The 124746-nt window shown below is 44.4% G+C and overlaps 4 protein-coding genes across 6 annotated transcripts; 2 read left to right on the top strand and 2 right to left on the bottom strand.

Moving 5' to 3' along the window:
- Positions 1-33474: 33474 nt before the first annotated feature.
- Positions 33475-81231, bottom strand: sec23a (Sec23 homolog A, coat complex II component). 2 transcript variants are annotated; one of them, XM_063184392.1, is made up of 20 exons: positions 81041-81231; positions 79681-79922; positions 79191-79248; positions 78992-79078; positions 77868-78104; positions 77109-77191; positions 76550-76694; positions 75522-75680; positions 74815-74930; positions 73765-73888; positions 67638-67718; positions 66984-67073; positions 56400-56506; positions 47490-47643; positions 45179-45256; positions 43630-43791; positions 38741-38827; positions 36910-37065; positions 34220-34285; positions 33475-33868 (listed from the first exon to the last, which is right to left on the bottom strand). In XM_063184392.1, exons 1-20 carry the CDS (start codon positions 81071-81073, stop codon positions 33779-33781), a joined length of 2355 nt encoding a protein of 784 aa, XP_063040462.1. In that variant the 5' UTR covers positions 81074-81231; the 3' UTR covers positions 33475-33778. The 2 variants fall into 2 exon arrangements, with proteins under 2 accessions (XP_063040462.1, XP_063040463.1); XM_063184393.1 differs by having other exon boundaries at positions 81034-81229.
- On the top strand, positions 57721-61977 carry LOC134470189 (adenosine receptor A3). The gene is made up of 2 exons (XM_063224215.1): positions 57721-60016; positions 61820-61977. The coding sequence occupies exons 1-2, from the start codon at positions 59317-59319 to the stop codon at positions 61975-61977; spliced, it is 858 nt and encodes a 285-aa protein (XP_063080285.1). The 5' UTR covers positions 57721-59316.
- Positions 81232-81477: 246 nt separating the features above from the next.
- srp54 (signal recognition particle 54) lies at positions 81478-90414 on the bottom strand. The gene is made up of 18 exons (XM_063184389.1): positions 90396-90414; positions 90078-90130; positions 89584-89707; positions 89322-89420; positions 88893-88984; positions 88614-88698; positions 88055-88159; positions 87558-87624; positions 87412-87469; positions 87132-87282; positions 86269-86417; positions 85781-85881; positions 85579-85665; positions 85349-85422; positions 84518-84626; positions 83584-83754; positions 82669-82764; positions 81478-81972 (listed from the first exon to the last, which is right to left on the bottom strand). The coding sequence occupies exons 4-18, from the start codon at positions 89397-89399 to the stop codon at positions 81881-81883; spliced, it is 1515 nt and encodes a 504-aa protein (XP_063040459.1). The 5' UTR covers positions 89400-89420; positions 89584-89707; positions 90078-90130; positions 90396-90414; the 3' UTR covers positions 81478-81880.
- Positions 90158-93580, top strand: zgc:109986 (uncharacterized protein LOC553566 homolog). 2 transcript variants are annotated; one of them, XM_063184391.1, is made up of 9 exons: positions 90158-90222; positions 90455-90692; positions 90956-91077; positions 91198-91336; positions 91831-91952; positions 92188-92298; positions 92608-92714; positions 92835-92934; positions 93245-93580. In XM_063184391.1, the coding sequence occupies exons 2-9, from the start codon at positions 90596-90598 to the stop codon at positions 93359-93361; spliced, it is 915 nt and encodes a 304-aa protein (XP_063040461.1). In that variant the 5' UTR covers positions 90158-90222; positions 90455-90595; the 3' UTR covers positions 93362-93580. The 2 variants fall into 2 exon arrangements, with proteins under 2 accessions (XP_063040461.1, XP_063040460.1); XM_063184390.1 differs by having other exon boundaries at positions 90179-90229.
- The last annotated feature ends 31166 nt before the right edge of the window (positions 93581-124746 follow it).

The following is a 124746-nucleotide window of genomic DNA, read 5'->3' as shown; positions in this document are numbered from 1 at the left end:
TTTTTTATTTTCTTACAATTCATTTGAGTTGAAGGCTACATTTTTCTACAATTTTCAGTGTAACAGTATTCTTCTGCAATAAACACTGAATTTATTTAAAGGCTTTTAACACATCTCAACCAGGGGTGCCAATAATTATGGAGGGCACTGTAGATAGTCACACAGAGATTGGGCGCTCAGGTGCGGCCCCTGGTGGCATCAGGGGAGAGGAAAAACTCCCTTTCGCTTGATTCATAGTTTGTAAGGGGGAAAAAAAGCTCAGTGAGGTCTGAGAAAAAAAGACCCCCTATAGTCAGGAAGAAACCTCAGGCAGAGACCAGCAGCCACCAAGGGGAGCCCCCTGCCAGGGCTGTTTGCGAGTAGTAAGGGCGCTGCGGCAGCTGGGACACTATGACGCCTTGGCAGCTAGGAGTTGGCAAGGATGAAGAGGTAGCAGAATTGGGTTCTCATTACATTGTATGTAGCCAAGGTGGGGGGCCTTATTACAGTAGATGACTTTGTCCTGGGCACAGCCAAAGCTTTCAGGGGCCCTGCGGTGGATAATACAGTAGAACTATGATGACACTAAATGCTTTCATCCCGAAGTGACTCACATTCACTGCTCATAGTCATACACTTGCAAAAGATTGTGATCGCAATGTGATCAGGTTTTTGGGTTGCAGTGTTCTCAGAGACAGAAGAAGAATTGTCAGGTAGGAGTAATGTAATTATGTAGAAAAGAACAGAAAGTATTATAATGGGACCAAGGCACCAAATATACTAACATATTATTAGCCATATTCTTCTACTAGGACTGTGATTGGCAAATGAAAAGGTTTTGGTCTTAATGTAATATACACACGTAGGTAACAAGCAGGGTTACTTCTGTTGTGTACTACCTAGTGTATTGTGGTTCAATCACAGTGACAAATTTGCAGTTTGTTTGGTCTGGTTTGTGGTTCAATCACCTCTTACTTCTTACCTGACAAGACTGCCAAACAAGCAACCAGTAGGATTCTTGTGAGATTTTCCATTCTTGTATTGTCCTAAAAAGAAAAGAATGTATTGATGAATCCAACAACCAAACAAAATTTGTAGTAGCACAATGAACATCAATCAATCAATCAGTCAAGCAAGTAAGTTTATTAGGACCATGTGCAATTAAAACATAAATGTTTCCATTTCATGCATCACACCAGATTTAGCCTTGGGCTAGTTTTCATCAGTAGTCCTTGAGATTAAAAATTAAATAGTATACAATAGAATAATAAAGTAAAGCAGCAGTCAAAAACAAAATGAAAATACAGATAAAAAACTATAAACAAATCACTCATGTCCCCTGTACCCCCCCACCCCCACCCACACAACCACCCGCACCCACCCAAACAAAATATAAACATATTTTTTAAAATAAAAAATAAAAACATTTCACACAATATACCTTTGTACTATGTTGTGCATGACAGATTTTTAACAGTTACGTATGTTCTTACCTTGTATTGTAGACTCGAGTGCAGATTTGAAATTGTGTCGTTTTATGCTCTGCCATATTGCTTTTATAGACTGAATACCCATCCCTTTAATTGTTTTGCAGTGTCAAAACCGTTTACACATAGAAGACCTACTGTAATGATGCAAGAGTGGCATTTCCCTGGGTCATGTTTTGTTTGCTTGAGTCCCTCAGGTGTTATTTGATCAGTGAGTCAGTGGTGGCATGAGACAGCGGCCACTGACACTACACTGGAATCCCACAAATAGTGACGAAATTATACTTCAGAGCTAAGGATACAACACACACACACACACACACACACACACACACACACACACACACACACACACACACACACACACACACACACACACACACACATTACACACACATTACACACACACACACACACACACACACACACTTGTGCAGGAACACACACACACACACGCAAACTTGTGCAGGAGCATGCTCACACACATTACACACACACACACACACACACACATACACACACACGTCCAAGAGCTAGAAGGAAGGGCACACGCCCAGCATTAGTGGAAGGATCCTTCACCCTCGCCAAGACCTCTTACAGGGCGGGCGCGCTGTGACACACACTACAGCATAAAAGAAGAGACACAGCAGAAGAGTTTAAGTTTCAAACAAAATCATAGCCATGAACAAGACAAATGTCTGGGGAGTTGGAATTGCCATCTTGCACAACAGTTTAACAACAAACCTCTTTTTAAAAAAGATTTTTTAAATAGGTTTTTAAGCCTTTATTTTGTGACAGGATAGTATAGGGCAGGGGTATTCAACAGTTTTAAACAGTTTTTCAAATTCTCTCCAATGGAGGGGCCGAACATATATCTGTATAACTGTGAGCAGCACGGTGTCTGAGGTTAGGGTGCGAAACAAGAGGATAGCTTTCCAGACAGGCCTATTCGCTTTCTTTCTCTTTAGTAGCCTTAGGATGGTCTATTTATGACACTGTTTTAGATAAGATTTCATGTGAATGCATTGTAGAAATATCCCCAACCTGAAGTGTTAGTGATCGGCTGGGCCTAAACAATAAACTTCTACGGTTCCATATAATGTTGAATGTTAAAAAAGTTGACATCGCAAGACAAGAATAAGAAGGTAGTCCTAGTCAAAATTCACAGAGGGTCACAGAACAGATCGTCATGATCGGAACTTTTATTATTATCTCTGCAAGTGTAAACCCAAAAATCTGCATTTCACATACTTAGCGCTTGTTGGATATCCACGGTACATCAAGCATGGCATTGCGGTGGGCAAAGCACATCACTATCACCATCTAACGCAGAGAAGGTAGGATGCTGTCTGTAATTTAGAGTATGCTATTAAAATTGTATGTTGTATAGCAATAATACAGTAGGCTTCTGGTGTGATCAAATATCAAAAATGCTTTCAATATTGTTACGGCTGCATGCATGTCTCGTTTTCCCTTGTTGCCACTTCCTCCAATCAGCTGACACAATCGTGGGGAGTGGCCTAATGAGGGACACCTGAATCTGCAATCAAGGCACTATAAAGACCAGAGGAATCCTGCTGCTCATCAGAGGCTCTCTTACTGAGACAATGGCTGTTGCCTCTCCAGCCGTCTTGATGATATGGACATTTGTGATCTATGTTTAATGTCTGTGATTGTTAAATAAATCCCACTGGTTGGGCTGTACTTTTAAGACGGTGTGTGTCTATATCTTTAAAAAGGTTAAGTTTGGTTCTGTGTTAGCCCCGTAGGACCATTTCAGTGTTGGGGCGTAACATAATGGGGGCTCGAGTCCGAGATTGAACCACCCATGAGGTTTGTATGTTTTGTCTAAGTGTATGTAGCTGTTTGGATTTTGACAAGTAACTATGTGTGACATGGTGGTAGCTGCACTCTCTGTTTCGTAGGTCACGTTGGTTGCAGCTCAGGGGTGAGCTGGCAACATTTTGGGGTAGGGGAGACTACCTTGTGGCTAATTTGTGTGGTAGAGTGGCAGTCTACGTTTGTGGTCACTTTTGTGTTACTGTTAAGTGTTCCAATGTACAGTTTTTCTGTTTTGTGACTTTTGTGTGGGTTTCACTCCACAGGTCAGTGGATCTTTGTGTCTGGATGTGTGTTCCCAGTTTGTTTAGTCACTTTGTTAGCCTTTCCCTAGATCCTTCCAGTAATTTGTGTACATGTATGTGGTGTCCTTTTGTGTTGTGTTGTGGCAGGTCACATTTGTGTAGGGTCGTTTGTGTGTAGGAGCTACTTTTGTTGACCCGTTTGTGTCTGCACTCCGCTTTGTGTTGGTCACCTTGTGTACAGTACTGTGTTGGTGTGGGTTTATAATGGGTAACATGCATGTTAAGTCTTGTTTGATAACCTCATGGTGGTAGCCATTTTGTGTTGTGGGAGTGGCACCCGCTTTCGTATGGCTACTAGTGTTTGGCTGCTTTGTCTGATCTTTTAGCAGCACCTTAATTCGCCCATATGATTTTTAGATCTTGTTAACCATCTTAACCTTTTTAACACCTTTTTTTCCCATGCATAGAAGTCGCTGTGTCTTTTTTTCTTTTGTGACGGTCTATCCCAGGAGGGGACTGGTATCTCGAGCTGGGTAAGCCGTTGAAGATCCGTAGCAGATAGTATTTCTTTTATATTTTTGTAGGTTCAGAGAGTGTAGGGGAAAAATGTATTTTTAAATGGACAGATTTTATGCAGCCTTGTTTTAACCCCATTTAGCCAATGATGTTTTTACAATGAATGAATGTTTTGTTTTGGTGTTGCGGTGAACATTTTCAATGTATTCTAAATGTAACAAACTATTTATTCATTGTTTTAAGGGTGTGGGTGTTACGGCTGCATGCATGTCTCGTTTTCCCTTGTTGCCACTTCCTCCAATCAGCTGACACAATCGTGGGGAGTGGCCTAATGAGGGACACCTGAATCTGCAATCAAGGCACTAAGTACATTCGACATGTCATCAACGCAGACATGCACATGCAGACAGCAATGCATACTGGATGAAAATGCTGCATGACGGTTAGATTTCCTGTCAAACTTCGAAATTTCGTCAACGTTGCGTTGAGGAGGTGACATGTCACATGGTATAAAACTATCGCGGGATGAATGCGGCTGCAGTCAGATCTTGCAACCTCTGCAGTTGCTTATCCCCTTCAACACTCGTCGGCGGACTGCCTCCGAGGTCACGCGCCCATGAACTGGTTGGTCAACAACTCACTCACGTGTGTATATGGGTCTTGTCTCACACCTCTACACAAGTTTGCGCAGGTCCCCACTTCAGCTCCTCCTCACTGCCTGTCCCCCACTCCTCACACGTGGTGTGTTAGTAGAGCAAACCTGTGCGAGCTCATCGTCTCGTTCATATTTGTGGCCGACTTTAAATGCTCTGTATTTAATAACACCCACATCGTGACAAGTTCTCGCTCACGTGCTTCGTCAATGTTGATCGACAGCAACACAAGTCGTATGGGGCTATTATAAAGACCAGAGGAATCCTGCTGCTCATCAGAGGCTCTCTTACTGAGACAATGGCTGTTGCCTCTCCAGCCGTCTTGATGATATGGACATTTGTGATCTATGTTTAATGTCTGTGATTGTTAAATAAATCCCACTGGTTGGGATGTACTTTTAAGATGGTGTGTGTCTATATCTTTAAAAAGGTTAAGTTTGGTTCTGTGTTAGCCCCGTAGGACCATTTCAGTGTTGGGGCGTAACAATAATATCTTGGCAAACAAACCCATCATCCATACACATAATAAATCCACCCTGTATTCAATTTAGTCTTTCATGCTGACTACTTTCTATGCATTTGAAAACTTGATAAATATACACTGAAAAAAGAACACACATTCTGGAGGGCCACTCAGCATACACTGACAAAAATGCAGAGTAGCCCTTTAATGCACGCCGTACCTCCAGTGGCATGCTCTAATAGACATTGAATTGTTAACTGCCATAGTACAACTATTTAGTAATGCACTACGACTTGGTCATTGCCATTCTGGTAACAGCAAATGTGTAACGCCCGTGTCTTAACGGGTTAAAATGGCTCTGATCCTGAGAGCCACAGCGAGAAGCATGTTTTGGCTCACAGCATTGTAGGAGCATGTATTGGTACAAACACAGGAACTGGCATGGGGTGACATGGCCCTGAATTGTTGCTGTTGCCACAGTGAAGCCTTCCATCACTTTGTTGACCCCCCCAACCCCCTCTACTGGACTCACAAATCATGCACTCTTGTTTGTTTCTCTCTCTCTCTCTCTCTCTCTCTCTCTCTCTCTCTCTCTCTCTCTCTCTCTCTCTCTCTCTCTCTCTCTCTCTCTCTCTCTCTCTCCCTCTCGTGCTGGAACATTGCACTCCTAGCAACTGAGTCAGATACCAACTAAAGAGATGCACACAGATGTGGGAAGCATTCACCATTAGCTGAAGGTCCTCTTGGTCCTCTTAGAAGGTTCTCTCTCTCTCTCTCCTTCTCTCAATCTCAGTCTCTTATATTTTTGTAAGGAACGTCTGTAAATGTGTTCTCACTCAAGTTCTCTTGCCTTTCAGTGCTTTCAGTCTCTCTCTCCCTCTGTTTTCTAAAGAAAGTGGGTAAACAGACTCTCTCTCTTACACTTCTGCCCCCTTTTTTTCTTTTTCTTTTTCTGCATAGCCAGCTGGTGGATGACTCCATGGTCTCCACTCTGGTCTTTCTGCCCCTGCTCGCCGCTCTCTTGCCTACGCAGCCTTGTGTGTGCTCGACGTCACCTGCACACAATGGACAGCTCCTGTAATGTATGCTAATGGCGGGAGCGTAATTCAAGGGTGGACGGCCACAATGGGGGGCCGCCCGTATCACCGCCTGGCACCAGCACAGACCAAACAATCCTGTAGCACTGGCCATCACGCTGCCCCCCCTCTCAAAAACAAACAGAGGGGAGAAAGAAAGAGTGCTGTGCTTTGGAGAGGGGCAGGAAGAATGGAAAGAGAGAGAGAGAGAGATGACAGAATAGTTGTTGATGACACAGACAAGGTATGTGTTTTAGAGACGGAAAACTATGTCAACAGGAAAAAGAACAAAGTAAAAAGGGTAAGAAAGAGAAAAACAATGACACGGGAAAAGGAAACAACAAAGAAATTGACATGATGTTTTATGGTGTTTTGGTGTTCACCGGCCCCTAAACACACATTACACACACACACACACACACACACACACACACACACACACACACACACACACACACACACACACACACACACACTGTGAACTGTGAACATTGCACTAACAGGCAGCAGTAGAGGCGAGGTGAGAAGTGCACAGCTGTGTGAGGTGAGGTGATGCCTGGAGCTGGCAGCCTCCCCTACAGTAATGATCTGTTCACAGACCACCAGGCGCAGGCACACCTTCTGTTACCTTTCTGATACTTTTCAGTATGCTATAGACCTCCTGAACACTACTCCTTTTTTACATTACATTGCATTACATGTGGCAAACGCTATTATCCAATTGCTTGCTTTGTACTCCACAACTTACTGTTCTTGTTGTGGAATGGACTTTCTGAATGCTACTCCTTTTCACTATTTTTAAAAAATGCCCTTGCAGAAATACTGTACGTGTATAAGAAAAGAATGACATGGAACAGGAAATATACAATAGCTTCCAAATTTCCCAAAGTGGTCTGTAGACCTGACCACAGGTGGTTGGCAAGAAATCCCAAGTGGTTCGCCAGAAGTTGCAATTATTATCAGTGCACAATGAGTTTAAAAGACATATATTGTACAGTAGAGAGTATCATCCTCATTTCAGAAGTGATGAAAAAGCACTCAAAGGATACGAACACTCTAGAAATGGAACTGCATATCCATATGGCAATGCAAGCCCAGGGAGAGAGGGGGCCCAGAACTGGGTGCTCATTACATTGTATGTATTGAGTGGGGAGGGCTTTCAGATCGGTTTGTCCCGGGCCTGGCCAAACGTGTCGCGGCCCTACTCTTGTATACGTGGTGGGCTTTACAAGACACGTGCCCAGCAGGATAAGTTGAGCAGGCCTCTATAGAGCAATCACTGTATTAGCGTTAAGCGTTGCTGTACTAGTTCTGAAAACTGCACACACACACACACGGGGAGCACAGACCTGATTAACAGGCTGACTCGCCTTCCCAGGTGGTATATGAGCTTTGTCTGTGGGAGACAAAGTGTGTGTGTGCGTGCGTGCGTGCGTGTGTGTCAGGATAGTGTATTATAGGCCAGGGGTCATAAATAGGGAATGAAGGGATGGAGTGTAGCTGATGGGTTAGACATGCATATTCATGAACACACACCTTCCAGACCTGAGCATCCCACTGCACAGCGGAGGAAGGAGTCCATGGTGTGCTGAGAGAGAGAACGAGACAGAGGTAGAGAGAGAGAGAATTGAAAGAAATGCACCAGGGGATCCGAAGGTGGGGGTTAGGAAAGAGGGGTTCGGAAGGTGAATTGAATATGCTTTAGAACGACGGCAAGGTTCACAGAATGCCTTTGAGATTCTAAAAAATGTTGTAAGATAGGATTAGACAGTAGAAAGTGCAGAGGCAAATACCAGGCAAAAGAGTCTAGAGAGAAACAGGAGAATCAGAGAGGGAGTGAATACAGAGAGGGTCTCCACAGTACTCTGGATGCATCAGCGGAGGACTGTAGCACAAGTGGTACTGTATATGTTCCGCTGAAAATAACTTGGGCTCAAAGACTAATGGTGTAAGGTGAGTACTGCAGATAAGAGTGGAAGAGTGGAGTGGAATTTAAAGGCCAAGGTGGGACGGAGAAATATTGGATCAGCACATTTCGTTTGAAGAGTCTCTGGTAAGCGCAGTCTGTCTCTCTGACTCACCACTGAGAACAGATACACAGGGCTGGGCTGCCTGGGACGAACAAAGAAAAAGGTCAGGACATTTTTGAGCACCCCGTTCCAAACTTTGGGCCAGTCTAAAATGCAAGAAACCCGAAAGCATCAGCCCCTCAGGATTGGCGCTGACAGCACTGTATTTTGGGTAGATGCCTACTGGGGTTTGCACCTGGGCCTGAAAGAGTCAAGTTAAATCATTTTGGGCAGTGCAGGAAACACCTCGTCGAGTGAAGTCTCACATGGACTCTGAATCTGTTCAGATAAGGTTACCTGATATTATTAAGATGAAAAGTGCTGTTCCTCAGAAAAACAGCACTTCTGAATGTTTCACATTCTTTATGACCTTAAATCACCATTACATCTTTGCTGCATCAACGTCAAAACCCATCCTTCCCCTCCAATATTACATAACAGTCATAGATAAATATATCATAATTTATCTGGTGAGGAGAATAATTTTGTATAAAGAAATACATATAACATACACATGTTCATATGATATGCACATACTGTACCACTATGTAACACAGAGGCATATCATAATTGAATACATACAGTAGGCTTATCTTTGCAAACATAAGGCACTGCATTAAAGACTGGAGGTTGTTTTGTCAGATCTGTGGTGACATTTCCAGATGGTTGTTAGATGTTATGTAGATGGAAATACCTTTAGAGAGAATCCCATTGGCCATGGCTGTCAGTCGTCTCTTGCTGCGCGGCGCAGTCTAAATATAGAGGCAGGTTAGCAGCCTAATGATGGTGCATTCCGCTCATGATGACCTACTGTAATTGGGCTCAATTTCCTGGACGGACGCAGCAGCATACACAAACACACGGGCATCAGCATGAATGCCATGGAGGCAATGACTCACTCACTCACCCCTACAAAACACATAAGAATTATGAGACAGTCTCATATGAAATCAGAATGAATGAAGGAGCCGTGGCTTTGTAAAATTGGGTTTAATAATGAAGTTACACGTTTGGCGTTTTGCGAGGAACTCTGCAGAATGTATTGACATTGATTGTGTCTATAACCTAAGTAGGGAGGAATGGAATGACTAAAATGATCCAGCATAACCAAAAATACATATTTGATTTAAATGTGTACAACTGGCAATTGTTAGATTGACCCCTGGTGAGCTGACATTTGTTTCCTCTAGAAACAATGGGAAAACGGAAAAAACACCAAGGTAAGATCCATCTGCAGCTGCCAGTCCCTCGCTGTTGCCAGACACCCCCTGGTTCTGGTTGACTTGGCCGGTGTGTTGTGTTGTGTTGGCTTGTCTCTGATGAACACCAGTGGAGATCTATGACGGCTCCTGCTGCTAATGACTCCTGTGCTGATGACCTCTGCTGCTGCTCATCCTCAGTATCTGATTAATGGCACTAAACAAAACAGGGATTGTGCCCCTGTTTGTGCCAGGGCCTAGCTGAGGGATGCTCTGCTCTCCCCTGGCACCATGGGCATGTCATTCTGGTGCCTCTGCCTAGTTCCCAGACCTGGCTGAGAAGCTTGGATGAACTGCAGGACATCTTTCATATACACATAGAGCGTACCTATGTTCCCCGGGTCCTATGTTCCCCTGTCTTTGTATGGGAGTGGGGAACATAGGACCCTTTTTCTAAAAAAGGGTTCTATGTTCCCCGCATTGTATGTTTCCAAGTTTTCAAATTGTGCCCTTCCCAAAACCACTCCTAAACCTAACCTGTCAGAAATGCAATGTTTCTGAGTTGTAAATGTGTGCCCTGACAAAAAACTATTCCTAAACCTAACCTGTCAGAGGTGCAACAACAACCTGCACTTTGCCATGCGGCTGCAGTCTACTTGGAAGCAGAGGGGAACATAGAACCCTTTTTTGAAAAAAGGGTCCTAAGTTCCCCGCATTGTATGGTTCCGAGTTTTCAAATTGTGCCCTTCCCAAAACCATCCCTAAACCTAACCTGTTGTAATGCAATGTTTCTGAGTTTTCAATTTGTGCCCTGACCAAAACTATTCCTAAACCTAACCTGCCACAGTTGCAACAGCAACCAGCACGTTTCCATGTGGCAGCAGTCTACTTTGAAGCAGTGGGGAACATAGAACCCTTTTTTGAAAAAAGGGTCCTATGTTCCCCTCTACCTGGGGAACATAGGACCCGGGGAACATAGGGATGACCACGCCTAAGTCACGCCCCTTCATGGGACCCAAAATTAAGAAAAAAACTGACGTGTGTCAAGGGAGAAGCTTTTTTTTAGACTCCAATTCTCTTAGACTCCCATTCTTTGTTTCTTTTTCTTTCTTTCCTTTTTTTTGGGGCCTTTTGCCTTCATTTCAGACAGGACAGGAAGCGAGTGTGGAGAGAGAGATAGGAAAGGGTCGGCAAAGGACCCGGGCCAGGAATCGAACCCGAGTCAGTCGCCTAGCAGTTGAGTGCCATACCGTTAGTGAAGTACTCACAGTTCCAGCCAATGAGATCCTCTGATCCCCTCTCTGCTGCTAATTGAGTGCCACCCACTCACCCATGGTTGCGCCACCTCCACTGCCTCCTTGCAGCCTTGGAATCAAAGCTCCTCTTGGACTGGCTGATATCTCCCCTTGTCCCTGGACCATGTCATGTAGTCGGGTCTTGGGCTGTGGCCGAGCACAGCCCACCCAGATGCCACTGTTCCCGGCGCTGCATGCAGGGAAGCTAAAATGGGAGGCCAAAGGGGTCAGTTGCGCCGGGCCAAGGGAAAGAGGGGGGGCAGAATTGCGACCTCATTACATTGCATGTATTGACAGGGGGGCCCTTTCAGATGATTTTGTCCCGGGCTTGGCCAAAGCTGTCAGCGGCCCTGGCTGCGTGTGTCGTGACTCAGCTCTGCCAGCTGCCCCATGCACCCTGGCACTTCCTGCCAGCTCTCACCTCAATGACAGCTGGCGAGAGCTCCATGTCGCTGGAGTCAGGCATTGCATAGGGGCACTTCGCTGGCAAACCTTGAACTAGGAACTACCTGCTTTATGCTTGGCCAGCCCAGGATTGGAGTTGAGAGATGTGGCTCCAATGAGCAATGTGCACTCATTGCACTCAGAAGTATTCATTTGTCCCATGCTGCAAATTGTCTTCCAAAGCCATTACAATGTGCTAGCCACCCTCAGAGTTATGGTCTGGGTTCGGGCCATGTTAACATGCTATACGTTATACTTTGCAGGTGTACAGTACAATGCCTTTTCAGACTGCTGGTTTCAATTGTCAGTGGGCACAGTGAAGTTGTTTTATAACTCTTCGTTTTATCATTTCTTTCTAATTAGGCCTATATCTCCTGTAGTTCACATTCATGCCAAGCCTAACCCAAACAGATACAGTGCATAATGTCACATGCTGTTACAAGTGTTGTAGCAGGAGCAGTACAACAAATTGTAATAATCATATTTAATATTAAACAAATGTTGTGCTAATTAATTATCTAATTGCAGGCCCCATCAGACTGAGCACTGCTCACAACCCCTTCTGCTGCTAAGATGCACTTACTTCGGTAGCATTCCAGCTTGGTCAGTGCATAGCTTGTACGCTTCAGAGTGGAGGGGAGGATGTGGTCATAAAAGATAATGGATTATAAAGCAGGGAATGGAGTGTAAAATAAGCAGAGGGGAGGAGGGACACTGCAAGGGACACTGGAGAAAAACAGCCGGCGACAGAGAGAGAGAGAGAGAGAAAGAGAGATAAGGGAGAAAGAGAGAGAATAGAATGAGACAGAGATGGATCGAGAAGGACAGCAAGGCAAGAAAAAGAGGGTGTTAAGAAAGAAATAGATGGGGATTAAGAGAGAGAAAGAGAGAAAAAACAGAAAGAGAGACAGACTTATTTAAAAGCAGGTCCAAGTGACTCATTGTTGCCCCAGTGATGAATCTGTGCCATTCTGAGTTATTGCATGTCAGTCCGATTGCAGAGCAGCAGCATCAGCAGACACCGTATTATTTTCGCATCACATCAAATGAGAGAAAGAAAAGAAGCTGCTCACTGGCTGAAATAGCCACCCTGAAATAGAGGATGGAGCAGGCAGTGCCTATACAGTAGGACTATGACTGACACGCTCACTTTCATCACCCCTACGTATATATCTATAATTTAAGATGTCACATGGAGGCTGTACAGCATTTGCATCTCAAGGTGTAGGGAGTGCAATTGGTCTGTCAAATGGAAGCAACGCAGATTATTAAAGTGAATTTAAAAATAGGTCATACCACAGATACAGCCCAGCGTTCACCAATAGATTTCACCAATATGACGCTTAATATGTGTGTGCTTGCATATGGGCTGCATGTGTGCGAGTGCCTACCAGCTAGTGTGCATATGTGCGTGTGTGCTAGGAACATTGGCTAGGGTTGAACGTGTTTCATTGTTCATCTTTACTGCAAAGGTTATGAAAACCCTGATGTAGTGTGTGTGTTTGTTGGGGGGGGGGAATGGCAGCAAACAGTAGCTCCTGTGGATGTGGTTGACCTTTCTGGAGATGAGTGGGGTTTCCCCATTTATTTGAATGTTCCTCCGTGAAATTGGAGCTCAGATCAATCACGCTGCTCCCACATAAAGCCACAGCAGCATCAGCAACTTACAGTATGGCTGGAGATTAAGAGTGACAGCCAGCCAGCATCAAGAAAAGCTCTTGGAGAGGGAGAGGAGAGGAGAAGAGAAGAGAGGTGGAGAGAGGTGGAGAGAGGAGGAGAGGACAGGACAGGAGAGGAGAGGAGAGGAGAGGTGGAGAGAGGAGGAGAGGAGATGAGAGGAGAGGGGGGAGAGGAGATGATGAGCAGAGGAGAGGAGGGGAGGAGGAGATGAGAGGAGGGAAGAGGGGAGGAGGAGAGGAGAGGAGGGGAGACGGGATGAGCAGATGAAAGGATGGGAGAGGAGAGGATGAGCAGAGGAGAGGAGGGAAGAGGGGAGGAGGAGAGGAGAGGAGGAGAGGAGAGGAGGGGAGACGGGATGAGCAGAGGAGAGGAGCAGAGCAGAGGAGAGGAGCAGAGGAGAGGAGAGGAAAGGAGAGGAAGGGAGAGGAGAGGAGAGGAGGGGAGAGGAGAGGAGCAGAGGAGAGGAGATGAGAGGAGAGGAGGGGAGAGGAGAGGAGAGGAGAGGAGGAGAAAGGAGAGGAGAGGAGAGGAGAGGAGAGGAGAGGAGAGGAGAGGAGAAGGCTTGGGAAGCAATGGATGCTGAATTGGCTTCATCCGTACACTTAGAATCTCCATGTTATATCTCCCCGCCTCTTTCTGTTCCTGCTCTCCCAATCTCTCTGTCTTGAGGGGCAGCCTATTTGTCTCTCTGTCTGTCTCTGGGCTTCTGCCATTTATTCGGCAGAAGAGAAGATTGTTCTCTCACATGGCAAAGCAAACGTTATTGTCATATCTCTCTCTCTCTCTCTCTCTCTCTCTCTCTCTCTCTCTCTCTCTCTCTCTGCCCTCTTGCGTTAGGTGAAAAACCAGTTAACACACAAGGGTCCTCTGCCATGGCAGGCAGATGAGATTTCTAGGACTTGGTTCAAGGGGGACAGAGTAACACTTTGTGGAGCAGCAGTCATTGCTTTCCTGCAACCCATGATTCTCCTCTGCACTCGAGGTAGATGAAAGAATTCTGTTGCTTGTCTCTCAGGTAAAAAAAATGACAAAGAATCAGGCTAGATGGTTGTTTACAAGAGTAACTAAAAATTGCAGAGTGTCTGTGTGACGTCTTATAGGGCAGATTTTCTGTTTTAATTTAAGTGTCACCTTCACAATAGTTAGTGTGTGTGTGTGTGCGCGCATGCGTATGTGCCTGTGTATGAGTCTGGGTCTGTGAGTCTGTGTATGTCTCAGCATGTGTGTTGCAGTAATTAGCTGAATGGACGTTGCGAGTGACAGGAGCGGTGACATTCTGCCCCAGTGTGACGACCGCCATACTGAGGGTGTCGAATCTAATAACGTCGCTCCACACTTTTGTTTACACCACTTGTCACCATGTCTTGTTGTTACCACCATCAAGGACATAATGTTCTTACCCGAGCTCATGCTTTTGCTGCTGTTGCTGTTGTTGTTGCTGTTGTTGATGGTTTGCAAGATTACTCACCAATGCATGGAGGATATCGTTGCCGGTATGTTACCATGCACCCTGGCTCAGGTTTATTACATTTTGATGCTAATCTGAGTTGACTGGGCGGAGGGCTGCCCTCTCTGAGTGCTCTACTCTTGTTGTTTATTCGGAGGCCACATGGTGGACGGGAATCGGTAGCCTGATTATCATCGACTTTCAAATCTCTTCGAGACTTCGGTCTGACCGAGAGCATAACAATTAACATTTCCTAAACACCATGGTTGACCAGCCTCCCTTGATTTGCTACATGGTTGTTTGCTTCCCGACAATGTGGGAGGAGTTCCCGTTTCTGGAGCTTAGAAATGATATTTGTTTTGCTCCTGGCCTGGCTAGAGTAAATCCCTGTACTGGATGTTCTCTCTTGTGCACTGCACACTTACTGTGCACAAGTGATTCACTACCTGATTGATGATTTTTGGATAGATTGCAGATCTAAGGTAGTCTAGATGAAACAATGTTTCAACAATGACAGCTTTAATAAAAGAACGGTGCTGGCTGGCTGCATCTGTCGATTTTGGAAGTGTTTTGGCATGGTTGATGTGGACGAAAGCCTGCTGCCAATCTGTGATGCACTTGCAAAACCAGGAGCAGGGCAATTCTGAAATACTGAAGGCATGGATGATTGGAAACTGCTCATGAGTGGAGAAGTCATTCATAGCAGACAACAATCATGCAGTCATGGGTGAGCGGTTAGGGCGTCAGACTTGCATCCCAGAGGTTGCCGGTTCGACTCCCGACCCGCCAGGTTGGTGGGGGGAGTAATCAACCAGTGCTCTCTCCCATCCTCCTCCATGACTGAGGTACCCTGAGCATGGTACCGTCCCACCGCACTGCTCCCCATGGGGCGCCACTGAGGGCTGCCCCCTTGCACGGGTGAGGCATAAATTCAATTTCGTTGTGTGCAGTGTGCAGTGTTCACTTGTGTGCTGTGGAGTGCTGTGTCACAATGACAATGGGAGTTGGAGTTTCCCAATGGGCTTTCTTTCACAACCACAATACGTTTTGGAGAGCAGAGGGGCATGCACATGCACACACGCACATGCAGTAGTTAATGCAGTCACACACACACACACACACACACACACACACACACACACACACACACACACACACACACACACACACACACACACACAATCTCAATCCTCAAGCTCGCAGAGGTAAGTGCGTCTGGTGGTCACAAACCCTCTTTCTAGAGATGGTAAGATGTCTACTAAAGAGAACAGGAACAATCGACTGGCTTTTTCACAGGCCTATCAGAGGCCTTTGAGTGGGATTACTGAAAAAAACACACAAAAAAACAAAGATTCACTTCGATGAACAAACTTTTAGAAAACACCCTTGCACTAGACTGGTTTTAACACCTGTAAGCTTCCACTCAATTCTCCTTCCCCTGCATGCTGCATCTGGGTCTGATATTCATTGGGGAGATTACATGGGTTTCCAGCCAACCCATTCAGCGCACAGGGGAGGGACGAGGGAGGAAGGTGACTGGTTACACATTAAGCACGGGCAGATAACACGTCACGGACTCATGGCCCAACATTTTTTTTAAATTGTTTTTGTTATTTTTTTTCTTAGGTCTTATAACAAAATCAGCTAGAAGCTGCAGCTGCAAGAAGATACCTGGGCAAACTATATGACATCACAAGATGCATGAGTGGAAAAAAAAACCTCCAAAAGAAGAAACCCCTTAGAGACAAAGATGGCAAACTCATAGGCAAAGTAAATGGTTAAGATGATCAAAATGATGTAAGCCCCCTACTGTTTCTCGTCCTGCTGAACTGGGTAACACGCGAATCCTATGGAAGAGAGAAGACAGGAATCCAGTGGACACTAACCAGCCAGTTAGAGGACATAGACTTTGCAGACGACCTGTGCTTGCTAAGCCACAAAATAATGCATACAGGTATGAGACCGAAAGTAAACACCTTGAAGAGAAATGCAGAGAGAGTAGACCTTCATAGATGCAGACAAAACAAAAGAGTTAAGACCCCTGCAAACAGGGGCGCTGACATCTTTTGCTGGGCCCAGGATAAAGTCATCTGAAATGGCCCCCTATCCAATACATACGATGTAATGGAATACCAATTTTGATTTTCCACAAAAACCAGAAGACTGGAACCCCCAAGGCACAAGACTCATGGCAGAATAAGCAGGAACAACAGAAAGGGCAACAGAGAAACAAAAAACACAAAAACAAACGCAAAACAAAATTGCTCTAGTGTCCCATCAAGTCCTTGATAGAGTCAGCAAAGTTGCATCAATAATCCAAAGTCATGGCCAAAAAGTAAAATGTATAAAATTAGACATAAAATTCAGACAGTTTCAGTTTTCAGTTCACCCCTGCCACTTGTCATCATTGCTCTGTCTAGCAGCTACAGTTCCTTTGTACAAAATCAGTTTGAGGGTATTGCAAAACCGCACTACCCTTACTGTACACTTTTCACTAAAACTATTGAGGAACACATTGAGGAAAACATTTGCACATGTTTTGACCTTGAGCTTGTCCTGAAAATATGTTTTCTTTTTTAGCATGGAAAAAAAGTTGATATTTTGATGTTCAAGTGACTGATCTGTCCTGACTCCTGACATCCCTATGTTGTATGCAGGTAATAGCCAGGTCACGCCCTCCTAGTGACGCAACACCTTTCGGCGTTGCAACTAGTCAGGTCAAGTGCAATGCAAGTAGTTTCTGAGTTCAGGAAAATACGGGGAGTCCTTTCACTTTGTCGGGAAGCAAATAACCTAAATAAACCAAGGGAGGCAGGTCAACCATGCCGTTTGGGAAATGTTAATTGTTATGCTCTTGGTCAGACCAAGTCTTGAAGAGATTTGAACGTCGATGATAATCAGGCTATGTAGGTAGGCCTACTGCACCGTGATGTGTCTGTGTTGGGAGAAAGTCATTTTCCATCTCTAGGCAAAGTGGACTGCTGGCAACTGTTGGTGTTGGCTGCACGCCTGTGAATCATCAGAATATTGATTAAGGAAATTACAAGGGCTTAATGCTGGCATGTTGTTATTACACAAACACACCATGTTGTGATATTCCTCCCATGTTGAGTTCAAACAAAAAACATCAAAGGGTGTAGAAACAGAAGCAGGCTGCTGCTGCTGCATTGCTCAAACTTCCCCAATATTTCCTTGACCTCTTGACCTGCCGTTGAAACAGGGAAATGGAGTGTTGAAAAAGACATCAAAATAAAACATGTTCTTCTTGTTCTGCAACAGCAATGCTGCCATAGCAGCCACTTCTCTTTTCCCATTCTATGCGCATACCATGCGACTTCCATGAAACTTTCAATGTGTTTTTAGCTAGACATGGGAAGGAGCAATCATGGTGCACATGGTACAAAATCAGTGACTCCTACAGCCACTATTACTGTTTCTGCTACTACAACATAATGAAATGGCCGTCAGCCCATGTTCAACCATATGAACCCCCTGCAGCCCACAGCCATGATTGCTCCCCTTGCCCCTGAACCATAAGGCTGCTGTGTCTGTCGGTGATATGCCAGTGATTGTCTTTCTTCTTCCTCTTCCTCTTCTTGTTCCACAATAGCTACTACTGCTGCTACTACTTCTACTATATTACTGTTACTATATCCTAAAATGGCAGCTTCTTCCCAGGCATTGCCAACACCTAGCTACTGCACGTCATCTATCAGTGCTATAATCTACCGGTGACTGGTCTTCAACAGCAATACTAGAACTACTACTACTGTTACTACTACTCCTATTACTACTACTATTACTATTGTTACTGCTATTACCACATACTACTACTACTAGTACTACTACTACTCCAATGTCCTGAAATGTTTTTTGACTTCTTCCCAAGTCAGCATCACATGTGCAGTGCTGCACTGTATCTATCAGTGCTATCTGCCAGTGATTGGTCATCCTTGAGGGTGGAGGCCAGTCATGACTGGAGGAGGTGCAATCATCCGTCCGTCCTTTGTCCGTGGGTCATTTACTGGTCACCCCGACACTGAGGACACAGGAAACTCATCAGCAGCATTCTAGAGATCTGAGGGGTGTGTGTGTGTGTGTGCGTGTGCGTGTGTGTGTGAGTGTGTGCGTGTGTGTGCGCATGTGTGTGTGTGTGCGTGTGTGTGTGTGAGTGCGTGTGTGTGTGTGAGTGCGTGTGTGTGTGTGTGTGCGTGTTTGTGTGTGAGTGCGTCTGTCTGTATGTGTGTGTGTGTGTGTGTGTGTGTGTGTGTGTGTGCGTGTGTGTGTGTGTGTGTGTGTGTGTGTGTTTGTGTGTGTGTGTGCATGTGTGTGTGTGTGTCTGTCTGTCTGTCCTTCACTGTGAGCTTTAGGAAATGATCACACATGAGTTCTTCCTGCCCATTGTGTGTGTGTGTGTGTGTTGGGGGGGGGGTGGAAATTACAGGGCAATGACATCTTTTGAGGTGTTCCTCGATAACAAGACAGACTAGAAGCATGGCAGTGCATTGGTATGTGTTTCTGTTCGGCAGCAGATTCGACTGATCTGAGTTCACTGTCTGAAATACCAGACCAGTTATGTTCTTCTCTTTAGAAAGAAAGTTAACTTTATTGTCGATGTCTGTTATCATTCAACAATATGATGTATAGACATAAGTTATGTCTATATGTGGGTGGGAGACAGTGACGCCTTGTTTTTTTGTAACATTGGTTAAAAACCTACAAAACTGTTATTTTTCCTCTTAAAAACAAATGTCAATAAAGAAGATGTGGTACATTATGTTTCATATTAGTCTTAGATGAGAAAAAACATTTTTGTTAAGATTTATGTGAAGGTTTATATGTCAAATATCCTGCGGTGTGACTGTAACATTAATGAAACCTGGATTATAATATAAATTAACCAACAACATTTTGAATAATGTATGAAGCATTTGGCATGATTGCATACATATTAACTATATTAAGATATGTGAATGTGAAAAAAACTCAAGACAGTAATCAAAAGTTCAATTTCGTAACACAAATTGCGTCCTGTGGGGGTGACATGTACAGTATGTCAATGTTTGTGAATGGGCAGCTGCAAGGCCAACAACAAGGGTCTTAAAGACTGGCTCCTAACCAGTCAGTACCTGAGTTATTGGAGAGTGCTGTGGAAGTTTAAGGTGACTATTAACCTCTTAATATGTCTTCATATTGCAATGTTTCTGTCACGCAATGCTTAGGTTCATTTTCTGGTGTCCTGTGGTGTGACTGCTCTTATAGAAGGATTCTTTTTAAATAAATGAAAACACATATTAAGATTAAACACAATATCATTATCAAGTTAGCATGAGCTCAGGTGTCAGTCATGTATACAAAATGATTAAAATGGCCATAATGCAGTGAATTTCCTGTGGTGTGACTTCATTTTCCTGCGGTGTGACATGCCTATGCAATGTAATAATAATAATAATAAACTTTATTGCAGACACATGTCCATATCACACACCATACAGTATTCAATACTCAATACAAACATTATAAATAGTAAAAAAAAAAAGAAAAACAAGAACAAAAAATGTGTTGATGCAGGACACATTTTCCCAAAAATGGCAAAAATAAGGCGAAATTCCACGGACCACTAAGTGCTTTATTTTTTTCATTTTTTCCCCAATTTTTTTCATCACTTTTTTCAGGATTTGGAAAAACTTTTTTTTTTTGGCGCTACGCCCTTAAACGTCAACCACCCATGTATATATCTATATGTATATAGGCATTAGATAGACTATAATGTAGGATTCTCTTTCACAATATAATTTTTTTAAGCAATTTTCATTCCCCCTCACTAGAAGAAAGAAAGAAAGAAAGAAAGAAAGAAAGAAAGAAAGAAAGAAAGAAAGAAAGAAAGAAAGAGAGTGATGAGAAGGAAAGATTTTTTCCAGCAGCTGTTGTGATTATCATGTCCCCAGGACATCAGGAAGACTAGGGAACACAAGCTGATAATAAAATACAAAAATCATGTCAGCCAGTGCATATTGCGCCTGCTTCTGTCTTCCAGAAGTACCAAACGGTATATGGGCTCTGATCTAGGCCTACATACGGGCCATGCATAGAACTTGTAGCATTCGCCCCCGGTGGTGACGGGAAGTTGGAGTTTCCCAGGTGGGCTTTGACTTTCACTTTTCACCTTTGTGACTGAAAAAGCTGCATGCAGTAGGCCCCTGCTGCGGACATTCCAGCCTACACGAGTGGCACAGTAATGGGCGATTAAGTGAAGCTCAGGTGTGTGTGTGTGTGTGTGTGTGTGTGTGTGTGTGTGTGTGTGTGTGTGTGTGTGTGTGTGTGTGCGTGTGTGTCTCTGTGTCTCTCTCTGTGTGTGTGCATGAACACCTCCGTACACGTCTTCCTGACCCAACGCTCTCTCCAGATTATACTGCAGACACAAAAGGAGATTTTAAAAAATATCTATTTTTGGGGATTTTTTAAAATCATTTTTCAGACAGGACAATGGGAGATGACAGGAAGTGAGATGGGAGAGAGAGACAGGGAAGGATCAGGAAATGACCTAGCCTGGGCGAATAGCCGACTGTTGACTCCATAGAGGTAGAAAATAACACTAGAGGTGACCCCGCCCCCCTTTTTATGGCAATCTGTAGCAGCCATTATCTGTAGGTAGATCAGAGAAATGGAAATTAACGGAGAACGAGGCTCACCTCTGTCAAAAATGGCTTCATCATGTGAAAATGCCCATCAACACACTATACAACAGGGGTCGGGAACCTTTTTGGTGGAGAGAGCCATAAACGCCCATTTTTTAAAAAATATTTTTTGTGAGAGCCATACCATTTTCGCCATTATTTCTAATGCTAATTGTCATGCACAGAAGGGAATAAAAGTAACGCTTGCATTGGGGACAAGAAGGGAGAGCTAACGAAAGAAGAACTAAAACTACTTGTAGATGTGCATTTAAGAAGCCACGCGCATGCATTACCTTAAGTTTCTATCTTTTACGCATCGGAGTTGCCAATGAGCAATGAGAATGACGGAGGTGCTTCTATTCTAGCCATCAGACAGACACAGGGAAGGTGCATGAGGAGGGAGGAGGGAGGGAGAGAGAACTTCAAGACAGGATGCTCATCTTGGTCGCGCTGACATAGTTAACATTTTACAGTTGATATGTGGCTGACATGTCTATTTTTAGTAATTCGCGAAAATGCCCTACAAAGCGCGTCCCTTACCGACATGCGTCCCCAATACAGAACGCATGATTTAACCGCCAAATAGGCTACAGGGCGATTCCGTATTTCAGGGGACGAATGGCAACCCTACGTTTGCCTTCGCATTGTGGCACCAGTTATCTCGCAATCACACTAAACTGGGAAAGACTTACGTCAGTTGATTCAGCAAAAGTTCTTCCTGTAATCGAGGGAGAAGTAGGCCTACAGCGCTGCATTTATATCCCTCACTTGCGTTTCCTCCACTTGATTTGCCATCATAATGGCACGATCGTGAACAGTTTCTTTGTTTTGGATACAACCGTTAGCCAGCTGAACTTTAGGTAAAGCATTACGGATGGAATGTTATCTCACACGACACGACCCAGCGCTGGCACGGCATTGTCCAATAAAAAAACGCGTTTTTCATATCTGTACAGTAGCCTTCGTCGAAGGCCTGTGCTTGGCTCAGCTGATCGGACCTGGGATGGATTAAATGCGCGATCATACTTTATATTTTGAATATTATCTTAACTTTTCGATTTCAGTAGGTCCATTTTTAATTTAGTGCCGTAACAAAATTATTCATGGCTTATTGAGTAAACAAATGACAGGTTTGTCCGAGAGCCACATGCAGTTCCCAAAAGAGCCACATGTGGCTCGCGAGCCATAGGTTCCCGACCCCTGCTATACAAGGACAATAGTTGAAGTGTGTTGCTAACTATGTTCATAAAATATATTATTTGATTTTTAAATGTATTTTATCGACTCATATGATTTAAGTAGATATTTAGCCTGACATTTCAAATCTGGTCTTTGATTAAAGTGTTACTTGATATTTACACAGTTTTAGTTAATTTCTTGACAGAGGTGGGCGTGTTCTCCATTGACTTGCATTGCCTGAAGTTACCTACACTACCTACGGAAGTTGGGAAGCTCCAGCTGCCATTTCCCAGTGCTGTCGCAAATTGCTGTGTCCTCTCTAGTGTTATTTTCTACCTCTATGGTTGACTCCGTCAATCAGTCTGGCAAAAGCCATGAGGAATCCGTCTCCGTGGACGATGGGAGATGGTCTGATCTTACTCTATAATTTCAATTAATTGAAGTTCCAAACTCAAATTAAAACCCACATTGTGCTTTATTAGCATGCCTGTTAGGTTATAGCGTCGCAAAAACATACAAATAACAAAACGAAAGTGTGAATATAGTTACCTTAACCAATCAGTAACGGAGCTCGCGGCTGAGTTCTACGTCAACACTCTCAACTGTTTGCTGATTGGCGAAACACTGAGAGAACCGAGCTCGATGCTCTTGCCAGACGATGTGCGGAGCCAAAATCTTTGGGTGGAGTACATGGATGGCGTCGCCAGGCTAGAAATGACCCGCGCCGGGGATCAAACTCTGGGTTACCCGCGTAATAGTGCACTGCCCAGCCTTTAGAGCCGCAACAGCCGGGCCAACACAGAACTTTTAAATGGAGTTAAAAGGTGTGGTGCTGCAGTCTGGCCACTGTGTCTATTCCCCACTTTGTGTTGCTTTTAAGTCTGTTATTTCAAGGTGCACACAGCTTTAGAGACATGCCACAATCGCACTTCTCAGGTTAAGGGTGTTAAAAAAAACACATGGTTCTTGTCCTTTCATGTATTTACTCACGGCTCAAAATGAACACCAATTTGCTTATCGCCTTGGGATGGAACTCTTACGAAGAGATGGTTGTGAGGTTGCCATGGAAACATCAACAGCAGAAAATGATATTGTCTTTAGATGTTTCCTTTCAGCTCATCTCCCTTCACGTCTGCGGAAGGCCACTGTGGGCACACCTGTGCCTATAGAATGTTCTAGTCGTCCAGGAGGCAGCAGAATTTTCCACAGGACATTCCTGAGTCCAACAGGTGAACATATGGGGTACACAGCACTGAGCGCATGCTATGCCTATACCAAAGATTCTCTATTCATTAAGAACGTCTCTGCCTATACTTCCCTGACACGATTCAACAATGCTTTGCTGAGCAGCATCAACAGATTGATGGTTTTACAAATATTTTTCTCAGTCTCTAACAGTTTCTCTAACAGTCTCTTGTTGCCTGTATTATTCAATCAAACTATGTGACAATCAAATGCTAAGAATGAATGTCGAGAACAGCCACTGTTCGAGCAGAAATATTTTTTTAGAAAGAAAATGCGTCATGATGGGGACAATTTTATAGATTTTAGCATTACATTGCACACATTTCATCATTACACGAACACTTTTGAAACACAGCTCTACAAGGAGTAGAGTAGAGTAGAGTAGAGTATCGTTTATTGATCCCAGGGGGAAATTAAGGTGTCAAGTAGCATACACACATAAATAAAGACATAAAGACATTGTCCACAAGACATAACACACATATTTACACATAAAATAAAATAATCATATATAGCTCGCTGTTGCATACTTATTGCCAAGGCATCTCTCTCTCTCTCACACACACACACACACACACACACACACACACACACATACACACACACACACACACACACACACACACACACACACACACCAAAAATATAAAGTGTAAAGTGTCCAGTGTTCACATGTGCCTTAGCTAAGTGGCACATAGTAGCCAAGACAAGGTGGCCATAAAGTGTCCAGGAGTGTCCATAGTCTCTTTCCTAGAACAATGTCCATTGTATTCCTTAGAAAAAGAGATGGGGGGTTAAACACAAGTCACCCCCTGTGTCACTCCACACACACACACACACACACACACACACACACACACACACACACACACACACACACACACACACACACACCAAAAATAAAGTGTACATAGTCCAGGAGTATCAGTAGTCAGGGGGGTTACACACATCGCAGACTGAGTATCTACCCACACACACACACACACACACACACACACACACACACACACACACACACACACACACACACACACACACACACACACACACACACACACACACACACACACACACTCAGCTGTGCATTCCGCTGAAAAGGAGTCGAAGGGTAGAGAGTCCAGGTAAAAAGAGTATGCAGGAGTGGGATCTGTTTATGCAGTCCAGTCCCCTATGATGATCTCTCTTTGTGTGTCCTTCTGTGCAATGTTGAAAAGCTGAATGGCCCTGGGTACAAAGGACTTCCGCAGCCTGTCTGTCTTGCAGGAGATGGCGCGCAGTCTGTAGCTGAACAGGCTTCTCTGGTTGTTGAGGACTGGGTACAGTGGGTGCTTGTCGTTGTCCAAAATAGAGTCCAATCTGCCAAGTGTCCTCTTGTCGGCTGTGGTTGTGAGGGCGTCCAGTTCTGTGCCTACAACAGACCCTGCTTTCCTCACCAGCCTGTCGAGCCGTCCAGCATCTCTTTTCCTAATGCTGCCACCCCAGCATGCCACAGCATAGGAGAGCACACTGGCCATGGCAGACTGGTAGAACATCTGCAGGAGTCTGTTGCAGACATTGAAAGATCTCAGCTTTCTCAGAAAGTAGAGTCTGCTCTGGCCTTTCTTGTACAGTGCATGTGAGTTGGCAGACCAGTCCAGTTTAGAGTCCAGGTGAACACCCAGGTACTTGTATGTGGAGACTGTCTCCACAGTCTCCCCCTCGATAGAGACAGGCACCAGGGGTGGGGTGGTTCGCCTGAAGTCAATCACCATTTCTTTGGTTTTGGTGGTGTTCAGCCGCAGCTGGTTGGTTCTGCACCATTTGACAAAGTTCTCCACCAGTCCCCTGTACTCCCCCTCCTGCCCATCTTTGATGCATCCAACAATGGCCGTGTCATCCGAGAACTTTTGCATGTGGCAGGTCTTCGTGTTGTAGTTGAAGTCAGTGGTGTACAGGGTGAACAGCACGGGGGAGAGCACCGTTCCTTGTGGAGCTCCAGTGCTGCTGACTACAGTCTCTGATGTGAGGTCACCTAGTCTGACGAACTGGGGCCTTCCTGTGAGGTAGTCTGGATAGTTTGGCCCGATCATCCTTAACCCCCAGAAAATGCCTTGATGTAAAAAATAATAAAAAAAACATTGGAAAAGTTTGTATTGCCTCAGCCAAAGAGATTATGTTTTTTTCCAATTTGCAAAAACAGGCTGGATAAAGACTAAAAGTATACATATATATTTGGGTAGGTCGGTTGTTTTCCAAGAGTTATTTATGAATAAAACAGTGGGGTCCTGTGTGAATACAGAAAGGGTTTTTTTGAAGTGTGAACATGAAAGATATTCACAAAGAAAATAAATATCGCAGACATGAAAACAACTGTCGAGGTATGACTCAAAGTCTAGATTCTAGACTGTTATAGCGATAAGAAATTGACAGACTTGGACCTTGGAATCACCTTGAAATCTCTCCCTATGTGGCAAGGACATAACGACTGAAGGTTATGCCCATACACCCAAACGTGTGACCTGGGAGCAGGCCAACCAAATGACCAGATAAAAAGCAAAAAAAAGTCTGCTTCAACCAGGATTTTTCTCCTCCCAATTTTTTATATATTTTTTTTTCTGGGTTCTCACTCAACACATCACAGAAAAAAAGTGGGAGCAGGAAAATCTTTTTTCTTTTTATAAGGACATAACAGCTGACATTGTTAGCCCGAGTGACATTATAATATGAAGCAATTATAACCCTAATCCTAACTGTAACAACCTTCTTATCATTTTTCAATAATAAAACTTATCCATAAGTTGATTATTTAGCTTTGCTCATATTAGTATTTTATATGACTGATGCTACACAGTGCTGGTAGAAAACACACAGATGTCTTCTTCCTGAATGTCTCAGTGGAACTCTACAGGGAGATATGGAAATTTAATAGGCTATAACATTTTCTTTCTTTCTTTCTTTCTTTCTTTCTTTCTTTCTTTCTTTCTTTCTTTCTTTCTTTCTTTCTATCTTGTTAGGGCATGATCAAAGACATGATGTGCCTGACCCCTTCATATCCACCACTACCACCACCACCATCGCTGCCTTGGACGATCTCCTGTTCCGCTAGAGTAGATGTGTTGGAGCTATACAGAGAGACTAATGATGAAGCTAGCCACCTGTATGGCAGCCCTCCCTCTCTCAAAGAGCAGTACATTCTGACCTTGCTCTCTCTCTCTCTCTCTCTCTCTCTCTCTCTCTCTCTCTCTCTCTCTCTCTCTCTCTCTCTCTCTCTCTCTCTCTCTGTCTGTCTGTCTGTCTGTCTGTCTGTCTGTCTCTCTCTCTCTCTCTCTCTCGTGCTGGAACATTGCACACCTAGCAACTGAGTCAGATACCAAATAAAGAGATGCACACAGATGTGGAAAGCATTCACCATTAGCTGAAGGTCATCTTCAGAAATGAAAGGATAACCAAGAGATTTCATTGACAGGAGATGTCCACTTTTGTGCATGGTTCGTGACAACAATCCAGTTGTTTGGATGCTGTATTGGATGACACAGACATACCATTACCAAAGATGCAGAAACCGTTCCTGCCATACTTGCCACAGTGTGTGTGTGTGTACATATTTCTGTGTGAGTGTGTGTTTGTGTGTGTGTGTGTGGGGGGGGTGTCTGCGTGTGTGAGAGTGAAGGTGAGAGAGAGGTGTATATGTGTGTGTATGTGTGTGTGTGTGTGTGTGTGTGTGTGTGTGTGTGTGTGTGTGTGTGTGTGTGTGTGAGAGTGTGTGTGTGTGTGTGTCTCCTCATCCGTCTCCATTAACCTGACCCTGCATACATTACAGCAGCAGGATCTATCACAGCTGATGAGGTTCGACATCAATCACTGTCCACTCACCATGAAGCCCACCACTCAGAACACAGAGAGATCTCTCTCTCTCTCTCTCTCTCTCTCTCTCTCTCTCTCTCTTTCTCTTTCTCTCTCTCTCTCTCACACACACATGTGTCATTTGTTTCGTTTTAAATTCTAGCTTTTCAATTCAGTTCACTGTCACATAGAAATAAAAGGTAAGAGTATAGGACACGTTGTGGCATTGTTGGATGTAAGTGTGCACGTGGTGAGGCACAGGGTAGGGGAGGGAAGTAGAATGCCATGACGTGATGACTGTGGTGGCTCATGGTGGTCTGTGTGTGAGGCTGTCTTCAGGATTTTGATTGAGAGGTCTGCACGTTTGAAATCTTTTTTGTTTGTTTGGTTACATGTAGGCCTACATGTACATGGGAGTATGGGAGTTTAACATAGGGGTTAAACATTTGCACCAGCATAGTTTCACAAAATGGAAAAATATATCATGTAAGTTATTGACCTAACTTTTCTGTCGCAAGCTCAACAAATGTATTAAACTTACTCTATGACCATTTTAGAAATAACTTGTGTTCTTATTGAAATATTGTTCAAAATGTTACTTTTCAGGGGTGTACTCATTATTGCGGTGCACTGTACCTTTCAATAAAAAAGCTGATTTAACCTTTGTCTTGCATCCAGAGGTGAATCTGGTGCAATTACTTCCAGAGCTATTTTTCTTCCCGTGTAGAAGCTTAGCGCTGGATGACAAGGGGGGTCGATGTGCTCAGGGGGGAGGAGGGAGATGTCATCCAGACCTGCCCCCTGGCCCCTGCACACTGCAGTTGAACATACTTGGAATCTGGGGTCAGCTGGGGCCCCAAGCAAAAATTCAAGGGAATGAACATGAACAAAAATCCACACCATTTTTTAGTTAAGTGTGAGCAGTTATTTACAATCTAGGGGGCTTTGGGGGCCCCAAGCGGCTGCCTGCCTAGCCTGGTGACAAGATATGCCTCTGCTTGCACCTCGACTTGGTATGTGAACAATTTGTGTTGTCCTCTGAGTCTTCAGTCCATGGACACTGAAAAAGCATTGGCAGTACCAAGCCCTGATAGGCCCACATTGAACCAGGTTGAGGAACTGGCAGTAAAGTTTGTTTGCTGCCAATATGGGTCTTTAGAAACAACTATGAACAATCCAGATGGCACTGCACAATTGCTCTGCACAACGCATCACGGTGCATTTCTGTAAGCTAGTTGTTCTAGTGAAGCCTGGAACAGGTATCTATTTGTTCTCTCAATGTCTTCAAACAACAGGATTTCAAATGTATGCTATTGGCTTAGGATCAATCAACAGAATTCTGTTGTTCATCACAAGACAAGCCTGGATAAATGATTCTCTCTCTCTCTCTCTCTCTCTCTCCACTGTCTGCATCAAAAGAGGCAGTCTCCACGGCAACCCAGAGTCCAGAAGTGTTGTTCTCCCTGGCAGCAGCAGCTGTTGACTTGTGTCTTAGTTTAAAGGCTGCATCATGGCTGGTGTTTTGGGCAGCGCTCCAACACTGGCCTCTTCATCCTTGCTTAAGTCAACCATCACTCACCCAGATGTCTCAGTTTTCAACTCCAAATTGCTTTCACTTTCACCAACACTTTCACAGATCTGTTCTGTTCTACAGTACCACTGACATGTCTGTCCAATTTAACAACTTTGAAATGAACACGGACACGCACGCACGCATGGATGTACACACATATTCTCTCACTCTCTCCCTCTCTCCCCAACACATTGGGAGCTTACTGCAGTCTAAACGTAGGCTACAGGTTAAAGGATCATCTTATATCGCCCAGCCTGACAGTAGAGATGGGATTTATGGCTCTTTTTTGGGATCCGGATCTTAGTGGCTCGTTCCTTTCAAAGAGCCGTTCAAAAAACTGGCTCTTTTGGCTCTTTTTTAAATTATTTATTCAGTGTTAAGAATGTAATATTTTGACTCCACCTCAAGGTAATTTTGTCCAAACAACAACTGATTATTCTCCTGCTTCTAAAGACCATTTTTGCCTCTCTTTGAGGCAAACAATTGTGTTTTTTCCCAAATTTAATTACTCTGGTTGAGGTCACGTGCTTAAAATGAATGAAAAATGAACGAAACAATGGTTGAGTGGCTCCCCCAGCTGTGATCCGGTTCCCATCGTTCACTTCAGGGAGCCGTTCAAAAGAACCGGTTCGTTCATGAACGACACACCTCTACCTGACAGCTGTGTTCTTCACACATTTACACGTAAACAAGTCGCCCACACTGTTTGTCAGGGACACTTGCTTATTTATAGAACAGATATTTGAAATTACTTAGGTCTGGCCACTTACACCGCATTGTCTCTCCGTTCTTTTCCTGCAGATTATATCTGCAATGGCTGCTGTTTCTTTTACCCGATATACTTGCACAAATGCGTTGCCGCACAAAGAAAATAGAACTGTTTCTCTATACATTTCCTTAGCACTTTGAGCAGGGGGGTATTAAGTCAAACACATTTAGTTCCATCCTTTCAAAATATAATACCTACTGTAAACTGAGCAAGAACAAGACTAGGCTACTGTTCTCAAAATGCCTGTGTGTGTGTGTGTGTGTGTGTGTGTGTGTGTGTGTGTGTGTGTGTGTGTGTGTGTGTGTGTGTGTGTGTGTGTGTGTGTGTGTGTGTTTCAAGTGTGTCGAATGAGAGTCAGAGGGGGCTCCTTCACACCTCTGCTCTAGGTAATGTGGCGTGCTAATACAATAATAATGGCGAGGCAAAGTTGATTTATGGAGGCCGGGCTGTATCACTGTAAATCTCTTCACTGTGGGTTTGTGTATATGGATGTGTGCCGTGTGCAACCCAGACTGCAATCTCAAAGGACACTCACTGGCGGGTGAAAGGGTTTTGATTGCCACTGCTCCTAACCTAGTCGCGGTCATGAAGATGGTGGTGGCTGGACTTAGTGATCACAGTGAGACTGACATGCTACATGGCACCATATTCAAAGCACACATAAGTGGCATTGTAAATTGCCCTATACCAAGGGCACAGATTGTACAGTGATCGGAAGTGGTGCATAAACTGTATGTTGATACGTCATGGCAGGACTGTGAACTCCATTTCTGAAATTTGACAAGAGATTTATGCAATTTGAGAGAGAAAGGAGAGCTCTGCTGACTTGTATGTAGGCCTACTCCCACTACAGCCCTACTGCTAAATATGAAGCCCCAGCTGTTTGCAGACCTACAATATTTGACTGCTCTTGGCAGAAGCCTCTAGCAGATTAAACGAGCGTTTATAGTAGCACTGAAGGCAATATCTTTCATTACTGTGTAAATTAAAAAAGCAGCTTAAACTTATTGTAACTGTGTTTATTGGACTTTTTTAGTCGACAGTGACAGGCTCAACATTTAGCCTAGCCTACTTGTTTATGGAGCCCCCCTTAAGGTCATTGTGGTCATGTTCTCTGCTCATTGATCTTGCTGCCTCATGGTAGCCTGGTGAACCAGCGCCAAAATGTTTTGTCTACGGGTGGGTCTGGCCTCGCATAATGATTCAATGAAGCCAGAATGCCATGAATCTGGCAAACCAATTACAACGCAAAGATGTGTTTTGAATCAAAGTGGGCAGGGTTTTGAGGGAAGGTTGTTCTCATCAACAATCTTCGTATGTATTATGCATCGAGGCCAGACTAAATTAGACATCCACATTTAGTCTGGTTTATCAGGCTAGCATCATGGATGTCATCCTTTTCTGAGAACTATCAGAAGAACTTAAAATGTGAAGTCAAGCAAGCAATTCACCCAATTTGATATTGAGGAATAGTGAAAATCTAAAGTAGGATATAGGGGAACACATAATATGCCTTTCAGATATAGGCCTACACATAACACAGAAAGGCTAATATTTAATTTTAGCTTTTTCAATAGATAGATCTCAAGGCTGCTAAGGTTAAGGTTTCCAGGGTAACCCATTTTGAAAGAGCATGGTTGCAGTCACTGCACTCAGCGGGAATATTCATTTAAAATCCACATGCGATGGTAAATGCTTTTGCCTTCACTCAGAGGGAATAAAGAAAAGAGAAGAGGTTTCATAATTGCCTTTTTATGGGAGCTTTCTTATAAACGAATGAACGCCAGAGCTACAGAGAGTGAGAGTGTTAGGGTGCTCTCGAGGCAGCATCTATTCAGACCAGACTCATCTGTACTGTAAAAGACCTGCTGCTCATCCGTCATCTAATACTCCAGGGTACAGTACAGTTTGACAAACAGCATTATCATCTTCAAAGTCATCCGCCATAGTAATGGTCTGCCATTTTCAATCCCCCTGTCTGGTGCTGTGCTAATGCTCTATTTTGCTGAACAGCTCCAGCCGCATTGAGGAGAACTAATCAGACTTTATTATTTCCTGAGTGTAGTCTTCTATGAACAGCTACAATGGTAAAAAAAACAACAACAACACAAGCTCAGGTTTGAACATGTTTAAAAGCAATGATGAAAGCAAATGATTTTACAGTTGTACCTTGCTTGAAGGCAATATTTTAAAATGATGTCATGGCTCATCAGATTCTAAAAACACACACCACAATGTCCAGGTTTGAGTGAGGAGCATTTTATTAAGAAATCACACTAATACTGTTAGAAACTATGCATAAATATCTGAATTGTTCCAGAGAGTAGGCAGCAGTCACATCTGACGAGTCAATGACTAATTGTTTATTTATTTATTTGTTTTTTTTAAACAGTTCATTTGGCTTTGCACCTTCTTCACCAGTACAATGGAATTCATAACAGAACCATGGGAGGATTTTGACGACAAAGAGTTTGAGAAAGAAACGAAATAAAGAGGGATTGGGAAAACTGGTTTGAAAGAGAGAGAGAGAGAGAGAAAGAAGAGCGTATAAATAACTCTCATTGTTTTAGCAGCCACAAAAGGCTGAGGATGGGCAACAAAGGCACTCGAGCTTAATTGGGTACAGTGACAGCGTATTCAATTCTGTACCTTACAATCAAGAGTGCCAGCACTGACATTGATACACAACGGTCTATTGTTTAGACCCGGCAGGTGCTTACACATTCTTTTATAGAACCTCATTCATATCAGCCATCATAAAAAAACAAAGCAAAGCAATTGTCGGGAAGTTTTGCGGAAATTGTACCATTCAGAAGGCTTCGATACAAAAAAAGGGGTTAGGAGTGCATGAATGTGGAGGGGGTAAAACAAGACCTCAGAACGTCAAAGGAAAAAAGAAATCCTCAGTTTGCCAACACGGAGGGAGGTTTAAAAGGGTAAAAAAAGGAAGAAGTTAAACTCTGAACGTCAATGGAAGAAAAGTATCCTCAGTTCATCGGGGGTGTCTAGTTAGTGTTTTCTGTTGAGAACCTGCTCTGGCTTTTGTTTTTTCATACCCAGATGCATTATGCTTTCAGTAACAATAAAGTTGCGTCTCTCTAGTCGTTGGAGACCCACTTATGACAAAAAACGTATTACATGGCCCCGGGGGAGAGAGGGAGTCAAATTTAGCAGACAGTTGCTTTCCTATGTAAATGTCTCCACAGTTTAAAAAAAGAGAGAGAGAGAGAGAGAGCTGGGGAGATGGAACACGAGGGAAATAGAATATGTCAGAGAACAGGAGAGGAGGAAGAAGTGCCATGGAGAAAGAGAAAGAGACAGGATAGATGAGAGACAGTGAGGCACAGAGAAATAAAAGAGAGCCATGGAGGAATATTGGGGTGGGAAGGGCATACAATAATCTCTCACAACAGACATGGACCCCCTATAAAAAGTGTTCAACTGTACTGGCGGATATATTCTTTTGGAGATGGGATGTGGAGGCAGCTTGCATTGTGTATTGGTGGGCAAGGTAAACAAGGGGCTTGCTGCCTGTATGTGTTTGAATGTACTGTATGCATGTGTGTACGTGTTTGGGTCAGAGGAGGATGGATGGACAATACACCCACCTAACCGGCCCATCATTTATCATGTATATTTATATTTCCCCGTCCTACGCCCCATATTTAGGCAGCACTGCATGTATGCATGTATGTAGGTATGTAGTATGCATGTTTGTATGTGTTTCCTATATGGGACAGGGGAGGTTGGATGGACAACACCCACCTAACTGCCCCAAGTCCCCATCCTAAGCCCCATATTTAGGCAGCATTGCATGCATGTAGTATGCATGTTTGTATGTGTTTCCTATATGGGACAGGGGAGGTTGGATGGACAACACCCACCCCGTCCCCCTCAAGAGCTTTTAGGCAGCACTGTATATATGAAACGTGTATGCATGTGTTTCCTATATATGATCTGTGTATGCATGTGTGTATGTGTGTCCTATATACGAATTGTATACGCATGTGCGTATGTGTTTCCAATATGGTTTAGGCAAGAATGAATGGGCAAATAAACCCCCACCCACCCCCCTCTCTCCCTCATGGCGCCCTTCTGAGACCAAGCCCCCACCCCCCTCTTTAGGCAGCGCTGGAGACGGCCAACTTCTTCAGGTGGTCCATGAAGACCTGCAAGCTCACGTCGTCCGTCAGGATGGGCGCCCCCGACTCCTGAGCAAGACACAGAGAAGACATTTAGATTAGACAGGATGGCTGGCAGACGCTTGCTCACACACTTCAATATCTAGACCAGAGAAAGTCTGTAATAGCATAACATTAGACCTGGAGCAAGCCAACGGGCAAGTTATTATCTTGCTTATTTATTACTGAAGGACACACACACACACACACACACACACACACACACACACACACACACACACACACACACACACACACACACACACACACACACACACACACACACACACACACACACACACACACACACACACACACTACTTGGAACTGCCTTTCAGACCACACACGCACACCCATACACTCACACACCACACATCTTACCTGGCCCCAGGCATACATGTTGTTGTGGGTCTGAGATGGATTGACTTTGGAGAGCAGGAAGCGAGCCTGCAGGGGGAGAGAAGGCATCCCATCAGCTGACTGCTACACCGTGTAGAGTAGTGTAGTGTAGTGTAGTGTAGTGTAGTGTAGTGTAGTGTAGTGTAGTGTAGTGTGAGCAGCAGCATCCTGCTGGAACAGAGGCCTGGAGCCCAATGACTAACCAGGATAAGGGGACAGCCTGCTATGCATGTCCACTGATGGTGTTGGCCACACCCGAGACAAATTCCTTTGAAAGCCCCCCTCCACTCAATACATACAATGTAATGGGGACACAATTCGGGGCCCTGCCTCTCCCTGGACTGACCACTTAGTCCCCACCCCCTGCCGTTCTCCCGGATGCTATGTAGTGTAGTGAGCAACAGCCTCCTGCTGGAACAGGGGCCTGGAGGAGGTCAATGACTACACCAGGCTCTGGAGGCCAGCAAGACACATGCTTCACAGACAGCCATGTTAACGTCATTGATCAGGAATCATAAATAAAAGAATGTAATGCCCCCATTCGCCCGAGGAACAACCAACAGGATAAGAGTTGCTGTGGTGAAGCAGTGTTGCGGACATCACAATCTTTTATTTTGGATTTCAGCTTACTTTTCTGGCACCTGGCCAGTCGGGTAGGATGAGCACACACACTGGGAGCACTGCTATTATTTTGAAGACGACGATACATTCTATTTGATATCATGGATCATTTCATGATATGACCCATTGTCCCAACATGGATCATTTAATTAACTATCAATGGAATCTCATTTTCTGTTCTTTTTTTATGCTAGATTTTATGTGGAAGGGTATTTATCCTTTTCTATGTGACAGTGTATAACAAAGACAGACATTGCTTGGTTTCCATCCTTTCCTTCTGCATTGTACAGTGAATGTTTACGATTTGAGCTTTGCTTTGATGTGCATGTTTATATTATACCAGTTTCATATTTCAATATTCTACTGAATATTGTGTGAGTGTTCTGTGTTTGTATATTTATATCATGCAAGTGCTGATATGCATGTGTATCATGTAGTGATAGTTTGTCTATATCTGCGTTCTTATCTACATTTATCAGTCAGTGTCAGTGTTTGCAATGTCAGTGTTTGCAATGTCAGTGTTTGCAATGTGCATGTTTACAGTATGTTAGCGTCACGTGTGTGTGTGCATGTGGATGCTTACGCCTGTGTCTGTTTGATGGGAGTGTCTGCATGTGCATTTCTAGTCGGCTTGTGTATGTACAGTCAATCCGGAAAGTATTCACAGCGCTTCACTTTTTCGACATTTTATTATCTTACAGCCTTATTCCAAATGTTACAAATGAATCTCTGTTGTCAAAATCCTACACAAATTATTCCATTATGACCATGTGAAAAACAAGTTGTCTTGACAGTTTTGAAAATTTATAAAAATAAAAAACAAAGAAATCATTTTTACAAAAGTATTCACAGCCTTTGCTTAATACCTTGTAGAACTACCTTTGGCAGCAACTACATTTTTCAAAATGAAAATGGGATTAAAAGGGAGGTCATCAGTGCGTGTTTCAACCTTTCAGTGCATTGAAATTGTACATTTTCAGTCTGCGCCTGGCTAAAATAGATGGGTGTGAGTTTTGAATGAAATCCTATGGAGAGTATCATGATCTGCTTCTGTAGTCACAGTGCATGTTGACATGCATGCTTCTTTAGATATAATTCAGATTTCCCATGTTTCCAATGCATTCATACATCCCAAAACGATGTCAGTCCCACTGCCATGCTTGATGAGCCAGATGATGCATTTTTGGAAAACTGACTTGTTTACCACCACACTTAACACCATGTAAAGCAAATGTGTTTATCTTGGTCTCAGACCACACGACATGGTTCCACTGATCCATATCCTTGGTCTGTTTATCTCTCTTGACACCAAGATAAACAAATTTGCTTTAGATGGCGTCAAGCATGTGTGGTGGTAAACAAGTGAGTTTTACACAAAAAGTGCATCATCTGGCTAGTCAAGCATTGTAGTGGGACTTACATGGTTTGACGATGTATGGATACCGTCAACATTGGAAATCTGAATTACACCTAAAGAAACATGCATGACAACATTTACTGGGACTACTGAAGCAGATCATGATACTCTCCATAGGATTTCATTCAAAACTCACACCCATCTATTTTAGCCAGGTGCAGACTCAAAATGTACAATTTCAATGTACTGAAAGGTTGAAACACACACCAATGACCTCCCTTTTAATCCCAAATTAATTTCGAAATGAAAAAAAAATAATGTAGTTGCTGCCAAAGGTGGTTCCACAAAGTATTAAGCAAAGGCTGTGAATACTTTTGTAAATATGATCTCTTTATTTTTTATTTTTTTAAATTTTCAAAACCGTCAAGACAACTTGTTTTTCACATGGTCATAATGGAATAATTTGTGCAGGATTTTGACAACAGAGATTCATTTGTAGCATTAGGAATAAGGCTGTAAGATAATAAAATGTGAAAAAAGTGAAGCGCTGTGAATACTTTCCGGATTGACTGTATGCATGTTTGAGTATGTGAGTGCTATGCGTGTGTGTGTGTGTATGTTTACGTCTGTGTCTACTGTATGTTATGTTAGTGTCTGGGGCTGGTGGCCCCGGTTGGCCCCCCTGTGTTCTGACCTGGCTGCCCCCGTGCTCCGTGTCGATGTAGCGGGGCATGGGGAAGCGGCTGTGCAGGATCTCCTGAGCGTCGTCCACCGGCGCCTGCAGGAGGTGCTTGAAGTTCTCATACTCGGGCATTTCCTGGTAGCCTGCCTTCCGCCACTGAGCCACCGTCTAGGGAGAGGGAGAGAGAGAGAGAGGGAGAGGGAGAGAGAGAGAGAGAGAGAGAGAGAGAGAGAGAATGGAAGAGGGAGGAAGAGGGGGTGGGTGGCAGGGGGCAGGAATGGGGGAGAGAGAGAGACAGGGGGCATGGTGTGGCGTGAGACTAAGGACATTAAAGAGAGACAGGGCAGGCGAGGACGTGTGACAGACCCTTGATTTCTACAGCCTACACAGGGGCTGACGTCAAGAACAGTTGTTTTCTTTTTATGATGAAATAAAAGTCACCGTATTCTTTTTCATCACTCTGACACCACAGACTCCTGCGATAGGGACAGGAAGACTTGGCTGAGAAACATGTCTGAAACAATACCAGTTCAACTAAAGGTCAAATAAACAAACATTTCTAACAAACCAATCCCACTGTATCAATAACGAATACAATACTGTTAAGTCTTGATGACTCAGCATTGTAAATCCTGTTAAATGATCTCTTCACCGCACATACGGATTCTGTCCAGCAGTTCCTCTTTATTATCCCTTTTACAGAGACAGATTTTCCCCCAGCGCAGTGAAGCAGTTCAATTTCTCTGAGTCTCTTGCACATCAAGCTGCAACTGTGATGCGTTTCATCCCACAGCTTCCAGCTTGAACACTCCTCTATCACTCAAACTTCCTCTACACACAGATACACACACACACACACACACACACACACACACGCACGCACGCACGCACGCACGCACGCACGCACGCACGCACGCACGCACGCACGCACACCTCTTTTAAAATAATCGAAGATAAATTGGCTAAAGTGGCTCTAATAGGTCGGAGAGGTGGTTAAGTCGGTCTTGACTGAAAGTGACAAACACAGTCTGTACATTGTGTACCACCAACGTCCTCACCCAGACTCCCACATGCAGTAATTTGTGTTCTGTTTACAGGTTAGACTACCTTTTAGAAATACAATTTCATATACACCTACATGCACTGGATCTAGTACCATCATCAGTAGGATATGTTCTTTGTATACATTTATTTCCAGTTCATTTCAAGATTTGCACACATAAAAATAAAGTTGTTATTTCAAAAGAATAGCCTCATATAACACCACAGAGATGTATTGTAGTTATTCCAAACATTTCCCTTTGCTGGCTATACACCAGACAAGGGATGTTACAGTGCATCCACATAACAGTTAAAATCATTCCCAGCCGTGGAAAATGACACCAATTAAAAACACTTTCTAACGAGGTCTCACTTTTCTTTGTCGGTGTAAATCACAAGTGTGTTGTGAATGGGTATGTCAGTCTGATGTAACTTATTATCAGCGCTACCAGAGCCGCTTCCCCCTTACTGCAAGACTTGCAAAGCATTTCCCTTCTGCTGAAACGTACAAAACCCCCCAAATCTGCTGGAGTGAGGCCAGTTGGCTCTCCAATTGGGAGTGATTTCACGGTTTTGCCTGACAGTGTCGGCAGGGGAGGGAGGGGAGACCTGAGATTCTGGAAAGTGTTTTGGCCTTTCGCTCAACACCCCGGCAGACACCCACACCCACACCCACACCCACGTGTATGCGAACAAGTACACAGGTGCATACACACTGCCACACACACAAACCCAAACAAACACACGTGATGAGCACACATACATAAACACACGCCTACACACACACAGAGTCCCTGCTTACCTCTCCATGGTAGATGAGGATCTGGAAGAAGGTGTCCATGAGAAGGATTCGGTCAGGCAAGATGCTGCTGCTGTCCAACAACACGGGCTGCACGAAACAACACAGCATGACAACACAACATTAATCAGTACAATATGGTATAGGAGAAACAATACAACATGACAACACAACAACAATCAGTACAATACGGTAAGGTAGAAACAACACAACACGACAAAACAACATTAAACCCATTAAGACCTAATGCGTATGAAAAATGTAAAATGTTACAAAGTTGTCAGTTGGCCTTGTTGGGGTGCAGGCTGTGTTGAACAAATGTGATTCCCAGTTTTAATGGGTCAATAACAATAGAGGTATGGTGGAAGTCTTTATCATCTTTCAGGGAGCTTTGATTCAACGAGAGCAAACAGCCACTTTCTAACCCACACCGTGACAGAGATGTGGGCGTTTGTTCTGAGTTCGGTGGCCACTTGCTGAGGCAGCGTTAGAAATTTCACTCTTTGTTGTTCTGCCAAACCAGACAAAATTCTTCAGGATCTTGTGGAAGCAAATATGGGGAAAGTTGGCGTTATTTTTGGGTTTGTAAAGTAGGAGCAACTGGTTCTGTACCATGTGATCACAAGGTCCATGAAGCACATGGAAGTCACATGGTTTGCGCATAGAACGAGAAAAAAGTGGTTTCTTTCTATTGTAACAGGGTTAGCCAACAGTCCCATTCTAACCAATCCAGCTACAAGTTTGCTCATCTTCGTGACTCGATTCATCTCGGAAAGACAGAACACTGGTACTTTAATTAAAGTACTTTGCTAGTGTCTCAGCCAGAGTCACAGAATCTTTTCTCTAGGGAGAGAACCAAGGAGGGTGAAAAAGTGCCCTGTCAGTTCCATCCCCGGGAACTAATTAGCCATAGTAAGTCTGGCATGTACGTCTTTATCCCCTCTGGGTACAAAGCACAAAAAGGGCTACCAGTACTGAATCAGTCACACCTAACTGCCACCACAGCCCAGCAGCACGGCACGGCACGGCACGGACGGCACAACACAACACAACACAACACAGCACAGCACATCACACTACACCAGCTGCCTAGCTGCTGCTGCTGCTGCGAGACCTCAGCCACTTGGAGCTATTGAGGGCGTGAAGGTCATTAGCTGTGCTAACAGACGCCGGCTGGTAGAGCAGGAGATTTTTTTTTAAAGAGAGAAACACATGAGGCCTCAAGCACTTGTATCCTGGTAACCGGGTCCTGACGATGGATGCTGGTATGTGTGTGTATTTGACCCTGTACAAATCCATCTGGCCATAAAAGAAGGCATAAATATAGGAACGAGCAAACACACATATAGGTGCGTGTGCACAGACACACACAAACAGCCAAATCTCACTAATTATGTCCTTGTCAATTAATTCTTCACGGTGAGAAATTGAGTATTCTGCAGCTGTCTCCCTTGTTCTCTCTCCCTCCCTCTCTCTCATAATAGTCTTGAGATCTGTAGTGCTTTGCTCACTCGAAAACCACCACTTATCATTAGCCATCATTTCACAGCCTTAATGCAGAGAGAGTGCGGCTATAAAGAGTGAGTGGGTGAGCGAATGCCGTGGAAGAAAAAAAAAAAACAACCAAAAAACAGAGTGAGATCGAAAAAGACATCAGTGCAGCAGCAAATGTGGTGGAGAGAGAGAGAGCAGCCCACTTCCCTGAGTGAGGCGGCTGAAATGGCAAATAAAAGCTGATACCAAACAAGCAAAATATTGACTCAATCGATGAAACGGCCACATCAATGCTTCTGCCATTAAGACTCAAGAGTCATTCATTAGAAAGCATTAGGGCAGCCAGCAGAGCTTCTTGGCCTGAAAAGAGGTGGAGGACGGCCTTGCTCCCCCACAGGGGACAGCTTCCACTGGGCCTGGGAAATAACCATCTGAAAGGGGCCCCCTCTCAATACCTACAATGTACTGGGAATGGGGGCCTGAAACTGACCCGTTTGTCACAAAATACCCATGTTCATAAAACAAACAAATAAATAATCTTAACTAAAAAAAAGTGTGTATCTGTTAGGACAACTGACTTTAAACGAATACATCTAAAACCTGTCACAAAGCCATAGCATATGCTCTCAATGTTCTGTTTTTTGTTTGGTATGCCTGTCTGTGTCACATGTCTAGTGCCAACGAGTGTGCTGCAAGTACAATTAAAGTTACTAAACTAATGCATTTGCTTTTGGGCTTGTCCCTGGAGAAAAAGACCACATGCAGCCAGAGTGAGGCAGTGTGAAGACAGAGTAGAAATGAACATGTTGCCTGCAGTGTACCGGCAGTGGGTGGGTCTGCGTATGCATATAGCTCTCTGTGCCTTATGTGTGCCTGCCATCTGCATGTTGTGTGAGTGTCTTAAAGGCTCTTCAGTGAAAGCCCCCTCCATTACGGCACTTCATGACGGAACACAATTTGGTCTGTGATGTTTGCAGAACTTTGATTTGCATTTCATGCTAGTGAAAAGAGCAATAGGGGAATACCTATAAATAAAGCTTCTGTTTGTTGATGTACCCATATGTTGGTTGAAAAATTAACAATATTAGTAGTGACTTTTTTCTATTTGATGCAATATGCTGTGTTTCTAATGGAAGATACTGGCCTTATATAGTGACATGCTATGAGTCGTGAAAATGACATTCTGGCAGAGACAGACGCACACAAGTGCGTCAAGTAAAAAAAATGAGAGGACACCTTTTTCCATGCATCAAGGCATTATGGCGGCCAAACTGTAGCGATGCATAGCCTTGCAGCCCCTGTATGCATTAGAGTGCGCCAACTAAATACAGTAAGTCCTCTTATAGGCCAGTCAATCTAGCTCTAAAAAGGCCCAAACCCGGGATAAATTGCAATAGTAATCGTTCCTACTTTAAAGTGATCCTTAAATCCCCTTGTATCACATATTAAAAATCAACAGCTTTATATTTAGTGGAACATGCTTTTTTCAAGGTCAAATTTGAGAGATTTCCCATTCATTTCTCCACAGGGAGACAATATAGGAGATACAAGGTGAATAGGGAAAAATGTCAAACTATGACATATTCATTTGAAACTTTCACAGTCGGTAACTCACATTCAGGCAAACAATTTTTGTATTGCAAGTTTTCTGAAATATGATGATGAAATATGCAAATGAGGTAATATGTACTGAAATATGCGATACAATACAGCTCCAGGCCACTTTATTAGAATAGCATGAAAAAGTTGATTTATTTCCATAATTCCATCAATAATGTTAAAGTGTCATAGCCTAGCGCAGCCAGACCCGTACAGCAAAAAGCTGATTTGATGTGCACTGATGTGAAACAAATTTTGATGAAGAAAATTGTGATTTTATTACAATATTCTAATGATGCGAATTCCCCAATTCATGTTTTTTTTTAGCTGGAAGACCAAAATGTGTAAAAATAAACAATTTAATGATTGGAATAGTTAATAAAAACTGGGCCATGAATATATAATATATGACAGTTAAACATTATTGATGGAATAATAGAAATAAAACAACTTTTTCACTCTATTATAATAAATTGGCCTGGAGCTGTATGTGGTAGCAGATCAAGCATAAAACAAATTGCAATAGTAATGGTCCATACATCATATTGATCCTTCAACCCCTCTGCATCACATATTAAAAATCTACTTTCATCAATTCAGTGGAACATACTTTTCCCCAGGTCAAAAGTATCCGATTTTACCCACTCAATGGCAAAATGCATTGGAAATCTGCAACTTCTGACCTTCAAAAAAGTATGTTCCACTAAAGTGATGGAGGTAGATTTTTCATATGTGATGTAGGGTGGATAAAGTATCAATAAAAAGTGTGAATCATTATTTTTGTTATTTGTTTTATGTTTTGGCCTTTGTTGCATAATTTGTCACATATTTAAGTAGATGTGATCTCATTTGCATATTTAATCATCATATTTCAGACAACTTGCAATACAAAAAATCTTTGTCTTTGCTTGAGTAAATTACTGTGAAAGTTTCAAATTGATATCTCATTGTTTAAAAATTTAGCCTATTCCCCAAGTATCTCCTATATTGTCTCCCTATGGGAAAATGAATGGGAAATCTCCAACTTTAACCTTGAAAAAAAGTATGTTCCACTAAATATAAAGCTGTAGATTTTTAATATGTTATTTAGACATACCTGGAGATTACAAAAAAACTATTATGATTACTATTGCAATTTGTCCCGGGTCAAACGCTAGATTAACTGGCCTATTAGAACCAAGACCAGTGTTGCTGTAATTATGCCTCTGTTTTCCTAATGGGTGAGGCACCACAATGTTACACCAGGGACCCAGGTTCCATTCCGGCCCTGAGGTTATTTCCTGATCCCTCTTCCACTTGCTTCTTGTCTCCGCTCACCTCGCCCCCAATTAAAAAAAATAAAAAATAAATTAAAACTAGAAATGCACTCAGAGAGTGCAGAATTCCGCCAAGGAAGCTGATTGATAGAACATTTGACTGTGTTACACCCTATTTTAGTCTTTCTGCCTTCTTTTTGTGGAGTTAGAAATAAAACTGGAGTGTCAAAATTCGCCCTGTCCCGCAATTCAATTTATGGTCACTAGGGGTCTCTACATTTCTAGGCTAGCAAAGGTTAAGAATCTGTTTAAAAAAATCCTGGTTCCTGTTCGTGATCTGGATCACCACCAAAATGTAATCACTTGTTCCTTTGGTCATTTACAACAACTTCACAAAGTTTCATCCAAATCCGTTCATAAGATTTGAGTTATCCTGCTGACAAACAAACAAACAAACAGACAGACAGGCAAAACAACGCGACACAAAACATAACCTCCTTGGCAGAGGTACTGTAATAATAATAACAGTGAGGCATCACCCACCTCCGGCGGCCCGTTGAAGGAGTATGCGTAGAGGATGGGCTGGATCATGATGAGGGACTGGGTGAGGTCTTGTCTCATGAACTGGTGCCTGTAGTAGGAGCTCTCGTCTGGACTGTTGTTGAACACTTGCAGGAACGGAGACCTCCGTAGATGGAACATAAACTATAGGGGAACCAAGCATCACATAAATTCATATCAACCACAGTGCTGTATTAATCATTTTCTGATGCATGTAGGCTACTGACAGGCAAAGCTTGCCACGCCTCACATCACACAATGGATACTACTGAAAATATATACTTTACATTATATTTTGTTTTCTGATGCCCAGTTACATGGAAAAAAATGGATAACTGTAAAACACTATAACGATCACAGCAATTCCATTATATTGAATAAAAATGTATAAGTACTTTAAGAGATATGCACTGAGTTGGTGGACTGAGAACATGCGTTGGATCATACAGTGCCTTCAAAAAGTCTACACACCCCTCCTCAAATGTCAGGTTTTTGTGATGTAAAAAAAATGACAGAAAGACAAATAAATTCACAGCTTTTTCCACCTACAATCTAAACTATTAACCTGTACAATGCAATTGAGACACTTTTGAATTAAGACCAAAAAGTTCAATCTTGGTGAGGTAAATTTAGCAAAAAGATACTTCTGTAATCTCCCAAATGCATGTGTGAAGATGTGTTATGGTCAGGTGAAACCGAGGTTGAACATTTTGGACATAATTCCAAAAGGTATGTTTGGCACAAAACATCACCGCAATAACACCATACCGAACGTGAAGTATGGTGGTGGCAGCATTGTTCTTTTGTGCTGTTTTTCTTCATCTTTAACTGGGGCCTTCATTAGAGAGGAGGGAATTATGAACATTTCCACAGGGGCCGTGGTAGTGGCACAAAACCTTCGGCCCCCTGGTAGAAAGGTGAAGATGCAGAGGAACTAATCTTTCAGAACGACAATTTCTCTAAGCACACGCCTAAATCTACAAAAGAATGGCTTCACCAGAATAATATTGAGGTTTTGGAATGGCCCAGACAAGCCAAAGGTGCTGCAACTAAGTATTAATTTAAAGGTGTGTATATTAATGCAACCATGTAAATTGAAGTTTTTTATTTTCTATCGTTTCCATTTAAAGCTTCATGCGTGTTTCTCAATTGCATTGTTCAAGTTAATAGTTTAGATTGAAGGTGGAAAAAGCTGTGAATTTATTTGTCTTTCTGTCATTTTTTTACATCACAAAAACCTGACATTTGAGGAGGGGTGTGTAGACTTTTTGAAGGCACTGTATATTAATGGCTTTTCAGCGAAAGAATTCTTTTTTTTTTCTTCAAATGAATGGTTGGAGTTTACTTGCTCAAACATAAAGGTTCAACTAGAGTGGTATTGGGATTTTTCACCATCACTCTTGGTGCAAGTACATACATTCACCTCAGTACCACTGCAGATTCATACTTTTCATGAATTTCCTTTTGATTGTAATTCACCACAACAGTGAAGGCATGACAAGAGACAAAGCATCCCAAAAGGCAGTCTGACCTGTGGGTAGAGGGAGAAGGTCTCTGAGAAACGGAATGAGTTGGGGTCATCCTTGTGGTAATCACCAAACTTCTGGCACTAAAGTGAACAAACACAATGAAGTGTTAAATACAGTGCTTTAACAAAACATGCACACTCACAAGACCTTCACATACTCAGACACACACCTTCACAGTCATTAAGAGATTCCCATTCAGATACATTCAACAAAAATAACGTCTGGCACTGAAGGCAGGCAAAGACATTTAAGGCTTAAAAGCAACACACTCAAAAGACCTTCACTGTCAAATATATACAATCGCACGCACGAACACACATGCATGTGTGCAGGTGTATGTGTACGGAGATGCCCTGCGGCCTGCTCAGGGGGAGTCAACGAGTGTGTAATTAAAATCAACCTTGTCAGGGCAAACTCGTCAGTGCTGCTCTTATTTACTTTGTATTACAGAATCAGATAAAGCCCTCAGTTAATTACGCTTTTTCCATTCCGACATATCTTTGTGGGCGATCTTTTTTATTATTTGTTTGGCCAGAGCCTGCCATGCTCTTTACCCACACTTTTCAGGCCTATGTACAGAAAATATGGACAATGAATCCAGCATTTCTCAACTGAGATGGGTATTGAACGAGGTGCTACAGTTACTAAGGTACTGTAGTTTGTTTCTGCTCAGACATGCACAGACCAGGGAAATGAACTCAGTGGCTTCTGAGGGGAGCTGTGTGCGTGTGCGAGTGTGTGTGTGTATGTATGCGTCTCTCTCTCTCTCTCTCTCTCTAGTAGGGTATGGAATGGGTCCATTACTCATTTTTGCAGACCAAGTGCAAGGAGCCCAGGGGAGGGTCCAGCTCATTTACAATAAATCATTTTAGCGGAGGTCTTTTTCTCCAAAATGACTGACTGGGGCCTGAAAGCGAGAAGCATGAGCGATATCCACCCCGACAAGGAGCGTGCAATAACATGCCTCCATTTTTTAAACAACCCTGCAGTGACGGAGTCTATTAACCACACTCTACATGGACCAAAAAGGGGGCTCTGTGCACGTACCCTCTGAGGATTACTTCAAAGGTTCTGGTTTTAATGGTAGGATCCGCATAAAGCCTTTTTTGTCTGTACTGCAATTCGGAGGTGTGTAAAAGGCAGTGTCTTGGTCAGGGTTTCATGAGGGCTCAAGCATCACTTTTTTGCTGTGGGCAGCTCTTTTGTGGGCAATTCAGAATGATGAGATGTGAACTAATTGAAAGAAGGACACTTATCATTTTCCTCTGGGTCACAGTGCAGGTTCAAAGCTGAATATGTCTCATTTGCACTACTTATACCTCTGTATCATGGAGGGTGGGAAAGCTAATTAAGAAATATTTTTCACCCTGTTGAACGTTCATGAACCAATGAAACAATTAATGGGAAATATCCCTTTAAAGGTGCAGTGTGCAATTTCCCCAGTCATAATGAATACTTGGATTTTGATGGTGGTGGTAAATTCATTTAAAAGGTAACATTTCTGAATGGGCACCATGAATTCTGGAAATGAACTACCAAAAATATTATACAGTGCACCTTTAAGAATGAGAACTATTTTGTGTTGGTCTGGGCCTCATCCGACAGCACAATCCTGTTGGTTATTCAACTGAATTCAACCTGGCTTCACATTTTTTTTTAAACTGCATTAAGAAACACAGCTAATGCTGATTTAGTCTTGCACTCCGTTCAGAACCGGAACCCAGTGTGTGACTGTTGGGATTAAAACCAACCAAAGCTACCAGAGAGACTTCTTCACTGACTTCGCCTATATGTTCGCTATGGTTGATTTTGGTCTAAACGTACAGTAAGCCACGTAGAGCAGAAAGATATCCTACGTGCTCCTGCACTCCACAATCTGGTGTGTCACAGGAGAGGACTAAGTGCAAGTAAGAAAGAGGGTCACCAGACCATCTTGAGATGTAGAGGATAGTTTTCTGCTTTTTTGGGGCAAGAGCCAAGACTAAACTTGTCTTGGAACGGGCTCCCAATAAAGCAGAAAAAATACTTCAACATCTGAAGATAGTCCGGTGGCCTTCCTTCTTCCTTATTTTTATTTATTTTTTAAAATATATTTTTTAGGGGCTTTTATGCCATTATTTGACAGGACAGTCGAAGACGGTGACAGGAAGCGAATGCGACAGAGAGACGGGGAGGATCGGGAAATGACCCTGGCTGGACTCGAACCGGGGTCCCCGGGGTTGGGCATGCAAGCCCAAATGTGTGTGGCTTATCACGCTGCGCCACAGCGCTCCCCCCCCCCCCTCCTTCTTACTAAGTCACATAAAGACCCACCAGGCGGATGAGCTGTCGGTCCAGCCAGCGCAGGACATCAGGGCCCTCCTCCGACTCGGCCCGGTACACGGCCAGACGCGCCATCAAGATGGCCGACGCCTCCTGGTCGAATGACGCCGCGATGCTCTGGATCTGCGTCGCTGCATCTGCCCAGCTGAGAGGGGAGAGAGAGAGAGAGAGGAAGTGCACAAAAGAGGTAAGAAACATGGACAGATAGATAAAGAGTGAAACAGGGAGGGATTAGAAAGTTAATATTAAAGATTCAAGACAGAAAGCTGAGAGGATCTGTTGCCATTGCCATTGACGTGGATCATTTCAGCATTATCACTTCCGCCTCTTAATAGAAAACAGAAAATACCATTGGCAGATTGTGCAATCTAGGCCTCAAGCACGCAGCATTCAAGGATATAAATACCGTCAGGGCAGGGTGGCTCTACCTGTACACTCCAGACACCAGTTCTCACTAATTAGCCCCTCCACTTGGCTGAAGATTTAATGAAGAGCGGAGATAATTATAATCAGTTGGGTTAGTAATGGCGCTGTAGCAAATATGTGGAGTGGAGGACTTCCGGTAATGGCGGGGTGCTGAGAGGCTGCGTGACACCTACCCTCCTGATTATAATTCCTTGAAAACATTTAATTCTACTCATATTCAAAATTTTTGATCTGATTTCAACACAATAGTGATAATGTCACAAACGAGGAGACAGACAGCTGCTCAAAAACTGCAAAAGCAAGGAAAAGACGTCGAAAGACCAGAACTTTCTGAATCTGAACACGAGGATGTTGAAGATGGCGACAGCGAAAATGAAACCCACGACGGTAACACTAGCAGCCCCAGCACTTCGGATGTCATGAAAGCAATACAAGGAATGGAAAAGCGAATTACTGAAAAGATAGATGGGGTGTTACAACAAGTGAAAGACATAACCGAAAGAGTTGAAGAGGCGGAAGAACGAATTTCGGGCGCAGAGGACGAAGTAACACAACTTAAAACTCGCGTTAACACTTTAGAATCCCAAGTGAAGTTGTTGCTAGAGAAAATGGACGAGATGGAAAACCGCAGTCGGAGAAATAATGTGAGGATAGTGGGCTTGCCGGAGAAAGAAGAAGGACGAGACGCTTGCAAATTCCTAGAAAGTTGGATTCCCTCAATCCTAGAGATGAAAGACACCGCGCTGGCATTGGAACGCGCACACAGAATCGGTCCACGACCCCAGACACAGACAGAGGAGGGAGCCGATGCCAATGCCGATGCCACTCCGCCTCGACCGAGAACTCTCATTATGAGGTTTCTCAACTTCAGACAGAAGGAAGAGGTGTTGCGAGCGGCCAAAGAAAAGGGGTCAGTGAAATATAAAGATGAAGCAATCCGATTCTTCCCCGATGTCACCGCTGAGACGCACAGGAAACAGAGGGCTTACGATGGAGTGAGACAGAAGCTGCGACAGAGGGGAATCGACAAGCACCGTGTCGTCTTTCCTGCACGACTGCTTCTCACCTACGACGGGAAAACCGAGCTGTATGACACGCCAACCGAAGTGGAGCAATTCATGGAAGGACTGGGTAACTGAGAAAAAGAGTTAAAACCGTTTTTTTTTCTTGCTATATTCTGATTTTGTCTGCAGCTTAGGTTATGTTAAAGGCTTGAAGTAGGCTCAATTAGGCCTAATGTAGACGGACTGAGCAAGTTTAATAACTGAGGATTTTTTATTTTTTATTTTTTTTTAGCGATGGTACTACTTTTACCTCACATTCAGTTTTAGTTTTTTTTTTCTCTCCCCTTGGGTGACTAATGGACATTTTCTTTATGTTGTGATCTTCAAAAAAAGGGGGATAATATGAGACCTAGTCTGATTAACAGTGTGCCTTTTCTGAAAAACAAAAAAAGATTTCTTTTTTTTTAAGGCAGGTGTAATTTGAAGTTGAATTTTTACTTTGACATTTTGAGTAGAATATTAGAAGGTAAAGGGTTGAGTCAAATGTAGGTGACTGAGAGGACCAATCAGTAGTTAGCTCCTCACAGATGTGTGGATCTAACATACCCATACAGGAAGTAAACGTAAAGGGGGGAGGGGGGATAGGCCAACATAATGAACAGGTTGGTGCGAAGGGGGTTACAAGGTTTAGTTTTAAAGTTCAAAATTGTGTGGCGTTTACTGTGTTTTTGTTTTTGTATGTGTTTTTTGCTTTTTGTTTTGGCTTCTCAACGGTAGGTTCGTCTCATCGTTTGAAATGGGTGCATGGGGTGACTAAGTACAGTAAAAAATGTAATGTCTGAAACGGAAAAGGTGAAATTCATAACTTGGAATTGTAGGGGAATGGGTAGCCTTAAAAAAGTGAAACAAGTAATGGACAGAATTAAATTACTGCAGGCAAAAATAGTGTTTTTGCAGGAAACACACATGACAACAGGGGAAACTATTAAAATTCAGAGGAGATGGCATGGTCAGGTTTTCTCATGCTGTTACGCCTCAAATGCCAGAGGAGTAATGATACTTATTCATAAATCCATCCCCTTTCAAGTGGAAAAAGTAGTGAAAGACCCAGCTGGTAGGTTTATTATAATTGAAGGGTTTTTGTTTGGAGATAAAATTAATTTAATTAATGTTTACGGCCCTAATGATGATAGTCCTGCTTTTTTTAGTGATTTGTTCCTTTCAATATCAGGTCTGAGAGGCCAACATATTGTGGCAGGTGATACGAACTGCATATTGGACCCAGGGAAAGATCGCTCAACAGGCTTAGATACTACACATACCAAATCTAGGAAAATAATAAAACAATTTATGAGAGATTTAAACATGTTGGATATATGGCGACAGTTTAACCCTAACGCTTTGGTTTACTCATGTTATTCTGGGGCACATAAAACATACTCACGCATTGACTACTTTTTGGTATCAGCAACACTGCTTTCAAACATAACAGATTGTACATATCACTCTGTGGTCATTTCTGACCATGCTGCTGTATCATTAGCATATACAGATAAAAGGATGGTCAACAACCCTCCTAAATGGCGATTGCAAGCAGGATGGTTACAAGACCCTTCATTTGTAGAATTTTTGGGCAAACAAATTGACCTTTATTTTGAAATAAATACATCTGAAACATCTGCTTGTATAAGGTGGGAAGCTTTCAAAGCTTACATTAGGGGTCAAATTATTGGCTACTGTAGCTCAAAATCCAAACAAGCTAGAAAAGACACAAAGCAGTTGGAGAAACAGATTAGTGAATTGGAAAGGACTATATCAGAATAGAGTAGCAAATAAAGATGAACATGATAGACTACTTCTTTTAAGGGCACAATATAATGAAAAATCAGCAGTAAAAGCAGCAGCAAAAATAAATAAACTAAAACAGAATTTCTACGAGCATGGAGATAAAGCAGGAAAATTACTTGCTTGGCAAATTAAAAAAAGACAAGAGGAAAGGGCTATTGTTACAATAGAATCACCATCTGGAGACATCATAGATCCAATAAAGATAAATGAAGCTTTCAGAGACTATTATAGTAATCTATATAGTCCAGAAATCTCTCCTCAGGATGAGTTACGAACACAATTTTTAGGAGATCTTGAGTTGCCTCAAATCTCAGAGGAAGATCATCTGAACCTTGAAGAGGGCATAACTGTTGAAGAGATAGCATTAGCTATTGATGCAATGACATCAGGAAAAACGCCAGGCCCAGATGGCCTTCCCATAGATATTTATAAGAAATTTAAAGAAAAACTGTTAAATCCCTTGTTAGATATGACATTAGAGGTATTTGAATCTGGCCTTCTTCCAGCATCAATGAGAGGAGCACTAATTACACTATTACCAAAACCAGGAAAAAGTAATACAAAATGTGAAAACATGCGCCCAATAAGTCTTCTTAATTCAGAAACCAAAATTTTATGTAAACTACTGGCACGGAGATTGGAAGCAGTACTACCTAATTTAATAGGAGAGGACGAAAATGGTTTTATACAACGCAGACAAGGATTTCATAATGTAAGAAGGCTTTTTAACATCCTTCATAACCAGCGGAATGCGTCAGACACAGCCATCTTGTCACTGGATGCAGAGAAGGCGTTCGACCTTTTAACATGGCCCTACTTATTTGATCTATTGACTAAATTTGGTTTTGGGGAGAATTTTTGCAAATGGGTTAAAATTCTTTGTAATGACCTAGTAGCTGAGGTGCTTACGAATAATACAGTGTCAAAACCCTTCAATATAGCGCGGGGATGTCAGCAGGGGTCGCCTCTTTCTCCTCTCCTCTTTGTGATTTCTATAGAACCCTTTGCCATTGCAGTTAGAAAACATATGAACATTACTGGAGTTAATGTTGGCCAGATGGAACACAAAATTGCTTTATTTGCTGATGATGTTCTCCTTTTTCTTAAAAATCTTGATCAATCTATACCGGCTCTTTTAGAGCTTATAGGAACATTTGGGAAGATATCAGGATACAAAGTAAATCACTCAAAAAGTAAGTTAATGTTACTAGACGATAATGATAGGGTACATTTCCAGAACAACCCTACAATTTTTCACTTAACCGATAGCTTTACATATCTGGGAATACGAGTTGTACCAAAACTAGAGAACATAGTTTCTGTAAATTACGAACCACTATTTGAAAGTATTTCTGATTCTATAGATAGATGGACATTACTACCCATATCCTTAATTGGTCGCATAAATGTTTTGAAAATGAATATTTTACCCAAATTACTGTACTTATTTCAGAACATTCCTTTACCACCTCCAAAGCACCTTTTCATGACACTTACTAAGTTATTCACCAACTTCATTTGGAACAACAGACGTCCAAGGCTCCGCCTTTCACTCTTGTACTTGCCTTATGATAGAGGGGGGCTCCAGTGTCCTAATGTGCAATGGTATTATTGGGCGGCTCAGCTCAGAACCATAATGTTTTATTTTTCTACAGAAAGTCCCCCATCATGGGTTAATATGGAGTCAGCGGAAGTCGCACAGGGTCTTACCTTAAAAAGGTATATATATTCAGCTAATCTCAAACACCACTGGAAAAACTGTTCAAACCCAATTGTTCTCAATATGATCAATATATGGTATGTGGTGAAGAAACACTTTGGTATTCCTAATAATTTATCTTGTTATAGCCCCATTTGGGGTAATACAGACTTCAAACCAGGCAAGTTGGATGCAGGCTTTAAAAATTGGGCAGATAAAGGGATAAAATCTATAAAAGATCTGTATTCTTCAAACAAATTTCAGTCTTTTGAGGAACTAGTTAGTACATTTAATATACCTAGAAATCATTTCTTTAAATATTTACAAATAAGGAACTTTGTTTTTGTTGCGCAGAATAATTCTTTGGACAGACCAGAGCTGAACAGTTTAGAGACAGAAATGGTAAAGGACTGCTATGCAAGGGGTTTAATATCACATCTATACAGAAGTATAGCAGCAGAATCAAAAGAGTCGTCAATCAATAAACTAGAGGCCTGGAGGAAAGACTTAAAAGAAGATCTGTGTGAGAGTGATTGGACAGAGGCATGTCAGGAAGCTCAGACACAAACAATAAGTGTAAGATTGAAATTACTGCAATATAAATGGTTGATGCGGACTTGCATAACTCCAGCTATTCTACACAAGTATAATGAAAATATTCCTGATACCTGCAAAAAAATGCACCGTATTCAAAGGTGATTTTTATCATTGCATATGGGAGTGTGAACATATACTGTCTTTCTGGAAAGGTGTGAGGGATATGATTAATAAAATGACAAGCATTAATCTACCATTAACAGCAAAAATATTTGTTATGCACTTATACCCTCCTGAAATGCCTTTGAGAAGAAGGGAATATGCTTTTCTTGACATGTGTTTGTTACAAGCTAAGCGTTTAATAGCTTTGTTTTGGAAAAAAGTCCATGCACCACATGTAAATGACTGGCTGAAAGAAATGGCGACTAACATGATCATGGAGAAAATAACTTATATAGTGAAAGGTAAATGCAAAAAATTTGAGGAGATATGGTACCCATTCTTATCCTTTCTGGAAGAAGGTGGAGGTAATGGGATGTCAAATGTAAGCGATACTGATACTAATTGAGAAGCATTTTTATTTTCTTATGTATTTATTTTAATTTATTATTATTTTATTATTATTATTTTTTAAATGTGTATTATTATTTATAGTTTTGTTCTTTCTGTCATTTTGTTGTAATTTTAATTGTGTGTATGTGTGGATTTATTTGTATGTACTGTGCAGTACTATCCTTCAGTTTCTGTGTTTAATGTGTGATTATAAAAATGTTCAAAAATTAATAAAAAAATATTTGGGGAAAAAAAATATGTGGAGTGGACCTTTCTCGGAAGGAAGCGTTTCCAACTGAGTGTAACTCTACATTCAGACGAGCTACTGTATGTTCAAGGAAGACATGTAGGGCAGAATGGAGGTTGTACTTTGGTGTACATGTGGTCTAATTGGTGAACGGATCCGCCACACCTGCCAAAGCAGAAAAAAATCACTTTTGTCGGAGGCAACAGAGACAGCGTTGGTCCCCATAGTGCTTTTTTCATTTTGTGCATTTTGCAAGTCAATGGGATCCGTTGACAGTAGTTCCGGTTAAGTCTTATCTTCCCACCTTTGTGTAAAATGCACTGAGACACATCCTCAACTCTAATCTATGTACAACAATGTAGATGTTTTCTGATGAAACGATCACTGTCCGATAAATTAGCAGATCTATTCAAAGTAACCTGTTTTCACGCAGATGGTTGTTACCAACCCCGTGCTAGCTCATGAAGTTGGGCGGAAATACACAAGGGTTGAGCACCAGGCTAATTCAAAGTCCTTCAAGACAAGTGGAGTACTAGCATAACAGAAGACAATGCTAGGTATAAAACTTGTTACGTAGTTGACACAAATTTAAAAACTGCTAACACTTACTGTACAAAAAAAGTAGACAGTAAAAAGTCAGACAGTATTCTGGGAGCTGGACACAGCAACTTGACCTCCACAAGCACAGCAAGGCGAGTAAGAGATTCTACATGAGCTGCTACAATACAATAATGTCTCAAGGTCTTCAATGTGTTTAGTGCTTGAGAGTTACGCAAGAGTTTTGCAAATTTGCTGAAGAGCTGCCATAATTACAATCTCAGTTGGTTAAGTAATGGGATGTGTCAAATATGTGGAGTGGACCTTTCTTTGAAGGAAAATTGCTTTTCCATTCGACTGTCAAGACTCATCTTCCCATCTCAGTGTCAGATGCATTCAGAGACGCATACTTAACTCTAATCTGGGCAGTCATGGGTGAGCGGTTAGGGCGTCAGACTTGCATCCCAGAGGTTGCCGGTTCGACTCCCGACCCGCCAGGTTGGTGGGGGGAGTAATCAACCAGTGCTCTCCCCCATCCTCCTCCATGACTGAGGTACCCTGAGCATGGTACCGTCCCACCGCACTGCTCCCCATGGGGCGCCACTGAGGGCTGCCCCCTTGCACGGGTGAGGCATAAAATGCAATTTCATTGTGTGCAGTGTGCAGTGTTCACTTGTGTGCTGTGGAGTGCTGTGTCACAATGACAATGGGAGTTGGAGTTTCCCAATGGGCTTTCTTTTTCACTTTCTTTCACTAATCTATGCATAATAATGCCCGTTTTGACTAGGGAAACATTTCTGTCTGATGAATCTGATGAATTCAAAGTCCTTCCAAGACAAGTGAAGCCATAGTTTAAGTCCTGTTGCAGAGTTTAATGAAAAAGAGTAAACACTGTTTTTGTGTTTACAAAAAGCTGAAAAACAAGTCAGACAGTATTCTGAGTGTTGGACAAAACAACTTGACCTCCAGAAGTAGAGCAGAGGAGTCTGAGATTTTCTCTGTGCTGATTCAAGACAATGTCTTCAGCTTCTTAAATGTGTTTAGTGCATGAGGAGTTTGGCAACAACCTTGACACAAATTAGAAAGCATTTTTGGCCATTTCATTTAATTCAATGAGAATAACTGTCTTGGGCAGCTTTTTAAATAAATACTACCTGCCAAACTCAAGGGAAGATAATATGATTTTTTTCTTCTGGCAAGGAGGTAATGGTTTTTGTCGACGTTAATCAACCCGTCTGATTGTCCCTTAGGAAAACAACTCAGAGGTCATGAACATTCTGAAATTTGGAGAGTTCGAAATTGGTTCACTGCTTAACTCACACAACCTTTTGGGATATGTAGATGGAAAAATCTAATTCCTCCCAAAAAATGAATAGAGGGCAATTGACCTGTTTGGGAGAAGTGCCTCTCCAATCTTGTTGTGAGGTGCCCTTTCCCTCTTTAATCAGAAATAGCCCATTAGTGAGGAAAGGTGAAGTTTGCAGAAAGTGAAGTTCGCTCTGATTTGAGAGTTTGTGTGAAAAATCTCTGATAAACTTGCTTAGCGAGTGGGAGCAGCACATCCCTGACAGAGTCTCACGGCACAGGGCTCCTCTCTCGAGCCTCTGCCATTATCAGTAGTCATGGAAACAGCACAAACTTAGAACCACAGGATTGAAAGTGTTGCAAACAGAGAAAAACAAGGCACCTGATATCGAAGAAATAGTTTTGCGAGTACGACTGTGAAGGGTTTCAGGTTATGCGCATGCTATGCCACTCACAATCAAAGCTACCAATGACAACAGGAGTATAAGCCTTATACGGTATATATAAGCCTATATAATATATAAGCCTTATTAAGGTAAATACATGTTTTTTATGGTATTTGCACCATATGTCTGTGGACACTCATACACATGTTGGTGAGTGCACACACACAAAAAAAATTCTTGCTCTTTCTCCCTCACACATACACTTCTGTATTCACACCCCCACCACCACTGCAACCCCAACCCACCCACACACACAGTTTTTAGCTGAAGTTGAAGCCAAGCCAAGGGGCTGCTACTCACTTCCTGGCGATGGTGGTGACCCGGATGCGTCTCTGGCCACTGGAGTGCTGGTACTGCGTGACGAACTGGACGGCCCCTCGACCTCCCTGGGGGATGGGCGCGTTGTGCTGCAACACAGAAAGCAAAGACACACGCAACACGTAAGATAGATACAGTATATACGTATGGGTGCACTTTTCACAGACCTCCAGACTAAGTCAGGTGCAGATTTCTTATGCTGTTTGCAATCCTACAGTGCTTAACCCATTGATGCCTAAAGCACCTGCAAAAAAAGGCTGCTGAATCCCTAAGCCTTTTTTAAAGAAAAGTTGCCCTCAGCCTATAAAAACCTAAATATCTCAGCCCCTGAAGCACATAAAAATATGCAATAAGTTGCATTTAAACGCCAAGACCCTCATCTTGTATTAGGATGTGTTCATTCAGCTCTAACATGCCAAGATTTGGAATAAAATAGTCTCAAATCTCATGACCTGAATGTTGCGTCATGCAGCTCCAGGCACCAAGGCCAATGTTGCGCAGCGCAACATCCAGCATCAATGGGTTAAGAGGCAGCACATTAGATGACGGCACATGGATGCGACCTTGAGTAAGTTACTAGTCAGTCGTTGCAGATTTCCTGTGCGTGCACCCCCTATGCATGTTCCTATGCTTGTTCTTCAGTGAGGAATAGATGGACCACATTACTGCACACGAGTGTGTCTACGTCATCAGTCAGTGTGCAATTCTCCGTGCTGCTTTACTGCAACAGTGCAGGGCAGAGAAACACATCACTCAGGGCTGACAGTCAGAAAGAATTCAATTCCTGAAATAACGACGTTTTCAAACATACTGTTATGACCCTTAAACTTAGTGTGAAATGCGCAACGCAAGCCACCCACGCCTAATTTCAGGCAGCATATAATATATAATACGATCCTTCATCCCTGCATCAGATCATGAGCGTGATTTTCACTGGCCTCTAATCAGTCAGTCAGTGCATGCCTTCACATATACTTTCAGTCCTACACTACACATTCGCTTATATACTACATTGACTCTTGTTTTTGAAAGAGAAAACACATAAGAATAGAAATAAGGCCTGCTGAGTGGGAAAAAGGCAAATGGCTGCGACCCACTGACCTTGAATTAGTCAGAGCACACTTTCTTTTCCTACATTAGAGCACAGTGCCATACATTACACTGCATAGTGCATGTTGTCATTATGAAGAGATTCCAAAAGAGAGAAGAAAAGAACAACAGCATACTCTGATGAGATCAGAAGTGTTTACATTACTGGAACATTTTTCAATGTATAGTGGTGGTGGGAGCTCTTCAACTTCAGCACTGTTTCACGATTACACAATTATCTCATTATGTTATACAACAACTGAATGTATAATATTATTATTATATAATGTTATTCTTTTCAATAATCGCCTAATTAGTATGGCTAACAGAGCCAGCGTGACTAGGATGATCTAATGATGACATGGCAATTAATTTTAAAAAAGCGTGGCTGAGCTTTATTAAAAAGAGCATTCGAAAAAAAAAAAAAAAAAAAACAGAGCAGGAGGGAAATTTGTACAGTACGTAATCTTTCAGAGAAGACAGTGCTGTAACGGTGAGACGTCTCCATCGATGAGAACAGAGTGAGAAAAACAAGGCCTTTTTAATTGGTGAAGCAAGCAGCTTAAGAGGAGAGGCCGGGCCAAAAGAAGCCTCGACAATCATTAATGATTAGGGCTTAAAGCGAATTACTCTCGTGTTTCTTGCCAATTACCAGAACAACAGTCCGGCTGCAAAAAGCCCTCATTAACCTGGCTGCCGCGATTATGGGAGAGGATATTGAATGCTGCTATGGCTGTTTGCACAGAGACGCTTATGGACCTGAGCCATGAGCACTGTGTCCACACACAAGCCCCCACTCGCCAAAGGTTAACCAACTTCCCTTCCATGCATTAAACACATATGGATATATGGATGGATGGATGGATAGCTAGATGGAGAGAGAGGGGGAGAGAGACAGAGAGAGACAGAGGACAGAGAGAGTGGTGACAAAGAGAGAGAGAGAAACAAATAAGGGAAAGGGAGATTGTTGCATAGTTGGGTCTCTGGAAAGTAGGCATGTTTATCTTTTTACGGTGGCAGGTGGGGAGGGGCTGGAGACGGGGCTGGGGCTAGATGTGGCGAAGCAGGTGAGGAGTGTGCAGCTCAGGTCGCTCCCTACGGAGCGAGATTTGATTTGGTATGTGTGTGTGTGTGTGTGTGTAATAGAGAGATAGCGAATGTGTGTGCGCGTGTGTGTGTATGAGAGAGTATGATCTTCAAACACAGCATGAGACTGGCAGAGCCATAGCAGCAGGGTTCCCTTGAGGCGAACACACGGCACACACGCACGGTCATGAAAAACGTGACCACCTCCACCTGTGTCACCAGTCTTGAGTCTGCACCCCCGTGAAAGCTCCGCTTGGAACCTGGATATGAAATTTTGCATTCAGGAAGTTAGGTCTACATTTTATGAAGCATTAGTTTAAATGAAGATAATTAACTTTTTCAGAAGTCTACGCAAATGTAGCGAACAGACCTTCAAGACATTTTTTAAAATAATTTTCATCGAACAGTTGTCTGAACGACGGACTTAAACAGCGACGCTACTTAAGTGCAAGATGATGCCAACGCAGCGGGAAGATGAGGAAAAGCTGTGAGGGAAACCTCACTCAAAAACACTAAGGATATTTGGACCTCCCCACAGGGAAACTACTACAGAGCTGAACGATATTGGTGGAAGCATTTCATAGAATTATTGAGGACTGACACACACAGACACACATCAGCACAAACCACACAACCACGCGTGTTGTCTGGCTGGGTGAAACAAACAAAGGCCACACATCAACACAAGTACGTGTGCCGTTTCTCTCTCTGTCTTGGTGTCCTAATGGAGTCATTGAGTGCCACAGTGTACGCTGTCCTCATGATCTGCTCCAGCGCCTGCTGCGTGTGTGGCAACACCATGCTCCTGCTCTTGGTGCTGCTCAACAAGAGCCTGCGCACCTCCGACACCTGGCCCCTCACCTGCAGCTTCTGCCTGTGCGACCTGGCCTTGGGGGTCTTGGTCATCCCGCTGGGCGCCCACACCAGCCTGCTCCGGCCGCAGGGCTACCCCAGCGAGGGCGCGCTGTGCCAGGCCGCCGCCTTCCTCTTTGTGCTGCTGCAGCTGGCCTCCGTTCACTCACTCACCTGGGCTACGGTGGACAAGTTCACGGAGGTGTGCTTCGCGCTGAGCTACACCAGCGTGTTCACCGCGCGCCGAGCGTGGGGCGTGCTGGCGGCCGTGTGGACCTACTGCCTGCTCAACGCCGCGCTGCCGCTGCTCGGCTTCGGGAGCTACAGCTACAGCGGCGGCCGCTACATGTGCGTGCCCAGCTTCCGGAGCTCGTGCGTGGGCTTCAACGTACTGTTCCTGGGCCTGGGCATCATCGTGCCCATCCTGGCCATGTGCGGCCTGTACGGCTACATCGTCTACGTGGCCAAGAAGCAGGCGCGCAGGGGCACATTTGTGTGCAACGAGCAGCACTGCTTCTACGTGCCGGCTAACAACTACCTGCGAAGCTCCATCGTCCTGGTCGCCACCGTAGGTAAGAGCATTACACGGACTGATGAGAGGGAGCCATGACACACAGACAGACACACACACATTATTGTGCGATTTTGTTCCCTATATGCCTACACGGTGCACTACAAAACATCTAAGTTAAAACTAGATTCAGCATTCGTGTCATTGCCGCTGCCATTTTGCTACTATTTCGAGAATATTTTTAGACCAGGCGTCACCACTCTGTTTAAGACAACACAAGCCTGAAAGGTTACACACACACACACACACACAGACACACATTATGGTTGCTAATGGAAAGGCTGCACCTGTCACACAACTGCCTCTCATTGTCTCTGCTTGTAGAGTCAGTATTTTGACAGTTTTCAGGCGTTTCGGACACACGAGAACTGTGTTTAGTCAGGGGCTAGTCACCTCGGGCGAGTCATTATACAATTAACTCAAATAAACACAGTTTGTTTACTCAATCGATCCCTGGCCGCCGTTGCCAAGAGGAGGGGATACGCCAATACAAATCATAACAGCATCAAAAGGTTGTCTGGCTGGCTCGAGGTTGCGGAAGGGTAAAATATGAGGTCGCAAAACAGGCTTTGCTGGGAAACTTTCATTAGTTCTGCTATACACACAGGCCTATTATCAGCATACTGCCCATTAGAAGCAATTTTGTTTATCTTGCCATTAGTATGACACTTCATCCTTTGAAAGGGAAGTTATTGTGTGAAAATAGGCACAAACAGCTCCTGACAACCTGACGGCTGCTTCAGTAAGCTTTATTTTTTACACAGATTTCCAATCAAAATATCTTCCGAACATTTTATATTTATTCACAAATGTATTTATTACTTCTATACAACACTCCCTGCCCTGTCCATCCTTGTCGAACCTCACGGACTCACCTGTGCTTAAAACTTACTATCAATTGTTGCTGTGTCTTGTCTTTAAAATAGATATATTTGTATACTTGTATTATACTTGTTTTATTATGAGTCAACAGCTTCAGCTTGTTTGTCAACAATTGAACCTCATGAAACTTTATGTGATGTGCATCAGATTCCAGGTATTCTATTCTTGCCATCGTGCCATCTTCTTTGCTTACAGACCTCTGGTTTGATCGTTAACTAACTACACTGGGCGTAATAAGCCTATGCAAACCTTTATAAAAGACTCCCATCCAGGTGCTTAGAGCAGCTATAAAAAGTGTGTTTGCCTGAAGCAGCTCGGCTGTTTATGATCTGGTACTGTACGAGGGAAGGGGGGGGGGGGGGGATCATGAGCGTTTGCCTTTTTGTGATCGTAAAATTCTGGAAAAAGACTGCATGGCTGCATCAATTCAGATCTGAACCCCCTTTCAGTGAATCTTTGTCCAACCTAAAAACATACATCAAAAATACTTGGTGTGAAAATTACACTTCGTAACAGCATGGAGTAGCTGCTTCCCCTGTGTATGCGTGAATGCACAGGGGGATCTGTTTGTTGGCCTCACACACATACACACACAAGCAGACAGTGAGCGCGCGGGACAGCGGGACAGCGGGACAGCGGGACAGAGGGACAGAGGGACAGAGGGACAGAGGGACAGCGGGACAGAGGGACAGAGGGACAGACAGAGAGACTTTGCCAGTGTTTTGTGTCTAAAATGTTGGTAAATGAGAGAGAGAGAGAGAGAGAGAGAGAGAGAGAGAGAGAGAGAGAGAGAGAGAGAGAGAGAGAGAGAGAGAGAGAGAGAGATCTGTGTACATGTGTATGTCTGAACATGTGTATGTCTACAACTCTACATCTCACCGTTGTCTGCATTGTGTGTGTGTGTGTGTGTGTGTGTCCACAGTGTGTCTGCTGGTGTGCTGGCTGCCCTACATTGTGATGTGCTTCTATGAGTCGTTCACGGGGAGAGAGAGCCCGGACCCGGCCTCTGCTGTGGCCACATGGCTAGTGCTCTTCACCGCCGCACTCAACCCTTGGATCAACTCCATGACCCAGGCGTAAATAACACATGTACACACACACACACATGTACACACACACACACATGTACACACACACACACATGTACACACACACACACACACACACACACACACACACACACACACGTACACACACACGTACACACACACACACACACACGTACACACACACGCACACACACGTACACACACACACACACACACGTACACACACACACACACACACACACACACACACACACACACACACACACACACACACACACACACACACACACACACACACACACACACACACACACGTACAGTAGAACCTAAAGTACATTCAAGCAAGCAAGCAAGCTTTAAGGCAAGAGCTTCAAATCTATAATGAATCAGTGGGATTTTGATATGGCTTTTGGACAACAAACTACTGTTTCATACAGTAACCCTCTTAGCAAAGGAGAGCAAAAGATGGTTTGCAGCGCATTCTGGTGTTCCACCTCCACGTGGAACTGATTTTCCAATACCGGGAATCCTTCTTCCAATTTCAGGAAGACTCTCTTTTTTGTATGAATAGGAAACATCCACAGGTTACTGTGCTGCTGCTGCTTTCTCTCAAAGCCAGAAAGGTATTTGTTAAGGCATGTAAAATGTTGGGTTTAAATCACTTCTTGTGCTGCCGAGTATTAGCAAAGAAGCTAATGCAATGGCATTAGAGAAATAAATCCCTAGAAACTTCCAAACACGTTTTACTGAGGTCTCTTAATCCATAACATTTTTCATGTTGCCACTCTGGGTCCAGCTCGTTTTAAAAAGTGTCAGTTTTGATGTTGGCGGTGGACTTTGGCAAGCCCCTCACTCATATGTTTTTTATCAGACATGCGTCAAACACTATTAATCCAAAGAGATAGGCTGTTCATTTACTACATCCATTTGATAGCCCCCAATTCAATATCACAGTAACAAACAACAACAGACTGTTCATCCAATTTCAAGAAGTGGAAAAGTAGCTGTTCTCAATCTGGCAGAGCCACTTGAGAGGCCTGTGTCTGCCAGTCTGTTTTTGGTCCAGTTACAGCATCTACAGCCAATCAGCCCAAGATGCTGCCAATGATTCTGGGAGTGCTAGTTTTCATGATGGAATGATTTCTAAAGAAAACTATTGTTGTTGGCGATTGCAAACTTTGCCATTCAAATCAACTTTCATGGGTAGACATTAGACAAGTAAGAAGGCACAAAGCAAGAAATAATTCCATGCCTGAAATTGTGGAATACTTCAAAAGTATCATGACTATCACTGGGCAATATGAAATGTAGCCTGGAGTCAACTGACCGATTGCAGCTTGTAACTTCTCCTCCTCCTTTCTAACCATCTTGCTCCCCCTTTGCCTCATTATTTTCTTCCATATTCCCTTATTGTTATTTTTTCACTGCTTTCCATCCTTCTTTCTCTGTCGATACCATTCTCCTTTCTCCCTCCATATTCCTCCCTTTCTACCAACTCCTCCAATTTTCCTCCCTCTCCCCCTCCTCTTGTCTCCTACCTCTCTTTCCCACTCGTCTACCCCCTTTTTCTTTTCCCATCCCTCTCTTCTTCCCCTATCCTCCATATCTTTCCGCTACCCATCCTCTCTCTATCCAAGTCCCTTCTCCACTCCCTCTTTCTTCACTCCTCATTCCATTTTCCCCACTATCCCCTCTCCTCTCTCACTGTTCTCCTCTCCCCTCTGCCCCCTTCTCTCAGGCGCTACCGTACGGCGTTGCGTCTGAGTCTGGCCCGGCTGGGGCAGATGCTGGGCCGGCAGCGCAGGAGCTCCCTGTCCCAGAGCAGCACGGCCACCAAGACCACCAGCGCCAGAGAGAGCTGCACCTCCTCCGCACCGCCTCCTCCCCCATCATCACCACCTCCCCATCCTGCTCCACCTCCTGCTCCAGTGCCTAGTACCACCCCTCCATCCGATGACCACACCAGCACCAGAGAGAGCTGGTCGTCCTCTGCACCTCCTCCTCCCTATGCACCTCCTCTCCCATCAGTGCCTCCTACTCCAGTGCTTACCACCCCTCCAGCTGATGACCACATCAGCGCCAGAGAGTGCGGGTCCTCCACAGCACATCCTCCTCCTTCTCCCCCTGCTCCTCCTCTCCCTCCCCAACCTCCCGATTCTGCTCCTGCTACAGGGCCTTCTACCCTTACAGCTGAAGACCAAGCATGCCCACCAAAGACCCTACCCAGTGTCCAGGATAATTCCACTTACGGTGTCTAGGGCCACCCACTGGCGTTGAGTGGATATGACAAAGCTTGCAGATCAATATTTTATTTTCTATAGAAAGACAAAAAGATCATAAAAACACTTCGCCTCAACAACTTCCCTCCAACTGCTCGACCAGTCAGCTGATTACCAAACATGCCACAAGACCTTCCTGACAAAACGTTGCCCAGTGCCCCTACAGGACGGCAATATATACACAACATCTTGCAAACAATTATTTTTCCCAATATAAAGAAAAAAAATGGAAAAACAAAGCAGCATGCCATATGGAGGCTGATATATAATGAAGAGACTGTGCATGTTCCTGTCACTTTCTAAAGCCAAGTGCTGGATGCTGCCGAGGACACGCGAGGGGTCGGGGATGGAGATGTACAGTATGTGTGGAGGAGGAGTGAGGAGACACGAAGGCACAAACGGCTTCTTCTTCTTTGCTGAAAAAGGGACTAATTGTCCTCTTCCTTATGTCTTCTCAATGCCACCACGGGGGCTGGCACAATACTGCCTCTCACTGTTCAAGTTATGCATGGGGAAAAAAAGAAAAAGAAGAAAGAAGGGAAAAAAAAACATGTTTGCTTGGTTGCCAACAAACGAGCTCTCACTGCCAGCTGTGTGCTTGTCTCACGCTGCCACCACGACACAAGGAGGCTGCAAGTTTATGCACCCTTGTCTCCGCTACAATATTTTTTCTTATTTGTCTAAATAACATAATAAAAACACTTACTATCCCTCCTAAATATCCATCCCTTATTCAAAAGAAATTGGATGAGAATACAGTAGTTGCATCATGTGTATATACTTGTAAATTGCATATTTACACTAGCATCTAACTGCAGACATGTCCTAAAGCAGGTCACAGTCGTCACACTTCATAGAGCACAAAAACATTTCAAGCGCTACAAAAAGTCCAGTAAGATACAGCTTTTGTTTTTTAAACACTCACATTTACTGGACGTGCTTCTCATTTTTACATTAAACATTGTGTGCAAAACCAAATAGCCACATATGTAAATAAAACCAATCTCAGAGTCGTGCCTAAAGATTGTGAGAGATTTTAAAGTTAAACACCACTCGGCAATTCCTTAAGATGTTGCACCCTCTAGTGGTGAGGATGAGCTATGGTCCTAATGTTGTGGATGAGGCGGATGAAGTAGGTCTGGACACTGAGCCAGCTCTGAATGGCTACTGCATGAGATGATCTCAGCCCCAAAGACCCCTTGCCTCCGACATGTTTCATTTTTTTCTTTTCTATATTTTTGGGGATTTTTTTTTGGCATTTCACTAGTGCAGTGAAGAGTTGGAAAGGAAGTGAGTAGGGAGAGAGAGACTGGGAAGGGTCGGCAAAGGACCCGACCGGAATCAAACGCAGGTAGCAGACGAGCAGATTAGCTCCACAGTAGGGCCATGTTTCTTTTTTTAAAATATATATAAATTCAGATGGTACAGTTGGAGGAAAGACAGAAAAAGACTTGGGAGAGAGAGAGACAGGGAAGGATCAAGAAATGACCCGGGCCAGGAATCGAACCCAGGTCACCAGCGTAGCAGTCCAATGTCCAACTGGATGAGCCATAATTCGAACAGAGGGTCTGGAATTGGAGTTCTGGTTCGGCTAATCAGTGAAACGAGTGGGGGAGTGCACATTTCGAACAGATCAGAGTTCGATCAGAGTTCACCCCCGCCCCCTCCCAACAATAATCGTTTTTTAACATCACCATGAACAAATGCTATCGATTGGATAAAACAGGACATTTGTTTCAAATTTCAACAGAGGTCACCGCTCCCTCTACTGAACATTTCTCAATTCGGTAGGTCCAAACCCTCTGTACAAATGACTATGAGGTGATGGTAAAACCATGCTCGTATGAGACGAATGTGATAGATAGACACGTGATGAAGCCATCAGGTGCATCAGATAAAGCACATAACTTTCACAACTGAGTCAATATGTGCAACTAAAGATCTGTCATATCTGCCAGGAAATCTCAAGTGCTGTTGACTCACACGAGTTAATTCTGTATGTGTATATGAGAGAGAGAGAGAGAGAGAGAGAGAGAGAGAGAGAGAGAGAGAGAGAGAGAGAGAGAGAGAGAGAGAGAGAGAGAGAGAGAGAGAGAGAGAGAGAGAAAGAAAGAGAAATGAAAGATGTATTATCCCAATGAAAGCTGTAGTCCAATGAAGAAAAGAGCAATATGTGTGTGTGTTAGTGTGTGTGTGTGTTGTGTCATTAGTCCAATAATGAAAACAACAGATGTGTGAATGAGTATGCGTGAGTATGTAGGAGTCCCGGTGTGTGATGTAAAAGCTCACGCTCCTGTAAGATCACGTCACAAGACTGCCTTCATCAGCACATGATGCACAATAATGATATTAACAATAGCAGTTTAGCTTGAAGCTACTGAAGGCCCTTTTTTCCTTTCAGCATCCTCATTCCTCACACACCCAGTTCATCCCCACTGACAAGAGCTTACTGAGCCAGAGGTATTCAAATGGGACTTTAAATGAATGCCATCAGTCTGAGAGGCCATTCCTGCCTCCTTCATGCGATTGGAAATGTAACAAATCAGTAGCTCCACAGCCCCATTTCTTTGGAAATGATTGCTGCTGCTACTTTTGCTACCGCTGCCAGTCTCCAGTCTGATGGAGCAACTGAAGTACAGCGGGCAAAAATCCCCACAGACAGTCAGATGCACGCACACAAATCTCAAAGTGGATTATTAGAGTGGCTCTCTGCCTCCGTCACACACTCCATCTCTCTCTCATGCACACGCTTTCTTACCTGATTGACCACCTCAAAGTAAATGGCTAGAGTGGTGCTGGGATCAAGGCCGCAGATCTTCCACTGGCACGTGCCACCTGTGCCAATCTCCTGTGGATGATGAGACATGAAGAGGAGAGTGAGGATAGACAGCTTTGGATTCATCACCACCATTGAAATGCACTGAAGTGGAGTGAATAGGCAATCAGTCATTTCAAAATGATTAAAGAGTCTCTTTTTCCCATCATCTTACTGTTGATCATCAGCTTACTTGTACCAAAATTGATCTATAGACCTTTGGGCAGCTAGACCGCCCTCTCTTTGTGGATGGTGGTGGCTCAGTTGGTGGAGGAGCCTGTTCGGCAACCAGAAAGTTGCAGGTTCAAGCCCCGCTCTGTCTGACTCCCATCGATGTGTCCTTGAGCAAGACACTTACATTTGCTTTGCAAATTGCTTCTGGTGGCAGGGTGGTGCCCTGTGTGGAAGCCACGGCCACCAGTGTGTGAATGTGAGTGTGAATGGCTGAATGTGAGGCCTTCAAAAGCACTTTGAGTGCTCGAAGGATTAGAAAAGCGCTATATAAATGCATTCCATTTCTCTAGACCTATTTTCATTCAGAAGTGAGCATTTCCTTTAGAACTGAGAAATAATAAGAAGGTATACTTGTTTACTCACATTTTCAGACACACAAGGTCCTTTGGCGTTGAGAGAAACACATGGTCCAATTGCTCCGGAAATCTTGACCTCTCTTGACGTCTGAAAAAGAATTCAGACAGGTTTGACAACATTTAGCTCTCACCGTCATGATGATTCATGGTTATAGTTTGGGCTTGACTGAGTCGAGGCTTGTTGTCAGCAATATCTTAACCAAGAAAAACCCCCTGAATATTTGCATAGTACAGTACAATACAGTGCAGCACAATGCGTTGTCAGCACTATCTTAATGAAGAAAATACAGCATACAGCAATACATTTCCAGGGCAGATAGTCAAAGTTCAGGCTTGGGATTTGTACACAGTCTACAGTAGCTGGTCTATTTGTATGTGCTCTTAGCTGCCCCCCAGGAGCTAGCCTGGGAAATCCCATTCTGCTTTGCACAATCGTTCCAACCTGAAAGACAGCATGGATTCTATCCCTCAACGAGGGTTCCAAATCTTGGCCTTCGATCAGAGAGCGGGAAAGGGCTGAAAGGTGATGACCGCAGTTTGTTTGAATATATACAATTGACACGATTGGCTATGGGCTACATTCCTGCCAAAGAACCCATTTGTGACACCCAATAAACAGCCATGGGCAATTGTAAGCCACAACCTTCCTACGAGAGATCACATAGGTAATCTCCAGACTCTCTCACTCGTGAGATAGTCTGTTGTTAACCAGGCAACCCCAGAGCAAAGGTGGCCAAAGTAAAAATAGAAGTAAATGAAAGAAAGCCCCGATTGAGAAACTCCAACTCCCATTGTCATTGTGACACAGCACTCCACACAGCACACAAGTGTTCACTGCACACTGCACACAACGAAATTGCATTTATGCCTCACCCGTGCAAGGGGGCAGCCCCCAATGGTGCTCCAAGGGAGCTGTGTGGCGGGACGGTACCATGCTCAGGGTACCTCAGTCATGGAGGAGGATGGGGGAGAGCACTGGTTAATTACTCCCCCCACTAACCTGGCGGGTCGGGAGTCGAACCGGCAATCTTTGGGCTACAAGTCTGACACCCTAACCGCTTACCCATGACTGCCTATGTATGGTATGATTTGTATGGTTTAAGAACGACCACATGACATTACATAGCGGTTACACCACTTATTCCATTGTACCTAATGAGGTGGCCAGACGCTGTTGTTACTAAAAAAACTAAAAAACAAAAATTAAGCCCCCCCCCCAAAATTGGTTCCAACCACTGCAGAATAAGGTACAACGCTCTACAGTAACTGTAGACCAGTTACTCAGTGAAGTTACTTGTGTTGGAACCAAACTGTGGCTGGTTTTGTTTTTACTTCTACTTTTACTTTGGCGACCTTTGGCCCAGACTAGAGGGTGTTGTTGGGCCAGGTATTGCAATGTCCACTCCAGGTTTTGAGTCACTTGCTGGTGATGTCAAACACAAAACATCACATATATCTAGCACTGGGCAGGTGGCCAATGCTGTCCTCGTTTATTCTTGCAAACAAGCTGAGCCAAGCCTGAAATTAGGTACACAGTTTGAATACTATCAGCCCTACATTTCTGCTTCAACTGAAAAAACAACATACCGTAAACACTTGAAAAGTAGCCTACTGTGGAAGTTGCCTTAAGGCGAAGAAACGAGCCGCACAACTTCTCACATTAAGACTCGGTGAGTCGCGTTTAATAACTTAACTTAACTGACTAAAAACATGGCGCCGCGCATGACAGAAAAAGCCGGCAATATCAAACGTCATCGGAACACTTAAAGGGACCGCAACAATAACAGGTATCACACAACATAACATTTAACCGAACATATAGTACGTGAATTATGTCATTGGTGAGAGCACCACACATGCCCCCCCAGAATTCACACTATCAGAAACCTGAGAGAGAGAGAGAGAGAGAGAGAGAGAGAGAGAGAGAGAGAGAGAGAGAGAGAGAGAGAGAGGAAAAACAAAAATTTGGTTATCAACGGCGTGGGGGACGAATCAAACGTCCAGTGCGGCTCCTCCGAATGAGAGAAGGCGGAACCGCCCCCTCGGTGGCTGTCTGCAAGGCACCCCTGCGGCGTGGCCGAGTGGCAGGAGGAACGAGAAGAGGGGACCTAGTCCGAGGTCGTCCCCGTTTCGGGGGTTTCGCTAGCTCAACAGGCCGGGCCAGATCTAGGTGGGCAGGTTTAAGGCGGTCTCTTATACACACTCCTGCCTGCCTCCAATGTCTACCACAAAGTGCTTGTCCCCCGTTTCCACAACGCGGAAAGGGCCCCTCGTAAGGCGGACGGGAGAGGTCCGCGGTGGCTATCCACTCGGATAAAAACAAAGTCAGCAGACTGAAGGCCGCTGGGGACGTGAGAGTTCGGTAAACAGTGGCGGGAGGTAGGAAGGGGAGCAAACAGCCTGGCATTGTCCAACAGGTGGATCGCTGGAGTGTGGCCTGACCAAGGGCTCGTGGTGTTGGGGACAAACTCCCCGGGGACCCGTAGCGGCTGGCCATCAGACCAGTTCTGCGGAGGAGGCCTGGAGGTCTTCCTTAGGTGCAGTCCTGATGCCCAGCATGACCCATGGGAGCCTGTCAGCCCAGGAACAGTCCCTTCAGGCTAGAACGCAGGGAGGCCTTCATCGACCTATGGAAACTTCACAGAGGCCATTACTCTGGGGATGGTAGGCTGTGGTGCGGTGGAGTTTAACCCCCAAGCTCCCTGCGACAGCGTTCCAAAGCTCAGAGGTAAACTGAGCGCCTCTGTCTGATGAAATGTCCGATGGGGTGCCAAAACGTGACACCCAGGTGCCGATAAATGCCCGTGCCACATCAGCTGATGTTTGTTGATGACAGTGGAACAGCCTCAGCCCACCTTGTGGTCCTGTCGACCATCGTGAGCACGTGAGTGTAAACCTAGCGAGGGTGGAAGTGGGCCAACTAGGTCGATGTTGACGTGGTCGAAACGTCGTTCTGGGCACCTGAAACTGTTCCAGTGGCGCTTTGGTGTGGCGGTGTACTTTGCCACGCTGGCACCCCATGCAGGTGCGCGCCCAACCTCTCACGTCCTTTTTCAGTCCGCGCGCCACACAAACTTGGCTGACACAACTTGACCTGAGGCCTTGGTTCCTGGGTGTGAGAGGCCATGGATGGTGTCAAAAACAGGCTGCTTCCACTTCGCAGGTACCACAGGCCTAGGAGAGCCCAAGGAGATGTCACAGAGCAGAGTAGTGCCAGCCTCGTCGAATGTCACATCCTGTAGCTGTAGTCCAGTAGCAGACGAACGGAGAGCCTGCACTCCCCGGGTCCGCGGCCTGCTCTGCTGCCATGCCGCTGTAGTCCAGGCCGAGTGGACCGCCGCTGCAAGAGCACGGGAGAGCAGTCAGCAACAGGGTTGTGCTTGCCAGAGAGGTGTGTAATGTCCGTGGTGAACTCGGAGATGTAAGTGAGCTGCGCTGTTGTCTGCCAGACCATGGCTGAGTGACTATGGACATGGCGAAAGTCAGTGGCTTGTGGTCCACAAAGACAGTGAACTGGCGTCCCCCACCAGCAGTGAACGAAAGTGTCGGATGGCCAGGTACACGCCAAGTAGCTCCCGGTCGAAAGTGCTATACTACTTCCGTTCACTGGACGCAACTGCCTGCTGAAAAAAGCGAGAGGCTGCCAAGCGTCACCCACCCATTGCTCGAAAAACCGCACCGACAGCGTAGTACCGGAGGCGTCTGTGGTCAGTGCGATCGGGACGGAGGAGGCGGGATGGGCCAACATGGCGGCCTTTAGCCAGGCTGATTTAGCGTCCGCAAAAGCCTTGTCTCTCTCCGGGCTCCAGTCCACGGTGTGTTTAGGCTTGCCGCCTTTCAGAGCCTCATACAAGGGTCGCATGGTTTGGGCGCCCTGGGGAGAAAACGGTGGTAAAAGTTCACCATGCCCAGGAACTCCTGTACTGCTCTGATGGTGACTGGGCGTGGGAAAGCGGTGATGGCCTCCACTTTCGACGGAAGAGGAACGATCCCGTCCTTCGTGACTCTTGTGCCCCAGCAAAGTCTATGGTGGGCAGGCCGAACTCGCACTTGGCCGGATTGATGATGAGCCCGTGCTCGGGTAAGCCGCTCAAACATGAGTGCGAAGGTGCGAAAGGTGCTCTGACGGAGATGTGCTGGCCACGAGGATGTCGTCAAGGTACACAAAAACCAAAAGGCAGATCCCGTAACACAGAGTCCATGAGCCGTTGAAAAGTTTGAGCAGCGTTTTTGAGCCCGAATGGTGTGCGTCAGAACTCAAACAAACCGAATGGCGTGATCACAGCTGTTTTTGGGATGTCGAGAGGGTGTACGGGCACCTGATGGTATCCTCTGATCAAGTCCACTTTGGAAAAAAATGACCTTGCCAGCCAGGTGTGCTGAAAAATCCTGGATGTGGGGCACTGGGTAGCGGTCGGGCGTTGTCGCGTCGTTGAGCCGTCGGTAGTCCCCGCAAGAACGCCAGCCCCCTCCAGGTTTGGGGACGAGGTGCAGGGGGGAGGCCCAAGGGACTGTTTGGGAGCGTCGCACAATCCCCAGGCGCTCCATGGACTCGAACTCCGTCTTGGCTACGGCAAGCTTGTTTGGCTCGAGGCGTCGAGAGCGGGCGTATACAGGCGGCCCAGTAGTGTCGATGTGGTGCTCCACACACCGTGCTTGGCCGTGGAAGAGGAGAAGGTGGGCTGAGTGAGTGCAGGAACTCGGCGAGCAGGCGTTGAAACTGTCGTGACAGAGAGCAGGCTGGAGAGGTTGTACTGCGCCAGAGTCGCTGAGCGCACAGTGCATACGAACAGAAATTGACGGCGTCGATCAAGCGCTGATTTTTAACGACCACTAACAGTCCATATGCACACAAAAAATCTGAACCCAAGAGGGGAACAGCAAACCTTGGCCGTCACAAAGTCCCAGCTAAAGCGTTTGCCCACCAAAACACAGTTCAACATGCCTAGTGCCATACGTACGGATAGGGCTTCCATTGGCGGCTTCCATGGGGGGGCCGTGGTGTCTGCCACCACGTCCACCTGTGAAGCAGGCAGTAGACTCCGCTGTGCCCCAGTGTCGCAGAGGAATCGCCGGCCGGAGATGGAGTCGTGGATGAAGAGCAGCCTGCCGGCATGGCCGACGCTCACGGCCACTAGTGAGCGCCGGCCTTGGCTTTTCCCGTTCCACTGAAGCTGCATGGAGAACGGCATTGCTTGGCCTTTGGAGCCAAACCTGGCATGGTAGTAGCACAAACCCGAAGACTGCTGCCGACGCGGGCCGCTGCTGCGACGAGCATGTGATCATCCTCCAGAACCTCAGATACAGCACACAGCAGGGAGGAGAGCAGCTGCGCAGGGTTGTTGTTGACTAGCCAGGAAACACTTGTCAGCCTCAGCAGCCAGTTCTCTGCAATCCGTTGCTGGCAGTGTTGGCCAAAGCAGATCTCACATGAGCAGGCAGCTGGCGCAGGAAAAGGTGGAGGAAAAGGAAATCTGGCTTGTTGTCGCCAAGCAGATCGAGCATTCGGTCCATTAGCTCTGAGGGCTTGCTATCGCCGAGCCCTTGAAGAGAGAAAAGCCTACTGGCCCTCTCAGTGTCAGACAGTTCGAACGTTTTCAGTAACTTTTCCTTCAGAGTTTTCATATTTCCTCGTCAGAGGAGGACGTTTAAGAAGGCTCACCACTCTCGACGCCGTAGAACTTCCGAGGGCAGACACCACGTAGTAGTATTGCGTTTCGTCGGCGGTAATCTGACGCAAGGCAAACTGTGCCTCAGTTTGAGCGAACCAGGCTGAGGAGAGGATTCCCAGAACTCGGGAGTTTGAGAGACACAGCGTTGGCGGTCATGTCGATCTGGATACGTCCAGTAAACAACTAGCGTCGGGGGTCACCCCCCCCCAAACCAGTGTGGAAGTTGCCTTAAGGCGAAGAAACGAGCCGCACAACTTCTCACATTAAGACTCGGTGAGTCGCGTTTAATAACTTAACTTAACTGACTAAAAACATGGCGCCGCGCATGACAGAAAAAGCCGGCAATATCAAACGTCATCGGAACACTTAAAGGGACCGCAACAATAACAGGTATCACACAACATAACATTTAACCGAACATATAGTACGTGAATTATGTCATTGGTGAGAGCACCACACTACCTTAATTTCTAAAGTGCCAGCAAAGGCCATTTTGAAGGCTCCTTGCACATCCTTGGTAAACACTCTCTGGAAGGTCTGCTTGAACAGGGAGGTGTTGAAGGAATCCGCCATCACCATATAACCACTGTGGAAAGAAAGTGTGTGTAATTTGTATTTGACATTTCGATTTATATCTGAAATAATATAAACAAGTTACTTTTATCCTTCAAAATGTGAGCCATCAGTCCATTGCAAAAAAAATGTCAAATGCTGTTCCACCTGACTCGAAGCCTTGAGTCTGTCAAGACCAATCATGCCCTGTCCAACCTCAGGGAGAAGGATTGCAATTTTCATGTCACCTATGACGTTCAAAGCCCCTTATAACTGACACTCCAAAGCCATGCTTTGAGATAAGTTCTAGTTGTTTTCTTGAAGACAAGGCATGATGCGCACATTATATTTAGTGTGGTTTTACTATGCTGCGCAATAAGCTGCTGTTCAATAATATGGAGCTTGCCACCTAATACTGGGATCTCTACATTCCACTGACTGTGCTACTGCATTCAGACTCCTAAAGGTTGTATAGACATGAACTCCACCTACTACTGAAATGGTCATGCTTTTCAGACATCTTTCATCTTCAGAGGTTTCTGTAAAACCCCAATTCACAGCCTTTGGCATAACAAACCTCAGCTTTTATCACCAATCTATTTAATCGGATAACAGGACATTTTGCAATAACTTGTCCTGATTATTCTAAATTTGGTCAGCAAGCCTGGGACCGCAAAATTGGGCAACTGCTGGCAAGGGACTGCCCCAGTTCCAGTTCAGGTGCAACATACTGGATGTGCTTACAGTACTCTCACTCTCTCTGGCATGGGAGCACTCATGCATGCACATACACACTCATGCATGCACATACACACTCATGCATGCACATACACACTCACCTGAAGTCTCTCTCTTTTTCGGTCACACACACAAACATTTGCAGTCGCTCTCTCTCTTTGCATATCCACACACAACCACACATACTTGTAGTCTCTCTCTCTCTCTGTCTGTCTGTCTCACCCTGTGTAATTGGGGCAGCACTTCATCTCGGCAAGTCCCGTCTGGTCCAGGGCACATGCGTAGATGTCCACGATGTGTCCGTTGGCGGCTGCACGGTTAGCCAGGGCCTCATAATGCTGCAGGGAGGCGTTTACAAGTATAAGGGGGTTAACGGCACGCATGCACTGCATGACAAACGCTACCACACTAAGTTAGCACGCTAAAGCCTATAAGCTCGTTAGCTAGATGGATGCAACACTCGGTACGTAGACAACAATGACCCATGAAGCTCACAGTGCCTCTTGAGAATTCTCCATCAACAAAGACTACGGAGTGCTATAAATAGGCACTAACCTACTACTAAGGGCTAAGGAGGGCTTTAATTAGGAACACTCTGAGACAAGTTTTTCCAGTTTCTACATATACACACAAACTACAATAGCCTAGGTAGTTCGGGTAATCAAATGGTCAAGTTGTTTATAGTTTTGGGGATTTTTTGCCTTTATTATCAGGAAAGGACAGTGAAGAATGGGACAGGAAACGAGTGGGAGGGAGAGACCGGGGAGGATTGGGAAATGAGCTCGGGACGGAACCCGTGTCGCCGGTGTAACAGTACAGTGCCCTACTGTTTGAGCCATGACAGGGCCTCCCCTTTGTTTTCATAATTAACTAAATGTGTTAATGAGTTGAGGTGGCCAAACTGATGAGGAGGGAGAGGTATAGCTTACTTTGGTGGCCTTCTTCATGAACTTGGCGTTGTCCTTCTCAATGTCGTGCCAGGAGCGGATGGGCGTCTTCAGCTCGTCGCCCACTACCATGCCGGGACCCTGCGTGGCCGGACCCCCGATGAAGGTCATGATGCGAGCGCCAGTATTGGGGAAAGTGCACTGATGCCACCACACGCAACAAACACAAGAAGACGACACATTAATTCAGATAATCACAGATAATATAATCATGTGAAAGACCCAGTTGACTGCGACGTAACTCTTTTGACATTACGGCACACAAAAGAATAGCAACAGAAGCATATGACTTAATTCCAAATATGGGAGTCTGGAGCTGCCAGCTGTGTTTCTATTGCCTTTGATATCAACACATCACATGCACCATCAATGGTATCATTGCTATTGTTCTCCCCATCACTTAAAGAACACATGGAAATGGCAACAGTACTGGGATACATTTCTCAAAAGTTAGCCAGACAGCAACTTGGGCATTTGCCAATGGGAAATTACATTGCAAACAACAAACAAGCTAACACAATTAGCAACTATGGTTTTCGAGAAATAAACCCCTGATTTTAATCTGGACTGAGGAAAAGTAACAGCAAGCAGGTCATAGCACAATGGTAGGTAGGTGTGGTTTAAGTAAACTCACACGTGTGTCAAAGCTGAAAGAGAGCTACTGCAACAGCTTTTAGGTTACCCAAGTACCTAACACACCTGCCAAAAGACTGACCATAGCCAGCACCATGGTAACACACTTCTTCTGGCCAGGACTGGCCTGGCACTGTGGCCTATTTGGCAAGAGCTGAGCTGCTTCCCTTTTCCCCAGCTCACGTTAACTCTGTTTGTAGAGGGGCCCGACCCTCACTTTAAATCAGTGAGAAATTTGATGGGATTCCAAAAGCACTACCCCGTGCACTCTAAAGTATTGGGTCATAGTTACACTTTCACATGCACCAGCAAAAGTGACTGTTGAGGTCAAAAGCGAGTTGAAATTCTAGCAATGGGACATGGCCATCCACCCTCACCTCAAGCAGCCCTACAGCAATGGACATGGCTACTCCCAGGGAGCGCAGCGGCCTCTTGCCCTGTGTGACGGGCCAGGGGTCCCTCTGCAGCTCCCCCAACAGATCGGTCAGGTTCATGTCGATCTTCTGGACAGGCTGCAAAAACCTGAGCACAAGAGACCAACGTAATTGAGTTAAGGCAAAAATACTACAGATGCTTTAACGAGAACAGCGAAGACAATGTGTGTTCCTTTACAATTTCCAGGCAAAAGTGAGCGATAAATTCAATTTTGTACAACAGAATTAAATATTTCGTCGTTATTTGTTGTTTCGTTGTTTCCACGACTGTAGAGACAGGATAGACAATTTGATCACAGGACTCAGAGATACCAAACATGCACGTCAGCCAACATAAATTTCACTGGTATATTTGCCAGTACAGACCCACAACCCTGTGGTCCATCCTGATTCATATCCAATTCTCCGCTATCTAAATGGTGAAAGATCAAAACACCAAGCTTTGTCCATAGGATATGGCAGCAAAATGTTAAGCTTTAACGATACATCTTGTATACTTTACCTGTTTGATAGTGGCACCTGTCCCCCTTGCGGGGCTCCTCTTCCTGCCTGCTGGGCCGATGGCTTTGACAGCCCGAGCATCTCCTGCGCACCACATTCAAAACAGGTTAGAACATTTGAATAGCATCCTCATCTGCTCCTTCTTATCAGAGCTACTTTACTATCCATTTGGATATTATCCATCTGGTCACTTTGACACCACAAGAGGGAATTTCACGTCACTTGTTAAACTTCAACAACACTAAGTACTGGTAGCTTCTGCCGGACTATGGGTTGGATGGGAAATTTTATGTCAATCCATCCACACAGACGTGGCCCAGTTGTCTAAACTTAAGTTACACCGATGAAGGGTGATAAAGCACATTCAGAAGTGCCTAGCACTCAGTTAAAAGTTTATGAATCACTAAGTATCTTGTAAACATTATTTTAAGTTAACAGCAAGGTAAACCGAACAATGTCATGTGCATAGCAAATCAGGTTCTTCTGACCAACTGCAAGATGGACTGACCGACATTTACATGAGACATTTAATTCAGAATTAACTCAATTTGATTCTAAATAAATCTTAATTCCACTTTGAAAACATCATGTAAACACTTCCCAATTCGGAATTAAACAAAAGTGTAATGTCACCTCGACGGAACTCTTTAATTCGGAATTATCAATTCGGAATAATAAACACCATGTAAATGTGGTCACAGTGGCATGCCGGTGCTGCATTTCAATACCCACGACGATCAGGGCCCCTGTCTCCTATTACCTGCAGCTGTTTGGCACTGAGGTCCTTGGTCCCTCTGAAGACGTAGCTCTTGGAGATGCCCTCGCAACCCAGCTCGTGCACCTGGATCATGCGGCCGAAGGTGATGAGGCCCACCAGGGCGGTGGGGGGCAGCAGGGACAGGGACATCTGGAGAGACTCCTTCAGGGCCTGCAGGTCCTCATCCTCCATGCAAGTGTCCACCACATACAGGAAGTTCAGAGGCATCTGGGGACCTCTCTGTACGGAGAGCGGATGGAAGGTATAAGACGAACAGGTGAGTAAAACACGGGGAAAATACTGGAAGTAGTTCTATGCAGCAGGTAGTTGTAAATAACAACTATGGCTAGTTTTTAATGCTGTGATCTCTCTGTATGAAGTGAATATGGTGTAAGAACAGGTGAGTAAACAACTAAAAACACAAGTAGTTCCATGATGAGATTACATTTTATAATTTGGAGGTCCTGCTTTTGTAAATAATAGTGCCCCAAGACAGTTCAAAATGTGCACAACAGGACAACAGGTGGCTTTTTGAAACACAAATATCATCATTGGCTACTTGTCCAGGCCATAGACAAAACCAATTAATCAAAGGTGATTCCCTTTTGGGTTTTACCACATATGGGTCAAATTAGGTGTCTACAGTGTTATCCGGTGAAGGGTGCCAAGATCAGTGACACCTAAACCTTTTACCTTTTTTAAAAGTTTTTTCCCCCCTCCTATTTTCGAATGTCATGTTGCTACTTCACATCAACCACAAGTTATCTATAGGAAAATCATGGTTGACCTTATTATTTTTTGTCTGGAGATATTTCCCATTATGTATTTTAACTTGAAGTGTACCAATATTGCTACATGGGGCTGTATGTTTCCCCTGAGAACTTTCTATTACATTGGAAACAATTACCAGGACACCCCATAGCCAACCAAATACTGTAATGTTCAAACACATAAATTAAACGTATTCCTCAACTTTAGGATAAACACGACTTCAAAACACATCGAGTCCTTTTCAGCACCTTGTTAAAACTCACTGAACAGTGATGTACAGATCTTCTACTGTTTCCTTCTACCTAATGTGTGTGCTTCCTGTTAAGAAAAACAGTACATGGTGTCCCGCGTTTTACCTGTACAACATATTCAATGGTGGAGAACTGGGGAAGAAGCTCAGCTGGTTGGTTCACTTCTGAGATTCCAGCATAGGTTGGAGGGAACTGGAATGAAGCGACAAATGTGTGTCAATGTTGTTAAACCGACGTGTCTGACATTTTCACAAACATCAAATTTACACATACCGAGCAAAAAGGTCTAATGTCAGATAATTACCTGGTTCCTTTGGTAACAGAAGTTGCAAGCCCACAGTTTGGCTCTGTAGTCCACTTGACTAAAAAAAAAAAGAAATGTAAATGTTTAGGTCTAGATAGTTACTATGCGCCAGGTTTCAGCTTGTGAGAAACAATACAATTATTCCAGTGATAACTTTTTGCAGTTTTGGCAGAGACAACATTGTATATTGCGTAATTGCACAGTTTAACAGTTCTGACATCAAAACTGGATATAAGTGCACAGTATCTGTTTTATCTCTGAACAATTAAACTTCAATGGAAAAAAGATAATAGGGCAGTTTTATGTTTACCATATTTTCTATGCGCTCAAAATGTTTGGCAGACCTTCCCCTACAATTCTATGACATAACATTTGTGCAATTTGAATTAGTGTTGGTCTGCATTCCTTCTTGACTTAAGTGATGTGCTTAGTCAGTGCCCTAACCAGGCTTCTCTCCAGGATGACTTGGGGCTTGCCCAGTAGTACTTACCAGAGGGGGTTGAGAACGGCACGACAGGTGGCACGGCTGCAGAGCACTGGCTCGTACTGGATCGGGGGGAGGTCCGGCCGCTCCTTCAGAGGCGTGAAGAGGGAGGCCACGGGGACCACCATGCGTGTGGCCTCCAAGCGGCTAGAGGGCCAGACGTTCCAGCTGAAGCGCACGCCGTCCCGGTCCTCATTCTGCTGGATGAACTCCTGGAAGGTAGCCATGGCACCCTCGGGGGAACTAGCCTGCAGATTGGTTGGAAGAGGATAAGATAATAAAAAAGAGTATGAAGAGACAGACGTCATCATGCCTGACTGATTAATTGTTGATCAACTTTCATGTCAATCTTGTTAAAGTATCAAGCCTTCCTTTTCAAAGTCAGTATCTAAGCTCTGATTACCTTTTGCTGCTCAATATTATATAGGGAAGGGAATCCCCACAACAAAAACATATCCTCATGTGCCTCCTGCCTTAGTTACCTGGTATACCCTTTGAACTATGGTACTGTGCAGTCACAGCAATTAGACTACCATGTCTACACATCAGAAGTAATAAAATTCCTGATAAGGACAGTCTCACAACTTCAAGTTCAGATAAACGAGTGGCCCCATTCAAGAAAGACAAAAAGTACCGTGCTATGTTCCAAACCCATAACTGAAACCAGGGCTTTCTTTTCACAACAATCTCTTATGTCTACTTGTTACAACGGACAAAGCAGTTTAGGTCACAGTATTAGGGGCGTCAGTAATGGAATGCTGACCTATGTAAATAACCTATGGATAGAGTTGGGGGTCCTATCTTGAAGTTAGACACAGTAGTTTACCGTAGTAACGTTGTCAAAAATGAGTAAATATTGATTGTTTGACACAGGAGCGTACACCAAAACCACTTTTATTCAAAATGCTTCTTCGGAACGTCTTGGCTAGATTATGTGTTTACAGCAAGAGAGTAAAATCTAACAGGCTAGTACCGCAAAGCTAGCATAGCTAGCTAGCTATGATTATAGCCCACTAGCGAATAATTTCAGAAAATTACACCACGGTTTACAAAGACAGATCAATAGGTCGAACTTGAAAGCCGGGTATACTAATACGCTCACAATAAATTAAAAAACAATACACTGTTTGACATTACTGCACTGGAAGGCTGCCTGTGATGAATCAATGCTGCATCCAACCGGTCTACAACGTTAAGCCTGTAAAATATTTCACTACCGTTTGGACATGAAACAGGGGGTATAAATACGAATATTTAAAGTGTATTCTATTCCGAAACAGGTTGTCACAATGCCATGGATATAAGCGATATACATCGGAAATCAAAAAGATAACTTAACAGAAAACGTGAAGCACATACCTCTTACTTTTGATACCGCTTTCACTGACAGCAACTGCATTCACTGTGCCCAGCTAACTTACGCCCAAGTGCTTACGTAGCAGCAGTCAACATGGCTGCGTGAAATATTTTGCCACGTCGAGGGGTGGTGCCTTTTGCTTTCCGAAAATACATTCTAGGGCACGCTCCGCCTCATCACGTCCACGTTGTAGTTTTATAGTGTCCACTGCTGTCCAGTGATTCCAAGTTCAAGTGCAAGGTATGGGAATTTAATTATTATATGGTGTAGGCCTAAATGATCCTTCCATAATATTTTGATGTTCATACTCTGAACCATCATCACCCTGTTACAGTAGCCTAGTGACTGATGACACTATAACAATTCAGGAACACTCCTTCTACCACCAAACTTCACACGTCTTCAAAGCATTCCACAAAAGAAGTAATGAAACTCATACAACAAGATAATGGGTAAAAATCTTGGCATAACATTTTATTAGATTATATGACAATTCTTGCCACACATACTAATAAATTGGCCATGGGTAATGGCTGAGAAGACAATTACGAAAGTCTGAAAACAAAGTGATACCCTGATGATGTACCATGACCGACTACAAAGCTTTCCGAATGAACTACAGGTATTCCAAATCAGTTACTGCAAAAATCACATATTTTTTTCATTTGTTACAAGTACATAAGCCTCTGCAATATTTTTGTACAAGTTATGAATTATATTAGGAGGCAAATAAAAGAACAGAAAACAAGAAATAAAAGATACTTCTGCTCGTCATGCCCTCCAATTTCCACTCTGAAGTAGAAATATCTTACTTATCCATCTGTATGTATTAATTTAAGGCTCTGAGGTTCACATGTTGTTGAATCCCATCATTCCTTTCATGTTGCCTGCTGCACCCTGCTGGAATTGCCGCATCATAGACTGTAGTCCAGCCATGCCACCTAGAAAAAGGCAAAAGGGAAAAACAAGACCTTAATATGACATTTAAATATTATACCCTGCTCTTGAAACAATATCATGCAAGTAAAAAAGAAAATGTTGTCTGTGCGTCATTTGTAATAACATCAGCAGCACATGAACAATTCTATTTTGTATTTCTACGATTTAAGAAAAAACAATGAGTGCGTTTATATGCAGTTCAGTATCCTGAATATGAGGCATATCCCGGTATGAGGATCATATCCGGGATAAGGTGTTTATATGAGCACAGAACGTTATCCCAGTCTACATTCTTATGTTGTATGGCTGTTATAGAATTCTCCTCAAATGCGTGTAGCCTGGATACCAGCAACAGCGTTCTATGGGAAGCCCCTGTATTCGGGATAAGGTGTGTACATGCGTCAGTATCCTTTCGGAATACTCCACCTAGCATATCCCGACTTCTCAGTATCCCGAATGATATTCAGGATACTGAAGTGTTTATATGCTCAAACACAAATCCGGGATACTTAATATCCGATCATATTTGGGATATTGAACTGCATGTATACGCACTCATTGATTTTAAATGGTTCCATTAGTACACACACAATCAACTTGCCATAGAATGGTGCAACATTGTGCTTAACTACAGGCTTAGGGTAATCTATATGTGTGGTGTGGAGTTGCATTGTGTAAATGGCAGTGGCTGAACGCACCCATATGGTGTAGAACTCTGGGATCCATCATCTTTGCCATCTGCTGGTTCAACTTCGCCATCTGTGATGGGTTGACATTCTTGGACATGTCGCCACCTAAAAGGATGCCAGAAATGCATGCATTAAGCCAATTGCACAGCAAAGTTTATGTGCCAAGACATGCAGCAATACTCAAACGCTGCAGATGCGTATTATACCCAATCAAATTAAACCTTTGTCCTGAAAAAGTCAAAGAGAAAAAGACAAAGTGCTTCACTGGTACCAGTTCCCACTCCCAATCTTAATGGATTTATTCATAACAAAGATGACCCAAAATGAGCACAAAATATTTTCAAACCATGGCATTTCGGTTAATGGCTTATTATGGGCTAGCTGGCATATTAATAGGAATGCCGCCCATTCAGACGCACACGTCTGCTCCCTGTGTACAGCAACTGGTGCTGAAACCAGCCCAGACAATGGTCAGTTAGGCGTGGAAACAGCTTTCAAGAGTAGAGATGACCAAAATGGCCCTGCCGTGGCCTAACGGTAGGGCACTGGGTTAAAATACTACTCCAGTGGGGGCACTGTGGCGCAGCCCGCTAAGCCCCCCACATTTGGGCTTTCATGCCCACGGGGACCCCGGTTCGAGTCCAGCCGTGGTCATTTCCCGATCCCACCCTGTCTCTCTGTCCCACTCGCTTCCTGTCACCATCTCAGACTGTCCTATCAAAATAAAGGCATAAAAGCCCCTAAAATATATATATTTAAAAAAAAAATACTACTCCAGCAACCTGGGTTCGATTGCGGCTCGGGTCATTTGCCAATCCTTCCCCATCTCTCTACTTCTAACTCTCCTCCACTGTCCTGTCAAAAATAAAGGCAAAAAAGAGAGTTCACCAAAACAAGGTCCATCTGACGACTAGTAAAGCCTACCTTTGAAGAGGCCTTTGATGCCACCCATCTTCTTCACCATCTGGGCGAACTTGGTGTATTGGGTGAGCAGCTCCTGGACGTCCCTGGTGGCCACTCCGGCGCCGCGGGCAACTCTCGCGATCCTGTTGGGCTGTTTACTGAAGAGCTTGGCACCGTCCTTGTTGTCCAGCTCTGTGGGGAAGAAAAGCAACAGCAAAGATGTAAAAATGACGCATGTGCTCAATAAACATTCACTGATCTCTGCAAACTTTATATTGTTCTTTTTTTCTCTTTATTATTTGGAGCGAACAGCGCGTTTCACCCAGCACATCTTCAAGTTTGCTCCATGTACTTTAAACATTCATAGATGTTAACACTGCAGTGCTCTCGTGAGAGCTCTTAATTCTTCCATATGCATTTCCAGATTCTCCATTTTGAATTATCTCAAATCAGTCGAGGGTGTTGGGCCAGGTATTGTAGTGAAGCCGTATGTGGTCCAACTCCATAATCTAACTTTACATCCTCTCCTTATGCTTGTGGCCTTGTGATGCCTAGCTAGAGGTCATTGACAATAGATGTTTTATTCAATATCTTGTAAAAGCACAATTCAAAAGGTAATTTTCTCACTTGCAATCAGGAAAAAGTCCACCAAAAGTTGTTGTGCTTAGGCTGACAGCGGGAAAACTTTATTGTTTTGTCTAGGGAGGCAGGGGATCGGTCAAGGCCATGGCACAAGCAAGGAGAGGATGAATACATATGGACCCTGTGTGTCCGTTTCTGTACCTGCTGTTTATGTGTCATACCTGTAGGGGGCTCCAAGCCCACACATTCAATCTTATTGCCATGTTTCCATAAAATGTTACATTTAATGTAATATAACTGACTCGTAAAATCATTCTAAAATGTAGAATTGTTCAATTACCAAAAGTCATGTACAATATGCAACTTTATTCACCTTGATCATTCATGCTGTCCATAATGGTCATCAGCTTCTTTAACCTTGCCATGGACTCCTGTTCATTTCCTTTGCTCATGAAATCCGTTCCAAATCCTGGGATCATGCCCTGTGAATATAAAAAAATGGATTCAAAATATAAGCAAGGATATTTGTCGGATACATAGTACACTGTATATGTAGGTTAACTATGATGAGGACAATGCGCACTGTGTGTGGGAAACAGAGAATACAGCTGCAGGGGTCAGGTGGGGGTCTGATGTGGGGTATGGGTGCATATGTTAGATTGTGGGTAATAATGAAATATTCGTGATCATGTCATTCAGTGTTTGGCCGCAGTGTCAATCAGGGCTTAACAATGACTTCGCTGTGGATAGTAATAATTTCAGCGTCACTAGTCACTTAATATTGGGTATGAAATATGACATTAGCCAATATTCTATGGTTTTACCGTCGTAGTACATAAAATATTTGTATTAATATTCAAAGAGCTCACTCAGTTTGTCTGAATACTTTTAATGGCGGAAGAGCTGCTACTCATCTTTTCGCTTTGGCACTCCTGCGCTTAATGGCTAGTGACTTGGGAAAACCACAAGCATTAACATTAACAAGTGCTCTCCCCATGGAACGTCCCACTGCACTGCTTCCCTTAGGGTGCCATTTCGGGCTGCCCCCTTGTACATGTGAGGCATAAATGCAATTTCATTGTGTGCAATGAGCACTGTGTGCTGTGGAGAGCTGTGTCACAATGACAATGGGAGTGTCCCAGCAGGTGGGCTTTCACCCTCATGGTATTCATGTTTATGAATGAAATACATTTCACATTCTTACCATGATCTGTCCAAAGGGACCCATCTTCATGATGTTCTGGAACTGTTCATACATGTCTCTAAGGGTGAACTGACCTGTATGGGAACCATTCGTTTTTCACGATTAATGAAAAAACATACCAATACACCATTGCAAACATTTATAAATCAGTATGAATAATCAATGGTTTGCAGACTGAAATATAGGAAATGCATGATGCCAGGGTGTGATTTGCAGGATATTGTTCTTACCGTGTTTAAGCTTGTCAATGAGCTCTTCATTGTCATCCAGCTTCAACTCGTTCACTTTGTCTATCAAACCCTCAATATCACCCATGCCTGTCGGAAATCATTCACATGCAATATAAAAAATGAGTGCTGTGTAACAATGAATCTACAAACAATCACCTTATCAACATTTAATATTGCATATTGGGCGCTTAACTCAACTTACCCAAAAGTTTACTGATAAAAGGTTGTGTTTTAAAAGGTTCAAAGTCGTCAATGTGTTCTCCGGTACCAATGAAGATGATGGGACTCTTGGTAGCCGCCACACTGTTAAAAACAATGTTACATTAAATGACTGCTTTTTGCAGTTATTATGACCAGACAGTCAAAGAGTGAGACAGGAAATTAGTGGGAGAGACACATGGGGTAAGATTGGGATATGACCCAGGGCATGAACCTGGGTCCCAAGTACCAAACATGACAAAATATTATATGTATTACGTTCATTATGTCTAACTGTTTAACTCAACACTTTAGATTTTCTTTTGCCTTAAGACATGTAAAAGTCCCAGTCCCAGGGACCCTCTGATGAAGACAGAAGTAATACCATCGAAGCATCAGAGGGTCCCTGGGACTGGGACTTTTACATGTCTTAAGGCAAAAGAAAATCCGAAGAGATGACAAAATATTTGATGGTAAAGCGGCTCTACTTACGCACTGAGCGCACCACCTCCTTTGGCGTGACCGTCCAGCTTTGTCACAATCACAGACGCCACGTCCACTTTATCCTTGAAAGCCTTGGCCTGGGACTCGCAGGCTTGACCGATGGAGGCATCCATCACGTACACAATGTTGTCTGGTTGCTGAAAGGCAAGTAATACAAAATATTCATGGGTACACACACGATATGTGCTCATGCCGTCTGACAAGTCTGTCTTGCTGACAATCACAATTGTGCCCAACATGGACCTTTGGAACTAATGGGTACAAGTCATTGTAGCTCCTCACGTCCTTCTCTGTTGCTTGTGACCTTGTGATGCAAGGCAATGAGCCATTGATGATTGAAGTTTTCTGCAATATCTCGCAAGAGTACAATTCAAAAGTAATTTGGTCATTTTCAATCTGGATGCTGGATGGGGAAAATCCCCACACAAAGTTGCTCTGCCTAGGTTGGCAGCAAGGAAACAATTATTTTCTCCACCAATTTCAGGTCTGGGTCCTCAGTGCACTGGAGCAATTGGGCAGGAGGAGTGAGCTCAGCTCTGACCATTCGCTGAAAGTTGACTTTCATGACGTTTGTTATTATTATGTTCCCAAGTGCGTTCGGTTATTGGCTGGTAACACCGGTTGTCTGAAAACCGACTGAAAACCCTCCCCAGAGAAGCGTAATCAGACCATTTGTGGATTACGAAGTAATTCAAAATGAATGGTCTGGCCTGTCAGTCTAGGGAGACACTGAGACCACAAGCAACAGGAAAGAATAAGCGGAACTAGTTTGAAATCTATCCCTTGGATTGTGCCTAACATGGTTCCCCCCACCATGGTTCTTACTTGGAGTCGTACATAGCAACACTCACCACTGCATTGGACACCTGCAACATCTCCTCAAAAAGGGAATCTTCCTGTTTATGTCGTCCACTTGTGTCTACAATGATGATTTCAAAATTCTCTGACTTGAACTTCTCAACACCCTCGTAAGCTATGACGACAGGGTCCATCTCGGTGTAGCTGTGAAGTAAAAGGACAACCTTATTTACACTGCATTTATTTCATCTTCAGTTCTTCAGAAGTGCATGGCGAACATGCTTATTATTTTGTGTGCAAGATTTACGAATACAAAGGGCATGTTAGCCTCACCTTCCATAGAAGGGGATTCTTGCTTTTGTGGCATTCTGCTTCAACTGGTCAAAGGCACCTACAAGACAAGATGTACTCAAAATTATTACATCAGATCAATAAAAAGCCATACCATTGCAGTAAGTAATTAAGTTAAAAAACATTACCTGCTCTGAAAGTGTCAGCACAGATCAAACACGTTTTCCATCCTTTTCTTTGGTAGTAGTATGCCAGCTATGGAATACAGGAGAAGAACATGGACATCAGCTAGGCACTTGGAAGCAAACACATTCTAGACAAGAGCCTGAGATCTTCTTCTGGTTTTATAGACAATTGTGTCCGTTAAAATTGTCCAAATGATATTTCTTTGGGCTTTTTCATGCCTTTATTTGATATAATAGTCAGAATCAGACAGAAAACAAGTAAAAGAGAGAGGACAGGGAGGTTGAAAAATGACCTAGACGGATCCCCAAGTGCATGTAGCATGTCTATATTTGTCATTCAGGTGCATTTAACATAATAAATGTGGATCAGGGGAACAGATTGCAGTGAAGTACACAACTGTGTACCCCACCACAAACAGACTCTGATAAAAAAGGCCTGCAGTGGCAAACACATCACATTGGGAAAGTCACTTGTTGAATGCTTATTTGGCACGCGGTACCTTGGAACATGTTGTAGTTTTCCCACTGCCCTGGAGACCTACAAACATGATGACGTTGTTTTTTCCCTTTGTTGGTGTCCAGGCCTTGACTCCAGGATCCACAAGCTGAGAGCATAACGAGGGAAACACTGCTTTAGTTTGATGTCTTAACTCAGCGGCACTCAGTTAAAATAAGTCCCCCAAAGCCCCCCACCCCCTCTTTCTGTCGCCGTCTGATATGTTTGTGCATATCAGAGACTGTGCCGCAAATGCAATTGCCCTATAGGGATCATTAAAGCACATAGAGAAGCAATGAATTGTGATACACAATTAAGTTATTATTGTTATTACTACTACAATAGACTTTGTAACAAAATAACAACTTGGTGCTCTCAAAACCGCAATGGAGCAAGTCTACTGAACCTAGTGAAGGGGACATTTTAATTAGCAACAAACACATGCATGAGCATAATACTGACAAAGTTCCAGTGACAAAATGAACTGATATCGATGTGACTTTATACTGCACACATCAATTATAGACACTTCTACAGTGTGTGCAAAGAATCTGGAAGTAAACCTTGACGAGCTCCTTGAAGACGGAGTGCTGGATCATTCTCCTCTTGTTCAAACCAGAGGCCATTTCCTCAAGGTCAATAGCAGCTCTGTAAAATAAAGCAACACACGTTGATAAAGTCAGGAAACTGTAATAGTATAATAATAATAATAATAATAATAATAATAATAATAAAAATAAAAATAATAATAACTGTATTTGTATAGCACAATATCATACAAGGCATGCAGCTCAAAGTGCTTAGACCAGAGACATACTGTATTATGTACAACAAACACTTACTTGACATTTTCTCTGAGTTGCTTCACCAACTTGATGTTTACGTCCGCCTCTAGTAGGGCTGCACATACTTCCTTTAGCATGGCATTTAGAACCTGGGAAGAACAAACGTGCAGTTGGACTCTTGGAAACTTCACAAGTCACGTGCACATCATTTCATGATTTTATCAGTCCAGACCAGAATGCCTGCAATGTTTATTATACTATAGTCACTATCGTATAATAAACATTGCATACATGGTATAGTGGTACAGCTACCACTGTGTAAACAAAATGTATACACATTATTATACTTTCTGCTACTTTTCCCTTGGTCTTTGTACGTGACAGATGACAGTTTAATATCTTATACCCGGTCTTTGCACCTCTGTACCCTTGTCATCTAGAGCACACAACAAGAAAAACAAACAAACGTAGAAGTCATAATGTTACCTCCTCGTTGATGATGGTGGCATTGCTGAGAGACCTCAGCGCCGAGGTAATTTTTCGACCCAAGTCGGCTAACACCATCTTTGCGATTCGGGCTGGAGCCTATAAATGCAAAACAAACGAGTTGTTGTTTTCAAGTGACATGAAATCTTAGAATACTTGCTGTCACTGGCAGTACTTCCTCCCACACCATTCCTAAAGATTATGTGGGTATTGCAAAACACAAATGTAGACAAAAGGACACGTCCAACAGAAAGAATCTTACAAGACACAACGAAACTGCCTCGTAGGCTTTGGTGTGGAGGGGGATACCCCCTGATTGGCCTCACAGCCTCCTCTTGATACGGGACGACGAAGCAGGGGCTCGAACAATCCTGTAAATAGTTAAACTACACAAAAAACACACACAATTAACTTAGAGTTGGGGTCACACAAGAACTGGCCTGCAGCTAACACGTTCGTGATATCAAGTCACACACGACACGATTGACTAAGTAAACGCGACCAAGTTAGCCAACAAGCTAGTGAAGTGTTGACATATGGAACAAGCAGTTCACAGTCAGAAGGTAGGCCAGCTACTTCAACAAGCTAGCATTCACTGGATAGCTAATGTTAGCCTGCCTCTAAACGAGCCAAAAGCATAAACTCCGTCGAGTTGAAAGGGATCTCGACTTTGAAATACCTGAACTACACGTTGGAGTAGTTGTTGTTTTGAACAACTGTTAATCTAGTCAACAAAACAAGTGAAAAGACACATACCTTCCACGTACAGTTCCCAGCAGCTATCAGGTTTGCAATCGTACATACGTCATCTAAAAGAGAAAAAAAATCCCATCAGCCACTTACTACTTCCGGGTCAATCACAACACAACAACACATGTCCAGAAACCGAGCCAATGCAGGAGTGAGAGGTTTTTCCCCCCTCGAATATTAATTTAGCCATTGTTTGCACAAATGAAATACACTATGTGTCTATACCAGTCGCCGTTCTTTCCCGTGTGAAACCCTTCATCCTGGAGGCTTTCTGTCAAAAATAGCTAGACAGTAGTTGGTTGCCTACCTGTTAACTTTTCTTACCAACTCTAGCAAAATACAGTCAGGGTTTTCTGCTGTTTCATTTCTTTTCATACTTTCAGGTGATTGCGAACGCTGAAGAACATAATTTGAATGAATCCGTCCGTCCACGTACTGTTCTAAAGACTTGATGCTGGCTGAAGCCACTCGTTTGACCGGGAAGTAGGGGAAGTTTGTCGTGAAACCAGTCGATACCCTCCACCATGAACTATCCAGATGCCAAGAGCGAAATTCTGCGCGTGATCTCGCAGGTGGAGCCTCGTGAGTTACCCAAGTTGATCGACTGGATGAAAAACTCAGGTAGGTTGACTGATGTACTGTAGGCTACTGAGTAATGATGACCAAATGGTTGTGCCCCCAGTAGATCATTCATTCACCTGGTTCGAATTGAACAGGTAAAGTCAGGTCATTTGGGAATACCGATATGTGGCATTGGTATGAATAACTAATGAATCAGGGTGCCCATCACTGAAAGCCACACTACCTGTCTGTGTAGGCCTATGTCGCTTTATATTAACAACCATGCAGTTGATGCAATCACTCTCTTCTGTCTTCCTCTACAGGCGACTTGGATGACTATGTAATTGACAATCACAAAGTCATACTTCAGAATATTGCAGAAGACCTCAAGACGTGTATGCCATTGGAAGCCATGTTTTCCACAGAGACACTGGCCATTCAGAGGGTAAATATGATTAAATTCATAATTCTAAGTTCTAACACATTGGGAAGAGTGTTGAGTAGCCTACACATTCTGTTGGAATTTTGCTACCAACATAAGATACACATACACATGTCGTTGCAGACTCAACAGAACGTCAAGCCCACTGTTCATGTTGACGCATTCCTTTATGACGATGACGCTGTGGATTCGCTTTGTGAGGAAGGGAAGATGAGTAGAAACTATTGCCTCAGCTGTGGATCCCAGAGGACAGCCCCCTTGGGTGTGTTTGCAGCACCATTGATGACTATTATAAATTAGGGCGTATCAAATGCCCAAACTGTTGACAATCTTGGTCTGCTTTTGCAGTGTTGTACCTTTGAACCAACATGACTTACTTGTAAAATCTTGGAAAATTTGATCAATGCTGGCATCAATCAGAACACACTCAGCATTGTTTTGCTAAAAACACTCATGAACTTCCATTCAAAATTTCAAGCTTATTGTGCCACCCTTTCACATAAATCAAATTTGCTTGAAATTTGCAAGGACGTTGTGGTAGTGTAAAAGAACAATACTACAAGGGCAGAGTGGGATTTTGCAGAGTTTTAATTGTCAAGGGGCGTTTGACCCTATTATATATACAGTCAGGTTTGCGTACTCAACCAACTACGTGTGGATGTTGTTTGCATCAGTCTTTCATCTATCAATGCATCAATATTGTGTCAATGTTGCTCACTAATGATGATTCAATGCCAACCTATGCCCTGCTTGCAGAGTTCATATCCCACTCCTTCTCTATTCTGGATCTCCAATTCCTCTTCCAGCATGTTCTACCCGACCTCAGTGGGAAACTTGTGGTGGATGTGGGCTCAAGACTTGGTGCCGTACTTTACGGGGTGAGAGATTACGTATACCTTTAAAATGAAATAGTTTTTCATATGCCTTAATTTTGTACAATGCATCTCCAGCTGTTTTCTGCTTAACCAAATGCAAGTTCAATGTTTCATTGCACTTTTCAATGGTTTTGTATGTGTATTTTCCCGTTATTTATGGGCCTCTTGTCCCCCCCCCCCCTTTCACTATCAGAAGCTATGATTAACTCAATATTATTATATAATTCTTGTTTTCCAGGGGTACATGTACAGCTCAGCTTCGAAACTAGTGGGAGTGGAGATGACCGCTGAGTTTGTTCAGCTTCAGGCAATGGCAGTGGAAAAGTATGGATTCGGGGACCGCATTCAGGTAGAAAGAAAACTTAAGAAAACTGCAATTACTAGTGTAACTTTTGAAATAACTTATTAAAAGCATACTTTGCTTGTCTATTATTTGTCTTGTCTACCTTTTAATATGGTGGTGTAGACAATCTTAATATTACTTAGGTTTAATGAGACATTATTGTGGAAAAACAATCATCCCCCTTAAAAAGTTCTGTGTGCCTCATTTAAAGGACCAACCCAAGTAGTAAATTCATGAACACTACAACTCAGCCAGCCAACAGAGTTTGGCATGGGTCACACTCTAATGTTCGTCTTGTCTGAATTATATCAATAGGTTATTCATGCAGACATATGCTCTCAAGTGGCCCTCCTTCAGGAAGCTGATGTGCTCATCATGAACAACGTGTTTGAATACTTTTTGGACCCTGGTGGACAAATGATGTAAGTTCAATAATAATATATCAATCAGTATGTACACTGTATGTGTATACTATGTATATATGATTCATGTTTTGTTCAGCTACAACTTAACATAATTTGTGGATTTCTTTTGTTTCTTAGAGCATGGCAATGTATTTGTCAGAATTTTCGCAAGAAAAATAGCCTGTTAGTGACTGTCCCAAGTATTCATGAATCTCTAACTACACTCAAAGGAGACAATGTAAGTATTTGATTGTCATGGCTGAGCCTGCAAGTTAATTGTTCAGCAACATAAATGTGTACAATATGGTTGGTTCTACATTGAATCCGGTGGTTAATTCCTCTCTGCACATTTTTTTCTAATTTACACATGGTCTTCTTTCTTATTTATTTGATCCTTCATTTCCAACCTTGCATTACAATTTCAGTTACTCTATTACTGTTCAGCCCGCAGTATATATGTTGTGAGTCAGCATTTCAAAATGCTTATGGAGTGTAAGGAGGGTTATATGTGGTATATGGGTAAGATTTCTCTATTTCTGTATTTGCAGGGTGTGGTTGATATCAGACATTGGATTGTGGAGGAACCTGTCAATTATGATGCTTATGCTGGTGGAGACTGTGATGCAGACACATTGAAACAAATCCACTTGTATAGGGTGCTTTGACATACAGTATGTTCTGTTGATATACTTTTGACTTTTCACACACACATATCCGTCCGTGCGCGCGTGCACACACACACACACACACACACACACACGCATGCTATTGCCAGTATGTGTGTGAATGTGACATACTGCACACTCACATCTGTGATCATGGCTTTAAATAATGTTGTAAATACCCAGTGCTCTAAATAAATGTTTAATAATCTTTTCATTCAATTTTGTCGTCATTTTTTCTGTCCTCTTTCTTTGACTTTGTACAGACACATCATTTGGAATTATCATTTTTTTTGTCAGCCATCTCTTTAGTGTATCTTTGGACTGGTGCAGTACTCTTCGCTTGCTTTATGAACTGTAGAGAGCACTTTTCTAAACAAAGTGTTTTACAATACAATAAAATTCTGCTACACTGCAGATTAGGAAGACCAATGAAAAGAGCAGGGAACCTGACATTATACTCACTGATTTCATTGTCCCCTACTGTTCATATTAAATGATCATTAATGCTGTCTTGGGCAGGACTCCCTGGAAGAAGAGGTTTCATACCTCAATGGGACCTGCCTGGATAAATAAAGGTCAAATAAAATAAATACAAATCAGAAGAGACGGGTAAAAGGCGTTTGCAGCAGTCCAGAGAGGATCAAATGTTCTTAGGCTCTCCGTCTTTTAAAAAAATGTTTTTTTTTTGAATTAATTTTAAATATTTTAAATTATTGTTGAAATACTTCTGAGATACACAATGGCATAAGCTTTGTGAAGTGCAGTATATCTCTCATAAGCATAAATCCTACCTGTAGGTGTTTTTGAATAGATCATTGTGATGCACTGTATTGGATACAGTACATGAAAGGGACAAGAAATGCCCTGCCAAAACCTGGCAGTCAGATATACGGCTAAAACATTTATGTTGTTTGGCCTTTGAAAATACAAGTTCACAACCTGTGCAGTGGTGGACAAAGTAAAAGTAAAAGTAAAAAAAAGAAACACAGTTTCTTGCCAACACAGGTAACTTATCTGAGTAAAAAGTAGACCAATGTACTTGTCTTATGATAAGCTGATTCTGCACAGGTTGGGTTGAGTTTGTGGTGGGTCCTTGTTAGGTTTTTATTGTTTTTCAGTAATAACAAAGTCTATCTCAATAGGTAGGTAAAATGGAGTAAACGGTGTAACAGCTATGTAATATCATGTGCTACTGTTGTAATTACACCACGAAAGTACTTTTACTTTTACTTTGTCCACCACTGACCCTGTGAACCTGTGAGTCATTTGGGAAGAATATATATTTATGCCCCGGTATTACCCCAAGGGAAACAATCAATAAAAGCTATTAGGCATGTTGTGTTCACACAGTGGATGGCTTTGTGTAATAATCAGATAATGTTCAAAACCTATGACCTCGTTTCTTGTAATAAAATTATTCACTGGCATACAAAATATTGTTCAAGAAAGTCAGACAGATGACTGACTCAAAGGCTTCTTGAAACCATTTCAGTCATGCACGGTTGATCAAAGGTGGACATTTGACGTTAAACTCAACTTATAGGTGACAACAGCCATGGTTACAGGCAGATCTATGGGTCATAAGAACAAACATGATGGTTATTGTAAGTTTATTAACAATGTGGAATTGATTACTTCATTCACATGAGAAAAAAGGAAGACAATAGCTGTTACCTGGACCACTCACAGCTTTGACTGGGCCCAGGGCAAAATCATCTGAGAGTGTCCCCCTCTCATTATCGGTACTTTTTATATAGTGGGGTCCCAATTCTGGGCCCCCCATTTCCCTGGACCCGGGACAACTGACCTGTTGGGTGGACCTGGCTGTAACATTATGCAACACTTTCCATCTTACTTTTGTGCATTTACATTACATTTGCATACAGCTTTACATCATCTCCCTGGTCAAAGAAGCACAGTAACGCCTTCACTTCCTACGCAGGATGAGCTGCTTCTCCTACCACTGTATTGACCACCTTATGGGGCAGTGGGTGCAACTGAAATCATACTGACCAGCAGGGCCACATGCGGCCTGCTGAACCATTTCATCTGGCCCGCAGAACCTTCACAAGCAAGAGAACTTTTAAATCCAAAGTGATACTCTTACCTACCATTCTTCACAATGGCTACCCAAGACAAGGATCTTGGGGGTTTGAGATTCACGAAGGCTACTCGCTACTGTATCCATGTTTATACATTTCATTACACTTTGCAGTAAGGAAATAGCCAACAAGTTAGGTCAGGAAACAGAATACACTTTAAAAAAAAAATGTTGACAGGCAAGTTCCCCTTCGATCAATATTCTAAACTGAATGTGGCCCTTGAGCCAAAACAATTGCCCACCCCACTGACCTGAATAATGGCCCACCCCTAGCTAGAAGCCACCTCAGGGCTGAAGAAAACTGTACGGTTTTCATAGCGTTTTGGAAAAAAGGTCTTCAATTACAGTCATGATTAAAGTTCTGCATACTTATCACACCATTGCCTCCATCTCTGCATACAGTGAGTCCAATATGTATTTGATCCCTTGCCGATTTTGTTGGTTTGCCTACTAACAAAGACATGATCAGTCAATACATTTTATGATAATATGTATTCTAATATGGAGAGACAGAATATCAAAAAGTAAAAACAGAAATTAACTGAAGAGGATATATATTATTTTATTTCTATTTCATTGAGCAAAATAAGTATTTGATCCCCTGCCAACTGGTAACAGTTCTGGGCCCACAGACCAGATGGGCACTTCCGATCAACTTGTCATCTGAATTAAAGACACCTGTACATACTAACATGCATAAAAGACACATGGAATCAGCAGAATCAGTCCATAGTATGAGTGAATCAATCAATCTCCAACCTCAACAGCATGGGAAAGACCAAAGAGCGGTCAAAGGATATCAGGGACAAGATTTTAGACCTGAACAAAGATTAAATGGCCCACAAAGCCACAAGGAAGAGACTGGGTTTAAGGACCCAACTGTTGATGCATTTCTTCCAAAATGTAAGGAATACAAAATGACCATCTATCAGCCTGTCTTTACAACATTTTACCTTTTGTAGGGATTCGATAATCATGAGAACCGAAAGAAAGCACCCTAGACCTGTACGGGATGAACTAGGCAATGATATCAAGGCTACTGGAACAAAAATCCCTGAGAAAACTACTGGTAGCACTTAATGCCACAGATGATTAAAATCTTGTTGTGCACACATGGTACCTCTATTTCAGAAGGAACCTGTGCAGTCCCACCTGAGGTTTGCCAACCAACATCAGACTGGTTTAGGATATGATAAGGAACTGCTGTAGTCAGATGAAACCAAAATCAAGCTGTTCGGCATTAACACAATTCAATGTGTTTTGAGAAAGAGAACTACTGTCTGTGATCCCAAGAACATCCTCCTCACCATCATGCATGAAAGTGGTATCATTATGGTTTGAGGATTTGTCTAGCCAAGGCACAGGACAACTTCACATCATCAACGAATGGATGGAGGGGAGACATGCATCATGCAATCCTGCAATCCTGAGTGCAAACGTCCTTTCCTCCACCACTACACTGAAGGTGGGCCATTTTTTGGATCTCCCAATATGACAATAATACGCAACATACAGTCAAAGCAATGAAGGAGTGGCTCAAGAAGAAACATATTAAAGTTATGAAGTGACCTAGACAGTCTCCAAACATTGACCCTATAGTAATTCTATGGATGGAACTGAACCTACAGCCACAGACTATTAATGTTTTAGAGATAATCTGCAAAGAAAAAACTCTGTGCTACACAATTAGGGCTTTGCCACAAAGTACTTTGTCTTCTTTAGCTAAAGGGGTCAAATACGTATTTACCTAAATTAAACACAAATCAATTAAAATATATTCTTTAAAGTTATTTTTTTTGATATTCTGTCTCTCCATGTTAGAATACATATTATCATTAAATTTATAGACTGATCATGTCTTTATTAGTGGGCAAACGGGCAAAATCAGCAAGGGCTCAAATACTTCTTGGACTCACTGTATGTGCATTTGTGTTTGTAATATAATTGTGGTAGCTTAGTTAATAACTAACCCTAGATTTCAAATCCTTAGGAAAGAGTTTGGTGTAGCCCAGTGTTTCCCAACCTTTTCTGACTCGCGTACTCCCTAAGCCTTTTTCTTGTACCATGAGTACCCCCTATCACATGCTCTCTATATATTCCTTTATCCCAGTATGACTATACTCTATTCAATTGTCATCATCACATTTTTCTGCGTACCCCCTGAAGTGTGCTTGCGTACCCCTAGTGGTACACGTACCCCTGGTTGGGAAACACTGGTGTAGCCTATAGTAGGAATGCTGTGTATAAACAAAGATTAATTTATTTCACCACACAAGTGTTCAAATGGAATCTTCAGATATCCAACATTTTAACAATGGATTTATTTCTGAAAAACAACATTGAAAATTCTCATACTATTTCAGTGAAGAAACATACTGATTCATGACAAGTGGTTCAATGCAGATATGCATTGTGATGTCACAACACCATTCCAGTTCCATTGCAGTATGGCCCTAGTCTTGGCCATGAGAACTCCAAAAGACACTCATTCTACACAGCTGCAGACCAGAGAAAGAGGTAAGTTACTTGACTGCTTACATTTTGTCATTAATCTAATAATTTTTAAATGTAAAGAACATTACAACAATTATAGAGTGTAATTAGATGTGTGATTTATTATAAATAAAAATGTTTTCATTTTTGTACTGAAAAGTAAATAGGCCTATTTCTTTAAGTCTACTAGTAATTTATTGTTGAGGGAAGTGAGTGACATTTGCCATTACTGGAAAATCAATTGTCATGTACATTTTGTTCAGCTGTGATCAGATTATGCCATTATTACAGAAGGAGTTCTCATATGGCACAGGGAAATTAGACTAATTATCAACTTCATGTTGTGTTGATGTGTTATCGCTCACATAAAGAGTATTCATAGCTGTGAATTATATTAATGACCTACATGACGGAATGGATATAGGCCTACAGTATTAACAGATCTTTCCCTAAAGGTCCAAACACTATAGGTCTACTGTATTTTCAAAAATATAAAAAAACAAGTGCTTAATTACATTTATATGAAATCAGTGTCTTAATCAGTGTTTTAATGTTTGAATTTATTATGGAAATATCAGTTAACAGTAGCCTGGTTCCATTTTTCCTGATGCTGTCTTAAAATCAGATATTAAAAAAAGGAAAAAATCTATTTAAATGTCTTTGATAGTGTTTTGGAAAAGAGATCTTCAATTAGGCCTATACAGCCATGATAAAAATAGGCCTAATATCATATAAGACTTAACAATGGAATTTATGATGGAAGAAAGAAGCTATGCATTTGAACACCTGTTAGGAAGGTTGTGATAAGTATCTTACTGCGAAAAGGGCTTTTAATGCATTTTGTTACAAATAACAAATCTCATTGGATGATTTGGTTGCTTTGGAACCCTGACTTCATAATGATTGAGAGGGTAATTTTTGTGCACAGAGTAAAGCAGAATACTGTAGGCATAGAAATGAAAGTATCATAATGACATTGCTAAGTGAAAAAAATCTAACACTGTGTGGTCTGGTTCTTGATTGTGATTGGCAGATAGCCGTTGCAAATCAGTCATAAAAAAATATGCTCATTGATCAATTGATCACAATAGAACAAGTAAGACAAAAGACATTCCTTTGTTCTGTATCTCTCTCAGTCTCAACAGAAATGGATCGAGAAGTAAACGTGACTGGGCGTCAGAACCGGCTGCCACAGCAGGACTTCTATATGAAAGAATGGTGGAGAAACTGCAGAGGGTGATCACCGAGATGAGAGGAGAGATGGAGAACGTGAAAGCAGAGGCTCAATACAAAATAGATGTCCATCCCACACCAGCCAATGGAGTATGTTATGGGAGCTGGGGAGAAAGGGAGCAGAGGTCCAGAAACAAGGAAATGGACATCTCAGACAAATCCTGGGAACCATCAGAGAGACACAAAGAGCGGCAGAGCTGCTGGAGAAGAATGGAAGCTGTCAGGCCAGTTTACACATACACACACACACACACACACACACACACACACACACACACACACACACACACACACACACACACACACACACACACACACACACACACTATGACAATAATGCTCACATTTTAGTTTTGAGGGCAACAGAAGCCACTTCACACTCGCACAGGCACAACAAAAAACAATCATCAATATGGCTTTATTGTTTTGACCATGCAGGCTTGCCCAATGCACTGAGGTTTAAGGAAGAACAAATATTTTCACACTGGTCCACATATTTTTCAGAGTCTCTTGGCGATTTTTTTCAAACTTCAAACTGGCATCAACTGGCAACATTTCCCCAGTGACCCAAACTGTAATAAACATACCAGGGTTACAGTATAGTATCTCTTAAAGAATTGAAATGAACTAATTTCAGGTAACATTTGGTCCCACTCAAATGTTGTCTCTCTTTGGTTGATATAACATTTTCAAAGTTAATTCAAAAGTTAAAAGTTCTTTATTTGCCAACTATGCGCTAACTAGTAGTCCAGGCACTAGAACTCTTGTGCAGGTCATCTGAGTCAATAAATAAGTAGGAAAAAAAAGAAAAAGACTAACCAAGAGAAACAGAAAAACATGTTAAAATCTTTTGCCATCAATCTGATTATTCTGTCCTGGCTTATTTTATTTTATTTCTCCTTTATTCTACTAGGATAAAAACACATTGAGGCAGTTGCCTCTTTTTCAGACACAGTTGTCTGCTTATAATCAGACACGGGGACTTGAGACTTAGAGTCTTGGACTCGAATCGGTGTTGTGACTTGACTTGACAAAATATGAAATACTTGACTCGGACTTGGGAGTTTGAGACTCGGGACTTGACTTGATTTGACTTGAGACACGATGACTTGAATGACTTGAGGGCATGTTTCAGCTAGCCCCTGTATACGCTGATATCTTAATTTGTCAGTAGCCCAAGCCATGGTCCCATCTTGTTTTAAACAATCAATCATAGTTCCTGTGCCCAAGAATAGCAAGCCAGCAGGCCTGAATGACTATCGCCCAGTGGCCCTTACATCAGCGGTTATGAAGTGCTTTGAGAGGCTTGTGAAAAAACACATATGTCACACCCTGCCCAGTGCTTTCGATCCTCACTAATTTGCCTATAGAGCAAACAGAGGCAGGGACGATGCCATCTCAAGCTTTCTACATAGGCTACTACACTGTCCCACCTGTGTGAGGGGAGGGGAAATGATGTGAGAATGCTGTTTGTAGATTACAGTTCAGCATTCCACACCATAATCCCCCTTCACCTGACTGACAAGATGAGGGGGCTGGGATTCAACTCTCAGTTGTGCAATTGGGTGCTCAGCTTTCTCACTGATCGCCCCCAAGTGGTCAGAATAGGGGGAGGTGTCACTTAAAGCAAGCTGACCCTCAACATTGGCTCGCCCCAGGGATGTGTTTTGAGCCCACTGCTCTATAACATCTACACGCAAGACTGTACAACCACCAGTAGTTCAAATTCCATCTTAAAATTCGCTGATGACACCGTGGTGCTGTGTCTCATCTCAAACAACGAGACGGCCTACCTGAATGAGATGGCTGACCTAGCACTGTGGTGCCAGTCCAACAACCTGGCCCTGAATGTCAGCAAGACAAAGGAAATGGTAGTGGACTTCAGGCAGGTGCTGCAGAGCAGGGGATACACACCACTTACCACCAGTGGTTAGCTTGTGGAGAGGGTCTCCAGTTACAGAAGTACCTATGTCACGGGGTGACCATGATTCGACACAGAAATTTGGATGTAGTGTTGAAAACAATTGGCAAACAGCTGATCGACATCTCAGCCCTGTTACCAATAATATGCACCTGCGAGCGATAATGGACAAAGTGAATTCAGGCGTGGGGAAGACCTGTGATTGGTGCTGAGGGCTGTGGGAGAGATATTTAGACGGGTTGATGGAGACAAACGCGAGCTCTTGGGAGGGAGACGACACAGCGGTTTCGGATGAGAGAGAAGAGGACCGGCCGGGGCAGCCAGAAGAATGGGGTGCTGAACCGGTGACCGGCGGAGTCAGGCGCGATGGACAGACAGACACCGAAGAACACGCGATCCCAGGGATCGGAGCGTGGCAGCCTGTCATCCAAGGAGGCCACGGATTGGCATAGTGCCGGAGAGAGATCCGCGACCAGGATGCCTGGAAGTTCTGTTGCAAATGGAGATGAGGGGGTGAATGGACCCCTCCACGAAGAGCCTGGAAGTTCTGCTGCAACGGAGTGGAGCGGGGAGAATGGACCCTCCACGAAGATAAGCGTCTTAGTTCAGCACCTGGGTCTACGTGGCTTCTCCCAGTGAATTTGCCCCCCACTCAGATGGATGTTGCCCCGAGTCTCTCTCTCTCTCTCTCTCTCTCTCTCTCTCTGCCCCCCAGACGGTTGCCAGATGTTGTGACGTTGTGCAGGACTGCCATTGCCCAGTCGGCCTGGACAGTCCTCTTTGAACATTGTGTGCAGTGCCTCACCTTCTGACTCATTTGTAGTGGATAGTATTGGTGTGTGTGTCCCACGTTTGCCTTGGAGTAACCGCCTGCAGCATGATTGTGTAGCCCAGGGGTTCCCAAACTTTATCATGTTGAGGCCCCCCATATACCGATAGATTCCAGCCAAGGCCCCCCAGACACGGGCCGTGCCTCACTATTGTTTTCTGTGCACTCTTTCACAACCATAGTCTCAGTCTGTGTGTCAGTGCCCCATTGGAATATATAAAATAAAGAATTCAGAGATGAAATAGATTATTATAATGCAGATCTCTAGTAATGGAAATAATGTTAAGATTATTTTTACTTTTTTTGGTTGTACATTAATAAATTATTATTATTATTTCCTATACTTCCAACCTGCCGCGGCCCCCCTTGCACCCCTTTGCGGCCCCCCAGGGGTCCCTTGCGCATGGTCAGTGGGTGATGAAGACAATTTCCGTACTCCGCAAAATCCAGAAACTCCGGAAAAATATGCCGAAGAGGATATCCTGTTGTTATTGTTCAGTGTGTGGCCAAATTAACTGCTGCTGTTGGTCAGCAGTAATTGCTATGGGCAATTAAGGACAGCTGACACACATTTGAGCTGTCCTATGACCTGTTCCACACTCCGACCCTCGCGGAAGTGGCATTGCACTTGACCATGCTTCCAATACTGACCGTAGAAGAAGAATTGTACTCCCCTCGCCATCATTCCGTACTACGCTGTTATGAAGTCAGTACACCCTCTTGTCTCAAGCCTCTTTGATTTATACTAAGAGGGTGGGAGCCAGGGCTAAGAAAATAATGCAGGATGCCGCGCACCCCAACGCAAACATATTCACCTTGTTAAAGTCCTGCAGACGACTCCGTGCCATACATGCAAGAACAGAAAGACTGAGGAAGGGGTTTTTTCCCCAGGCAGTGCGATTGCTGAACAGTCGAACCTATTGATCTGGGGCAAGACAGAGTCTCCCAACTGTCCGCAGTGCCCTGGTAGGGGCACGTTGGAACACATCCTGAGCTGCTGTCTAGTAGCTCTTGGGCAGGGGCGATACACCTGGTACCACAATCAGGTCCTGAAACCCATTGCGGAAGCCATCAGCTTGGGAATCAGCTTGGGAGCAGCAATAGGCGGTCCCACTCCACCACCCAGCCGAGTGCTCGGGAAAAAACGTAGGAGCCAGGAACCGAGCAGGACTCCTAGCGACGACGAAAGACTGGCAGCTGTCCGTTGACCTGGTGACACAAAGGTTCCCCCAGCACATAGTCACAACCACCCTGAGACCAGACATCCTCCTGGTCTCAGAAGAGACGAAGATAGAGTTGACCGTGCCATGGGAGGACAGACTAGAAGAGGCTCATGAGAGGAAGAGGACCAAATACGAAGCACTGGTCATTGACTGCCGCAAGCAGGGCTGGAAAGCAAAGTGTATGCCCATCGAGGTATGCTGCAGAGTGTTTGCGGGCCAATCACTTACAAGACCCTGAGTGCGCTGGGCATCACTGGGATGGAGAGGAAACGAGGCATCAAAAACATCATGGAGGAAGAAAGCCTCCAGATGGCTCTGGATTAGGAGAGGAGATCCATGGGGAGTAGCGAATACCACCTGAACACAAGCCGGGTCTGATCAACCTTGGCTGGGTCCTTGGCCTGGGTGAGGGTGTCTGATGTTGAAAGACCCGAAACACCCAATGATCTCAGGTTACATCACTGATGATGTGTTCAGGAGCATCCTTTGTATTCTACTAATTACTTCTTTGGATGCAAAGCTGATGAACTCATCATCATTCTACTACAATTAATATGTATGGGATAAATAATACACTTGAACTTGAACTTGTTTCAGTGTGAATATTTGTTTATTTTTATTTATCTGAATAATGTGTGTTGAGTTTAATATAATATCGATGCGGTTTGTCACTGCTCTGTCAATCAGGCCAAATGTTAATTTCAATTCTTTAAGAGATGCTATATACTAGGACTGCACGATATATCGAATATGTATCGATATCGCGATATCACGCCTTGCAATAGACGTATCGCAAAAGTTGGTTATATCGTGATATCTACTTTTTAATTTTTAATAACAGCCAATTTGGTGAAAAGGTTAAAAAAGGTATTAAAAAGGTTGACATTTTAAGTTGCTGCTGTATATTAGCCATGTTTTTTTCCAAGTAAAAATAATGTTGGAAATAAAACATTGTTCTCAGTTGTTTCATACATGATTAAAATCGAAAGTAGAGAGGGGAAAATATATGTATTTATTAAATATCCCGAGTAATATCGATATCGCGATATACAGTCATGTTATCGTGTATCGCATGTTTTTCTAATATCGTGCATAATTTTGGGGTATTGTTGTCAGAGAGCGAACATTAATCAAGACCCAAGCCGTAATGTTCTTGAAACTCTACTAACTTGTAAAAATGAAACACAATGAAATGTTCTTAATACAGAATGTTAGGCGTGCATAAGAAAAACAATGCATGAAACACACTGGTTACCACTATTTAAAAAATGGGGACTCCTCCCACTTTGTCGAAAAGCATACAACCATTAGCAAACCAAGGGAGGCAGGTCGACCATGCTTTTGGGGAAATGTTATGCTCTTGGTCAGACCAAGTCTCGGAGAGATATCAAAGTCGATGATAATCAGGCTAGGATGAAAGGGTGGTGGTTCAGTCCAGCCTTCCTGATCATCTTTACGAAGTACAGCCTTTGCTGACCTTTTTTCACCAGCTGTTGCGTTCAAAGTTCAGCTCAGGTTTGATGTCACTTGCATCAAGTTGCACACCATGGAATTTATTTATGGAAAAAAACATGGTTAAACCTTTTCTTATGCCATCAGTCTGACGATTCTGTCATGGCTTATACTTCTGGGGTATTGTTGCCAGATAGTGAACAATAATCAAGACCAAAGGGCGGATTCCAGTTTGAGTGCTTTACTGTAATCTTCTTGAATCTTAACAACTTGTAAAAATGAAACGCAATGAAATGTTCATAATACTGATGTATTAGGCAAGTCGTATAAGAAAAGCAATGCATGAAAAACGCTGGTTAAAATTATTGTATTTTCCCTTTACAGATGCTAACTAAGGTAAGTATTTTTCTTTACAGATTCTAGATCAGGTTAGGAGGCTATACTGTTCCCTATGTTTACGGTACCATGCAGACCAAGCAACCTAAGCGAGCAAGTGTGCTATGCTGTGTCATGCAGACCAAGCAAGCAATCTGTGCAATGCTTGGTCATGCAGGCCAAGCAAGCTGTGCTACGCTGTGCCATGCAGACCAAGCAAGCCGAAGCAAGTAAGCAGTGCTATGCTGTTCCATGCAGGCCAATCAAGCAAGCTGTGCTACGCTGTGCTTTTAAGACCAAGCAAGTCGAGCGAGCAAGCTGTGCTGTGTCACGCAGGCCAAGCTAGCAAGCTGTGCTGTGATTCATCATGCAGGCCAAGCAAAGAAGCTGTGCTATGCTGTACCATGCAGACTAAGCAAGCCAAAATGGCTCTCTGCCATTCAGTTGCTCTTTGTACTCAGAGTCAAAACTGTTCTCCGTTGATGTACCCAAGTGGTGGAACGGTCTCCCAGAGGCAGCAAGACTAAGCACATCTCTTGCAGCCTTCAAGAAGCAAGTAAAGACTCTCCTCTTTTGTAATCTACTAGACTAATGTTTGAGCTGCCCTAGCCACAGACCAGACTCTTGACATGATGTGTATGTATGTGTGTCTCTCTGTCTGTGTGTGTGTGTGTGTGTGCTCTACTTTAAATAATAAAAAAATAATAAACTAACCCTTCTTTACATCTGCACTTATTGTTCCCGTTTATTTCCTGTGCACTTTGTATCTGCTAGCGATGTTGGCTATGATTATGTCCTCTTTTGAAAGTAGCTAAGTTTGGTTATAAAGCATCTGCCAAATGTAATGCAATGTAACGTACCTCACGCATTATGACACAGACTCTGCTAGCCAATGCCAGTCCGAGCTTCCCGTGCAGTTCACTCAGAGGAGGAACAGGTGTGTTTCAGATGGGTGTGGAAACTGTGGCTCTAAATCACACAGCTCAAAAGCACAACAATGCTGTGCTTGAGGATAAACATGTCGAAATTGTCTGAAACAAAATAATTTTGCTCAAGTCTGCCGTTCTGCCCCTGCTGCTCCAGGCCAACCTGTGAGTTCATCTTCAGCCCAGCACACACACACACACAGATTAGAACAGTGACAGCAGGCCAGGTAGCATTCAACACATGTACTGTTCAATTGGCTGATGTGACTTAGCCACTAGTACTGGACATTGCTGAATGGTTTGGTGCTACCAGTTTACACTCTAACAGAGGGTAATGTGGCCCCTGAATATGAGCGAGATCCCCTCATCAACCGTGATTAAGATGGATGGGAAAGCCAGCTCATTCATACGAAAGTGGTTGGGGTTGCCATGTTGCCTATCTGAATCTGGCCTTTTCGAAAGAAATATGGTGCAACTACTACTGAAGCTACATGCAAGAGAAGGCCAGGTTGGTCCTTGAGCTTCGGGAGTCCACAGACGAGTCAGTCAGAAAGGCAAACACCAGGGTCCTGACTGGCTGCAAGTGGAACGCCCAGACCGAGGTCGACCAAGCTGTAAGCCGGCTGCAGCACAAGGAAATCATGGGCAGAGTGCAGGTAGGTAGAGCAGGCCTATGGGGAGTATGATGGAGTGACCATCACTAGCGTTGTGGGTGTGTTCTGACTGTCACGCCAATGAGCCTGGCTCTTTGGTGTAGCGGTCAGAGCCCCAGTCTACTACCCCAGAAGGTTTGGCTTTGAATCCCGGCTGGGCAACTCTACTCCCCTTCGCTACAAATGGTGTCAGAAGTGGGATGGCTACCGTGAGGCCATCGGAAGCGTACCCATTGTGTGTGAGCCATAATTCCATGTGAGGGACCCCCAGGATTGGTGACAACGATGTGAGGGACCCTAGTGATGGGTGAAGCATTGATGATGGGGAACACTAGATGGGAGAAGCATGATGAGCAGTTGCGTGAGGGACACCATAAGGCCCTTTACACTCTAGGGCGGTAAAGCGTTGCGTGACGGACGCAATTTTTACCGGCGTCATTGAAAATACATGGAAACATATCTGTCCTTACACACCAACCGGCGGTAGTCGGGCGTCAGCAGCGCAGGAGCCGGCTCCGCTCCACGCTGCATTTGGAAAATAGAACTCGATTTTTCACGACGGCGACTGGCGGTGTCTCATTCAAATGAATGGCAAAGTAGCACGCTAGCTTTGGCTGTGGGGGGGTTTTGAACAGGACTGGCCGCGCACGCCAACGCTGTCAGTGTGAAAGGCAGAGTAGAACACACCGGCCGAAACTAAGCAGAAAGACCGCGTTCGTCTCGCGTCTGTTCCGTTCGGCTTTGGTATGTCTGACGCCTAAGTGTGTGAAGAACACAGGTGTGCTTCCCGAAGGGGAAGGCAGTGTGATGGAGTGACCATCACTTGGACAATGCGTTGTGGGTGTGTTCTGACTGTCAAGCCAATGAGCCTGGCTCTTTGGTGTAGCGGTCAGAGCCCCAGTTTACTACCCCAGAAGGTCTGGGTTTGAGTCCCGGCTGGGCCACTCTACTCCCCTTCGCTACAGGGAGATGCACCAAGATTCTGGTCCAAGGCCCACCTCAAGGAAAGGAGGGAGATGGTGGTGGCCGAGGTGATGAGGATGGAGGAAGACTGCTACAAGACCAAGGCTATGTCTCAGGGGCTGCAGGGAAGCTGGACAACCTGGAGAGGAATCTCAAACAGGAACATCAGTTGTCAGACGTGTTGAAGATGCCACAGGCAAGACTCAGATTCCTTATACGCTCAACCTATGACACGCTTCCCTGTCCTCCACCAGTGGTTTGGAAATTAGGAATGTTGCGCGTTCTGCAATGCTCCCAATGGAAACCTCCAGCATATCTTGTCAGGCTGCAAAATCGCACTATCACAAGGCCGCTACAGATGGCGCCACGGCAAGGTCTTGAGAAAGCTAGCCAAAGTATTGGAGGAGTGCAGACAGGATAGCAGAATAGCATCGCCGACAGAGGACCCCACCATCTTTGTTGCGGAAGGAGGGATCAGAAGCATCAGGCAAAGAGAAACAGCAAGGCCCTTCAGTCCCGGCCAGGAGTAGAACATAAAGGTCGACTTGGACAGGAAGCTTCTGTTTCCCACAGAGATTGCCACCACATCTCTCCGGCCAGACATAGTGGCGTGGTCCGCAAAGGCAAGAGTGGTGGCCCTCAATGAGCTCAACGTGCCAATGGAGGAAGGGATCGAGGCTGCCTTCGAGCGAAAAAAGGCCAAGTACTCTGAGCTGGCTGCTGAGTGCCGGAAGACAAAGCTGGAAGACTTCATTCGACCCAGTGGAGGTTGGATGCAGAGGCTTCATGGGGTTGTCGACTATACGCCTCCTAAACGTGGGAGTCACCGGAAGGAGGCTTAAGAAGGCAACATAGGAACTGGTAGAGGAGGCGGAGAAAGGGAGCTTTTGGCTCTGACTGCGGAGGAAGGACAGAAGTTGGGGGAAGAACACCTAACCCCCAGACAGCAGCTGCAGGGAACAGCAAGCCTTTCTCTCAACCGCCTCGCGCATTCTGCACTTTTCACTCAGTACCGTTGCCGCTCCAGCCAAGGCACCCGGGCACAGCTGCTAGGAAGGGGTTAAAGCCAGCAGCCAACGAATGCCAAACATCTCAACTGCCTCACAAACAACTCGTCAGTAAGCCTCTGCCTCAACTGCTGCACACACTTGGCATTTATATGCATTTGTCAGTTTCTATGTTTATCAAATGTATGGAACGTATGTATTGTTTAATGAGAACTGTCTGGAAGAAACAACTCATTCCATCCGAGTGGCAAAGAGCAGTCACGGTTTTCATACCCAAGGAAACGGAGGTTATGTATATAACCATGGTTCTATGAGTTCCGGATGACCGCCAGGCGGTGCTTTCAGCACTGAATGATCCATCACATGCTCATGCAGGTTGAGAGTTAATGACAAAAAAGTCATCTGTGACCCGGGTGACACGCATGCGCATTCCGTCATACTCCGGAACTTAAGGCATGTGCGCCCCGGAAGTCCTTGCTTGGCAATCTTCTCGTCAGTATTCGGAGTGACAGCCAAGGCCTGGCGGTCATCCCGAACTCATAGAACCATGGTTATATACATAACCTCCGTTCTAGGGCTGCACGATATATCGAAAATGTATCGATATCGCGATATCACAGCTTGCGATACACGTACTTTTTATTTTTTAATAACAACCAATTTGGTGAAAAGGTTAAAGGTATTAAAAAGGTTGACATTTTAAGTTTATGCTGTATATTAGCCATGTTTTTTCCGAATAAAAATAATGGTGGAAATAAAACATTGCTCTCAGTGGTTTCATACATGATAAAGTGTAGAATGTCAAGTAGAGAGGGGAAAATATATATGTATATACAAACCCCAACTCCGATGAATTTGGGACGTTTGGTAAACAGTGAATAAAATCAAAATGCTATCATTTTCAAAACATTCAATCTATTCATTAGATGGAGAATAGTGAAAAGACAACATATTAAGTGTTAAAACCGAGAAAAAATATTGTTTTGGGGGACATATGTACTCATTTCTAATTTGATAAATCCAACACGTCTCAAAAGAGTTGGGACGGGGACAATAAATGGCAGCAAATGTCGAGGAAGACTAAAAACAAAACAAAAGACAACATTTAACAGTTAAATACATTAACCGATGAGATGATTTTATATAAAAAACAGTGTTAATTCCTATCTTGGACATGATTTCACCAGCTTAAATGGTGGGTGTATTCCTTGTCATGTTTTGCAATGTTTTCCTTTCTGTAGTGCTTACAGTGTGACAGGTCTTGACCAAAAACCCACCATTTTATCACCTGCTGGTCCTTATGATGGAGCCAAACTGTTAAAACATAGTAGAGAATGCAATTTGACCTTACTATGTGGCAGTAATCGAAGATCTCCCTTCAAAATATAATGCATGAGTGGCTTTTCATGCTGTTTAAAACCCATTTATACCATTCAGCACTGTATTTAACTCTACAGATGAGTGAGAACATCTTAACCAATGCACTACTGCACCCGCATGCCATCATGGAGGCTGCCTTTTGAAGCTAGCACTAACACAAGTTGGATGGTCCATTTTCACTGTAGCACAGGATGTGCCATGCTCTATTATTGTCAAAAAGAATGGACTTCTACAACTTCTGCTGACTTCTGTAAGCAAAGGACTGTTTCCCATGTCTTCTGGGTCTATTTCAAGTGAGCTCAGGTGCTTAGGAGAATGTTACACCCCTGTATCATTTGCATGCATTAAGCATTCTTAATATGGTCAATTTTCAATAGCTCTAGCACTCCAGGAATTAGAGTGAGACTACAGCCAATATATATTTCATGATGTCATGAACCTATACAATGATTTTATTAACAAAAATATGTCTTATATACACTCAATCGTGGTAAATCAAAGGGCATTCAAAAATATATGTAATAACTATGGTAATTATTCCCTTTGCATCTTTAATTCTGAGTGACTCAGCCTCTCTGTGATGATCTTATACATGGACACGTATATTGTCCGTCAGTACAATTCATTTTGAAATGTTCTTCTTTGTTGTTTTATCTTATTTGGATGTTTACTAAATTTCACTGATCCCCGTCCCAACTCTTTTGAGACGTGTTGGATTTATCAAATTAGAAATGAGTACATATGTCCCCCAAAACAATATTTTTTCTCGGTTTTAACACTTAATATGTTGTCTTTTCACTATTCTCCATCTAATGAATAGATTGAATGTTTTGAAAATGATAGCATTTTGATTTTATTCACTGTTTACCAAATGTCCCAACTTCATCGGAGTTGGGGTTTGTATTAAATATCGCGAGTAATATCGATATTGCGATACACAGTCATGTTATCGTGTATTGCATATTTCTCTAATATCGTGCAGCCCTACTCCGTTCTATTTCGTTCCTTCTGACCGCCAGGCGGTGCTTTCAGCACTGGATGACTAGTACCAACATGGTCACGAGGAAGACCAACGCACCCAGTCCGAAGGCTATGCAGAGCTCTGTAGCGTCTCCGCGGCCAGGGAGTTGCGAGTCACCACGTTGATCCTGTAGTACCGGGCAAACGTACATGCTAACTTTCAAGGCACAGACATCGGGGAGCGGGACTCCTCTCAGGGCAGCCCACGATGTAGCCACACTCCGTGTAGAATGACCCCGAACTCTGTGAGGTGCCACCCGGCCGCTGCACGTGTATGCATATGAAATTACAGCCACGATCCACTTGGACAACCGTTGTTTGGACAATGCCTGACCCAGCCTACTTCCTGAGTGGCAGACAAACAGGTAATCGGACTGCCTACCCAGCAGTCGTCCTCACATAACACTCCAAGGCCCGTACCGGGCAGAGCAGGGTATCTGCCAGCTCGTCGTTACCCACCTAGGTCGGAGAGTTGAAGGCCGCCAGTCGGAGAGGCACGTTGACAGAGGACGTTGGCAAAACCTTCAGCAGAAACGAGCGGTTGGGCCAGAGGGTAACCCAAGAGCCCCCAGGGCCCCACTGCAGACATTCCTGGCTAACCGAGAGGGCATGCAACTCACCGACTCTCCCAGCCGAAGCCATCGCCAGGAGGAAGGCCGTCTTCAGAGAAAGCCACTTGAGCCCAGCGTCCTTAAGAGGTTCGAAAGGCGATCTGCGTAATGCCTCCAGTACCAGACGCAGATCCCACGGCGGTGTCGGGGCCCAGCTTGACCAGCGCAGGAAGCGCTTGACCAGCGCATGCTAGCCCACCGTCAGGCCTTCCACTTTGGAGTGCATAGCCGATATAGCCACCGAGTACACCCTGATGGTGGAAGGTGGAAGACCTCTGTCAAAGAGGGACTACAGAAATGTAAGGCTGGCCGGTATAGGGCAAGTCGTCGGCTCCAAGTCCGGTTCGCCGCACCACATAGTGAACAGGTCCCACCTGTTCCTGTACAAGTCATTAGTAGTGCGCGAGAGTGTGAGATGGTACACGCAACTGCTGGATCACACACTGCTGAGAGGCCACACCCACAGTTGAAGGCATGCCGGGTTCGGATGCCAGAGCTGACCGTCCAGTTGAGAGAGGAGGTCCATCTGCCGGGGGAGGCACCACGGCTCCCCGTCCAGCAAGCTCTAGAGTACCAGAAGTCAAGGTCTCCCGGGGCACCGGGGCGCCACAAGGAGAGCCCGGTGGCCTTCCCTCCTGATCCGCTCCAGGGTGGGTAGTATGGGAGGGAGTGGTGGGTAAGCGTAAAGGAGAGTCCTCGGCCACACGTGAGCCAGTGTGTCCTGTCCCAATGGACCCACTGGCTGCCCGAGGGTGAACCACAGGGGGCAGTGAGTAGATGCGAGGGAGGCAAAAAGGTCCACCTGCGCCATCCCGTACCTGTGTCATATGGTCCTGCACCACTTCTGGATGTAGCCTCCATTTGCCAGGAGGGGGCTGACCCCGGGACAGAAGATCGGCAGCAGAGTTCTGAATGCCGGGCAAGTACATCCCTCAAGCTCAGAAGATGCCGATAGGCCCAGGGAAGCAGCCGCTGCGTCAGTCTCAGGGAGGACCCAGGACCTTGTCCCCCCTTGGTGGTTTATGTGGTGCACCACTGATGTGTTGTCTGTCTGTACCAAGACATGTCTCCCTGCAAGCCAGGGTAGGAAATGCTTGAGGGCCATCATGACCGCCAGTAGTTTGAGGTCGTTGATGTGCAGTAGCCGTTGTTGAGGGCTCCACAAGCCGCGAGCAGTCCTGCACTGCCACACCGCACCCCGGCCAGTCAGAGAAGCATCGTGGTCACGACGGTGGTCAACGAGGCCCATGGGCACCCCGTGAGTCAGGCGTGAGCGCCCCCTCCACGGACGAAGGCAGAGTAGGCAGCTGGATGAAACCTTGATCCGCCTGTGGCGGTGGTGCTGGGGGTGCAAGCCCAGAACATTCACCCACACTTGTAGAGGCCTCAGCAAGAGTAGGCCTAGAGGGACAATGCGGGACGCCGCTGTGAGCATACCAAGTAACCAGGGCTCTAAATTAACACACGCCAACCCGCCAAACACGGGTGAAAATTAATTTTGGCGGGTAGAACAAAATTCCTACCCGCCCATTTGGCTAGTAGCGGCCGAGTAGCCTGCAGTAAATTGTGAACGGTAAACGACGGCTTGTATGACAACGATACGGCGATATTTCCTACATTACCCATAAACACTCCCGTCATGACCCCACCCCACCGTGAGCTTTCCGAAGCAGCAGCCACTCCATGCTGCTGTTGCGCGCGCCAGGAGAGAAAGCATTTCAGAGCTCTTGTGCGCTCACACTATTTTGACAGGCAACTCTCCCCTGCTCCTGTCTTTCGCTCCACCACTTTTAACATCACTATTATGCCTACTGTTACTATTACCATTCACCGACACCGACACACCTTGCTCTAACAGGCTGCCTTTTTAAGCTGCGAGGACCTGACCGAAGAGTTTCAATAACAGTAGTGTTGTGGAACGAAATTGCGACAAGGGCAGAGGAGGAGAACGGGCTGTCAGAGTAGTGTGAGCGTAGCTGTCAGTTGTCGTCTGAAATTTTTTAAATTCTGGCGCAACTAAGTTGGAAAGCCCACGCAATCGGAAAGAAGGGCAGACTTTATGCCCGTGCGAGAAGGCTACGTGCGCTACATACGCTATGGAAGTAACAAAGGAAGTGAACTTTTCCGTGATATTATTTGCTTTTAGTTAAACATAGCGTAGGCTTCTTGTTATTTTGTCGCGCATGGTAGAGAAGAGCTCCTGGAGGAAATAATGGTGCCTATAGCACATGGCCACATGAACACACAATAGGCACACACAGGGGCGTAGCACCAAATTTGGGGCCCTAGGAACAACTTCTTTCATGGGCCCCCCTACTCACAACCCCAGAAACAACCCCCCCCCACACACACACACCCCCGGCGCGCGAACGCGCGACTGATATTGTCATCCTCCTTGCCTTCCTCAGAAAACCCCTCTAGGCCTATGCTTTCCTCCCCTTCACTTGAATCATCCTCATTTTCAATCATATGATAGCCTATCACAGAACAGACATAATGTCCTTATTTTTCACATCACCAGTTGTGAAAAGTCTGCAATCATATTCATAGAGATGACTTTTAATCACTTCATCACTATGGTGTGAGGGGGAGAAGAGAGACTGGTAAATCTCTCTTCACAATGCATTTAGCCTAATATTTCGTGCAATAAGGAGACATGAGACATTGATATAGAACTGGACTTTCTTCAATATGCATCCCTGAACAGAAACACACGCGCTCGCGCACACATTCATTCACTTGCACTGGCCCGCTGCACGCACCCGCACGTCATTTGTCCGTTAGTTATTTTTTGGGAGAGCAAGGAATAGAGAATCAGCTGTGATTTACTGGCAGGAGCTTACTATGGAATGTCGCTTAAAATAGGCTGGAACAAAAGTATCGCTGTTTGGATTTGATGCCGTTATTCTCAACCTTCTAAAGTCAGGGCACCCCGAACCTAGTCACATAGAAATCATTATTTATTAGGCTACTGCATAGGCTATAGTTTCAGATTTAAATTGGCCAGTAACTATTTCACAGTAGCCTACCTTAAATAGGGTAATTGTTATGAGCACTCAATGCAGATAGGCTACCTGTTCAGCACGGCGTTATGTAGGCTACTCTGCCTATCTTTTGTCTTGCGCTTTGCGCAGATTAGAAGGCGTCAGCAGCATTCAAAACGCAGACTGGTGCCACGTCAAAATCTCGTCATTAATTTACAACACTTCAGCTACAACGGACGTTGTCAGATGGCCAGGGAAAGTAACCAGAGATTTCCTATTGAGAGTGTTGAGACCGCAAAATGAAAGCAGAATGTCAGGACTGACAGCTCGCACCGCCACCTTACATTGGCAACTGATGAACGTGACGTGGATTAATATCGTTACGAGTACATAGTCTAATCAATCTGCAAATGTGATGCACCCGATTGAGAAACTGCTTTTCCTCAACATTAGGATATTAGGCTAGCTAAAATAGGTTCACCTTCTCTCAAGTTCGCACAATTTGCATCTGCTGTGACAGGGGGCATCTTCACGTTTGTGACATTTTCTTGATTCATTTTACAAATTAGCTTTGCTATTTGGATATTTGAACCAACATCGACCCTATGTTGGTCTTGTGACTTGTTATGAATATATCAAAGACAAATATGGGTTCAATAGACTATCACAATTATAGCCAAAAAATGATATATATTTTTTTATCTGACTCCGGCTATCACAGTAGGCCACACGGAATGGGAATGAGATAACCAGTTAGCCTACTGTAGGCGGTAATTTTGACATTTGGGCTCACCTTGCAAGAAATCAGCAGCAGTTGCTTCGTCTGGTTTCCCCTGTCTCTCTTGCCTTTCTATTCTTTTTGTGAAAGCCTGGTGTTTTAGACATCTTTCATTGCTAACCGGCTGCTGCGTTTAATGCCTATAATGAAGTGAGTGAGTGTTGATTACGCATATTGTGCAATCAAAAGTCCGCGAGAGGGCGGACTAAACCAATGCGTACTGATTATGGGGGTGTTTGATATATATTGTAGCCTATTTGCAGGCTAGGATATCCAATTTAACAGATGTATTTCCAGAGAACATTGGAATTATATAAATTACCAACATGTATTGACATTATTGTAAAAAATAATGTTTAAAAAAGCAAAACAAGAAGGACATTTTCCATAGGGGCCCCCCGGTGGGCCCCCCAGGTGGGCTGGGCCCTGAGAATGAGTCGGGGTTTTCCCCCCCTGTTCCACGCCGCTGGGCACACACGACATCATATCCATTATTGCACAACGTGTGTGTGTGTGTGTGTGTGTGTGTGTGGACCTCTCCTCTCCTCCTCCTTTTTTCCTCTCAACTCTTCTCCTTCCTTGGAGTGTGAGGTTTTGTAGTGTTTGGCTGTGTGTTTGGTTTAAAGGTCTGTTGTGTGTGTGGCTTGTGTGATGTGATTCATTGTTTTCAGAGGTAAAAAATAAGGTAAAAATAAAGCAGAAGTTAAAAAAGTATATATATATATGCTTATTATAGACCTAGTATGTAGGCCTATAGTGTTTATGTGTTGTGGAAATTTGAATAAAATAACCATAATAATAATAATAATATTTAAAAAAAAAACACACAAATAGACTAATGCATAGCCTATTTTGGCAAGATAAAAAAATGGCTAGTTGAACTTCTGTTTGGCTGGTAAGAAAAAATGTCTACTAGTTAATTTAGAGCCCTGCAAGTAACACCTGAAAGGAGTGAAGTGTGTGGGATGTGCCCCTGTGGAATTGGCTCACCTTGTGAATGATGGCGTCGACTCGTTGGTCTGACGGGCATGCAGTCATCCCCCAGGAGTCCGACCAGGAGTCCAACCTGCCGTCTCCCGTGTCAGTGTCAGCGAGCTCTTCTTGAGGTTCACAGAGATGCCCAGTGCAGCAACGTGAGCAAGAAGTCTGGCCGAATCCTGGAGTGCCTGCTCCCTGGATTCCGAGCACAGGAGCCAGTCGTCCACGTATGGGAACACCCGCAGTCCGCTGCTCTGTAACGGGGCGAGTGCTGCCGCCACAAATCTGGTGAACAAACTGGGTGCCAGGGAAATGCCAAACGGCAGGACTTTGAATTGATACGCCCTCCCCTCGAAGGCGAATCGCAGGAATTGTCGGTGTCGAGGCGCAATGGGCACGTGGAAGAAGGCGTCGGTCAGGTCCACGGAGGTGAACCAGTCGCCCTTCCTGATGCCGGACAGCACATCATCCGTGCGTAGCATACGGAACTTCAAGGTCTTGTCCGATGAGAGGCCGCAGGTCGAGAATGGGGTGCAGCCCGTCCCCCTTCTTTGGGATAATAAAGTATGTGGAAGACAACCCATTGTCTTGTGAGGATGGCCCGAGTTCTTCTATTGCCTCCTTGTGTAGGAGGGTTTGGACCTCCTGGCGCAGGGCCAGGGCCATGATGTCGTTCCGGACCCCCCGGCGGTCGGGACCCGAACTGGATGCTGTATCCCTGGGACACGACGGACAGCACCCAAGGGTCTGATGTGGTCGCTTCCCAGTGCGCAAGTTGGTGACTGGTGAAGCGACCGACCGCCGGGAGGGGGCAGTCACTGACGTCGGCCCCGCCTACCGCCACCCCTAGGGGGGCGCGGGTTAGGCGAGTTCCCCCATGAAGACCGCTGGATCGCCGATGGCTGGCGAAATCCAGCACGTGGCGACCGACGAGGCCGTGGGGCAGGAGGAGGTCTCTGGGGAGGCTGGCGTCCGGCGGTAGTAGGTCTCCGTCCTTGAGCGGGGAACCGATGGAGGCTCGCAAATTGCTGCCTAGGATCCGCCCAGCATCGCTGTAGTTCGTCCACATAGGGGGCGGACGGGGGCAGGCTGAGATCCACCGGGTGGCGGGCAGTTGGAAAAACGCACTCCGGGAGGTCGGCTCTGCCACCGGGACATCAAGCCCCAACTGGGCCAGGGCCATCTTCAGGGCGGGTTTCACCACCGACCCCTGAGCCCTCACAGAGCTCCTCGGGGAGATACAGCCAGAGACAGGGTCCTCGCCTCTGCAGCAGACACCATGGCGGCCTCAAGCCGCTGCTGGAGTAGGGCCTTGAGTTCCTCCAGCTTGGAGGCCATCTTGTCCATCCTCTGAGTGACCATATCCACCTTGGCGACCTTCACCGGCACCTGAAGGGAAGGCTCACGTGTGCGCCGCTTCTGAGGACCAATGGCTGCCGGACCATTATACCACGCAGGCAGCTGCGCCCCCTCCACCCGGGCAATCCTGTCTCTCCGGGTGGGCACACTCAGACACATGCAGTGCATACAAGCCAGTTCAGTAAGTCCCTTGGTGTAATACTTGTACTTTCCGCCCTTTCCGCACTGTATTTGGGTACGTAGGGTGTTCCATTTCTAATTGCGGCGGTAAAGTGTACTGTAAATTATCCGGATAACGCCCCCAAAACGGCCATTTTTTGAAGTGTGGAGTTACTGTACACTTTTCGCACTCCGGCCGCCATGTTTGTTACGTAGTTGAGTGTCAGATCTGTCAAACGGCTGAATCTCCGTGAACAGCATAGTTTGGATTCCTAAGACAATCGCCATGTGTATTAGAGGCTGGGGTAACTTCCGTGATGAATTGCATATTAGCGGTTGGTAAACTCTGAACCGTCATTTCCGTTAAGTGTATCAGACAGAACGGGAATCGGAATGTACTCGCCTTGTGAATCGCGGAGGGTGGAAAGGGTACTTCACTGCACTTAAACAAGGTACACAGTACAGAGGGTGAGTAATGGAACACACCACCTGTCTCAGGTGGTCGAGACCAAGGCAGTCCGGACAGCGCTCGTGCCCGTCCTTGGGGTCAAGCAGGGCACGATAGTCTCCACATATCATGAACATAACTGCAACAGTAGCGGCTGTAGGGGCGCAGACACCCACAGGCACCTGGAAAGCTAGGGGCGGAACCATCCTCTGTAAATTACAAAAAAAAGCCAGTAACTGCCATAGAGGCGGAAACACCCTCGGTCAGAGACTGCAGAAAAATAACCTAGTAATCAGTAGCAATTGCCGTGGAGGCGCACACACCCCCGGTCAGAAAAAAAAAGGAATGTTCAATCTTTCCCCGTGTTAATTTTATTTTCTTCTCAATAATAAAAAAAAGCAACACTGAATGAGATTCAGATTCAGCAGATATATCGCAATACACCACAGAAAATAGAAGTGGAAACGCGGCAAGGAGTAGTAGTCAAACTGTCGAGGAGGCGGAAACACCCCTGGTCAGCAATAAATAACCAAAAACGGAGTGGGAACACTCTAAAGTATTAATAACTGCCATGAAGGCGGAAACACCCCCGGTCATTAAAAAAAAGGGTTCGTACACAATCAGTAAACAGAACGAAACAATGCGCACAAACGAAGCGGAGACACTCTCAAACAGAAATAATCAAAATAGTCACTGCCGTGTTGGCGCAAACACCCTCGGTCAGGAAAAACGTATTATTCTCCAAAATTAGGGAAGCGACACTGGGAAGTCGCGGATAGCATCCAAAAAAGGGAAAAAACTTGAAAAAGTAACTGGGAGCTGAGGGGCGAAACACCCACGTCCCACAATAGTCCCACAACAGTCGAAAGATAACAGTAGTGTAACACAAGAAAGTTATAAACAGAAAAGTAGCACTAGCCGGGCGGCAGAAACTCCACCGGCATCCGTGGGTAGCCCATGGCGAAATCACCCACGGCTAAACAAACCCCAGAACACGACTGTTACCGTGCGTGAAAAAAACAACATAAGGCCTTTCAAAACACAAAATATAACTACCGCTACAGGCTAACAGGCGAATGCACCCACACCAGAGCAGAACACTGTATCACATTAGCTACAATGCTAACAATAGCAAGGCACTGTCAGGTGGGAACATCTGTGAGACGCACAGCAATTATAAGTCCGTCGTAGGGCGAGAACAAAACGCCCGAAGGCATCAGCACTTACCAATTCGAAGGTCAAAAATGTGTTCGCAGTCTAAAGGAGGGCGAATAAACCGCAGCTCCCTTCAAGAACATAAGACTGGTAACAGAACACAACACTCTCATCAAACCTGATGCTTCACACGAGAAGATGGAAAGCAAGGACTTCCGGGGCGCTCATGCCTTAAGTTCCGGAATATGACGGAATGCGTATGCGTGTCACCCGGGTCACAGATTACTTTTTTGTTATTAACTCTCGTCCTGCATGAGCATGTGATGGATCATTCAGTGCTGAACAATCTCCAAAGACATTACATTGGGCAGTTCCGTAACATCGCCCTTCTAAACGTAGAAGGAACTATCTTTTTCTCAGTCCTAGCCAGAAGGATGATGAACTATCTGCTCCAAAACAACTACGTTGACACCAACAGCCAGAAGGCCAGGGTTCCCAGGATGCGTGGACCATTCCACAATGATCTGGGACCAGATCCAGAGGGCTAAGCGGGACAAGACGGATCTGCACGTCATCTGGCTTGACCTAGCCAATGCATATGGATCGGTCCCACACCAGCTGATCAGCTATGCTATGGAGCTCTTCCACATACCCACTTGCATCAGAAGCATGGTCGAAAGCTATTTTATCAACCTGCAGATGTGCCTCTCTGTCCAGCACTTCACTACTGGATGGCAGCGGCTTGAAGTCGGAGTAGCGACGGGGTGTGCCATTTCGCCTACACTGTTTGTAGCAGCATTTGAGATAATTGTCATCGGTGCAAGGCAAATGGCAGGAGGAATCAAACTACCAACTGGCCAGAGGCTTCCACCTCAAAGGAGCTATATGGACGACGTCACCACCCTCCTTCAGACAGCAGCATGTACAGCAAGACTGCTGAGGAGGATTGATGAGCTGATGTCATGGGCAAGAATGAAGATCAAGCCCTCCAAGTCCCGTAGCCTGTCACTCAGGAGAGGAGTCAGGAACGACAACACCACCTTTGTCGTCGGAGGAGAGAAGATCCCACTACTCGCAGAGCAGCCCATCAAAAGCCTGGGGAGGCAGTACACTGCCGAGCTTTCTGACAAGCAAATGTGGAAAACCGTCATGAAGCAGCTCTCTGACGGCTTGAGGACAATTGACCAAAGCCAACTTCCGGGCAAATACAAGGTCTGGTGTTACCAATTGACACTCTACCAGAGACTGCTGTGGCCCCTGAAAATGAGTGAGATCCCCTCATTAACCGTGAGTAGGATGGATGGGAAAGCCAACTCATTCATCCGAAAGTGGTTGGGGCTGCCACGGTGCCTCTCTAAAGGGGGATTCATACTTGTCGTGACTGGCGCTACCCTCCTTCATACTTCACTCGCGACCTCACTCGCGACGTTGTGCACCCCAGATTTTTTGTAACTTGTCGTGCGCCACCAGCGACCATACAGGTAGGCAGACAAAGCAGGAGTTGCGAAGAGAGGCTACAACTACTGTAGGCTACAACAGAATGGATCCTGCATCATTTTGAGGATAATAAAATGTCCTAGAGAGTTATTTTATCTTCTCTCTTAAATGTTGTTCAGTGAAACAATTGTTTACTTTGTTCAGAAGCACGTTGTGTTCGGCGATATATTTATAAATTCTGCCGCCAGAACAATGCTCTCACATGGTCTTGGAATGATCTGGCAATGTAGGCTACAACAAAAAATATATGTTTCAATGTGGTAAGTCACAAGTCAGACGTTCAGTAGCCCTACAGCAGCCGTGTTTGGCTTTCTATTTTATACATCTGTAGAACTCACGCTGCGAGTTGCGAAAGATACTGCCGTTTCTCTCATGAACAGCAGAGGGCACTTCCGACAATGCGAGCGAAAGCGCTTTTGAAGTATGAATAGTCTGTCGCAAGTGATGACGTCATTAATGGTTCTCGCGCCACTCGCGCCAAAGTGCGCACGTGAAGTATGCAGAGCCCTTAAAGCCGGCCTTTTTGGGAGGAACATGCTCCAGCTACTTCTGAGATCGCTACAGCTGGGCTACATGCAAGAAAAGACCAGGTTGGTGCTCGAGGAAAGGAGGAAAGCTCGAGGAATGTTGTGCACTCTGCAATGCCCCAAACGTAAGCCTCCAGCACATCTTGTCAGGCTGCAAAGTCGCCCTCTCACAGGGCTGCTATAGATGGTGCCATGACCAGGTCTAAAGAAAGCTAGCCGAAGTGCTGGAGGAGTGCAGACAGGGAAGCAGAACACCATTGCCAGCACAGCAACCCACCATCTTTGTCAAGGAAGGAGGAATCAGAAGCATCAGGCAAAGAGAAACCACAAGGCCCTTCACTCCTGGCCAGGAGTGGAGCATGAAGGTTTGCTTGGACAAGAAGCTTCAGTTTTCCACAGAAATTACCACCACAGCTCTCCAACCAGACATAGTGGCGTGGTCTGTAAAGGCTAGAGTGGTAGCCCTCATAGAGCTCACTGTGCCAATGGAGGAAGGGATTTAGGCTGCCTTTGAGCGAAAGAAGGCCAAGTACTCCGAGCTGGCTGATGAGTGCCGGGAGGCGGGCTGGAAGACTACCATCTACCCAGTGGAGGTCGGATGCCGAGGCTTCACGGGGGTTGTTGACCATATGCCTCCTGAATGACGTGGGAGTCACCGGAGGACAGCTAAGGAAGGCAACAAAGGAACTGGCGGAGAAGGGGAGCTTTTGGCTCTGGCTGTGGAGGAAGGACAGAACCTGGGGGAATAGGTTCCAGGGAACAACAACTTTCAGCTGCAGGGGGTGACAGGGAGACGTCCCTGTCACTGCTCTGCCACCAGGAGACGTTTCAGGATTAAAGGAGCGAAACGGTGAATGGTGGTTCCTGACTGATGACACTGCAGCTTGACCCATGGCCATCGGAGGAGGTGCGACAGGCAGCAATGCCCAACAGGATTTAACACCTTCCTGTGCTATCCTGGTTTGATAGAGAGGAGGAAAGCTGTACGCCAGGAGTAGATGGGCAGCGAGCTGGCCACTCACTGCGGGCCCACCAGCTGGAGGGTGTCGTGGTTCAGGGCTGAAACACCCAGAGAAGGTTGGAGACCACCTGATGACATCTGCTCCTGGCGTAAAGCTACAGCTACGTGTACCTCCTAAGGTGGTTGAGGAAGGCACTTTGTGTGTATTCATCGAGTAGTTTATGAATGCGTATTTCCTATGTTTGCCTGTTATCGATACAATAAAGTTGAATGTGTGTGTCACAAGTCTTATTTCTCTCGCTGACCCATGGGCACCGGAGGAGGTCCGACATTCAGCAATACCCTGCAGGTATTAACAGCTACCTGTACAATCCTGACACTGCTGAATGCAACCATCTACCACAAGTTTCTCTCACACATGCCACTAACCAACCCCGCCACTGCTCTGTGTGGTTATGACTGCTCCAAGATTGATATCCTGGGTGTGCTCCGCGTCCCTGTGCATTATGGCTCCAAGCGTCTGTCTTCATTTCCATTCCACATTGCCAGGCAAGGGGGCAACCTTTTGGGCCTGGACTGTTCACCTCCCTTGAGTTCACCCTCAGAGATGATGCTGGCTCAGACATACAGGCCGCTGACGAAACCCATCGTGCCACCTGTCATTCAACCGCTGTGCGGGATCCCGCTTTCCCTGAGAGATGATGTCACCCAGGACCTCAGCAGACCTGGAGCAGGGCATTATGGAACCAGTTAATGCTGCCCCCTGGATTTCAAACATAGTGGCCAAGAAGAAATTGGGATGAGAAAGTGCGTGGATCTGCGCCAAGCAAACAAGGCAGTCATTCCAGACCGCTACACCCTGCTCACAGCCTCTACAAACTGACAGCCCATTTTTATGGCTCTACAGTGTTCACAAAACTCGATCTATGCCAAGGATATCTCCACGTGCCAGTCCATCCAACCAGTAGAGACCTCACAAATTTCGTGACGCACATGGGGGTGTTTCGTTATAACCGAATGCCGTTTCGCATTCAGAGAGATGACACCTCTAAGTGTATGGCTGGCACTTCACCATCAGAACTTACCATCAAGCCCTGACTGCACTACTGTCAGCTTCAGGCTTAGGCAATAAACCGTTACAGCTCCACAGGTGGGGAGAAAGGCTGAGACTGTACGACTATGAGCTGACATTCACCCCAGGGAGAGACAACGTAGTCGCCGACCTCCTTTCCCGTTCCATTGATAACGCAGCACCAGCTTTCTTTCCCTAGGATGATACAGAGCCTGAACTCATCCAGATGCTACACACACCATTGCAATCAGCTGTGTCCTTGGAGGAGCTGAAACAAGAATCAGAACGTGACGACACACTGACCGCTCTACGAACATACATTCACTGTGGATGGCCAAAGAAGGTGCCTGAAGAGCTCAAGCCATTCTCACAACTGCGAGATGAACTCTCATGCTGGAGTGACGTGTGCGTCTCCAGGTGTAGAGGTCTTTGCACAGTGGTGCCCAGTAGCCTGTGGCAATGGCGCACGAGGGGCACCTCGGCATTGTGAAACTGAAACAGCGGTGCCGAGGTCTCATCTGGTGGTGGCCCTGCCGTAGCCAACCGGCTGGGCACTCACCTGCCATGTGGCTGACCCTGGTTTGATTCCCGGCCCGGGTCCTTTGCCGACCCCTCCCCGTCTCTCTCTGCCAATTTGCTTCCTGTCCACTTCTCACACTGTGAGACACTCTCACACTCACACCTCTCATATCAAACGAAGTCGAAAAAGACCCAAAAATCTTTAAAGATGTCCTCTCATCGTTATTTCATTAATACTGCTGTGTTCTAGTGGTGTCAACAATGATCGATTCGGCGATCCGAATCGATCCGGGGCATGGACGATCCAGATCCAGATCCGGCAAGTTCCAGAATCAATCCGGCAATTTTTTTAAGTTTCAATTACTTCCATGGATATTTCGGGAGCAAATGAATGTTACATTAAATAAAAACACTTCAAAACATTGCAAGACTGATACAGACTGATACAGAAAACAGCCAATAAATTGTTGCTCAGTATCTGACTACTTGTATTTCCTCATCATGGCTGAACATTTGCTTTGCGTTCAGTAGAAATGTAATGCATTGCAATGCATTGTAGAATTGAATCGAATCGGATTGGATCTAATAGAATCGAATCGAATCGGATCTACTACCTCCCGAATCGTGATCGAATCGGATTGTGAGGGCAGTGCCGATCCACACCACTACTGTGTTCCCCATTGTTATTGAATGTGTTACCCGTTGGTCCTGTTAAAAAAAATCGTTCTGGTTGCTTTGTTTCAAGCCGTTTCTGCAAGCTA

Source organism: Engraulis encrasicolus, chromosome 19 (assembly GCF_034702125.1).
Source record: "Engraulis encrasicolus isolate BLACKSEA-1 chromosome 19, IST_EnEncr_1.0, whole genome shotgun sequence".
Taxonomy (NCBI): Eukaryota; Metazoa; Chordata; class Actinopteri; order Clupeiformes; family Engraulidae; genus Engraulis; species Engraulis encrasicolus.
This window is presented reverse-complemented; position numbering and strand designations above follow the sequence as displayed.

Coding starts and splice junctions, on each gene's coding strand:
- LOC134470189 (XM_063224215.1), top strand. CDS start 59,317: ATGGAGTCATTGAGTGCCACAGTGTACGCTGTCCTCATGATCTGCTCC. Junction 60,017..61,819: donor CGTCCTGGTCGCCACCGTAG/GTAAGAGCATTA, acceptor GTGTGTCCACAG/TGTGTCTGCTGGTGTGCTGG.
- sec23a (XM_063184392.1), bottom strand. CDS start 81,073: ATGCAGTTGCTGTCAGTGAAAGCGGTATCAAAA. Junction 38,828..43,629: donor CCTTCAACGGGCCGCCGGAG/GTGGGTGATGCC, acceptor TGTTTCGTGCAG/CCCGTGTTGTTGGACAGCAG. Junction 34,286..36,909: donor CGGAGCACGGGGGCAGCCAG/GTCAGAACACAG, acceptor CTCCCCCTGCAG/GCTCGCTTCCTGCTCTCCAA.
- srp54 (XM_063184389.1), bottom strand. CDS start 89,399: ATGGTGTTAGCCGACTTGGGTCGAAAAATTACCTCGGCGCTGAGGTCT. Junction 87,625..88,054: donor AAACTACAACATGTTCCAAG/GTACCGCGTGCC, acceptor TGTATTCCATAG/CTGGCATACTACTACCAAAG. Junction 86,418..87,131: donor TGCAGGTGTCCAATGCAGTG/GTGAGTGTTGCT, acceptor CTTGCCTTTCAG/CAACCAGACAACATTGTGTA.
- zgc:109986 (XM_063184391.1), top strand. CDS start 90,596: ATGAACTATCCAGATGCCAAGAGCGAAATTCTGCGCGTGATCTCGCAG. Junction 92,299..92,607: donor GATTCGGGGACCGCATTCAG/GTAGAAAGAAAA, acceptor TTATATCAATAG/GTTATTCATGCAGACATATG. Junction 92,715..92,834: donor GACCCTGGTGGACAAATGAT/GTAAGTTCAATA, acceptor TTTGTTTCTTAG/AGCATGGCAATGTATTTGTC.